We start from the raw sequence: 144179 nt of genomic DNA, 5'->3' as shown, positions 1-144179 counted from the left end.
TAAAAAAACTCCGAGATTAATGTTTCTTCTCACAAAAGATGGAAGACAAGGTTCAACTGTGAGGGATGAATCAAAGTATATTGATAAACCATTGGATATGGAAAATAATGATGATAGAGTATATATTGATCTGCTGAACACTCTAAATTATAAGGTTATTCTTTCTGGTAAAAGCAGGAAGAATGAGAAGGAGAAACACATGATTCAGGCTTTAAGTATCCTTGGTTCAGGTGTTAGTTTTCTTCCAAATGACCCATCGCAATTAGTTAATAGACTGTTATTGTTGTTAGGTAGTAAGAAGGCTGGAAATAACAATTGTTTTAATGAAGCATCAGCTATTTCAGACCAGTTGATGAACATGAAAATAATTAATAAATCTCAATATAAAGACATTTTATCTCATATTAAATAAGATGAGAAGCACAATCCTGAGTTTTAATTTCACAACAAGCAACCACACATCTTCATTCCCATACCCACTACAACTTGACCCAACAAAAGAATATGAGGCATCTTTATTGTCCATGGAAACTTATAATACCTTATTTAATATAAGCGAGAAAAATGACAAGTTTAGTTATAATCCGGGAAGTGGATACAAAACGATAACAGTCCATTATTTTATTTATACAATATCTTGTGTTGATATTTCCCTGAAAATTACATCCATGAATAATATATAACAACAATCCTTTGAACATTTCTTTTATACGTTCAGTTTCTTCCCTTGTAAGGAAAGGTGTGTTATCACCCTCATACTTTACATTCATTTCTCTAATCAATCTTGTAAAGTAATTCATTTTTGGTGTAAATCTAAAATAATTATTTTCCTTTTTATATTTTTTATTATCATTAATGAGAAGATAATCACAGAATATGCATTGTTTATAGGCTTTTGACTCTGTGTTTAATACCCGACTTTCACACGCAGGACAATTCTCAAATTTGTCTTATGGAGAATCAGGAAAGTCTAGCATATTTATAAAGTAAAACTTTACTTAAACTGAAATTCATCTCTACTTTCAGTTGTATATTGACTCATATTTAATAATATTACCATCGATATCGATATACTTTTTTTCATTATCAGATTCAACGACAACGTTTTTTATATTAAAGGTAATTTTAAAATGATCGTTAACCACTATTGAACGAAATGTCATTTCACCTGATATATTAACATCCTTTATTTCATCAGGATTTACATCTTTAGGGTTGTTGAAAAAAATACAAATTTCTCCTTGCATATTACAGATGGTCTTATCTTTTCTTTCTCAAGCTTCATCCATAAGGTTTTTGTTTTTTGATACTTTTTCTTGTTTCATTGCTTTTTCTAGTTTTGAATATATTACCAGAAGGAGAGGAGAAACTTTTGTTAGAGATACTTTAATTGATGTTCTTCCAGGTATACTAAAAGCCCTTCCACTTCAGGAAATTGAAGAACTAATATTATTTACCATAATTGTTTTTATCCAATAGTTGTTATATTTATCTTTGTTCAATTTTACATCCTTGACATATTTCTCAGTATCTTTAACAAATGAAGAGATTGATTGAAACTTGTCTTTTGTGTCTTGAAACATTGTATTTATTAAGTGAAAAAGTTGGAGGATAAAATGGTTTTAAGCACAGATTCACCAATAAATTAAACGAAATTTTCATCAAGAAAATTTTAGTTGAAGCAAAGTTTTATTATATAAATATGGTGAATACAAAGTACTGCAATGTTTGTAATCACGAATATAAACATTATAAAAAACACGTTCGAACCAACAAACACACATTTAATCTATTTCATCAAATATCTCCTCTTGAGTTGGAAAGAAAACATTGTGATATCTGTTCAAAGGATGTTTTGAAGAGTAGTTATAATAAACATCTTCAATCACAACAACACAAGAAAAATGAGTTTAAAGTAAAGGGAGACTATTATATTGAAAACACTGATGGGGCATTTAAAGGGCATATAAAAATAAGGATTTTTCAATTTGGAGAACCCGGTCCATCATCAATAGCTGAATCAATTGAAATAGTGAAACCCGATGTTGAAAAATTTATTAAAAAGACATTAAAAGAAATGAAAACTTTAAAGTTTTATATGGGAGTGAAAATGAATATGAAAAGACAAGATGAAGAACATACTCCTTACATGAGAACAGATCTTCATTTTATAACATCATTTCAAGATTTTTTGAATAGTGGGGTTTATGAAGAACTATCAAGACAAGAGGAGGATGTTGATAATACAGTGGTAGGAAGTGGATTCAATATTAAAAAAATCATCTTTTTAGATATACACATTCTAAAATCAAACCCTCTTAAAGCTTCTTCTTATATTGAATTACCAAAAGAAATAAAACTAAAGAAGGCAGTTGTTAATATTAAGAACAATGATAATAAATGTTTTCTCTGGTCTGTTCTTGCTCACTTTCATCCACCAAAATGTAATTCAGAAAGAGTAAAACAATATATGAAATATGAGAATACCTTAGACATTAAAGATTTTAAATTCCCAATGCCACTAACAGATATTCCTAAATTTGAGAAAAAGAATAATCTTTCTATTAATGTATATGGATTAACGGATACAAACAAAGTTCAAATATTAAAAATTTCAAACAACTATAAAAATGAAGAAACACACATTGATCTTTTATATTTTAGTGTTGGAATGAATTCACATTACACATACATCAATAATTTATCAAGATTAATCTCTTCTCAGGTATTCAGAACAGCAAACAAAACATATCCTTGTAAGCGATGTCTTAATTCATTTCATGCAAAAGAACGATTGGAACAACATTCAAAATATTGTAGTAATCATAAATCAGCTGTAATTACAATGCCTAAACCTGGTGAAAAGATTTCTTTTGAAGATTATAATAAATCTATCATGCACCCATTTGTGATATACACTGATTTTGAGTGTATCCTTAAAAAGATAAATCCTGCTTATCCTACTCCAAAAGAATCATGTACAAATAAATATCAAAAACATATTCCTTGTGGTTTCTGTTATTATATCAAATCATCTGTTGGAGAAAAGTATTACAAACTTGAACATTATCGTGGAAAAAAAGCTTAACAAGAGTTTGTAAAACGATTAGAAAAGGATTGTATTAGACTCACTAAATTAATGAAAGAAACAAATGAACCGATGAAATTAACCAAAGAAGAAAAATTAGAATTTAGAAAGAACAATATCTGTCATATTTGTGAGGGGGAAATTAAGGAGTCTAAAGTTAGGGATCATTGTCATCTTACTGGTAAATATAGAGGTCCCGCTCATTCCTGTTGTAATCTTAATTATAAATTACCTTCTTTTATTCCAGTCTTTCTTCACAACAGCGCCAACTATGATACACATCTATTTATAAATGAACTTTCAAAAACACCAGGGAATATTTCTGCCATAACAAACACAAGTCAAAAGTATATTTCATTTACAAAAATGATATTCACAAAACCTTTAACTCGTATTAGGTTTCTAGATTCGTACAAGTTTATGGGAACACCACTAGCCTACCTCGCATCAAATCTAAGCTCCACGGACTCTTTTCCAAATCTTAATTCATTCTTTCCAAAAAAGGAAATTCTCACTAAAGAGGAAATTCAGATTAAAGAGAGAATTCAAAGTCAAGAGGAAACTCTAATTAATGAGGAAATTAATGAAGAAATTCTAACTGAAGATGGAATTCTAATTATAAAGAAAATTCGAACAATGAATGAAATTCTAAAGAAAGAGGAAATTCTGATTAAAGATGAAATTCTGATTAAAGAAGGAATTCTTACAAGAGAGGAAATTCAAACAAGGAATGAAATTCAAAGTAAAGAGAAAATTCTTACAAGTAAGGGAATTTATCCTTATGATTATATGGATTCATTTATGAGATTTAAAGAAACACAACTTCCTTCAAAAGAAAGTTTCTATAATAACCTTTATGAAGAAGAGATAAGTGATAAGGAATATAAACACGCACAAGAAATATGGAAAATATTTAAGATAAAGAACCTTGGAGAATATCTTGATTTATATCTAAAAACAGATGTTTTATTGTTAGCTGATGTGTTTGAAGCTTTTAGATCACTCTGTCATAATAAAAATTGTTATGGATTAGATCCTGCCCACTATTTCACAGCTCCTGGTTTAGCTTGGAGTGCAATGTTGAAAATGACAAAACAAGATATAGATTTAATCAGTGATGTTGATATGCTTTTGATGATTGAGAAATCCAAGAGAGGTGGAATATCACAAGTATGTTCAAAAAGATATGCTAAAGCAAATAATAAATATCTTCCAAATTATGATAGTAAAAAAGATCGTAATTATTTGATGTATTTTGATGCTAATAATTTGTATGGATGGGCAATGTCTCAATCTCTGTCTTATGGTAAATTAGAGTTGGTGGAAGAAAAGGATTATGAAAAGCCTTTGATGAATATTGTTATTTCTTCTCAAGAGGAATTGAATGACGAAGAAGAAGGTTATTATTTTGAAGTTGATTTGAGGTACCCGAGTGATCTTCATAATAAGCATAAAGATCTTCCTTTTGCATGTGAGAAAGAAACCCCAAAGAAAGAATGGTTAAGTGATTATCATAAAACTTTTAATATTATAGGTAAATCAACAGAAAAGTTATTAACAACATTCTATGATAAAGAGGGATATGCTTTGCATCAGAGAAGCTTAAAACAGTTTTTGAGAGAAGGATTGAGAGTCGCTAAAATTCATAGAGTTTTAAAATTTAAACAAAGTCCTTGGGTGAAAAAGTACATTCAATTCAATACAGATATGAGAGCAAATACAAAAGTAAAATTTGAAGGGGACTTTTATAAATTAATGAATAATGTTGTATTTGGAAAGACTATGGAAAAAGTTAGAAACAAACAAAACATTAGATTTGCAACATCTTGGAAAGAAGATTCGAGATTGATAAATAAACCAAGTTTTGAGAGAGGAGGTTTTTTCAGAGAACTTTTCTGCAATTCATATGAAAAAGGAAAGTATTGTAATGGATAAACCCATTTATATTGGAACAGCAGTTCTTGATTTATCAAAGATATTGATGTATGATTATTTGTATAATGACTTAAAGAAAGAGTATGCTGAAAATGTTTCATTGTTGTATATGGACACTGATAGTTTTATCCTAGATATAAAAACTAATGATGTTTATGAAGATATGAAGAAAAATATTGGAGTATATGATACAAGTAATTTCAGCAAGAAGGGTGAGTTATTTTCCAAAAAGAATGAAAAGGTTATTGGTAAGTTTAAGAATGAGTTGGGTGGAAAAGTAATGAGTGCGTTTATTGGATTGAGAGCAAAGGCATATGCTTATAAGTATGGTGATCAGATTGATCAGAGGTTAAAGGGAATAAAGAAATATGTAATAAAGAAATCAATAATTTTTAGAAGTTATTATAATTGTTTGATGAATAAGAAAGAAGAATATAGGAAAATGAATACAATAAGAAGTTATAAACATAACATATATAGTGAAGAAGTAAATAAAAAGGCATTAGGAGCCTTTGATGATAAGAGATTTATTTTAGATAATGGAATAGATTGTGGTCCATATGGATATTGTATGATAGAATGAATAGAATAGATTGTGTTTTAACGATGGGAAGATGGGTTAGGGTTTTTTTAAGGGCTACGCTGCATTTTTTCACAATATATAGATGGTTAAACCAAGTATTAATCAAACTCAAGAGTGGAGAAAATCTCAGTCTTGGTATATAAATGGAAAACATAATGAATGTGAAAAATATCAAATAAGTCTTATTGAAAAAATAACTAAAACAAAGGTAAATAAAACAAATAAGCGAATCAATTTAAAAAGTAGTAAGTTAGAGGATGTAAAGAAAAAAAATGAATATCCTTGAATGGACTGAAAACTTTGATTGTTATCAATTGAACAATGAAAAAACAATTTACTATAATCTCAAAATGATATGTTGCTCAGGAGGTGGTCAAACAAGAGCATTAAGAGAAGTTTATCATTTTGTAATGGCACAAAAGGGGTATCTTAAAAAATATAAAGATTCAAATGTTTTGTTTGTCAATATTTTAGATGGGGATTATTGTGCAAAGAAAATTAAACTACTGAAGGAATTTGAGAATGAACAAATCTTTATAGGTTCAATGAGTGAGCTGTTCAACCCCCAGGTTAAAGGGGGGGAGACAAATAAATGTACCTTGGGATAGCCTGGTTATATCTATAATATAATAACTTGTGTATATATATATATATATATATATATATATATATATATATATATATATATATATATAATATAAAAAATTGTGTGTATATATATATATATATATATATATATATATATATATATATATATATATATATATATATATATATATATATATATATATATATATATACCTACAAAGCCTGGTGTTGGCTCAGTCTGGTGTTGGCTTAGTGGTTAGGGTGGCGGCTTGGGATCCCAGTGTCCTGAGTTCAAGCCCCGTTGGCTGCTGAATTAACACCAGGGGGTTGACTCAGCCTGTCATCCTTCCGAGGTCGGCGAAATGAGTGCCAGTGTACTGGTCCCGGTGTATGCCCCGGTTAGAATAGGTGTACCATATCCCTGTGTGTCGTAAGAGGCGACCAGGGTTGGCGGCAGGAAGGGCATCCGGCCATAAAACATTGCCTCACAAAAAGCCAAACCCCTGCACAGCAGGGAAAAAACGGATAAAAAGGGGGTTTATTTTTAGGGAAAAAAAAGGGAATCGCTGAAAATCCCCCATTCATTTACATGGGGAAAAGTGAGCCAGAACCAGTAAATCCACCCTACTTATATATACATGTACATATATACATATATATATACATATCTTCTTCTTCTTCTTTTTATAAATTAATGAATAATGCTGTATTTGGAAAGACTATGGAAAAAGTTAGAAACAGACAAAACATTAGATTCGCAACATCTTGGAAAGAAGCTTCGAGATTGATAAATAAACCAAGTTTTGAGAGAGGAGGTTTTTTCAGAGAACTTTTCTGCAATTCTGCATAATGTCACATACCTTTCTGCATTAATTTATTTCTGCATTAATTTCATAAATTTCTGCATTAATTTATAAAAGAAGAAGAAGAAGAAGAAGATATATATGCATATTTATGTATATATATATATATATATATATATATATATATATATATATATATATATATATATATATATATATATATATATATATATATATATATATATATATATATATATATATATATATATATATATATATATATATATATATATATATATATATATATATATGCATATATATGCATATACATGCATATATATATATGCATATACATGCATATATATATATGCATATACAAGTATATATATATATATATATATATATATATATATATATATATATATATATATATATATATATATATATATATATATATATATATCCAAAGGCTTGAAGCCCTTGTTGATCTCTGTAAAGCATTTGATTCAGTGAATCAGAATGCTCCCTGAAGGATTCTTGGTCTTCGTGTGGTGCCACAAAAAGTAATTAATCTGATGTCTGAACCATACTCTGAAACTGAGAGGCTGTGAGATGTGGTGACACCATTTCTGACTTATTTTTAATTGTTACTAGAGTTTTAAAGGGGTGTGTACTGGCTTCCACACTTTTCAGAACTTGTATGAACTGGATTCTTGGTAGGATGCCAGAGAGATCAAGCTGCGTTGAATCGTTTGGGAATGTCAAGATGTCTGACCTTGATTTCACAGATGATGCAGTCATCTTTTCGGAGACGAGATATCCATTTGGGGGCACTTGAGGTGCTGAATGAGTCGTCGGAGCCACTGGGATTATGGGTTTCTTGGGTCAAAACTAAGATCCAGGCTTTCAAAGACATATTGGATGCTGCTTTCTTGTGTGTACCTGTTTGTGGCAAAGAGGTTGAGGTCACGGACAGATTCACTTACCTTAGCAGTGACATTCATGTGTCTGCTGGCTGTAAGAAAAAGGACAACAGATGTCTGGCTCATGCCTGGGTTGTCATGGATTCACTGGATCATGGGGTGTGGTGCTGCCGATACCTGTATGGGAAGATGAAAGTCCAAGTCTTCAAGTCGTTGGTGCTTCCAGTCTTGCTCTACAGATGTGAGACTTGGACTCTGACCAGGACTTTGTGTCCAACGTTTGGTTGTTGAGACAGACTCAAATGAGATTTGTTACCTGCATAGTCCGTGAGCATCAGCTGTTGCTGTACGGTCATGTGGCTCATTTTCCTGACGCTGATCCTGCTCACCAGATTCTCTCAGCATTGGAGCCTTCTGACTGAAGGAGGCCAATGGTCTGACCACGTGCCTCATGATATCATCAGGTTGTTGAGTATCTCAAGGAGATTGTGATGAGCCAGGCATCTTCCTGGGGGATGGCCAGACGTAGGCCCCTGGAGTACAGGTGGAAAGTGGACGCAGCGACACGCGGTTCTGGTGTATGCTCCCATACCTCACCTGAGCTGACCTTCCTGTATGTGACAATTCTGTACACCCTCTTCCTCTGCTTATTTTTGTCTATGAATGAAAGAAATACTTCTGTTTTTGCACTTTCTGTGAAAATATAATGCTCGGGGTCGAAATACTTTCACATTCTTTTGTTTCAATGTAAATCTCATTCAGTTGTTGTTCTACCTTCGAAATGTTTACTTTGAAAACAATATTGGTGAATTGATGAGTTTTGATGAGAATGGAGACCCTCCTGCTATTTATGAAGTTTTAAACTGGCAACCAGACAGCACAGGTGGATTACGGTTCCAGCTCGTGGGAGGGTTCGATTCCACAGCAGCAAAGGACAAACAACTTCACATCAACACAAACATGGTTGTTTGGAATCATGGCGGGAATAAGGTAACACACATGCAGTCACGGAAATCTTGAACGACTTGAGCATGTCATCACTGTATGATTGTTTTTTTCAAATCTTATTTGTCGATTTCATTGTCAGATTCCCCAATCGATTTGCAGTGACCCTTGTAAACATGGCACAAGAAAGATTGTTCGAAAAGGTGAACCATTTTGTTGCTACGATTGCATCAAGTGTACATTTGGCGAGTTTTCCAATGTAACAGGTGTGTAATATTTGTGTTTTTTAAGGATATTCATTGGTTTAAAAACAATATGACAAAGTGCGATCTGATTTGAAGGCAGTTTTGTACGTCATGATCTTTTTTGAAATTGGATCTTGGTTCACCTTCTGATTAAAGAGCATATGAAGTTACCCCTTTACATGTGATGATCTGACATCCGTAAACTTTTTACCTGTTACCCTTTATCCTATTTACCCAGTTGTACCTTACAGAAATTGGGAGCAGTTGTGCATTACAAAAAGGGGGTGCAAAATAACAATTTTATGAAATTGAATTGGGTAAAGGGGTAAATAGCGTAAATGAGGGAATAGAGTAATGGTTTGAATCTGGTAATGGTTTGAATCGGGTAAAGGTTTTAATATGGTAATGGTTTGAATCGGGTAAAGGTTTGATTAGGGTGATGGTTTACTTGAATCTAGTAAAGGTTTGAATCAAGTGAAGGTTTGGCTTGGGTAAAGGTTTGAGTAGGGTAAATGTTTGAATCAGCGAAAGGTTTGATTTGAGCAAAGGTTTTAATCCGGTAACAGGTTGAATTGGGGAATCATTTTTATCGGGTATCGGGTAAAGGTTTGAATCGGGTATCGGATAAAGGTTTGAATATGCTCACGGGTTAAATTGGGTTTGGTTTGAATCAGGTGATGGATTAGTTGAATCGGGTTATGGTTTGAATCCGGTTTTGGTTTGAACTGGGTCATGGTTTGAATAGGGTAATGGTTTAGAGAGGCTTAATTTCGTTTCCAAAAACTTCTGGCAAACCAAAACACAAAATCAATAAAACAATCTGTTCACCTGAAAATATGGCTTTCAAAAATACATATACTTCGTTATGAGTGAGTTTATTTGTTGCACTTTAATTGATGATAAACCACTGATATATACAAAAAACAGGTATTGTTTTTAGTCCTTCACAGTCACCTCTCCCCCCCCCCCCCCCACTGCAAAGCCAGTGAGGGGAGTGTGGTACTGGGAGTTACGTGAATATGAATGAATGCATGATGAACCGGAACTGAAGGGCAGAATTTATTCTATACCTTCCCAGTTGATGGGGACACGTACTCTGCCGCTGTCAGTGCACAAACAGCCTTTTTCATGCCGAAGGTGAACGTTGTTTTTAGAACGATATAAATTTCATCAACGAGCACAGTGGCCGGGTGAATCGACTGCACAATTCATTGTTGCTTTAGGTGAGATTGCGGTTAATTGTGAGTTTAGTAAAACCTCTCTGATGAAATGACACGAGATCAGCTCGTGGTAAAAACCCTTACAGCTCGTATACGTGAACGGTTGCTTTTGGAACCGGAACTGATACTGCAGAAAGCCCTCTTAATGGCAGGACAAATCGAATCAGCCATTGCGGAAGCAAAAGTGATTACATGCGGAACGTCGACATCCTTTCAGGATGTAAATACAATACCAGCACGTTCCATCAAGGGGTAATACAGACGCCACCCCATCCACAGGGACACATCAAATGAATCTGCAAACCCAAATTTTTCACAAGCTCGACAGGTACGCAAAGAGAGTACTTGTTGTTGTTGTGGATCTGCAATGCACTTAGCCATTTACCCCAGATATGTTTGATGTTGGCTTTATGGTGAGCGTGGTGGGCTTGGGATCCCCGGATCCTGAGTTCAAATCCCACTCGGCTATTGAATTAAAACCAGATGAGGTTGACTCTGCCTGTCATCCTTCCGAGGTCAGCAAAATGAGTGCCAGGTTGCCGGTATCCTGTGTCGGAGTTGTGACCTGTCCAGGATTCTGCCCAATAGCCAAAGAGACTGCTTTGGCAGCACAAATGCTCTGCAAGAGTATGGTCCCAAGGGATGGATGGATTTACACAAATGTGGTAATCCCCATGGTGCGACCGAACCATAAGCTCGGATTGAGGTGGGGGGGGTAGAATGTAGCATAAGCCAGGCTTAATAATATAGATGGAGTAAATCCTTAGCAAAACAACAAAATATGGAAATCATTAAGCATTTTATTACTTTAAAAAATTGCATAAACAAGAAAAAAAGAACATTTTTTTGAAAAATGGGAAAACATAGAGGAATGAAATCTCAAGAAAAGAACCAAACAAGGAAGGAATGACACCACGTTCCGATGACACAATACAACACCACAATCCTCTTGTAGATTACGATCATGACATCTTTTGACATTTTAATTTTGTTTTGGGATTGTGTAGAGATTGTACAAACATTTATTTTGCACAAATGCAGAGGGAACAACGGGAACAGCACCATTATGGGGAACGAACAACATATAGCTTTGCGAGAGAGTTGAAGCATAACCAGAGTGCGTGATAGGTAGTAATCTATTGATAGTGTCAGACCGTGATAATTTATGATTTAAACCAAAGGAAATAGAAGAGCAAATAAAAAGTGCAAGAAGAGAGGAGATTGGGGCAAGTGCAGGCACGGATTCGTGCTGGGAGTGCATGACCCAATAGGTATGCACATCTGTGCAGCGGGAGCAGGTGGTGTTTCCCAATCCCGGGGTGGAGCCGGAATTTGCCAGGGACAGGTCGTGGATGGACAGCCCAATGGTACGAATGGGCAGTGCAGGGTTAATGAGGAAACTCCCCACGGGGGTGTGTGCTGCCAGAATTTGAGGAGGCATGTGTGCAGTGTAAAAGTCCTGCGTGCTCGCTGTCTGACCTCATGGCTGTGAGGGCAGTACGCATCAATATGGAGGAAGCGTCGTGGCCAGTTCATGAAGAGAGCACCTCGCTGCGCTGTGAATCACTGGTCTGTGACGTTGAAACCACACGTCTATGCCTTCTGGTCTAGATATGGAGGGAGGTGAGTGCGAAAGAGAAGACGAGCCACCATGTTCGCAGCATGGACGTTCGCGGTGGTGAGCGACATGCGGGTCGGTGAGGCGTGTGCTACGGTGCACTCAGAGCTGCTGATGCAGGATGTCAAAGCCACGTGCTCCATGCCTGCCGACACAAGTGCGCACATATGTGAGTGTAAGAATGAGGGAATGGAAGTGGGACCAGAGTGTGTGGAAGTCATCAGGATTGATCACGAGGAGGTTTATCTTACGCATACACCTTGGGGAGTCATCATTGACAGATGGTGTAGAATTTAAATTAAAATGGCTTCCCCATGGTGTTTCTGGTTTGTGCCTGGTTCAAAGTGAGCTGACCAGAGGGGTGTTGCAAAGTGCGCTGCATGTGGGAGCATGCATGCAAGCCATTCTTTGCATAGGTAGATTACAGAGTTATAAAAATGCTCCTGTTCAGTTCTATACGGTACCGGACGTGGCGGTTAAACAGGAAACCATGCCAGTTAGGCACGTTTCACTACCCCAATAATCACTATATGAATGGATGGGGGAGCATCGCAAATTTGGGGCATAGTTATATCCCAAAAGACCCTTGGAGAAGAGGTGCTGGAAAGTAGGAAAATTCCCGTGGTGTCCCCGCACTTATTGGCGGGTTAGCGGGGGCACTGTAGAGTGCAGGAAGTGGTCACGTAGGGACCTGAGGTTGTGAGCGTGCCAGACCATCAAGCGTGCAGGAGGGGCTCTGCCCCTTCTGGGCCAGATGGTTACCCATGTGGCCCAGAAGACTTGTAAAGGCAGATGACAGGAACGAAGACAACTGGAGTTCGAGGGATTAATGACATGATTCAAATTGATGACATGGGAATTCAATTAGCCTGTCCCCTGCATGCGCAGCAGGAGACGGGATTTTGCAATAACTTCTGTGTGTGTGCTTATCTGTCCGGGTCGTAACTTTATCATTTGAGCTTTTATCATCAAATTTTCAAGAAAGCTTATTATGAGAATATGGAGAAAACAAATTAATAATTTGGTCAAAAGATCAAAGGTAAACATCACATAAAATTGTCAATTTTCATTATTATTGTTATTCATTGACCCTTTTGGGCCTTTTTTTAACTCTTGTTTTTCTAACATTTTTTTTCTCAGCAACCACTTGTCTGATTGACACAAACTTTTGTAGAAGCAACGAATCTCTCCCCCCCCCTCCCCATCCCCACTTCTGATGGAGAATATTTTAATAAGTAGTCACCTGTTGGAAAATCAATGGGAATAATAGCTTGGAATATGGTAACTTGAAATTTGAGAGCTATTATATCGCTCTCTGTAGTGAACGGGGATATTGGCCCATTGGGAGGAGTAGCAGCAGCCGAAAGGCAGCAGGGAAGGAGTTAATTTTGGTCAACTGCACACCCTTGCAAAGTCTACGCCAGACTCCCCACGTTGGTTTTTAGTATTATTATTGTATAGCTTGAAGAATCTCAGAATGAAAACCTTCATAGAACAAGCAAAAAAGACAGACAATGTCAAAGCCCCGTTGTTTTAGTCATTTTCCTGTATGGAGCAAAAGGGCTGGCCCTTATTTCTGTACAACTAAAATGGTCACCAATCTACCAGTCGGCCATCTTTGATCAGATCACAAAATAAATTGAGGGGTACGTGTATTCCATTATGGATTGTGCTTTTTCCAAGACTGATAAACAAAATCAGACAATGCATGTCTGAGAAATGGTTGGGGACACATTTAATTTACAAAATGCCACCAGTCAGCCATCTTGGATCTGATCTCGAAAAAAAATGAAGTGCATATGTAAGCCATCATTCATTATCTGGGTGCCACGTTTCAACAACATCAGTAAATGCATGTCCGAGAAATGGTTGAGGACGTGTTCAATAACGGGTTTTTTACAACTAAAATGGCCACCAGTCGGCCATTTTGGATCTGGTCTCGAAAACCCAGGTCTAAAAACCAGTAAAGACCAGTAGCTTACTGGTCAACTGGTACCAGTTGAAAACCAGTAGCCAACTGGTACCAGTAAAGCCAGTTGGTTTCTTACTGGTTTTAATATGGAAATTGGAATAGAGTGATATATTACCAGTTGAAATACAATTGTATTTAACTAACTGGTATCAACTGGGACCAGTACATTGTAACTGGTATCAACTGGGAGACCAGTACATTGCAACTGGTATCAACTGGGACCAGTACATTGCAACTGGTATCAACTGGAACCAGTAAGACTTTAACTGGTACAAATATGAGCTACTGGTTTTTTCAACTGGGAAATTGGAATTCTGACTGAATTTAACTGGTACCAGTTGAAACCAATAGAGACCAGTTAAAGACCAATTAGAACCAATAGAGACCAGTTGAAAATGTGTACTGGTTTTAACTGGTTTTTCGACCTGGGAAACAATTAAGTGCATATGTAAGTCATCATTCTTTATCTGTGGGCCAAGTTTGAACAAGATTGACAAAAGCATGTCCAAGAAATGGTTGAGGACGTATTCAACATCAGTTTTTTTACACCTAAAATGGCCGCCAGTCCACTATCTTGGATATGCTCTTGAACTTATTGACATACTTATGCTATCCATTATTTGTTATTTGTGGGCCAAGTTTGAACAAGATTGGCAAATGAATGTTCAAAAAAAGGTTGAGGACGTGTTCGACACTTGGTTTTTTCACACCTTACATGGCTGCCAGTCTGCCATCTTGGATCTGATATCGATAAAACATGACTTCATATGTAAGCTGTCATTCATTCAATTCATTCATTCATCATTCAATTAAAGTAGCAGTAACAAAAGTTTCTCCTCTCCTTCTGGCAATATATTCAAAACTATAAAAAGCAATGCAACAAGAAAAAGTATCAAAAAAGAAAAACCTCATCGATGAACCTTTAGAAAGAAAAGATAAGACCAACTGTAATATGCAAGGATAAATTTCTAATTTTTTCAACAACCCAAAAGATGTAAATCCTGATGAAATAAAGAATGTTAATATATCAGGAGAAATGACATTTTGTTCAATCGTAGTTATGGACCATTTTAAAATTACCTTCAATATAAAAAATGTGGGAGTTGAATCTGTTAATTAAAATAGTGTATAAATATAATTGGTAATGTTTTTTCTTCCAATTAAATATGACTCCTTATTCAACTGAAGATGAATTTTATTTGAAGTAAAGTCTTACTTTATAAATATGAATAGTTTACTAGATTTTGAGCCTCTTGAATTTCCTGATTCTTCACATGACAAATTTGAGAATCGTCCTGCATGTGATAGAGTGGGATTAAACACAGAGTCAAAAGCCTATAAACAATGTATTTTCTGTGATTATCTTCTAATTAATGACAATAAAAAAATATAAAAAGGAATATAATTCTTTGAGATTTACACCAAAAATGAATTACTTTACAAGATTGATTCGAGAAATGAATGGAAAGTATGAGGGTGATAATACACCTTTTCTTACAAGAGAAGAGACTGAACAAATGGATGCCATGTTTCGTGGATTGATGATATATATTATTAACGATTGTCATTTTCAGGGAAATATCAACACAATAAATTGTTTAAATATAATAATGGATTATCTTGAAATTAAACCTTAACTTCGGATCAAACATAGAGTTTCCAAAAAAGCCAATAAAAAATTAAATAACCTGTTTTCCAAATATATAAATCATTGGTCCCCAACCTGCGGCCTGAAGAGCCCTATACTGCACCGGCAACGGCCCGAGAGGAATTTCCAATCAAAACACATTTCCAAGTAGCAATTTTAAAGGGATTTTCACAATGCCACTGCCGGCCACTGCCGGCCGCGCCGTGACCTGAAAAGCCTTACACAATGCCGCTGCCGGCCACTGCCGCTTACCACCGAGAGGAATCAAATCAATTTGATGTTACCTGCCAGCATCTTGCAGCAGTATATAAAATTAATTACACCCCGAACGGAAATTTGTTCAGAATTACAGTGTGTGAACAATCGATCGATCAAATACATATAAAATTTATTAATTAAAAAAACAATACTCCAATAAACCCCAAACGTATCGATTTCTCAATTTTTTCTTCGACTTTTTCTGGCTCCCAACATCCTTGAGAGTAGTGAATGCAGCCCGTGGGATCAAAATGTTGGGGACCACTGATATAAATGAATGATTTTTTACCCATTTGGGAAAATAAGATAAACTTTAACAACCATAAAAATCTTCCAAATTCATTAAGATGTCTCATAGTTGGTTCAAGCGCATGTGGAAAAACCTGCTTAATTTTAAAGATACTCCTTACTCCCAACTTTTTAGATTATGATAATTTAATAATTTTCAGAAAGTCGAGTTTGCAACCTGAGTATCAACTACTCTCACAAGGTTTTAATGCGGGTCTTCAAAAAGAAGATATAATTGCTTTATTTAAACTTCAAAACAAACTGAATGATTACAACTTCGAAGATATAATAAAACTATTTTGTGATACACAGAGATATAAAAAGAAATCAAAACCGACAACTTGTATTCTTAGTGATAATATGGATGATATACCTTCTCCCCAAGATTTGGATAAATCAAAAAAAACCTCGTTATCTTTGATGATTGTGTTAATGAGAGAAACCACCAGTAATGGATAGCTACTACACAACAGGGAGACATTCTTCTTGTCATTGTATTTATCTTCGTCAATCATACTTTCAACTCCCTCATCGCTCAATAAGAAACAATGCCAATACATTTATTTTATTCAAGTTTAATTCAAGAGATAAAAACAATTTTTGGAGAGACAATTGTTCTACATTATGTAGTAAAAAGGAATTTGGGAATTATATGAAGCACATGACTGAAAATTATAAATATATTGTTGTGAAACAAGATGAGATATTAAGGGATATATTTTTTATTTTATAAACAATTACATATATAAACGACAAGTATTATTAAAAATCTAATCGTTAAATCTGCTTCTGGAAAAAAAAAAAACTTTCATAAATCAAGGTTATTTTATAGTACAAATGAAAACATTGTAAATTTGCTTAAAAATTTAGGCACCATGTAGTTCGTATTGTATCAAAAACATCGAGAGCAATAAGACCTGGAGAAGTAGTCGGTGAAGATTATTACAATATTTCAGAAGAGGTACATATGCGATTGAGGAATGAAGGTCAAATATTTGAGGAGGTTTCTCCTGGTACAACAAAATATTCACATTGTAAGTGTGAGTTAAAAAAACTAAAATCTGGTCGTCTTGGGATATTAGAAACTAATCCAGAAGGAACGAGACAAATTATTAAACAAAAATGAGAGTGGTAAATTGGTTAAGATTTTATTATTCGGTTTTGATGTTGATGAAAAGCAGAGATACAAGTATTCGTGAAGAAGAATTACAACTCCTATTAATGTTAATAAAGAATGTGATGAAATATTTAAAGAAAAGGATTTATGTGAACACCTCTCCTTTAATTATGAATAAAAGGAAAATTTACCTGTTGACCTTTATAATTCAGTGAATGATATTTTCCAATAAATAAATGGATGCGAAAGAAAGAGCAAGAAGATTTAAGGAGAATCAAGAGTTAGTTTCAAAAGTTGTAAAACAAAAGGAAGACATAAAGAAGAAACACAGACAGAAAATAATGGGTGAAGAAGCATTTGAAAGAAAACAAGATTAAAATTTTAAAACACTATAAACTTCCCCCCAAAAAATAGAGATGCTGCCAGAGTTCCCACAATAGAATCTTCTTCTTCCTCTTCCAGCTGCTCCCGCTAGGGGTCGCCACTTCAAAAGGTACTTCAAAACAATGAATATTCAGCGGATTCGAAAACCAAAGCAGGACTCATTCCAACAGAACAACTATCAATATTTCATCTTGTTCAAGAAAAGGGATTGATATTTAACGATGAATTAAGGTTCTTGAGTTCTGCTCAACCACCAGTCAAACTAACTCCGAGATTAATGTTTCTTCTTACAAAAGATAGAAAACAAGGTTCAACTGTGAGGGATGAATCAAAGTATTTTGAGAAACCAATGGATATGAAAAATATGGATGATAGATTATATATTGATCTGCTGGACTCTCTTAATTGCGGGGTTAGTATTTTTGGTAAAAGTAGGAAGAATGAGAAGGAGAAACACATTATTCAGGCTTTAAGTATCCTTGGTTCAGGGGTTAGTTTTCTTCCAAATGACGCATCACAATTATTTAATAGACTGGTATTGCTGTGAGGTCGTGAGAAGGCTGAAAATAACAATTGTTTTAATGAAGCATCACCCATTTTAGATCAGTTGATGAACATGAAAATAATTAATAAATGTCAATACAAAGACATTTTATCCCATATTAAATAAGATGAGAAGCACAATCCTTAGTTGTAATTTCACAACAAGTGACGACATATCTTCATTCCCATTCACACTAAAACTCGATGCAACAAAAGAATATGAGGCATCTTTATTGTGTTTATTATAATATATATATATATATATATATATATATATATATATATATATATATATATATATATATATATATATATATATATATATATATATATATATATATATATATATATATATATATATATATATATATATATACACCTGGTGTTGGCGCAGTGGTTAGGACAGCGGCTTGGGATCCAAAAGGTCCTGAGTTCAAGCCCCGTTGGGCCACTGAATTAATACACCAGGGGGTTGACTCAGCCTGTCATCCTTCCGAGGTCGGCGAAGTGAGTACCAGTGTACTGGGCCGGTGTATACCCCGGTTAAAATAGGTGTACCCGATCCCTGTGTCGTAAGAGGCGACCAGGGTTACGTCAGGAAGGGCATCCGGTGTAAAACATGTGCCAAATCACTATGCCGATCATATGGATGATCCGCTGTGGCGACCCCTTACAGGAGCAGCCGAAAGAAGAAGAAGAAGAAGATTTATGTATATATATATATATATATATATATATATATATATATATATATATATATATATATATATATATATATATATATATATATATATATATATATATATATATATATATATATATATATATATATATATATATATATATATATATATATATATATATATATATATATATATATATATATATATATATATATATATATATATATATATATATATATATATATATATATATATATATATATATACATATATATATATATATATATATATATATACATATATATATATATATATATATATATATATATATATATATATATATATATATATATATATATATATATATGTATATATGTATATATATATATATATATATATACATATATAGCCTGGTGTTGGTGCAGTGGATAGGGCAGCGGCTTGGGATCCAAAAGGTCCTGAGTTCAAGCCCCGTTGAGCCACTGAATTAATACACCAGGGGGTTGACTCAGCCTGTCATCCTTCCGAGGTCGGCGAAATGTGTACCAGTATACTGGGCCGGTGTATACCCCGGTTAAAATAGGTGTACCATATCCCTGTGTCATAAGAGGCGACCAGGGTTGTGTCAGGAAGGGCATTCGGCGTAAAACATGTGCCAAATCTCTATGCGGATCATACGGATGATCCGCTGTGGCGACCCCATACGGGAGCAGCCGAAAGAAGAAGATATATATATATATATATATATATATATATATATATATATATATATATATATATATATATATATATATATATATATATATACGAGAAATGTCACACTTACCTTGCTTGCCTATGCAGGATTGTTTTTCCTTACTTTAATTAAATTAAACACATGCATTCCATTGTTTTTGCAGACTCACAGAATTGTAACAAGTGTCCTGAAAATTTTTGGTCAAACGATCAGCGAGATGCTTGCGTTGTTATGCCTGAGGATTTCCTCAAATTGCCCGACCCAGTTTCAGTAATTTTACTCGTGTTTTCTTCATTGGGATGCATAATTACGGCGATAATAGTGCTTCTGGTATTTCAAAGCTGCAGGCTTCAAGTGGTTGATTCTGGAAATAATGCCTTGGATTTTATTCTGTTGCTGTCACTGATGGGGACCTTGATGAGCTCAGTGATATTTATCGGAACCCCAACAGCAATGGCTTGTGCTGTACGAGAATCACAGGCTTGTTTGTGGCTCATGATAGATGTGACATGCTTACTTGTTAAAACCTTTGAATCTTTTTTTCAAAATCAAGGTAAGCTTTGCTCGCCATAGTTATTTTTCAAAAAAGTAAACTTTTGTGTGCTTTCCTTTTTTAATGGAAATTGTGATGAGTCGACTTGAATGACATTCATACCAATGCGTAGGACAACACTTTCCAATGATGTTATCGTTTCTAACTTAGTGGCAGAAAAACTAAATTATAAACTGTGACATTAATCACAGTTTTTAATTTCGTTTATTCATTTTAAATTATCCTTTCCAAAAGCAAAGCAAGAAACATATTGTCACATTAGCATGAAGGTTCAATTTTACTTCTCACTCCTTGCTCTGGTCCATGGCAGGAAGACAGTTTAAATCAGAATAAAAACAAACCAGGTGCCAAATCAGGAGATAAGGGCTGAGGAAGTCGATAAGTTATGCAGAAAATATAAAACGTGATTTGGTTTGCTCTGTCATTCTGTTGTAGCACAATTCAGAGTTGGCTGTTTTTCCTTTGTTATATTCATGTTTCCTTCCACTGCGACCCATCGTGGCCCTCGGAAGAGCACCTACAAACAATCTGGCAAAGTGTCTTTTCCGTCGACTCACACACTTAACAACCCATTCTGCACACAAAGTAAAGAACGACCAAAGACTTTATCGACATGATTTAACTGAATCATGAGATTATGGAATCATTCGACGACATTATTTCATTATTCACATCCATACCCATCAAATTGGCAATGCAGACCTTGGAACAGTCCATCACCAACTACCAACAATGAGTGAGCAACAGCTGCATCAGCTCTGGTCATCTCATGTCACCAATTCAACTTTGTCTCAAGTCAACATACTTCGTATTCAACACCACGATATACCATCAACATGAAGGAACCCCGATGGGATCACCCATTTTAGGACTCATCGCCGAATTTGTGATGCAACGCTTTGAAGAACTAACACCACATGGTGAGCCTTCTCCCAGCTTGTGGCTGTGGAACGTTGATGATACTTTTGTGATCTTAAAGCAGGCAAATGTTGACAGTGTCCACAAAATGATCACCTCAACATGGTCAACAGTGCAGTTCATGGAGGAAGTAGAATAAGCTGGGTCTCTACCATTCCTGGACATACATCTTTCGACAGACAGAAGCTGCAAATTTCACTCGCAACTGTCTCATAAACCCACCCATGCAAACACAGTATTGGCCTACTCAAGTGGCCACCCCACCTGTCACAAATAAGTTGTTTGCAGCTGAGTTGACCATGCAAAATCACACTGCAGTGACCATGAACAACGCTAGCACATCACTGGAGAAATGGAGAAAGGGCACATCACTCAAGTACTGCGAGAAATCCACAACCCAAATGCATTCGTCAAATATTGGCACGAGAAACCCAACCATAGCAGCATCAGTCCAGCTGCACCAACACATGCAGTGGCACTACCATGTATACAACACGCTTCTGAAACTAAAAGCTGCATACTATATAAGTACAATGTTAACACCACTCACAAACCACAAGCATCCTTACGAGCACAGTGGTCAAAGCTGAAGGACCACGTGAACAAATTTGACAGAAAGCGTGTCATCAATAACATACCATGTGAGAGCAAAGTCATCTGCAAATGAGAGTTCACTCAGTAGCTATTCTCAGACCTTTGTCGGAGCCTTGAGCCATTGTAGATCGAAGATATTGCCATCTGTCATCTGTCCTGAACGAGATATGTACTCCAATGAAGCTGCTCATCAACTGCTTTTCCCAGGTCTCAGATTTATTTGGACTTGGATGGGTCTGAAAGAGACAGCGTTGCTGTGTCTGCCTTGTGAACCGCACAGAGGAATCCACATACCAAGGGTAGTATTCTGCAGCCAGATGTGCATGACAACTCGGAAGATCGGACGTCCCAAACTTATTTCCAAAGAGAATCTGAAATCCTGCAAATTGCACTCCACCACATGCGAGAAAAACAACCCTGGACAAATTTAAATGGAGAAATCTGTCATCCAACTGTATCAAGGTTTGAGGAGAATAGTTTCAGTTCCCTGCAGGCCAATCGAGCATGGCACAAACCTGATGTCTCCATCCTTCCCTCCACCAGCGACTTAATCTATACATCATATTCTATTAAACACTAGCATATGCAACCATCATATTGTATTACAATATCATATTATATCACTTTGCTGACAGGAATACTAAAGGGGGGAGGAAGAAGAAGAGGGAGAGAGAGGTGGGGGAGAAAAGTGGGGAGACTGAAGGAGTGGAGGGTAAAGAAGAGAGGAGGAGCAAGGAGGGGTGGGGGAAGGGAAGACAGTGTGACGAGAGAGAAAGGAAAGGCAGACATGCAGTGGAGCATTAATTACGATTCATACTGTTTCAACAAAATGATTCTGGATAGAACAAGAGTGAAGGTGGAAACAAAATAATGTCTGAAATCCATTTCCTACTGGTCATAATATAAACACGGCCCAGAGACAAACATCACCCAGACAGGTCTGGAGACAAAAGCCACCTGATGCATCCAGAGCCAAGCTGTCCAGACAAAAACACAGCTCGGACACATACAAAGGCAATCCACCATGCGGACGCGTCTGGAAACAAACTCCTTCCTGGATGCGTCTGGAGACAAATGCTGCCCGGATGGATCCAGACACAAGCATTGCCCGTAGGTGTCCAGAGAAAAGGACCGCCCTTTCACATCTGGAGAAAAACGCCGACTGGACGCTTCTGGAGACAAACACTGCCTTGATGCATCTGGTGACAAACACCACCAGGAAGAGTTCATAGACAAACACCGCTCCGACTCGTCCGGAGACAAGCACCACCCAGACAGATCCAGAGACAAACACCGCCCAGCCTTCACCCAGCCAGGTGACGAAGCATGAACCACTCGCTCAGGGTGACGGAGCACAAACCACTCGCTCATGGTGATGGAGCATGAACCACTCGCTCAGGGAGATGGAGCACGAATCAATCACTCTGAATTGCGTGGCACGGCAATAACCGTTTGCAGTGAGTGAACGATTTGCTCACAATGATGGCGTGCATTACCGCTGTCAAAAATGGGCACTTACAAAGTGGCTTAAGCTCTTGCCTGCTCGTCAGTGCACGTGCCACATGGTACATTGGTTCGAGGTCCGCGTAAACGTTGGAACTTTGCTTTAAAACATTCGTTTTTCACAAGATTTACTTTGGTTCCCTGTAGATCACCTTGCGAAACCTCCGAAAATGTCGACAGTTCTGGCAGATGCTTTGGAGAAGCAGTCCCTCTGGGGGACAGGGTGTGAGGTCAATCAGTGAATATATTAAATATCATACAGCTCAATGAAGCTGGTTAATTTTGTTTGGTTCGGAAATTTTTTGTTCACTAAATTTTATTCTCCAAACATGAGAAAAAGATAAGGTTAATGCTTTGGGAATATCACATTTTCTTGTGCATGTAAGGAGGAGGGAAAATCACATTGCTTGCTTAAAGTAAACAGGTACATCGGCTCTCGTTTTTAGACTCATATCTTCTTTAAACTATCAGATTTCACAATGGATTTTGACACTTCTTTCGTCTGGACGATATCCGATCCTCTAAACCGAAATGATATTTCCAAGATATGCTTTAAATAGTCCGTGAGAGTAGATAATGGAAAATCAAATCATGTAATGCATGAAATCGTTCAAACTTCTAATTTGAAAACTGCAGTCATTGCAGAAGCGATGTATCCAGTGATTCATAGTTATGATGAAGAGGCATTCAGTAATGAGTGAGGAAGTGACACCTGGGCCGGCCACCCCTGCAACATTTGCAATCGAGGTGGGATTTTAGAATCCATCAGAATCAGCGACATTAGCAGTCAGGAATCTGAGATTCGAACTCTGATCAACATTTCAGAGGGAACATGAAAGTGTTGATCATGCTCATCGGTGTCGGGAGAAAAGAACGCTTGGAAATTGAATATATATTTTTTTTTCTGGGGAGATTAAACGTGTGCTCAAAATGGTAGTTCAGAGGGAAGGTAGTAATAAGTATGAAGGAAGCGAGTTGAGTGTAGAGCTGATTGATAAAGGCCCAGTTACACCTTGACGTTTTAGCTGGCAATGGCAACGTATCAAAATGCATGTAAAACGCTGGCTTACGCTGAACTTTTGATGTTTTTTTTTTTTAAAGATTCGGGCGTATTCATAAAGAGTTGGTCATATGCATAACATATTAGTAACGGACACAGAACGTTTCGTTGTCTTATAGATAACTTATACCAACGAATGCTTAGCCTGTTGTCGGCATTCACAACCTATGCCCAACGATAGTCTAACTTATGCGTAGCACACTGCACGTATCACCGACGATCACGTGGCGTAGCCTATTAAAAGGCTGCCGCACAATAATTAAAATCATAAAGGCGCTGTCACACCATGACGTTTTAGCCAGGGAATGGCAACGTATAAAAATGTATGTAAATTGTTGGTGTAAGCTGAAGTTTTGAGTTTTTTTTAAGTTTTGGTCGTATTCATAACGTGTTGGTCGTATACATAACATATTAGTAACAGGCACAGAACGTTTCGTTGTCTTATAGATAACTTATCCCAACGAACACTTAGCCTGTTGGCGGCGTTCACAACCTATGCCCAACGACAGTTTAACTTATGCATAGCGCGCTGCACGTATCGCCGACGAACTCGTGGCGTAGCCTTTTAAAAGGCTGCCACACACCGATTTAAATTGAAACCGCCTGAAAATTGAAAGTGTCAACATTGCAGTCACACCTTGACAATTTAGCCAGCGTATGCTGACCTATGAAAAATGTGTGTAAAACGCTGGCACACGTCGAATACGGTATGGGTAAGTTGTGTATACGTTAGGAGCACGCTGAAAAACGAGAAAGTACGCTGTCATATTCTGTGGTACGTCTAGTACGTCGTGAAATTTCAAGCATGCTGAAAATTTTACGATGTACTCGATGTATGGCTCACAAGTTCCGCATACGCTGGCATAAGTTCTCTGCAAGCTCCGCGATCATTGACACACGTTACTTGTAAGTTACTCATAAGTCGAAACATATCGAGGTAATGTTTAGCATACCTGAAACTTAATTTTTAACCAATGAGTGACGTGATTTCAACCTATGAGTAGCATGCTTTGAACTTATGAGTAGCCTACTTTGAACCTATGTGTAACGTATCTCAAACGCACATTGTCGTATGTGGACGAATTTGATTGACGTCTTCCGGACGACCACAGAACTTACTGAACGTGTTTCTAACTTACATCTACCGTATAATGGCGTATTGGCAGCGTTTAGGGGAATTGGTATATACAAATGGGCTTCACAAGAGGAACCCGTCAGTGTTCAAGACTCCATGTTGAGTCGATGTCAATGTCAGTAGTATCAGTAGTACTAGTAGTAGTAGTAGGTGAGCGTGTCAGTAGTAGTAGTAGTAGTATTGGTAGTAGTAGTATGTCCATGTCAGTAGTAGTAGGTGAGCGTGATGAGGAGTTTGTGGGTGATGATGGATCCTCGTTAAGTCCACGAATAAGAGACTACTTTGCACCATTGTTCGATATTCTTTTCGGCTAATTTTTTTTTCTCATTCCCACGATGAACTATTTTTTTGTTTGCTTTAAAAGTATTCAAAACGACCTGGACAAATGCATAATGTACTAGTAATGAACACAAAATGCTTCGATAACTTATACATAAGTTATACCAACGATTGATTAGCGCGTTTTAGGCATCCACAACATATGCCCAACGACAGTCTAATGTATGCATAGCGTGGCAGCGTATCGTCGATGATTACGTGAGGTTTTCTATTCATCGGCTGCAACTTAACTTTTAATAAATGGCTGTCACTCGCCTATTGTTTTTGGATGCTGGTGCTTGGCAATTGAAAACGTTTCCATTGAACGAGTTAAATCGCTTCCACTGGACTATTCAAATGATTTAATAATAATGCTTGGTTATCCTTGGACCCACTCTGGCTAGCAGCTCGTCAAACATCGCTGGGGGTATTCGCAGGAAGTTGATGAAGGATGCATGGTCCTCGTTCCGGAGTTCCACCATGAGCTGGCCATATATGCCGTAATGGCATCGCCTCACCCAGTTCCTTCTCCTCCGTTCACGTCTTCTTCTCACGGCTCTATTGGCACGCAACTGGTGCAGTGTCAACTCGATGAGGTCATATTGATGTTCGAGGACAGGTAGGTATTGTCGTCTCAGCGTTGCCGTATCCTCCATCTCTCGGAATGACATGGACATGTACTCACCACGAAGTCTAAAAAAAAGACGGGTTCCTCCTGCGAAGCCCATTTTTATATACCAATTCCCCTAATCTCTGCCAATACGCCATCATATGGCATCTGTAAGTTAGAAACGCGTTCATTAAGTTCTATTGTCGTCCTGAAGATGTCAAATATGTCTACATCTTTTTAAAGTAACATGTTGCGAAGTGTGAACAACGTTCGTGTAGCGTGCTTACAAAACGTTACTTTTAGGTTAGAAATAAGTTTCGGGTACGCTAAACATTACCTGTACGTGTTTCGACTTTTGAGTAACTTTCAGGTAACGTGTGTCGAAGTGTGTCAACGATCGCATAACGTGCCTACAACTTAAGGCGGCGTACTGGAACATGTGAATCATATGCCGGCATACGTCGTAAAATTTCAAGCATGCAAAAATTTGTGGGCAACCCAAAAGTACAACGTTTAAAGCCAGCGTACTACGACTTATGGCAGTGTTTTTTAGCGTGGTCTTAACGTATACAACACGTACCCATAACTTATTCGACGTGTGCCAGCGTTTTAGACAAATTTTTCATAAATCGGCATACCCTGGCTAAATCGTCAAGGTGTGACAGTGGCTTAACCGCTGGAGAGATGGAAGTGTCAACAACGCAGTCACACCTTGGCGATCTTGCCAGCATAGGCTGACAACTGAAAAATGCGTCGAAAACGCTAGCGCACGTCGAATACGGTATTGGTAACCTTGGTATACGTGAATGGAACGCTAAAGTACACTACCATACATCGTAGTAAGTGGAGTACGTCTTGAAATTTGAAACGTGTTAATCATTTTCCGAAGTACTTGCCTATGCCTCACACGTTCTGCATGCGATGTGAACAAGTTGTATGCACGATATGCGATCATTGGCATACGTCGACAAAAGTTACCTGTTACTCATAAGTCGAAACACGTCGAGGTCATGGTTAGCGTCAGTGTTCCAGACTCCCTGGGTTTTTTTTTTTGGGGGGGGGGGTTTCTTAGGTATGACGGTGATGTTGACACTTGGATTTATAGTGTGGTTATAATATAACATAATTAATGGGCTGCCGCTCAATGATTTAAATCATAACCACACTAGAAATCGAAGTGTCAACATCACCGTCATACCGAAGAAAAAAAAACAGGGAGTCTGGAAAACTGACGCTAACCATTACATTGAAGTGTTTCGACTTATGAGTAACGTAAAAGTAACGTGTGTGGACGTGTGTCAATGATCGCGTAACATGCCTACAACACGTTACTCATCGGTTAGAAATAAGTTTCGGGTAAGCTAAACATTACCTCGACGCATTTCGACTTATGATTAACTTACAAGTAACGTTTGTCGACTTGTGTCAACGATCGCATAACGTGCCGACAACTTATGGCCAGCGTTGCGGAACTTGTGAGTCATACGCTTGCATAAGTCGTAAAATTTCAAGCATGCTAAAATTTGAGGACAACCGCAAAGTATAACAATGAAAGCCAGTGTACTAGGATGTATGGCAGTGTTTGTCAGCGTGCTCTTAATGCTTCCAAAACTTACCCATAATGTAATTCGACGTGTGTCAGCGTTTTAGACAAATTTTTCAAAAATCGGCAGAAGCTGGCTAAAACGCCAAGGTGTGACTGGGCCTTAGGCATCAGGTAAAAGTTTCTCCCATCCTGAGTGGGGCCCTCCATCGAACCACCAAATTCCTCTCATGGAGGAAGTAATGATTCCCCAGGAATCCACATCCAATGGTTGCGGACCGGCCAGGCTAAAGCCAATGACTCTGCAGAAGTTTTTGGAAGGAATAAAAGAACTGAGGGATGAAATAAGAAGGGATATGCAGAAAATGAATATACGTTGAGGAAGAAAAAATGATAAACAGAGTAAAATGCGGAAAACGAAAAAGAAATGGCATTAGAAGAACAGATTGGTGGAATGGAGATCGACATGAAGGGAATGAGTGAACAAGTGAATGAAATTTGGAAGAAAATATCACAGGAAATGGGGACATGAATTGATGGAGTAGGCTGGTCCTGCTTTTTGAAGAGGCTTGGAGTTGGCTTGCACACCCTTGGAAAGAGGAAGGCTGGCACATTTTGAGTGGCATTAGACTCAGTAGGCTTGTGCATTTTAAGCCATGATTAGAGTGGAGGCACAAGGTGCAGTGGTGATAAATGGACCCCAAGCCTCATGTATGTCATATGTCGTTGCACTGGGACTTTGAGCCTTTATGTGGAGTGCCGCTCACAGATTGCCTGCCGTGCGTCTGCCCTATTATGAGAGAAGTGACAGTGCCATTTGACCGTGACTGCACATGCGAATAAAAGTGCCTCCATTCCCAGTTCCACAAGGATCAGCTCTGGGCCAAGCTAAAGTCCCTGTCACACCTTGACATTTTAACCAGCGTATGGCAAGGTATCAAAATGTATGTAAAACGCTGGCATACACTGAACTATTGATGTTTTTTTTTCCAGTTTTGGACGTATTCATAACGAGTTAGACGTATGCCTAACGTATAAGTAATGTACACAGAACGTTTTGATAACATATAGATAACTTATATCAACGAATGCTGAGCGTGTTGTCAGCATTCACAACCTATGCCCAATGATAGTCTAACTTATGCATAGCGTGCGGCAGCGTATCGCCGACGATCACGTGGCGTATCCTATTAAAAGGCTGCGGCTCGACGATTCAAATCATAACCGCACTCGACATCGAAGTGTCAAGCCGCTGCTACACCTTGACGTTTTAGGCAGTGTATGCCCACATATGAAATATTTGCCGAATACGCTGGCACACGTCGAATACGTTATGGGTAAGTTTTGTGTACGTTAAGAGCATGCTGAAGCATGCTGAAGAACACTGGCATACGTCGTAGTACGCCGAGTACGTCGACAAATTTTCAGCATGTTGAAAATTCTATGACGTATGCCAGCGTATGACGCACACTTTCCGCATGCGCTGGCCATAAGTTGTAGGCACGTTCTTCATCGTTAACACACGTCGACACACGTTACTTGTAAGTTACTCATAAGTCGAAACACGTCGAGGTAATGTTTAGCGTACCTGAAACTTATTTCTAACCTATGAGTAACATGCTTTGATCATATGAGTTACATGCTTTGAACCTATGTGTAACGTATCTCCAACGCATATTGGCATATGTAGATGTATTTGACGTCTTCTGGACGACCACAGAACTTACTGAACGCGTTACTAACTTGCAGCTACCATATAATGGCGTATTGGCAGCGTTGAGGGGAATTGGTTAAATAAAAATGGGCTTCACACAGGAGGAACCCGTCAGTGTTCCAGACTCCATGGGGTTTTTTTTGGCATGACGGTGATGTTGACACTTCGATTTCAAGTGCGGTTATGATTTAAATTGTTGAGCGGCAGCCTATTAATTAAATTATATTATAACCGCACTACAAATCAAAGAGTCAACATCACCGTCATGCCGAAGAAAAAAAAAAGCCATGGAGTCTGGAACACTGACGCTAAACATTACCTCGACATGTTTCGACTTATGAGTAACTTACAAGTAACGTGTGTCGACGTGTGTCAACGATTGGGTAACGTGTCTAAAACACGTTACTCATAGGTTAGAAATAAGTTTCAGGTATGCTAAACATTACCTCGACGTGTTTCGACTTATGAGTAACTTACAAGTAACGTGTGTCGACGTGTGTCAACGATCGCTTAACGTACCTACAACTTATGGCAAGCGTATGCGGAACGTGTGAGTCATACGCTGGCATACGTCAAAAAATTTCAAGCATGTTAAAATTTGTTGACGAGCTCGGCATAGTATGACGTATGCCAGTGTACCACGACATACGCCAGGGTACTACGACGTATGCCAGCGTGCTCTTAACATATACAAAACTTACCCATAACGTATTCGACGTGTGCCAGCGTTTTAGAAATAAAATTTTCATACGTCGGCATACGCTGGCTAAATCGTCAGGGTGTGACAGGGCCTTAAGTAAAGCAATAGTTTGAAAGGAGGGGTTTTCTTTTTGATATGTGTTCCCATTGTCCATATTTGAGTCTGGGTGAGAGGCCTCGACTGTAGGATTTATTTAATAAACATTATTATCATTTCCTCTTTGAATTATTGCTCTTTATAAATATTTGTTATATTCTCAACAAATGTGTTCATTTTGAAGAAACTGTATATCGCATAATTGTAGTGGGTTTGAGGATAAACCCCTTGTGCATCCGTTTCATTCCCCAAATTCTTCCATCCGTCTGCCATTGCCCTCTGCCATGCCCTTCGAGCACGTGTTAAAATCTTTGAGGATCAACGTGCCCACCTCCTATGAATAAAGAACCACTCGTCCGTTCCGGGAGGATGGCGGTGTTAACGGCCCGTCACAACAATTTGGGTTGAGACGGTTAACCTGGGTCGGCTGGATCCCCACGACAGTATATATATATATATATATATATATATATATATATATATATATATATATATATATATATATATATATATATATATATATATATATATATATATATATATATATTTTTATATATATATATATATATATATATATATATATATATATATATATATATATATATATATATATATATATATGATCACACACACACTCACACAAACACTTGCTGACATACCCGGCATTGTCCAATGCAAGGTGTATTGCAATATTTCCTGGATGACAATTTGGGGAATGTTGGCCTTATAGTTTTGCATGAATTACCAATATTTGGCATTGCAAAATGCACTTGAACTCGTATTGAAATGCTTTCCATTCTAAGGATGCCTTAGATGATGCCGTGGAGGCTGCTTGTCTTGCTCGTTGATCCTCAATCCGATATTATGTCTGCTGTGTAGTCTCACCTTTCCTTCAGGCTGCGTGTCTTGCAAGTTGATCCTCAACCCGAGCCTGTGTCTGCTTTGTATTCTTAGCTGACCTGGAGGTCACTCGGTCTTGTGCATTTTTTTGTTCGTCAAAATGAGGGATTCGGAGAGGGGGCCTGTGGTCCCTTTTCCGGGGGAGATATGGCCATGAGGAGCACAACTTCAGGTTAGGGCATGGTCCCGATGCCTCATGGCGAGTTTGTTCTACATCTCTCCGGTGGTTTCTGAGAAGAATTTTGAATAAATACCAATATTTGGGGCAAAACTCCCCTTTCATCCCTTTTATATGGGATGCATCTGGATGGGGAGCACAACCCCACGAGACCTTGCTGTCCTGATGCATCATACCAATCTGGTCCATATAGGTCACGTAGTTTGTAAGGAGAAGATGTTTTAGTCAAATGTTAGTTAACGGATGTACTTGCATACAGCCAAACACTGGGACCCACTCTCTGATCTTATTTTGGAGAAATAACTGAAAGACCAACAGACGGATCGTACAGAGACAGGAATGATGAGAAGTAGGAGAGAAAAAGTACCAAGGGAATACACAGTTTAAAGGGAATTATACAAGGGAATACAAGGGAATTATTAGCTTGCTCTGGCAGTGTACCTGCCCTACAGGTGATCTTGTTCCAAGCATGCAATGCGTTCTTCTGACAAATACCTTTCTTTGGGCAGTGTATAAGCAACTGAAAGTTCTGTATGGGCAAAAAAAAAAACATAACCCAGATTACATGCATGAAGCAAAAACATATATTCTACTTATAATTCAAAATACCTCATTGCACTGGAAAACGTGGGGACAGGAATCCATACATTCCAGCCATTGGGATCGTATTCTGTACAGAGCGTCGGTGCTTCCAAAGCAGTCTTCTGGGATATTGGGCAAAATCCTGGACGGGTCGCCACTCCAACACAGGATACTCGAATGGCTCAATCATCCCAGCAAGCTGGCACTCAGTGTGTGTGTGTGTGTGTGTGTGTGTGTGTGTGTGTGTGTGTGTGTGTGTGTGTGTGTGTGTGTGTGTGTGTGTGTGTGTGTGTGTGTTGTTATGTCTGGCTTACTTCTTGTGACTATAATGCAGTAATTGTTCTTTATTTTGAACTTGCCAACCTCGGAAGGATGACAGGCTGTCAACCCCACGTGTTATTAATTCAATGGTTGAACATCATTTGAACAGGATCCCTCGCCCACCAACCTAACCATGAACCCAACATCAGGCATGGGGAACACAAACAAACAAACAAGCAAACAAACTCACAAACAAACAAACCCACAAACAAGCAAATCCACAAACACCGGTCCATGAATTATGGTGAGTATACATAATATGACCTCAACATATGATCTTCACAATGCATATGACTCGATGGCTCCCAAGAAAAAGAAAATACAGCAAGTGTATTTGCATGAGACCCCATTGAGGCTCGAAGGCCAATTATCTGGTTTAAATTTTTTTTTACTTTTATTTTTTAATTCAAACTTAGCCCTAAACCTTCCTCTCGAATCTAGATGAATGAAGAGACCATGCAAAGTTTGGTTGCACTGGTTCCTGCAGTGTGTGAATGCGTGAATGAACAAACAAACACACAAACAAACAAACATTACTCTTTGTGCATTACAAATATACAGTGATGCCTCGCTCTATGCTGTTTCTAAACATACTTGTTTCCTTTTTATGAAACGTAAAAATAAGACTCAACCTCCCGAATCTTCTCATTGGCTTTAGCCAAAAGCCAATGTGTTCCACCACGGTGTTGCAAAACAACTGGTCTTGGCTTTCTCCAGTCCATGATGCTTCCTTGACAGTCCAAGAGCTTTAATTGTATTTCGCTTTTAAAGGTGAAAAAAAAAATCGGTCGGTTTATATTAAGTGAACGTAATGTGAGCGAATCCATATTTCACAAGATCCAAATCACGACCCAGCACTGCAGTTCACCGAAATTTAAATTCCACTTCAGCTGCTCCACTCCAGGTATTCCATTTAACCTGATGTGTTGGTGCACAGCCGATATTTGGGCAGACTGGACAGTCCAGTACATCCTACATAAACCCTGAAAAAGAAAGTGCCTTCAGATCGTTTTATTATTTTAACAAATAAATATTTAGGTGAATGTAACCGAAATGAGGAATGTGATAAAGCAAGTAATGAAAGTGATGGAAAGGTTTTCTGAACACGTCCAGCCCATGTGCTTTCAGTTTGCTCAACGAGTTGACACAATATTTCATTGCTATTTCATTTGTGGCTAAAAGTTTGAAATGTCGCAGCCCAAGAAAATTAAATGAAGCATTTCCCTCCAAATGAAATTGGAATTTTTGAAAATTCAAAGAGCTCTGGAATGGCACAACATATTTAATGCAATTAAGAACATGGATGAGTCTTGGAAGGAAGTTAAGTCTGCAATCCTCAGCGGTGTGTGGAGGAATCTCTGGCATGATTGTGTTCCTCCCTCCCAAGAAAGGATTGACGAGGAGACGATTCAAGATGTTATTGAAAACATTGTTGAAATGCTCAGGCAGCTGAGATTCGAGGAACTTGAGAAGGAGGATGTTGATTTTTACTGTCCAGTACTGCACTGTATATACATTTATTCATCATTACAACTGCTTTTTATTCATTAATAAGTACAACTGTATCTTTCGAACTCATATTTTGGGAAAAATGCTGGTTTTTGACATGCTTTAGGAACATATCTCCTATTTATATCATTATTCTTATGGAAAAACTTGTTTCCAACAAGTTGATGCACGATACACTCGTTTTTTCATGAACGCTTCCCATGCGTATGGTGATGTGTTACTGTATAGACTACATATATATTTGTATTTACTAGTGGGGCATGCGTACACATTGTATACACATACGAACAGTACGTCCCCATTGTCTCTGGTTGCTCATCTGCATTTGATTTTTCATTTATTTATATTTTCGTTTACAGATGCTTTCCAATGGTTCTGTTATTTTTTTTTGTCCTGGTGTGTTGGCCTTGACGTCCGTCGGCACATAAAATTACTTTCCTTTCCATTGTCTCGGGTCGCTCACTTGCATTTTTTTTTCATTGATTTATATTTTCATTTACAGATGTTGTCCGATGATTCTGTAATTTTTTTTCCCAGTGTACCAGCTTCGATGTCCATTGGCACGCAAAATTTCAGCTCTCAACATCACCCGGAAGGAACCGATCTTTAACGTCAGTCATTGAGTCAGTGATTAGAAATATATATATATATATATATACATATACATATGTAGTTGTCTTTTCTGTCTGTCCGTCTATTGATAGAATTGGCCACACCAGTAGTAACCCCATCATATTGCATAACGTTGGTATCCTCTTGGCAAAAGGAGATGCAAGAAAACATTTTCAAACCTTCAGGGTAGGGTGTTCAGGCTGGGGTGAAGACCCCAATTATCTTCTCATAAATGTGTCATACAGTACCACCTGGTGATAGGTAGTATTACAAATCATCTCATCTATATCGCCAAGTTCACAATTCTGCCACCCAACAACCAGACTTGAAATGTCCGTCCAGAGGCACTTCCTGTGTCATTATTGTGTCGTATTGCCTTATTGCTTCTTTTTTTTTGCCTGTTACTTTATAGAAATTATACATCGTACCTGACTCTCTTTTTATAAATTCATTCCACACAAGGTGTGGGTACTTCTGCTATGATGTGTATATGCAAGCGTATCTGCAAATTGAGACTTGGTATAACGTCACATATGAGACGACATCAACCTAGCCTAGATGGTGAACCAACCGGTTTCTTTGTTGATCTCTGTGCTGAACACTCGTTCGTCGAAGCGACGGGAGAATTTATTAATTTAATTAATTCATATAAAATATGTACACAAAAATTTATCGGGCAAACCACAGTTTGAGCAGGGTGCAAGGGAATTATTAAACAGGAAGAGAGTAGATCGAGGAGGGGAGGAAACACAGTAAGTTGAAAGTAAGAGGGTTTGAATAAAGATACTTAATGTGATTACAAAAGATCAATGGAATGGAGGGGAAATAACATGATATTATGGTGCACATACTGCTTGAAGCCCAAGAAGAAAGAGTGCAATTGTTCCGTTTCAGGAAGGTAGTTCTACAAACATGAGAAAATATAAACAAAAGTGGGGGATTATCATAAGCTGAAACAATAGTTTTGTTTTAAGTTTATGACATAAGGATTTCCTTGGCACAGGATGATACTTGTAAAAGCTGATAAATTGTTTGCATTCCGTTGTTTCAATCTTTTCTTACTTTTTGATCAAAAAATTGTGTTTACATGTATTTGTGCATTTGCACACACTCGGAGATTTAATAAGCCAGATTATCACAAAAAACTTTCAGGATATTCATTTTCAGTTATTTTGTTCAATTATTGTGCATTGAAACCAGAGCTGCGATTCAGACCGAGAATGATGTTTGGAATTATTATAACATTATACTGTGTATTTTTCATTTGCTGGTGTGTACTGGGAAAAACCAGAGTTTACAGAAATACCAGCGATCGTCCTGGTACAATCATCATGGAATGTGCTCGTTTATCACCCCAGTGGATTATCTGTGCTTTGATTTACCTGGGCCTTTTATCGTTGGTTTGTTTAATCCTCTCCTTGAGAGCTCAAAAACTGACAACAAAAACAAATGAATGTAAATTCATCAACTTCAGCCTAAGTGGATTCCTCCTTGTGTGGCTTACTTTTATTCCTGCTTACAATAGTACTGATGGAAGATTTGCTATTGCAACAGAAATGTTCGCAATCATAGCTTCAGCATACATCTTCTTGGGCTGCATGTACATTCCCAAATGCTATATGTTGTTAAGAAAGAAAAGTAACATGATGATATGAATAAAATTATCAATGTAATTCCTTGTTGTGGAAATTTTCAGGTAATTTCAGAGTAATGTTCTCAGATAATCTTCGATGTTGAAATGAAAATGTTGGCATATATGCTGCACCCTGAGACCATTTATCGTTCAGTTTCGGTTCGAGGTCGAAAGTTCGAAAATATAAATATTAGTATTCAAAGAACAAGGCAAGATGCAGCATAAAGTAAAAGTTTAACTCATGATTCCTGCCAGTTTAGATGTTTTATAAGCTTTAAAGGTTGGAGTGTTTCTCAAGCCTGGTGTTGGATTGACGGTTAGGGTGAGTGGCTTGGGATGTTTGGGTCCTAAGTTCGAGCCCATTTTTCTCCCTTTAACTAACACGAGGTGTGGTTGATTCAGCCTATCATCCTTCCAAGGATGGCGAAATGAGTACCAGTGTACTGGTAATAGGGGCATCACAATTCAGCATCACAATTGTACCTTCAGCAATGGATGCTACTCACAGCTTGTTCTGCATACGGAGGAGGAGAAGGACTATTTCTCCATGTTAAAGCATGAATTGCACACTGCTTTTTCAATATTGACCAATCACAGCCATTGCTTGTGTTACATGATTGTGGAGACACGTCGATCATCTCGTGTTGACGTCATGTCGAGCACAACATCATCTTTGACGTGCCTTCTGCACTGTAAAAAAAAATTAAATGACCTTAATTACCAATTTAGCCCACTTTGATGGGGGTAATATCGTTAGTGTTTGATGAAGATGGTAGGAATGGTGGGTGCTTGGCAATATCTAATTACGAAAGATCATGATACTCTCCGCGAAGTGGAGTACAGTGAGATTCCTGCTGAAGCCGGTTTTCATACCACCTGTTATCGCCATTTTATTAAGTAGTGCATGCCCGTACATGCGTGCCCATACATGTGTGGCCATACGTGCGTGCCCATACATGTGTGGCCATACGTGCGTGGCCGTACATGCAGAAAATATATATATATATATATATATATATATATATATATATATATATATATATATATATATATATATATATTTCAAACTGCGTGCCACAAGCAACAACCACACAGGCCGTTCCTTCACTCTCGCATGCCCGTACGTGCATGGCCATACTTGCAAAAAAAAATTAAAAATTCAAACAACCACACAGGCCGTTCATTCGCTCTCATAAAGGACGACTGCTTTGGGGCATTGTGTTTATCTATAAATGCGCATAAGAAATCGAGAAATTATTAGAATACAGTAATTCATCACTATCCGGAAGTAGTGCGTGCCCGTACGGAATGTTCACATGCATTCCACAAATTATCGCTTGCATTGAAGTAACAACTGCTGTGATACTTACTCACACAGAGTTAATTAAAATCCAAATAAAAAGCAAGTTTACCCCCCTGTCTTTGCTAGCCATGACATTCACTGCCATTGACCATTGCCACTCCTACGCCACGGTGAGGAAACAGGGTAGGATTTGTAGGAGACCTGAAAGTACAGTGTCATTAGGTATTCCATGTTCGAATTGTTTTAGTTTTAATATAGTTTAAAAAAAAATAGTTTGCAAAGCATACAACCAAAATGAGATGTATTTCGTTGGCAAGCATGTTGCGTAGAGCTGAATTCCTTAAGACTTCCAAAGGCCACACCGTTTTGACACTTGGAAACAAACAAAACTTGTGCACTTTTTTTGATAAATTATTTTCGGAACAATTTTTCTTCAATAAATAAATAATAATAAAAATTGTCTACATGTACACACCTTTATCTCGTCAGCACCTCTTCATAAACAACATTGCTGAGGAAATGGCGATTCTTCTTTGTTTCCTCGTCCAGGGCAAGAATGCGGAAGCTTCTGGATCTGTCAACTCTACTGGCCGTCATGAAGAACTGACCATGGCTGAAGAAGTCTCTTGTGCGGAAGACCCCAACACGGTGTAGCGACTGCCCTTGGGATTTATTCACAGTCATGGCAAAGCATGGTCATACTGGAAACTGCTGACGCCACAGAGTGAATGGGAACATGTTGTCAGATGGACTCAAGGTTATGCGTGGAATGAGCAATGTGCGTCCAGAATTGACACCCATCACAGATTTTGCAACCAACAGATTTGGAAGGATCTGAGGATGATGTACCTTGAGCCATTGCAGTGCCATCTCTGCTGGTCGAAGTTTTGTAGCAGCATGATAACCATACCCACCTTGAGAGTGATCCGATGCAGAGGCATACCAGATGGACAGAGGGTGTTCAGGAACTCAGACGGATACAAATGATAACCCTCAGATTCTGCTGTATCGATGCTACAGCAAACATGTTCCTCCCCTGGAAATATGGTTGTCATATAGTCATTTACCTGATCGACTTCGGAATTAGTCGGACATAGTATAACACGCTCGCCTAGCCACTTGGGGGTGGTAATGTTGTTGTGCAAGTCCTCGTACACCCAAGTGACAATATCCTGAAGTTTTTCACCTGGAAGAATGAGCGGTTCCCTGAGCTCAATAGCAAATTCACCCTCTTCTGGATTGACAGGAATCTTTCCTTCGCACAGATCCAACAGGAATTTTGCAAAATCAGAATCGTCCTGTTGTTCTCCAGCACCCTGCATGATCCTCATGTTCACTGTGAGACGAAGTATCTGCACTTTTCTCCACAGTTATGAGCTCTTGAAGCACCTTCCAACGATGTCAATATGGCTACCGTGTGGCACAATGGTCAGGATCTGCCTCCAGTCACCACTGAAAACCATTGTGATGCCGCCAAATGGTTCCTCTGAGCCCCAAAGCCACTGAAATGTTCGATCTGCTGCCTCCAATGTGTGGCGATCCATCATTGAAACCTTATCCACCACCATTATATTTGTCATTCGTATGAGTGCTGCAGTGGTGTCATTTTCACTGATGTTGCAAGTGGACCCATCAGTGAGAATGAGAGGACACTTGGTCCTACAATGGATGGTGACCCCTTTAGGCAGCAGAGTAGCTGCAATACCACTTACAGCAGTCACAAGAGCCACTTTGCCCTTTGCTCGCACTTTGTTGAGTATATGAGACAATGTGAATGTTTTCCCAGTCCCACCACTTGCATCAACTGCGATCATCCAGCCAAGTCTGTGTTCCACACTCGTCATCACTTTATCGACAACAATGCAGTGGCTCGTCATTAAGAAGGCACTCTGTTTGAGCGATTTTAGCCTCAAGTTCTCCTATATTGTGCCCTGTTTCGTGCTCGATGACGCGGGGAATGCGAGACTGGATATGAACTGGTTCAGGCTCAGGAAGGCCAAAGCTCTTAGTGAGCGAAAAGCCGTGCCTCTCAATTTTGTCTCTCAGCTCCAGTAACACTTCACTCACAATGCGTTCATTTGGCTCATTCACACCTGCTGCACGCATGAAGTCCTCGCACAGCACATACTTGTGCCTTTCCCAGAACTGCACATGGTTGCCTCTGAGGATGAATATGAGCATGTTGGCAAATACTTCGCGGACTGCAATGCCAAATGCAATATTTGCAGCCTCTTCCTTAACAGAATGTACCTCCTGGTCATTGTCAACGATGCCATACGCAATGCAGGCTGGCAGATAGGTCTCCGTGACTCTACCACCAACACGACGGAGATCCTGAAAGCTTTTGGGGCCAGGCACGCGGTACAGTAGCATGCGGAGATAGTACAACTCGGCATTATGTGAATTGACGGAAATAATGGGGAGCCGCCCAACCGTATCAGCCTTAAGGTTATCCTGGAAACTCAGCCTTCTCTTCCGCAATTGAAACCTTTTCCTAAAGTAGGTGAAGTGTTGGAACACATCTGGATATAGAACATGACGCATGTGTGGATGAAGATTTATGGCTTCGAAAAAGGCGGTGAGCGTTGTTGCAGGGGGTCCTGACTCCGCCACGATCTGTACGGCATCTTCGTCATTGAACGTGATCAAGTGCCTATCCTGTAGATGGAGTGCCAGCATCTCGACTGGTGGGTACTTGCTTTGAATAGGGAAATCGTATATGCACCAGTATCCCTCAGATGCTGCGATGTAATGCCCCAGTTCATATCGTGTCACTTCATCATGTCGTAATGCCTCTCTCATCCTCTCATGTGGCTCTAGTCTGACCAGGCACTGGTCCTGGCCATTTTCAAGGTATTTGTACAGGTACTTCACACTGGTGACGATCTCAAGGTTGATGTGAGCATCGTACCTGAGAACAATATATGGATTGTAAGGCACAACCCAAGCATTGTTAACTAATATGTTAGCACCACCTCATATTGTCTTCATGATGAGGTTCTGCTCCTGCCCGTCTTATTCATTGTTTGACGGCCATAAATTGATGGCGGTAGAATGGTGAGGCATCCAGGTAGCACCTCAGTGTCACTGTTCAAGGCATCAATGATGATCTTATACTTTTCTGCCTTAATTGACTTCTGGTTGCAGCGTATCCAATTGAGATGGTGTGACTCAATTTTTACCATCATCTCGCATACGTATTGAGAGGAATGATGATATGTTAGGTGATCACATTTGAGCCATAGTTGAATATCTAATCAATAGTCAATAGTTGTATATTAATCAGCTGTCAGGATTCGAACCTTACCTTAAAAATGTTGCTTTAAATGTTTCATGTTGTCTTAACTATGTGTTTGGAAAGCCTTTATCACTCTTCCTGTTTTATCTGCAGCTCAACAGCATGTCCTTGCACTGTTCCTTCATTGCTTGTTGTCATCCCACACATTCCTGTTCTGAGTCATATCACAAGGGTTTCGCCTTTTCTATCAACATGTGTCGGTGCAGGAGGTTGAGAAAGTTATTACTTTGCAAGATGAACTGTTGGGTTGCGAATCTGAGGATTGACCGATTCAACTTCCCTGAGGGCCCCTAGGGAGGGGGGAAAGAAGCCTACTGCCACATTTATTTCTTTATTTCTTCATCCCTTAGCACACACTTTTAGTCCACACCCAGTTTGGCTTCTGTGTGATTATATATACAATTGTTTTGAAGTAAGACTCTCAATGTGGTCCGGGGGCACCTGACTGAAGGGCCTTTGGGCCACATTCCGCATTCGTAGTCCCATCTTCTGAAATAAATCATTCGAGAACCCTCATTCAACTCTGTCATCACTCGGTTGAGTGAAGAATCATAACATTGGGCAATGAGAATGGGATTCGACTGATGCTGGTGGTGTGGACGGCGGGACTCCACTTGGTGAACAGCGATCGCAAGGGTATGTGGAAATTGCACGTATAGGGCACCAAAGACAGGGAGCCCTAGTTTGGTGAAAACTGTACACATGGTGGGCATTGCCCCGCCGGACACAGCTCCAGGATCTGCTCGGATCAAGAACTGTAACGGTAAAACATATGAGGTGATTCGAATGCGGTTTGTCTGAAGAGCACAAAGGGACGGCTGTCAGGCGGTGTTATTGGGACCTGGATGGGTAGAGGATAAAGGTTATCCAAGTGAAATATGGAGAAGCAGGTTTGAGTCCTGTATTCTGTGGTATTGTGTGGGGCCACGTTTAAGAACAGGTTAGAGTCCTGTAGAAACGAGGGAACAGGTTGGAATCCTGTACCATAAAGGGGAGGGTTAAAGGCCCGTCCATAAGAGAGAAGGCTAAAGGCGATTGAGTAGAGCGGGACTTTGATCCTGCACATTAAAGAGAGGAAAGAAAGCTATCAGGTGGTATGCAAGAAAGTGGGATGTGGATCCCGTGATAAAAGGAGACAAGACTAAAGCTTTAGGCTAGTGACAAGTTAAGAACATACAACGGGGAATAACTCTCCAAAGAACATAGAGTTACCCAAAGGAACAAAGATAAAGAGAGTACAGGGCTCGATAACATGGACAGCGGGAAGACAGGATCCCTTCTCGCTGACCGGGTCCTTAGATCCAAAGATATTACACACCATCAGCTCTGTGTTGACGGAGGGCAGAGTGGGATGCTCGAGACAGAATGAAACACCCTGGAGGGCGTTAGCAGCTTGGCTAACGGAGTCACAAGCTGAGACAGGACGTACACAAGGTGAACGAGCGAGGAGGCGAATACAATGTGAGTGGGAAGGTTGAGTTTGTGTTTGATGCAAGTTGAGTGTTCCAACCTGGAACTTATATGTGTGGAACAACTTGTATGCTTGTATGGAGATAATGATTGGTCGTCATCGTAAACGTGAACACTTTGGAGGAGGTGAATTGCGCACACCAAATCCGGAGGAAGGACGATGATGACCGATTCTGCACGTGTTGTTAATTCATAGTGATGGGCGAATGTCATTGAGAGTGTTTTTACCGAAGTGTGTGTCTGTGTTTGTGCCTGAGTGTGTGTGTGTGTGTGTGTGTGTGTGTGTGTGTGTGTGTGTGTGTGTGTGTGTGTGTGTGTGTGTGTCTGTGTGTGTGTCTGTGTGTGAACTCGATAGGGAATTGAATAATTAAAACCACTTCGGTAGACAGTTTGGAGATTATGTGTGAGAATTCCCTTCAGTATTCGTGCTGTGGTTAAGCTGTGGGAGTCAAATGGACCAAGGCTCGGGTTTTCTCATTCTCCGATAAACTCTATACTGTTTTGGCTTTGAACACTGTACGTTGCGTACGTGATAAATGGATGGTTTCTTCGGAGCATCATTTTGATTTTAAATTCAAATTCAGTTCTGTTTACACTTTGCATGTTTCATAAGGCTGATCGACGTTACCGGTTCGATGTAAAGTTAATTTTAAATTCTGGTTTCATTTTTGGTGTCATTTCGCGTGTTAATACTTCATTGTCGAAAATCTGAAGAAAAACTGATATTTTATGGGGTTTTGCGAGTGAAGTGACGTGCCGTAGGATTTAACAGGCGCGACGAAAGCACGAAATTGTCCCGTCAAAGGACAGCTTATCGTGAGGGTTTACGAGATGAATTAGCACATTTTACAAGGTTTGCGGACGCCCTTTACAGGATTCAGTAAAAAATTTACAGTAAAAAATTTCCGATAAAAAACGAACGTTTTAACATTTTGTAAAATATTTGTTACGTGATTTCAATCGTAAAAACCGACGCGCTGACTAGACGCAATGCTCATGTGTGTGCTTAATGATGTAATCACGCATGGGCCCAGCGCGCTTTCTCAAGCTTGAAAGCGCAATTAACACCCAGCTGTGAATGTGCCTGCTTGTCGGAGCAATGTACGAGAATTTCTCGAGGCGGCTGATCTTGAAAATGGTGGACAAACTAGATTTTAAAGAGATAGCTTTGTGGTAAAATTAATTAATAAGGACATTAACGTTGACGTTTCAAAGGATCGCTCGATTTTTGTGTTTCGGAGCGAGTGCACACGCTATCAGTACATAGAAAAGACAATACTTCGAAACAAGGCTGTAATATATGCTGGTTCCGGTTGTTGTTGTTGTTCTTGTTGTTGATTGGGCTTCGTGACCGGAAAAGAGAAAAAAAAGACGCGGGAGAGACGCGGGACCGAGGCGTGAAGGATTGAGGGATTTAGGATGGATGGAAAGGGGGATTTAAATGCTTTATTTGTTTTGAACAATGAACGGATTTTATTTAAAGTGGGTTTATCTTTTTAGCCACGTCTTGCGTTGCAAATGCTGGCTCTAAGAGAGCTCCGCGTTGTTGTTGTTGTTGTTGTTGTTGTTCTTCTTCTTCTTCTTCTTCTGGTGAAGACAAAACCTTTAGGACGTGGCTCTTGGACACATTTGTCATTGTTTACATGTCAGACATCCAAGAACAAGGACGTTTGGTAGGCTACGCACTTATCAGGATAGAGGTGTTTTTGGGAAAATTACAACCGGAGCTCATGCTGTTTGAACACGCAACCATCGCGGGCCTTGACGAGGGAGCCTTTCGATTCTCTGCCTGTAGGGGTCGAGCTTTTTGTATGGAAGCGGACAGAAAAGCATGTCTGTTGTCTTTGTATGAGCCTCGATCTGTTAGGATAAATTCATTGGATTTGGAAAGCATAAGCGGAATTAAAGGTAAGAGGAATGGTTGCTTTCGCAACGACATCAATTTGAAAGGAGAGGAATTGCCTTTGCACTGTACTGTCTATTATAATGACAACTAACCTATGGATCGGCAAGGAGGGAGCGGTGGTAGAGGTGGAACTAATCGCCGAAGAACGTGAGCTAATGAAGCACAGAGAAGGACTAACACCGCACGCCTTAATGGCAGTTAGTAAAGGACATAGTGCAGGGGAGTTAGGAAGAATGGTGACCAGATTGAGATGCGCCCCAGAACAACAAGATGGGGGCAACGAAAGCCAGAACACGTTAGAGGCCATCAGACAAGGTGATGGATGGAAGGTATGCTTGCCTGATCAAAATCTACAGTAGTGTACAGTATAGTAAGGTCTTCGGCCTTCACATCCACTCACTACGCACCTAGAGCAACTTCCAGTCCTGCAAGCTCAAGTCAGGGTGGGAGCCTCGTCCGGAGGTACCATTTAAAAATAATAAAAATAATCTTTTACACAAATACTTGTCATTATGTTTCAGTTGACTGCAGTGTTCAGTGCAGTGGCATGCTGTACAGGTTTGTGGCATTGGAGCGGTTGGCTGTGGCACGTAGCCGGGGTTTGTGGTTGGCTGTACCATCCGGCTTTGTGTGGGTATACTCCGTGATGTTTGTGCAATGACGACGTTGCTTGACGACGCATTCCTCAGGCCTGGTGACGAGGGAGGAAGCACATATGTGTGAACGACTGCTGGTGTAAGAACCGAAGGCCAGACGGCTCTTGCAGGAAGAAATTCCGTGGCTTGGGTATTACAACACGCAATGCCACAAGGGGGCTCTCGCCAAACGAAATAATAACAGGACACCCTGTGCAGTTACCGGCCTCTGCTCCACCAGATATGGGAGATTGGGATTTGTCATCTATGACCGACGGAATGATGAATTATTGCAAAACGCTCACTGCTACCATCAGGACCTTTCACTTACAGGTACAAGAAGCATTGCCGATACCTGCTGGAGACTCGTTGTATGATTTTCAACCCACTGAACCGGTTTGGGTGAAAGAATTCCTGCAGAAGAACGCCCTGCAACCCAAGTGGACCGGACCTTACACTGTACTGTTGACCACGCCCTCCGCCGTTAAAGTGGGAGGTAAGAGTGCATGGATACACCACTCACACTGTAAGCGGGCACCCGAGGAGGCAGACGGAACTATGGAACCAGAGGAGATAACCCCAACAGAGGTTCCGGCAGTGCCCGATTCAGTATTATACCGGGACAGCGAAGAAGACGAAGAGGTGGAAGACGTGATACCTCTTCAGGGACACCCTCCACCGCCACCGGACCAGGGGGGAGCCGGCCCAGCAAGACAGGGTGAGATAGTACCAGGAGGCCCACCGCCGGGGGAGCCGGATGCCGGACCGGAACCAGAGGCGGACACCATGCCGAACATGGAACAAGGAGGTATAGACAATAGAAGCCTTGTAGTACCGGAGACAGTGACAGAACCTTTGACGACACAACATGCAACTCCTGGTACTGACACTACTCCTTTGTGGGGGGGACCTATCACTCGGCAACACACTAACACACTCAAGCCGAAGAAACCGTATACACCTCCGTGGCAAAGGGGGACACGGAAATGAACCAGTACCAACCCCACAGCGACATAGGAGGGAAGCAGCTGGAGAAAGAATGGAAGGGGTGAATACTCAAGTTTGGGGAAAACATACAACCAAGAACTAGATAAGGTAAAGATGTTTTCAAAGGAACCTGGCAAGACTGCACCACTCATTTCCAGAGGGATGACAACCATCCAGCCACAGCAGCTCATAGAACTGTCCTGCGTTCAAGCCGAGGGAACTTACGATTTGGTAGAACGAAACGAGGAAATAAAATCGATTAAATGGTCTTATGCTTTGACAAAACCTGTTGGGGGCGTCAGAAAATGCAGAAAAGACAAAAGTGGCTTGGCAGAACAAAACGCAAGACAAAACCCAGCGGGGGCACTTTGCACAAATAGGATTCATATGGGGTCAACACGCATCTCTAATTACCCGAGTTCCATGGGCCCCTAAAGGAACCCTTTTGGAGTATAGTTGTGAAATCCTGCGAAAATACAGTAACCTCCCGGAGAAGAACACATTTCACTTTGAGGTGTTTTCACATACAAGGCTTGAAGCTCTCAATAGCGATCGAGTGGAACGCAAAGAGGGTTACGCAGGGTGGAGATCTATATTTCATGACTGGGGAGACTGGTTACTGCACCTGTTAGGGGCAGCACTCCTAATCGTCGTGGGAATCATTTGTGGAGTATTTCTGATCAAACGTCTCATTACCATTTGTCGAAAGAAATGCTGCGCCGCTTCACCCCTTACCCAGGCCATTATTATAATTAACAGCGAACTCTCGAAGGAAGAAGGTCCGGCCAATAATGGGGAGGAAGACGCCCAGGGCCTCAAAATGGGAATCCAGAGCCTTGGTCTCCAACCGTTCCTCTTTGTTAAAACAGAAGACTAACACAGGAGAGAGTGCATGTTGCTTTTATCTTCCAGCGCAAGACGCGACTCCTGCGTTGAACGTGCTTACACCCGTGCCTTAAGTGCTCCCACTCCTACTTGCTTCTCAATAATTGCCTAAATAATAATGTTGCTGTTAATATTGTGTCGACTTGCATTGCCTTTAATCTTGTGTAGACTTGTAGTGCCTTTTATATTGTGTGGACTTAACATAAAATTTGTATACGACAACTTAATGGGAGACGTGTGGCAGTGGGCAAGACAAAAGGCAACAGAAGCTAACCTGAACCACCGGCAGTTGGGGACTTCTCATTTGGGGAATGCTGCTGGCTATCCACGGCATTTGCAAATCCCGTTTGGCAGGCGTGGGGGCCGAGGGGTAGCTGCTACAGGAACCAAATAGGGGTCCACTCGGCTGGTGGGTATCAGGTATGGCTGGCTATGGTCAAATATGACCAAGGAGGGACTGAGAGGAATGATGATATGTTAGGTGGTCACATTTGAGCCATAGTTGAATATCTAATCAATAGTCAATAGTTGTATATTCATCAGCTGTCAGGATTCGAACCTTGCCTTAAAAATGTTGCTTGAAATATTTCATGTTGTCTTAACTTCTTCTTCTTCTTCTTCTTCTTCTTCTTCTTCTTCTTTTTCATGTTGTCTTAACTATGTGTTTGGAAAGCCTTTATCACTCTTCCTGTTTTATCTGCAGCTCAACAGCATGTCCTTGCACTGTTCCTTCATTGCATGCTGACATCCCACACATTCCTGTTCTGAGTCATATCACAAGGGTTTCGCCTTTGCTATCAACATGTGTTGGTGTAGGAGGTTTAGAAAGTTATGAGTTTGCAAGATGAACTGTTGGGTTGCGAATCTGAGGATTGACTGATTCAACTTCCCCTAGGGCCCCTAGGGAGGGGGGAAAGAAGCCTACTGCCACATTTATTTCTTTACTTCTTTATCCCTTAGCACACACTTTTAGTCCACACCCAGTTCTGCTTTTGTGTGATTATATATATACAACTGTTTTGAAGTAAGAATCTCAATGTGGTCCGGGGGCACCTGACTGAAGGGCCTTTGGGCCGCATTCCGCATGCTAGTGCCATCTTCTGAAATAAATCGTATCATTCGAGAACCCTCATTCGACTCTGTCATCACTCGGCCGGGTGAAGAGTCATAACACGTATTGCTGTGTCAACTTTCCACCATGAATCAATACATTGAAGTGATGAGTAGGATCACGTACTTGGAGATGGTAGCGGTAGAAAGATGCTGGCATTATCCCTGCCAACTCAGTGTAGTACCCCTGGGAGCCGCAGGGTAGCAGAAGTATGTATGATAGAGGGACATACATTAGATGCTTGGCGTCTATTGTCTGTAAACCTCCTCCTCTGGGGTGAACACCGACTGCCAGCCTTCCAAACTGCACTGTTGTCATTGCCCCTGGAGCAATGACAGCCACATCACTGTCTGGTGAGGGAAGGTTGACGGTACCATGATGAAGGTCTCGGCACCGCATACGACCTGTTAACACAATTTTCAGTTCATTGGCGCTATCATTATGAACCACATACTCAATGGCTGATTTGAATTGCTGGATGTATGGGTTGCACTCATGAATGACCTGTTGTGTTCCAAGCAAAAAATGCTCATTCAGGCTACTGTTCGAGGTGTGGGCACGACGATACTCCAGCTCATGTGCTGGATCGTGAAAGTCGATCTGAGCAAAGCATGATGTACAACCCAGATCGGCAAGAGGAGCACCAATGTAATGGTAAACCTTACCTTGTATTCTTGAGGTCGGACATACGTCACAATCACGTGACTTCACTTGGTAACGCGACCACCATATTGGCAAAGGGGAAAACAAACTCAGCACCGATTGCAGACGCACGTACATCGTGGTTTACTTGAACGCAAAGCCAAGTGATTTGTTTTTTTTCTGTCGATGTATTTCAGATAAATTGTTGATACATTGTGTTCACCCAAGTGTTTGCAATGTCATATCAATATATAGAACATTTGTCAGGTGATGCATTGGCCAGATATCGAGCCAAATTACAGTTAATTGGGCTTGATTCTTTCCCATTCCAGTAGCCCGTTGATTCGGGATCGACAACCAAAGGAATGGCCGAACGTGCAATACCCGGATGTATACACGTATCAAGTCAAGACACCAGGTATGCAATTCAATTTTAAACCAAGTTTTAACTGTGTATTATCAAATACTAGCAGGGATACCCGTGCTCCGCACAGGAATCCCGTGGATGACGGCAGGTCTGAAGGAGTATTTGTCACAGTGAATTGTAAAATTGTAGAGGCTGCCACCATTATTATTTTTTTTCATCACCACTATAATATTATATTTTTCCCGCCATGTTTTATATGCAGAAGACTCGAGTTCAGAAATGTTAAGTTTTATTGCCGCATCAGATAAAAAACCATAATGCCTCAACAATGTGAGGCTGGTTTCATGTCATCATTTGCGAGTTAATTTATACGTCGGGCATAACCCAGCCTGGCCCAGCGTATTTGATTTATTTACGTCTGTTATCCTGATAAAAAAATTATGTTATATTATGTATACGAAGTTACAACATACCTACGCCCATAACCATTCGATAAAATATCTACATAGCTCATAACCATTTAATTATAAAATATTATAAACATACGCCATACACCATCACCATTCTATTTTTATCTGGAATATGTATATATACAAACCACCACCACCATTTTTATTTTTCACCAGCAACATGTATTTCCTTCATCGCACATCCTAGTCCCGTTTATGAAATAACTGAAGTAGCTCAATAATTTTAGTGGAGTGCTCGAGGATTAACAATATTTGATGTCTTCCCCTCTGGGGCCAATATGTATAACGCCTCCGATGATCCCACTCTGGAGCATCCCACATATAACTGACCATGGGAAAAGCAAAGAGTGGATAATTCCAGCCCTGCTACTTTCAATGACTGTCCTTGTGCCTTATTGATAGACATCGCAAAGCACAGGCATACAGGAAATTGTAGGCTCTTAAATTCAATCGTTGAATTTGATGGAATGAGTGGAATTCGCGGAATCAATACATCTTCTCCTTTCGCACATCCTGTCATGATAGTGGCCTCAATTACATGTGGTAGTAGTCTTTTCACAATCAGTTTAGTTCCGTTGCAATGTTTTGGTGCATCTAGATTACGCAATAACATAATAGGGCATCCAACTTTTAACGACAGATTGTACGGAGGCAATCCTGGTAATTCCAATGAGTTTAGAAATTCTGTGGGATAATGTATGGCTTACGCAGTATCCAGTGTGGTGTCAACAGACTTGTGACTATGTTGTTCACCTGGAACTACTTGTAATAACTGATGGTTTATTCCACGGACTGTTTCATTAAGTGGAGCCAGGATTGTTCTTTCACAGAGCCATGGTATGATTTTGTAATTCGTCTCTAAATTGGGATACACATGAGCCTCTAATTCTTCCATCGATGAAACTATATTGTACCACAGTCATCCGGAATAGATATTACATCATTTGTGTTCAGAATTTCACCATTTCCAAGTTTGAGAAGTAATTGTGCGAAATTGCCAGTATCTAAATCATCATATAATTTGACCCTCATATTTGTTGTTTGATGGATAGTTTGTACGAATGTCCAGAGGTATAAAGATTTTAAACTGGCTTTCATTTCATCAGCTGGAGTGCCACGGGGTACGACAGGTAAAGTTTGTCTGAAATCGCCAGAAATAACCAGCGTAACTCCACCTATAGGCAGGTCTACTCCTCTTAAATCTCGTATAGTTCTATCTAATGCTTTGAATGCATCCTTAGGCGACATCGTACCTTCATCCCAAACTATGAGGTCGCAATTCTTCAGCAATTTTTCTGCTTCAGTTTGTTTGCCAATGCCACAAACCGGATATTCCATTGGAGCTAAGTCGAGAGGCAATTTGAAAGCAGAATGCGCTGTGTGGCCACCTGAAAGTAGTGTTGTGGCTTTACCGGATGAAGCAATGGCTAATGCGATCTTTTTCTGGCTCCTCATCTTAGCAAGCAAAACGTTGAGGGCAAATGTTTTGCCAGTACCATAAGGGGCATCCAAGAAAAATATCACACCACTTCCCTCTTGAACCGCTTCAGAAATCAGTTGAGATGCATTACTCTGATCCTGTACCAGAAGCGGCTCATTGTCAGAAACAAACTTTGCGAGAGTATCTGTGTTGGAGTTTCTTTCACGAAACCATTCTCTACTGATGGTTGCGCTTTCAGACCTATTAGAAGAGGGAAGTCCCAACTAAGTTAAATCTTTCCCACTCATGTATAATACCAAATCTTCAATGTATGTAAGAGCCTCATTGAACATATCTGGTGTGTACTGGATGTCCTCTTGGGGATGTTCTCTTTGGACTCTGTTTTTTACATCCTCAGACAGGGCCTCTTTGTGAATGTCCCATAGACTCTTGGGATCTGACATCTCACACGCAGTTATCATAATTGCAAATAGATACCAAATGGTCGATGGGAATTGAGAAACAGTTGCCTCTTCAAGCGTGGCGTTCCAATGGGCATCGTCTTCTAGGAGTCCGAGGAGATTGCAAGCCTCACGGAATGTGCTGCAAATTTGCCCGTCCACTGTTTTCAGGTCTATGAAACTCACTGAACCTCGTTTCACATGCAGGAGGAGGCGGACGTGGAAACACTCAATTATTGGGATGGACTCTGTACACTCGACCCAATGCGTCAGATTTGGAAATACCGGGATATCCTGGAAATTCTAAACCTTGCTTCTGTCCTGTTCCAACGTTTCTGACTCGAGTTCCAAGTGAAATACGTTAGCACCTGAGCATACAGTAGAGTTCGAGCAAAGCCATCAATTTCGCATCGTTTGAAAAATGCCAGTAAAATAGAAATTGGAGGTTCTTCCGCTCGTTGTTGGACATTTCATTTTGATCTGTAACATATACTCTCTGTCCGTTCTCAAGGTGATTTGTCAGGTGAATAACTGGAGGAAACCTGCCAGTAATGGGGAAGTTCAATATCCTCCATATGGCTTCATTTCTGCATATATATCGACCATTTTCATAATTTTGAACCTCGTTGATGTCGTTTCTCTCAATGGTTACTACGGCTTGTTCACTGCCCTTGTGAATGTATTTGCATATGTATTTGATAGCTTTTACACTATTGCAGTACTCAACGTTGATATGGGCATTGAAAATAGTGGAGAGTAATGGGATATATGGAACTATCCATTTATTATCAACAACGACGGGTTCAGGAATACCGTGAACTTTAACCATTGTTTCAAATCCACTATCATCAGGTGCCCGCCTACGATACCACGGATATCCATCTTTATCCGACTGCGTTTCGTGGAGTTCTCTCGGAAACTTCTTTCCACATTTTCCATTTGTCATGCAGGGTGCCTTGCTATTTATTACCCCACATGGACCATGGATCATATGACGTTTCACAATAGCGTACAGAAACGGATACTCTTTTGGTTAGGCAATTCAGCGTGAATGACTGAGTCAATCTGGGTGGGTCTAAGTTTTTCTCTGAGCCAAAAAAGGCTATGTACGTGTGGAAGACCACGTTTTTGCCATTCTATGGTTTACATGTAGGCAGCAACATACCCACACACGTTAAAATTCGTCATAAGATCTATCAACAGAATCACTTTCCTCTGAAAGACTCTCGCTATTAGATCATGTCGGTCATGTGCGACTTGTCCTGGTAATAGTTCTTTGAAAATTTCTGGTCACTGAGGATTACAGGTTGAAGTTATGAAAAGGTCAGGTCTTCCAAAAGTTCGAACATATGCCATTGCATCTTGAGTTCGTTCTGCCATATACCATGGTCCACCAGTGAATGATGATGGTAATATAACTCATTGACCAACATTTGCATGGCCGTCATTGGTTAGAGAATCACCGAGATGTATATAATCAGCCACGCGTAACTGTTGCTGATGAGTTCTGATGAATCGTAGTTGTTCAGTCTCAATCTTTGCATACATATCAACTATATACTGGTGAAACAGTTGGCGACAACGCAAAATGATATTGAAACTATTTTGCCTGTGCATGACTCTGTATGCATAGTAATCATTTACAGATACTTTTTTTCCAACATTCATTCGTCCGTTCGTGGGATTGAACTGCCATATTTGGAAGCAATAGCCACCTTTTCCTTCCCAGTTAATCAACGGGTATAGCAGGGCATCATAGGAGTGGTGTGTCTCACTGATTCTCTGCAGTTGGTCATTTCTGCAGTGTATGACGATGGCACGCCGATTGAATTCTTGCCCATTGATGACGATGGCCACTTCATCCACTTGTGGGGCATTGTATCTTCTCTCATGCTCTCCAGCAGGAGTTCTATCAGCATGAATTACAACCCTCATGTCTTCACTGGGAGCCTGTTCTCAGGCTGTTTTGAAACTTCTTACGATGTTGTTCGTTTCATGCAACATCTTTTGCAAGTCCAAAACCAACTCGAGAAGGATATCTTCAACAACGCTACACCTACGTTGAGCTTCCTGATTGTGATCGCCCATGAAATAGATCTGAAGAAACTTCGGTTCTTCTCCGGGTTGTGGCAAAATGGCCCCGGCTCGATGATATACTTTCCCACAAATCTTAAATTTAAGGAAGCAGCCCAGTAACCTAACTTCTTCAGCCCCAAATGATGTCATTTGGAAGCATGAGTTATACCTCCTGATATTGCCAAAGAAATGTTGCGAGTGGGCAGATGTTCCATCCAACAGAGACTTCAACGGTTCTGGTGGTTCGTATATATCAGTGATTTTCACTTTCCCTCCACTGCAACACATACCAGGAGGTTCTTTCTTGAATTTTCTTGCGCCACAATGATGTCAGATCTCATCCATCCCACCTATTTGAAGTATAGGGATTAATTGATACTGATTATGCGGTCTATAGTAAAAGGCTTCTCTTTCCATTTTCGATGATTTGAAAGGGCCGGTTCTATTGGCAGCTGAATGCAACCGTTTGCTTCGGCGTCGATCGTCCGAGACTTCAGGCAGCTCTGCTTCTCTCGCTGCTGCAGTTGCTTGGCGATCGCTTCTGCGTCGAGCGTCCTTAGATTCTGGCAGCTCTGCTTCTCTCGCTGCTGTGGTTGCTTGGCGATCGCTTCTGCGTCGAGCGTCCGTAGCTTCAGGCAGCTCTGCTTCTCTCGCTGCTGCGGTTGCTTGGCGATTGCTTCTGCATCGAGCGTCCGTAGCTTCAAACAGCTCTGCTGCTCTCGCTGATGCGGTTGCTTGGCGATTGCTTCTGCATCGAGCATCTGTAGCTTCAGGCAGCTCTGCTGCTCTCGCTGCTGTGGATGTTTGACGAACGATTCGGCGCCGAGCGTCCGTATCTTCAGGATTCTCTGCAAGCTGAGCAGCTGCCGAATGCGACCGGTCTCTTTGATGCCTTGATGTCGTTTTCTCTTCGGTCTCTACATCTCGTGACGCTCTCACAGTCTTCGCGTGTGGCGTTTTTCTCCCAATGCTGCTTCCTCGCTTTTTAGGAGGCATCAATAATTTTTTTTAATTATCAAAATATTACTATTATGTATTAATGTGTGGATTAATTTTATGTGAGGTGGTTGTGCTCGGGGCAACTCGTCAGGGAACTATCCCCTACAACTCACATCGCGGGAGTCCTCGCAAGGGGATCCACTGCCAACTGGGGAGGCCAATTAGTTCCGAGAGCCCTGCGATGATTCGCATGGGTCCGGCTCAAAAAGTGCGGGAGTTCCAGCGATTTTCACTGGGGTCCGCGGGAATGAGCACAACCAACCTTTTGCCACTATACAAAAGTAAATAGTCACTCTATTTAGCACGATCTCCTGATAGAGGTACTGGTCCTATTGCTGAGGTAAATGCTTGATGATGAGGAATGGATGCGAAATGGATGAGGAATTGGTGAGGATTTGATGAGGAAACCTGCTTGATGATGAGGAATTGCTCGGGAAAAAATATCTCCGCTTCAACGAAAGTGGATATTAGAAGAAAGTGTATTATGTGAGGCAGCATGTACTGATACTGATGAACTATTGTTGTCAAGGAAATGTGTATAATAGACGACCTCTTTTGGTTTTTGTTGATGTAAATAAGGCCTATGATAGTGTATCAAATACCATGGACGCCGTATCATCTATATTTGGCGAGGAAATATTAGACAGTCTCTGCATCGCATGTGTACGTACAATATGAACATATTGGGGTGAGGCAGCGTGGATTGATCCACTACTGTTCTCAACAAAAGTGTATAATAGCGAACGCAGTGAGCTTCATACTCAACGTGTGCACATGAGAGAAAAGGAAACAACAACAACACAATACCTTGGCAATTTCAAATCCGTGTCTCGGCTATGACCACGGACTTCTAATCATAACCTGGACCAGCAATGCCATCAACTCGCAGCAGTGAGAACTGAAGTCACCGGAAATGGCTCAGCAGCCATGTCGCATTGCCACTCGCGAGTCGCACGCAATTCAAAAAACCTGTGGATGCATTAAGAGTTTTAATTATTTTGCCAGTATTTTCAACTGGTAAACGTAAAAAATGCCAGAGTGCGTGGCGTTCGAATGCAATAATAAGTCTGGGAAGAGCTCCACATGCACCTTTCATCGGAAAGAATGCGATTATTGATGCTTTTTTTCTCTTTCAATCGTCAATCTATTTTTAGAGTAATATTTTAAGAAGTTACAATTTAAACGCTAAACGCCAGTATAACAATTCAAATGATCGCAAAGTACAGTCGATAGTTTGAAAGAAAATGTAAAAAAACGATATTATCCAGGAAAACTCCGGAAATGAGTTTTCCAGGCGTCAAGAATTCAATATTTTCTCTCATTCAGCACATCTGTGAGTGCTATACAAAGATTCGTCTCCACCATGTTGTTCGAACCATGAACACTAGATTGAAAGATAAACCCATCAGGAAAAAATTCAGCAAACTGATCCTATTTGCACATCAATAGTTTACTAACCATTTGCATTGAAGTGTTTCTCCTAGGTTTTGACATATCTTATGTTTCAACCGACTGCGATTATAATAGTTGATCGTCATCTTCTATAGGTCAATGCATATTAAACCAGTCTCCTTCGTGTGTAGATTATAGGTCATGTTCATTAAGGTTGTCCAATGTCTGTTCAATGTTTTCATGATTGATCAATATATTATAGGCCATACAGGGTAGCTTTAAGCTACCCACTATGGCCTATAATATATTGATCAATGATGAAAACATTAATGAGACTGGTACTGGTTCAATATGCTTCGACCTACTACAGAAAGCTACACTCTTTAATATACACATATTAATAGGAGGCCATAGGTTAGTCTGTAGATTATAGATCATATGTATTAAGGTTGTCCGATGTATGTTCAATGTTTTGATGATTCGTCAATATATTATTAATTTTAGGCTATTATTATAGGGGGTAGCTGAAAGCTACTGCCTTATGGCTTCTAATAATACAAATATTATAGGTCATAGGGGGAAAGCTATACACATTACATTGATTATCATCAACACATTACACTGATTATCATCAGATCATATGACATATGATATGATAATCATTCATGAGAATTGTGACACCTCGTACTCACTCACCTTATTGATTTGTGCTGCAGAGCTTATATTAGCTTGGTAGTGATAATTGTGTTTATATAACCGATCGTGTTTATACACCGCACAGCGTTTAATATTCGCAACATAGAAATCAAACCCGATCGTGTTTATACACCGCACAGCATTTAATAGCGAACGTAGTGAGCTTCATACTCAACGCGTGCATATGAGAGAATAGTAAACAACAACAACAACAACAACAACAACAACAACAAGAACACAATACTCTGGCAATTTGGAATCCGTGTCGTCAGCGATGACCCTTTTGCTTCCGGTTTTTGTCATGGGGAATGATGCGTCCCTGGAGATAAAGGCATCGTCGGAGACATGAAAGACCCAAATATCAGACATGGTGTATATTTCCTCTACTGGTTTTAATTAAGATAATTCCCACATCATCAAAAAATAATTTTTAATGGTGATTTACATTATTTGATTGCTGATCCCGAATCCAGGCCGAAGTGACGCAAAAACGTTATACAGTGACAATAAAACTGGTTTTTATAACCATGGTTATGACAATAATGAACAAAGAAAATGTTAATAAAATATGACTTACAGATGATTAGTATATCATTATATGGTATAATATACATACGGTCATTTTTGCAAGTGTGTCAAATGCAGAAGTCATAATTCGGAAACCGAGAAGTCGGAGGTCATTGTCTTCAATTGACTGTTGTATTAATTTCTCATTCTCTATCAAATTCCGTTGGTCCCATGTCAATCGGCTGAACTTGAAAAATTAACGTTACGAAATTAGGTGATGACGTCATAATTCGGAAACTGGAAGTCAGAAGTACAATTCTTTTACATCGGGACACTCTCGGGTACATGTTCTGTCAGCATGTGAAGTTTGGTGAGGATCAGTTCAGTACTATTCGCGTGCATAGGTCACAGATAAACACACACAGACACACAGACAGACACACTTTCAACTACATATATATGCAAGTTCTAATCCTATTAATGGCAATCAAAGGCCAAGGCATTAATGTTTTTGCGTGATGTGCCATTGTTTAATTTTCCTGGTACTATTTTAATAACTAACCACAGAATATATTTTTCTTTTTAATCTCAGGAGAGTTTACAATGAGACAATGAAAAACTACCGATCACTGAAAGCCCACAAATTTTTGGTCTCTGGCTGGGTGCAGACTGTGCTACACAAAAATGTTGCAGGTATCCATGTTAGAGCCTCTAACATTTGTTTGATCAACCATCAAACTCTAACATTTGATAGAAATTGATGCCACGATTGATGGCTCTAGGCCACAGAAGTCTCCTCTCTGGTTCAGTAGCCCGACTTGGTATGAGATAAAAGGAGAGTTCTGAATTTTTTGCCTTGTTATTAGTACAACTGAAAATACAGCAACTTTTCGGCATTGTTGCAAATAATAATGTGTAACAAAGGCTATGAAAGAAACAAACTTGTAACAGGTACGAGTCGAGTGTGGTGCGATAGCGCTAGCACGACCTACACTGCTGCAACGCATAGCAGGGCGATCCGAGCGAACGAGGTACTTTGTTTTCCCCTTCGCCAGCGTTGCTATGCAGACATTGCATTATGGGTCGGCGAAGTTTCCGGATGTCCGACCCCGAGAATGCGCACTCCAGGATTGAAGCTAGACATACCTATCTCTCGGACACAGATACTTGCCATTGCAAGTGCGTTGTTGTACTGTTTCGCGTGATTCACAAAGTCCTGGTTAAGGAAAAGGTTTTTAATAGCATCTGGAGGTTGTGATGGAATTGAACCGGGTTTTGGATTCGTAGGATCATGCTTCAGGTCGACCTTGCCATGGTAGCAGCAAAATCCTCTTCTCTCCTCGCTTCACACAAAAGCATCACAATGTGAGCATCTAGTGCATTGAAATAATGAGGTCCTGCTCAACGCCTGGCTGTACTCAACATGAAGTTCCTCTCGGAAGAAATCGGTATCATCGTATCGAGCAATGTTGCGATTCTCACGGTGAGCCTGCTCTCGTCTCGCACGGTGTACGTCCTGATGGTGCAGGGCATCCCTTACTTGCCGGTCTTCTCGCTGGTGAGGGATTTCTTCTGCATGACGCCTTGCCTCTCGTTCAGTGTTGTCTGCCAAGCGAGCAGTTCATTCTTCATCCATTTCTTCTGCACGACGCCTTGCCTCGCATTCAGTGTTGTCTGCCAAGCGTGCAGTTTGTTCTTCATCCGTTTCAGCTGCACGACGCCTTGCCTCGCGTTCAGTGTTTGTCTGCCAAGCGAGCAGTTCGTTTTTCATCCGTTTCAGTTGCACGAAACTTTGTCACGTGTGTTGCGTCGCGTGTCAAGCGAGCAGCTCGTGCTTCGTTAGATTCCATTTTGCTTGCAAGACGTGCTGCTTCGTTCCTTTGCTGGCGTACACGACGACTGGATTGGGGCATTGTGTTTAAGAAAATCGAGAAAGAAATCGAGAAATTACAGAAATCGAGAAAGAACGAATACAGTAAGTCGATAAATCGAGAAAAAAATCGAGAAAGATTACAGTAATCATCACTGAATGAATTGGGGCATTATGTTTAAGAAAATCGAGAAAAATCGAGAAAGAATACAGTAACCGTCTATTCGAAAGTCCGTAAGTTAAGTCCTCACTGTCCGGAAGTTCGCATATCACAGTTATGATTATTCGCAATTTAGTTTTAATGGCCAATTATTCAATTAGCGCCAACGTATTTTGCCTTTTCGCAATGTCATCGCAAGGAAAAACACAAAGAGAAGAGAAGAGAGAGAAAAAAAAACGTACATGCAAAAATAATAACAATAATAATAATAATAATAATAATAATAATAACTAGAACTGCCACTTTATAACTGCTGGCAGTGATGACCGGGTACCCAGACCTTCAATCCAACATGGCTGCCAAACCCTGGGCCTGATCCAGTTGAAATTTCAAAGCTTCATTCCACATGGCTGTTCCATCATAACTCTGATGTCTCACATTTATTGATACAGTAGTTCCAGAGTAAACATTAATTAATATTTTTCCTTCAATCCACCATGGTTGCCAAAAGATGTGTCGTTCATCAAAAGGGGGGGGGGGGGAGAGCCGGTCATACATGTCTAGTTTCGCATTCAAATAACACTCTGCATTCAATCTATTTATTACTTAAGCAGTTCTCCCTTTTTCCTGAATACATAGTCGGTAGCAATTGAATTTGTGTTTAGATAAGTTAAACACAAAGTAATAAATGTGGACAGCATCGTTGCAGAGGGTAAACGGGATTGCTTGGTGGTGGGGGAAACAGTTGGGTGGTGGAGAATAGAGTTGAAGGTTGGGGGAGAGAGAGTTGGAGGTTCGGAAGAGGTTGTTGATGGTTGGGGAGGGTAAAATAATTGCAGGGTGGGGGTAGTTTGGGTTAGGGTCACCATCCATCAGACATACAGAGAGATAGACAGTCACACTCCATCAGACAGACAGAAAGCCACACTCCATCAGAGAGACAGCCACACTCCATCAGACAAACAGCCACACTCCATCAGACAAACAGACAGCCACACTCCATCAACTGGACAGCCACACTCCATCAGACAATCACATTCTGTCAGACCGTCACATTCCATCTGACAGACAATCACAACCCATCAGAGAAACGGTCACAGTCTTGTCACACACTGTCATATTCACAGTCATACAGACAGTCACAGTTTATCAGACAAACAATCCACTCAGAGTCGGCAGTCCATTCACACAATGCACACCATACACACCCTCAAACACAACATACCACCTCCTTCACAAACACCATAAACCCCCACCCTCGACCTCCTTGACCACCCCGTGTGGTGTGGTGTGGTGCAAGGTGTGTTGTGGTAGGATCTGGTCCAGTACAGTGGGTTGAATCCAATGGCCATTTTTCTGACATAAGTGGACACGTTGTGTCTTCAATCAGATCGCTTTCCTTCACCAACACTTTTGATTGCTTGCGCTGTTTGCCAAGAAGCGGCTTGCAAAGCGATTGATACGGAACGATTATCTTAGCAAGCGATAGCAAATCGTTTGCTCATGGAGCACACCTGTTTTTTAATAGTTAAAGGTAAAGAGGTGAAAGGTGAGGTCGCTACCCACTATTTACCTCCAGGAGGCACAGATTCGTACAGGGACAGAGTGGGGGAAGCGATGTTTTAGCATCTCGGAGAACGCACTCATTGTTTCACCTGCATGGCAGATGTTTATTTATTTTGCCGTGGGGATAAAGTTATTTCAAAAGAAGTGTAATCTTTTATAATTATTGTTTAAAAAAATGTAGTTATCACATTTTGTAGTACGGGTGAAGAAGGCTTTGTGCTCCTTCTGTTTGAGGTGTATGATTGTGTAAGTGAGGCGTGGTGTGGGGTTTTTTATGAATATTTTTTATTTTTTTTATAAATTATTATTTTACAATATTTTTAAAAAGGCTTTAACCACGAGAGTTTATCATGTATTATATTTAAATTATCGCAACAATTAACACCGGTCCTCGTCGATTGAAATTTTAAAAATGTGCTGACGACAGATGGAAGCTTCGAGACGATGCGTGTGACGTAAGCGATGTGATCACGTGGTTCCTTCATGTTCCGCCTTCGCCAATCGCCATATTGGATTATATTTCCTTGGTGGAAGACTTGTATTTGAGCTCCTGTTATCTTTGGAATTATAGTTCGATTATCCTTGGCACAAACAGGTGTTACCTTGTCCAGAGCGGATTGTTTGAGTATCAGGTAAATGTGAAGTTTGTCGTGCAAATGGATGTCGAGTTTTTACATTTAATTTAATGTGTCTGTGGTGACATGGCTATTTTGGTGCTAGGCCGCAACTGTTTTACCTCAATAAATCTGTCGATTAATTTTCTCAAACAAATTGTGAATTTCATTGCTTACCTCACATGTAAAGTCAAAAGATTCAGTTTCGATTTTTAATAGATGGCATTTTATATGGAGTTATTTTTTTTAAAATTTGCCACGTAGCATTATTTAATTATTATTTATTTGTCTCATGCTCCGTGTGCTCTTTCGAACTGGATGAAAAGATGTGGAGTATATATATATATATATATATATATATATATATATATATATATATATATATATATATATATATATATATATAATACCCCACCCCCCCCACTTTGACATTTTGTATGATCGGAAGTGACTTGCTCCTGCTCCCATCACTGTACAGATTGAGTGACTTGCTCCTCATCCATGTGAGCTTAACATTCGGCGAAAACAAATTCGATTACAATAGGAAGATTATTTAACAAAACTACCTGAATGAGAGCTTTCTTGACGGTGTGTGCACCACGTGTGTGGTCACATCTATCTACAATTCCAGCTGTGTGTGTGTGTGTGTGTGTGTGTGTGTGTGTGTGTGTGTGTGTGTGTGTGTGTGTGTGTGTGTGTGTGTGTGTGTGTGTGTGTGTGTGTGTGTGTGTGTGTGTGTGTGTGTGTGTGTGTGTGTGTGTGTGTGTGTGTGTGTGTGTGTAAGACCGCTGTTTCTCGACAACCTCTGGTCCGATGTAATTGAAACTTGCCAGGTATATTGCTGGGGCCCTGAGTATGTGCCTTTTCAAGGTTTGATATTAATCGGAAAAGTGCTTCCCAAGTTATGGCCATTTATTTACCAAACCACTGGCAAGACACGTTGTTGCGTGGGCGTGGCCAATGGGGAAGGGAAGCACAGCCACGTTCCCCATTACGGGTTACAACGTACTGGCTTCGTACGGGAGAGTGATTACTTCGTGTATTCTAATAATTTCTCGATTTCTTATGCGCATTTATAGATAAACACAATGGCCCAAGTTATGATCGTTTTCATATTAGACGGTGTATAAATTTCGGGAACATCAGAGTGCTGGTATGCTCCGAACCAGGAAGTAAATTTTTTTCTCTCTCTTCTCTTCTCTTTTTGTTTTTCCTTGCCAAGACATTGCGAAAAGGTAAAATACTGTTGCGAATTCGCGCCCACCGGCGTGCGAGCGGCCACGTAACTCGAATCGCAGCACGTCGCCCACCGGACGAAACGATTCCGTCGTGACCCTCTCGGACTAACGCCGGGAACTAGTCACGGGTGGGCCTTTCGGCCTCACCACGATCGTTCCAATCGGCCCCCCGCGTGGGATAGGGTTGTTCGCCAAATTCGACCTACCTAAGTACCCACACGGAGGGTAGACCGGGCGATCGCACCTCGCCGCAGGTCGACTTCGGACACGGGCCACTTTAAGCGACCCGTTCCGTACTATCGGGATAACTGAGCGGTGTTATTGTCAACCTCGACGGTTCCGATTAATTATCGGGCGTATTTAGCCCACTACCAACCCTTTACGTGAAGTAAGATGGAGATTCAATGAAAGAAAAGACAAAGCGAAACGGGAAAAACAGTTCAACATGAGGCACATTTATTCCATGGCACACGGATAGCACACATATACAATTACAACAACTATGCAACAAAAGAAACACAAGAATGCAGATCTACTACCGACTACGCGAGCACACGGCAACACTTGCACAGTTTTACTTTACAGACGGCGCAGACAACACATATACTCAAAAGCAAAAGAAAAGAGCCACCCTCAACGACAAGGGGGCAGACGGGGCTGTGGGCGCGAGACCGGGCGGAGCCTACCCGTCTTGTGATGAGCCGCAAATGCCGCGGCAGTGCCCCGACTCCGCGCTCCTCCGCGGGTTTTGTTGGCACTGCTTGGAATGGGGTGGGAACGGGGCCCCCTTTCCACACTATCTCAGCGCGGGGGGGGGAAAGAGGGGGGAATTGTTGATGCTCTGTGGAAAGAGGATAGCTGGCTTGCTTGGGTCCCGCGACGAGCGACTCCACTGCGACCTCGATCGTGTTCCCGGCTTCCCCTCTCTGCAGCTCCCCGACAGGCTCCGAACTCCGACAGACTGACTCTCCTCCAGACCCGTCTTGACTGCTGCTGCCACACTCCGCCGCCGCCACACCTCTCCAACTCGCCCGAGCCCAAAAAACTCTGCCGCTGCTACACTTCGCCGCCGCCACACCTCTCCAACTCGCCCGAGCCCAAAACAAAACTGACTGAATTCGGCCCGCGCTCGGCGCTTTACAGTACGGCAGGAGAATCCATATGCAAATTTCCGGATCAGGATGACCTCGGGGGCGGAGCCACGCTCGCCCATTGGACGGAGGAAAATTGGGCGTGAACCTCCCCTGATCCTCGAATTTGCATATATCGATTCTACTCCGACGCGCCTGGAGGCGGGGCCAAATTGCCCCGCTCTTAATGATTGGACGGATCGGAAGTGGGCGTGTATCATTCCTGATCCGACTTCCCCTCGGAAAGGCCGCTCTTTGTACCCGCGGCTCACCGCGTGCCCTGTACGAGGCCAGGACAGCCCGACGCTCGGCGCCCACAAGTGGTGCGGGAATGGCCGCAGAACGAGAGGCGAAGGTGGTGGAGGGTCTAAAGTGGCGGTCCCTGGCCAAGGTGACGCTTGGAATGGCGGTGATGCGAGGTTTGTGAGAGCGAGTTGTGAAGGTAAAGGTCGTGGCTGTTGGCGTTGTTGTTGTGAAGCGGCGTTGCGGTTGGTGGTTGTTGCGTGATTGAGGTTGAGACGTGGTTGGTTCAAAATAAAGATAGAACAGAAAAACGGCTTTCTTAAAGGGTCGCAGCCCGAATGAATTGCATTTATTCCCTCTTAACAACGGGTTTGTGGCTAACTACACATGTACTTACAGAGATATCTCACCTACGGGACCTGAATGGTGGTTTGTGAATTTCCTCGTACAGGGCGCGCGCTGAGCCGCGGGTACAAAGAGCGGCCTTTCCGAGGGGAAGTCGGATCAGGAATGATACACGCCCACTTCCGATCCGTCCAATCATTAAGCGCAGGGCGATTTGGCCCTGCCTCCAGGCGCATCGGAGTAGAATCGATGTATGCAAAATCGAGGATCATGGGAGGTTCACGCCCACTTTTCCTCCGTCCAATGGGCGAGCGTGGCTCTGCCCCCGAGCTCATCCTGATCAGGAAATTTGCATATGGGTTCTCCTGCCGTACTATAAAGCGCCGAGCGCGGGGCGAATTCAGTCAGTTTTGGGTCGGAAGCAGTTTGAGGCAGTCGGAGTTTTGGGCTCGGGCGAGTTGGAGAGGTGTGGCAGCAGCAGTCAAGACGGGTCTGGAGGAGAGTCAGTCTGTCGGAGTTCGGAGCCTGTCGGGGAGCTGCAGAGAGGGGAAGCCGGGAACGCGATCGAGGTCGCAGTGGAGTCGCTCGTCGCGGGACCCAAGCAAGCCAGCTATCCTCTTTCCCCAGAGCATCAACAATTCCCCCCTTCCCCCCCTGAGATAGTGCGGAAAGGGGGGGCCCCGTTCCCACCTCATTCCAAGCAGTGCCAACGAAACCCGCGGAGGAGCGCGGAGTCGGGGCACCGCCGCCGCATTTGCGTCTTATCACAAGACGGGTAGGCTCCACCCGGTCTCGCGCCCACAGGTCTGCCCCCTTGTCGTTGAGGGTGGCCCTTTTCTTTTGCTTTTGAGTGTATGTGTTGTCGGCGCCGTCCGTAAAGTAAAACTGTGTAAGTTTTGCCGTGTGCTTGCGTAGTCGGTAGTAGATCTGCATTGTTGTGTTTCTTTTGTTGCAATTGCTTTTGATGCATAATTGTTGTAATTGTATATGTGTGCTTTCCGTGTGCCGCGGAATAAATGTGCCTCATGTTGAACTGTTTTTCCCGTTTCGCTTCATCTTTTCTTTTATTGAATCTCCATCTTGCTTCACGTAAAGGGTTGGTAGTGGGCTAAATATGCCTGATAATTAATCGGAACCGTCGAGGTTGATGATAACACCGCTCGGTTATCCCTTTTGTACGGAACGGGTCGCTTAAAGTGGCCCGTGTCCGGAGTCGACCTGCGGCGAGGTGCGATCGCCCGGTCTACCCTCCGTGTGGGTACTTAGGTAGGTCGAATTTGGCGAAGAACCCTATCCCACGCGGGGGGCCGATTGGCACGATCGTGGTGAGGCCGAAAGGCCCACCCGTGACTAGTTCCCGGTGTTAGTCCGAGAGGGTCGCGACAGAATTGTCCGTCCGGTGGGCGACGTGCCGCGATTCGAGTTACGTGGCCGCTCGCACGCCAGCGGGCGCGATTTCGCAACAGTATTATCCAGAATGTGTTGTATCGTAAAATCCGATCTTCTATTTTTAGGTCGGTTCATGAGGTACCCCTTCAAGCAAACCGTAGTTTTCAATGGTTTAATTATGCCAGACTCGGTGTTGGCGTGGTTTAAATCAATTGTGAAAGGCGTCCATTTTGTTTCACACAGAACCAGCACCACTTCATTGGAGAGAGTGCTTTGTGTTCGTACTTCATTTACCCTGAAGGTAAGACTTTGTTATTTACATTATAATTATGGTTATATAAAGTGTCTTGCAATCTCTTGGGCACAAGCCCCACCTGTTATAAGCTGACATTAAATTTTGTCAGGTGAGCTGATGCGATGGAGCAGTGTCTGTCGGTGATTGAGTCAGTGAGTCAGTCTGTAAACACTTCAGTCATTATGAAATGGACTAAACCAACTTCAGGGTTGGTGGGGGGGGGGGGTTGGTTGGTGGGGGAGGTTGGTTGTTTGGGGGGTGGTTGTTTGTGGGGGTGTTGGTGGTTGGTGGTGGGGGTTGTTTGGGGGGAGGGGGGTTGGTTGGGGAGGGGGGGTTGGTGTGTGGGGGGTTCGACCCCTCCAAAATAGGTATTTCCGCGCTCCTCGGAAACTGCACACACGATTTTGATAAAACTTGACAACATTCTTCACCCGTGATGTGACAGCTTATTGTCTGCATCAAAATCTGTGCTCGTTAAGGGAGTGTAGGGGGGAGGGAGGGGGGAGTTCACCCCACCGAAAATAGGTATTTGCTGTGTTCTCCGAAACTACATTGAGAATTTCAATCAAACTTCGCCACAAACTTCGCCATCACCCTTGATGTACTTAATATTGTTCATGGCATTTAAAAAAATCAAGGATTGGAGGGGGGTTTTGAGTGACTGTTGCTCCTTGTCCATGTGAGCTTCAGGACAGATGTTGGTATTTATTTATTTCATTTTATTTTTAAAGTTTTAATTCTAAGAATGAGAAAACTGAAGTCACATTCCATTGATATACCGATGCTATTTGTTATGAATGCATGAACAGGACCACGCAAAAATAATTTTGGGGGATATTGTATATTTGTGAAATGTTATACGAAATAAGTAAGGCACGTGAAGCATATTTTGTGTTATTCTTTGACCACTTATCAATGTAATGAATGATTTTTACCTCCGCCACAGAAGGTTTTTTATTCTTTTCCCCCAGCATTGAGAAATCAGGGCAAAAAAGATGTATAGCACACTATCTCAAAATGTTGTGGACGGATTTTGATGAAACTTCGTGGGCATACTGGATGTGTGACAAGGAAGAATCGATTATTTTTTTTTTTGTGAAAATCTGAGGCTATTTATTTATTTATTTTAAAAAAGTGATTCCAAACCATTGAGAGAAGGGGTCAAAAATGATATAGTACTGGATAACATATTTTAAAAAAATACAATGGCCCTGATATGTTCTCGTGGATCAAGCATTGCATGGCAGAGGCATGTGCCTTCTACTTGTTCATTTATATGGTACGTTATCTCAACCACTTCTTTGTGCAACCACTTATTTGAGGAAATGCCAAATGATGGAAAAACACTGCATCCTGTTATAAAGATACAACACACTGGTTGTGATATATCTGCTTGCTCCACTCTTCTCCTCAATACCACCTGCTCATCCCCACCAGCAGTGAATTTAACTTGGTAAACTGATTGATTGTAATAATGGGGTACCAATATAGCACAGCATTGATGGGCCAAATGGCTTCCACCTGTATCCAAGTTGTGTGTGAACGTATTGAATAGGTATGACTAAACCCTGGAGCAGAAACACTTTGGGACATGGAAACTGCCTAATATTTTTGTCCATCTACATATGAGGTACACATGCTTGATGTGGGCATTTATTGACATCGATGCGGATAATCAAAAAAATGTAATCCCAATATTTTATTTTTTTCATTCCATGCTGCCCAGATCGTTTTGCGTCAATAAATATGGTACCGTTTTTTGGGGGTTTTGTGCAACCAGTTGCTTGCTGGTACAGGCTAAAGTAACGCTTTGGCACAACGTTATTGCATGCAGAAAAGAAATGGCTCTCGATTTCAAAATTTTCACAACTATCCATTGCCTTTGTGCTCTTAAATTTTCATTCTACACATTGAATATGTACTATTTACTGATTTTTTCCCTTCTCTTATTTCAGTTAACATATCAGTGTGGCGCTGTGGTTGCAAATTATGTCTGCATGTGGTTGTCAACGCTCATCGTAATTTAATTTTACGAGCAAAATTTTATTTTTTTTATTTTGATATAGATGCCCAGGACAAAGTACTGGAAAAAGGGACAGCATAAAAAGGTCATCACTGCTGCATACACTGGGGCAAATGTCCTCATCAACACTGGGACAGATGTCCCACCCATTTGTGCTGCAATGATTGAAAACGCTGCCCAAAGGTCTGTACAAAACGTTGCACAAAGATGCAATGAAACACCTCGACAAACGACTCATCAAATGGCTGCAAATATAGAAGGTCGACAAGTCCCAATTGAAGAGCCTCCCAAAATATTGCTTTTGCCAAACTCGGCTGCCTGCATCCGAGGTAGTTTTCATCAAGGTGATGCCAAATTTTTAGAAAATAAAGGTAAACAATGTGTTGCCAATGGCTGTGCTTCGATATTGTTTGAAAAAAAAAACAAAAAAATGCTTCCCCTTGAATAACTACTGATGCAGACTTTGTTCTTGAGACTGGTAATGAATTGTTTCGATTGGTGCAAAGGTCTTCAACACATAATAATCCTCTGCTTTTGTTATCTGAATTGCCGCATGCTGTACGTTTATTACACACAAACTTTTTCATCACTCTTGGAGACTCTCTTGTTGGATTTTTTTTTTATCCAGTTGCACAGATATTACCGATGGTTTTTTCTAATGTCTTTGAACGATGCTTTGACAGCAACTCTGACACTGTAACAATCACTGCTTCATAACATTTGGAGCTTCGACTTTTGCAGTTATGAAAGAAAATCTGTTTTGTTTTTGATTCTCATTCAAGAGGTAGGGATGGAACTCAAGTTCCCAATGGAAGATCTGCACTAATCAAGTACAGAAATGTCTGGGAGGTATACGAACACTGTCTGAAGCTAGCAGCATCCATGAATCTGAGATGTGAGGTAACTCAGTTTGAAGTCACAGGCGTGAATGTCGATGTTATGAATGACCAGAGTGTAGCTCGTCAAACAACAGTTGCATACACTCACATAAGTGATGCAGAGATTGTTCTGTATACCAATCACGCACAGTACCCCTCACATACACTCAGTCCAGAGACTTGCACAAATGCTGTATTCGGCACGAAAGATTGTTCTGTGCTTTATGAGAGTGCAGATAATCCTCCCCATTTACAGATTTCTTCACCAACAGAGCTGTATCTGTTATGGCAGGTGTTTCAAATCAAGGAAAGAGTACCTCTTCACATAGATCAGTATCGAGGACAAGAGACAAAGGGAGAGGTCAGCAAAAGCAGCACACTCAACATGAGCCGAAGCAAACGAGGGCAAAGACGAAAGCTATGACAACAAATGGTGCAGATGAATTCATGTCCAAACAAAGGAAAAATCTGATGTGCAGAAAAAGATATAACAAAGATGAAGATTACAAGCAAAGCAAAAAATTATATGCAGTAAAAAAAATACAAGTGCAATGAAACCCATAGAGAAATAGTAAAAAGTCAATGTATTGAAAGGTATCAACAGGATGAAAAACACAGAGCAGCTATGCTAGAACAGAGTAAAAATAAGTATGCACAGAATCCTGAACACAAAGCAGCTATGATAGAACGGAGTAAATATCACTATGCCTGGGATTTTAAACATAGAGCAGCTATGATAGAACGGAATAAAAATAAGTATGCACGGAATCCGAAACATAGAGCAGCTATGATGGAACAGAGTAAAAATAAGTATGCACGGAATCCGAAACGTAGAGCAGCTATGACGGAATGGAGTAAAAATAAGTATGCACAGCATCCTAAATATAGAGCAGCTGTGAAAGCTCGAAGTTTACTTGCATTCAAAAAAAGTGAGGTGCTTCGAGAGAATTAAAAAAAGACAAATTGTTGCTGTAAGGTTAGAGAAAAAGAAAGAGAGAGGTGAGATGTATCGGGTAATACCTGCTTTCAAGGAAATGATAACTCGTGGATTAGACTACATCTGTTCAGCCTGCAATCGACTATTTTTTGAGGATCAAGTTGTTTGTTGTAGGAAATAATCGTACACACAGAAAGGGTTAGCTGTTAAGGCATTTGCTGATAAGTGTATTGCAGAGAAACATGTCCACAAATGCTCAGAGAATGTGGTTTTCCATGTATGTTTCTAAATAGTCCAGCATCAAAACACTGGATTTGTTTCACATGTCACCGAAGCATCATGTCTGCTAAAATGCCAGCTGAAGCTGCTGCAAACAATGTATATTTCTCAGTGGACACATTGGGTGCGTGACAGGAAAGAATTGATTCAATTTTGGTGAAGATCCGGATCCAGATCCTCATCTGATAATTTTTTTTTAGTGATTCTTCACCATTGAGAGATAGGGCATAACCGATATATAGCACGATATCTCAATTTTTTGGATGTATTCGGATGAATCTTCTTTGACAGGTTGAGTGATTGACAAGGAATAATTGCTTTGATTTTGGTGAGGATCCGAATCCAGATCTGGACACGAGAATTATTTAAATTTCAAAGTGATTCTTCACCATGTGATAGGGCCAAAAACGATATAGTACTGTGTTGCATGATATTTCAAAAATGTATTGGACCAGATATATTCTCGTGGATCAGGCATTACGTGGTGGAGGTATGCTCTACACGGATTGCCCTTCTCATTTTAAAATGTATTTGCCTCTTGAAGGAAAACATGCAATACACCAAGAGATGAAAGGCCATACATTTCAAACAAATAGGACAGTTAAGCTGATTCAACACATCTTCACTTTCACCTTGTAAAACATCCCAAAGGTTCAACGATAGATACAGGACAGAAAGCAAAGAATCACCAATCGATAATGAGGTTTATTAACAATGTTGGAATCCATGCAGTCACTGGTTCAATCATTCAACGACGTGAGAGTCATCTTGCATGGAGTTTTAGAATATAACAAAACTTAAAATGGCTCAATTTGAGAAAAAATAACTTCCAATTAAACATGATTTGCTGTAAATTGCACTCTATTTCTTAAATTATCAGAATCAATTTAAAATTGAATATTTGTTGTTATACTTTTAATCAAGTGCACTTTCAGGTAATTTTGAAAAGTAAATCTCTTGTGAGGCTGCGATGTTTAAGACCATATAAATCAAGTGGAAAACTGCTGTGTGCTATATTTATAGCAGTGTGCACAATGTTTAAAAACGAAATATATGTCACACCACATGAAAACAGAAACCACACTGTTTCACCTTTCAAACCACAGACAATATTCATTGCAGTTCTTTGCTGTTCCTGCTTATCTGCAGTTTTCGGAAGTGCTTGTCAGATCACAGAAAATCATGGCTTGCGCAGCATTACAGCAAGTGGAGACATAATGATTACTGGAATGATCGATGTCCATTATGGCATGGACCGAATTCAGCAATCTTTTAGAAAGATTCCAAACTTTTCTGGCTGCCAAATGTAAGTACAGTATGGAGGACATGTTTTATAAGAAATCTGAGAAGCAAAGGCTTGTGGGTTTATAAGTCTGCAATTCAACAACTTCGGGTGCATAAAAAATTTCTTCATTTTGTTTGCAGAACTTTTAAAAATCCCCGATGTGCGGAAATGTTTAATTTATTGAGTTTTGAATGTGTGACATTAAGGTTGTTTTTTGAGATGGACTTGATTTTTGGTATTCAAAGTTTTTATTTATTTATTTATTTTTTTCTGCTTTTTAGTTTTAATTTTCACACAGTCTTCATTTGCACCAGCAAAATTTCAAAGGAACACTCAAAATTGTCATGATTGCACAAGTCAAATTAGTATATTGATATTTATTGAACAACAATTTAACAAGTATTATTTATTGATTTATTTTGTCAAAATTCATTTTCTCTGCATAATTTGAAGCAGAATAAAATGAAAGAATGTCAGATGGTGTTTTCCAGATGGAATGGAAATTTTTTGCGGGAATTGATGGCAATTGTATTCACTATTTCTGAGATAAACAAAAACTCATTATTGCTGCCCAATATCACTCTTGGTTATGTTATTTATGACACGTGCTATGCTATCCCGAAGGTTATGGAAGCAGCATTATCAATCTTGGGTTTGAGAACACAATTTGATCAAAGCAACAGTTGCCCTCCTACTGCTGTCATTGGTCCATTCTCTTCTTCACTTTCCCTGAATTTGAACAAAGTGTTGGGACTCTACAACATCCCACAGGTGCCTTTGCAAAGTTATTTTAACTTCGTTCGATAATTTGCTGGTGTATACTTATTAAAAGAATGCAAATAATTTGCAGACATGATTAGCATGTGAGGATTATTTGCCCACATTGGACTTGGTTCGAAATTAGGGCTTATGGATTTGGTCTCAATTTTCGTGTCTGTGCGTGCATGCATGTCCGTCCGCTACCATATCTCAGACATGTCTGGACCGATTTTATTTGTACTTGGCACAAAGACATCACATGATGGGATACATTAGCAAGTCATTTTTTTTCGACATCAGATCCAAGATGGCTGACTGGTGGCCATTTTAGTTTTACATCAATGTGGGCTGCCCTTTAACTCCTTGCAGCAAAATTACTAAAACAATATGGGCTATAATATTTGTCTTTTTTTTTTTTTACTAGTATTATTCAATTTTATGATATTTTCTCCCAAATATGAAGACATTTATTCAATTTAAAATTCATCCACAAGGTAAAACTGCTGTCTTGATTATTTGTCCAAAATTATGTTAATTCCTCACATTTCATAAGAATGATCATTTCCGGTATTATTTAAAAGAGTGTGTCATACTTGTTATGAGCCTAAGATTAATATGCAATTTAAAAGAAATTATGGTGAAACAAGTATTATACTTGAAGGTCGGAATTACATCAACTTGCAAGTGCCTGAGTGACAAGAAACAGTTTCCTTCATTCGTGCGCACAGTCCCGAGTGATGCGTTTCAAGCCACTGCTATTGCTAACCTGGTGCAGTACTTTGCTTGGCACTACATTGGAACAATATCAGTTGATGATGAATATGGACGGAATGGAATAACACAGTTTTTATCTGAAGCAGAAGCAGATGGTGTTTGTATTGCTTTCCATAAAACACTCCCAAAAGTGCTGGATGAAACCGCCTATAAGAAACTGAGTGAGTTTCATTTTGTTCCTTTTTGTTCCACCATGTAGATTCTCTTGCATATGTTGCGTTTGGAGCATTAATTAAATCCAGTTTGAGGTTAGTTTTCCATTCTAATGTTTTTGGGAAGAGGAAGTTTATCTCAACAATATCATCCTCAAATTAGTATATATGATTGATTGATGCGATGTGGTCCATGATTTGATCAGGTTAGATGTGCTGTGGAACACATAATATGCCACTTGTGCATCCAGTGACTTCAGTGACCATGTCCTGTTCGGATTCAATTCAAGACCTTCCATGTTTTGTAAGGCAAGTCAAAACCAGGCCTCTAACTGTTGGGTCAGAGATTTGATGTTTGATTTGGACGAATATTTCATTCCACACTTTTCTCCAAGCTACTAAAACTATCCGTCCTGTCTTGCAAGGGCTTGGATACATGTTCAAAAAGGTTTTAAGGAGACAAGATTGTGAACTGGAAGATTCCTTCTGTGTCGGTTGTTGGGGGGGAGGGATATTGGCCAGCACAGGTAACCATATTGTCCAGCACTAACAAACAATATTGGTCAGCACTGGTAATCAACTCGACATCCCCATGTTTAGAATGAATGCTTGCAGCCCAGACAAGTGTGCAATACTCGGCCAATGAGTACACCCATACCGTTGCTGAGGTGCGAAGTATTCCCGCATTGGCACCCAGCCCATTTGGAGAGACTTGTCACGTTGTGTTCACACATCTCTTGATCTCCACAGCTGTTGGTGGTCGCAGAATGTCAAGGTGCGGTTGAGTGCCACACTGAGTTGGTTGGGGTTTTTCACCACAAATGGTGACTTTGAGTTGTGCCTGTGCTTTGTGTTTGCCATTGTGGAACAGTGAAATGACAGACTTTGTTGGTTTAGACCGCAGCCTTCACTTGGAGTCTATTGTACCATTCTCAAGAAGTCAGATGTCAGCGTGTCTTCCATCTCTCTGAAAATCTTTGCCTGTGTGGTTACTGCCAGATCATCGTCATTTAAAAAAATTCCACTAAGAGGTAGCAGGAATATCACTCGTATCTGGCTACATTAAAGAGGGTTGGTGCAAGGAGACTTTCATCTTAGAGGCAGACAATTGGTCTGCTCGCTTTTCTCCTGAAGTAGAAACACATCCGTTGCTCTCCCAGAAATGCCCACAAGAATTGGAAAAATATGGTGAATGGGAGTAAGAGGGACAGTATTCACATTATACAGTGTTTCCAAGCTGTATCATATTGTTGCTGTTGAGGAAATTCGCAAACCACCATTCAGGTCCCTAGGTGAGATATCGCTAAGTACATGTGTAGTTAGCCCCAAACCCGTTGCTTAGAGGGAATAAATGTGATTCATTCAGACTGCGACGCTTTGAGATAGCCGTTTTTCTGTTCTATCTTAATTTTGAACCAACCATCACATAACGCCAACAGCTACGATCTTTACCTTCACAACTCGCTCCCGCAAACATCGCATCACCGCCATTCCAAACGGCACCATGGCCATAAACCACCACCATAAACCCTCCACCACCTTCACCTCTCTCCTTCTGCGGCCATTCCCGCACCACCTGTGAGCACCGAGCGTTCGGCTGTCCTGGGCTCGTACAAGATACGCTCCGTTCCGCGAGTGCAAAATGCGGCCTTTCCGAGGAGAATTCGGTTCAGGAATGCTGCACGCACACTTCTGATCCGTCCAATCAGCAAGCACGGGGCGGTTTGGCCCCGCCTCCAGGCGCGTCTATGTGGAATCGAGATATGCAAATTCTAGGATCGGGGGAGATTCATGCCCCTTTTTCTCCATCCAATGGGCGAGCATGGCTCCGCCCCCGAGCTTGTTCTGATCCGGAAATTTGCATATGGGTTCTCCTACCGGCCTATAAAGCGCCGAGCGCAAGGCGAATCTGCGCAGTCAGTTTTGGAAGAGCGGAGAGTGGCAGAAAAGGGAGAGTTTGGAAGAGCGGAGTGGAGTCGGGAGGCGAGGGCGTCCCGGTGGTTTTCGGCAGTCGGCTGAGGAGAATTGGGGGACGAGTCCGAGGAGCTCGGGTCCGAGGCAAGGAAGTCGGCGACGAGGTCGCGGTGGAATCGCTCGTCATGGGACCCAAGCAAGCCAGCTATACTCTTTCCCCAGAGCATCACCCCTTTTTTTCCCCCGTGCTGAGATAGTGCGAAAAGGGGGCCCCGTTCCCACCCCACTCCAAGCAGTGCCAACAAAACCCGCGAAGGAGCATGAAGTCGGGGCACCGCCGCGCTGCCACATTTGCGGCTCATCACAAAGACGCTGGTAGGACCCACCCGGTCTCGCGGACCTGACCGCTCTTTCAGGTCCCGCGCAAATATTGGCCCACAGGCCCCGTCTGCCCCCTTGTCTTTGAGGGTGGCCTTTTCTTTTGCTTTTGAGTAAATGTGTTGTTGGCGCCGTCTGTGAAGTAAAACTGTTTAAGTGTTGCCGTGTGTCGGTCTTAGTCGGTAGTATCTCTGCGTCATTGTTTCTTTTGTAGCATTTGATATGTGTGCATTCTGTTTGGCTGTATATGTGTGCTCTCCGTGTGCCGCGGAATAAATGTGCATCATGTTGAACTGTTTTCCCGTTTCGCTTCGTCTTTTCTTTAATTGAATCTCCATCTTGCTTCACGTAAAGGGTTGGTAGTGGGCTTACTACGCCCGATAATTAATCAGAACCGTCGAGGCCGACGATAACACCGCTCGGTTATCCCGATAGTACGGAACAGATCGCTTAAGCGGCCCGTGTCCGGAGTCGTCCTGCGGCGAGGTGCGATCGGCCGATCTACCCTCCGCGTGGGTACTTAGGTTGGTCGAGTTTGGCGAACAACCCTATCCCATGCGGGTGGCCGATTGGCACGATCGTGGTGAGGCCGAAAGGCCCACCCGTGACTAGCTCCCGGCGTTAGTCCGAGAGGGTCATGACAATTGTCCGTCCGGTGGGCGACATGCCGCGATTCGAGTCACGTGGCCGTTCGCACGCCGGCAGGCGCGAATTCGCAACAATATGTTGCAAAGTCGTAAAAAGGTTTGGCTATGGTCTTCAGGTTGTGGTGGAAGCAAGTTTTGATGTTTGTGGTGAGGGTGTTTACCAAGTCTCGGCATCTTCAGTTTGGCCTCAATCTTGCTTGTGCTTGAGGATTGCTTGCCTCAGTTATCATGCTATTCCTTTGAAGGATGAGCCACTTCATTTAATTTAGGTTCTACATGGCAGTGATATCAGTCTGTTGTTCCCTGGATTCTCGGCTTTTCCCCGTTTCTGCAAGGCAATGACCATTATTTCATGCTAGATTTGGGGAATTTGGCAACTACCCATGATGTTGAATATATAAGTTCAGGACTCTTGTCACCATGGAACAATATATAGGCTTGAATGAGCCAACAGTCCAAGATGATGGAGGAAGTTTGGAAGGATGCCAGATTTCCTTGCAGCCTTCCATCTTTTTTTGACCAAGCCAGCCTTGAGCTCATCAGGGGAGAAGCTGCCTGTGAGGTCAGAATATTCCAGGCAACTGGCCATTGACACCATAAGTTGCTGCCTCACATCCTGCTTGTGATGCTTGTTGAGTGGACACTTTCAGTTTGTGCTAAGTTGGCAGCAACAGTGTTTGGCTTGATTTGCAGATTCACAGCCTCCACAGCATTAGCCACACCGAGTTTCCTCTGAAGACAAAAGGCTTAACGGCTTGAGTTTGTGAAATCCAGGGATTCTACACTCTCCATCCATCTCCAGCATCTGTTGTTGTTCAGGGAGTCCAGCACGGTTACTGCCAGCCAGGGTCCTCTGACTGTTAGTTTTGTCAGCGGAGATTCTCTCACTCAGAAATGCCTATATAAAGTCAACACCCCCTTTCAAATTTTTCACCTTTTGCTGCCTTATAGCCTGGAATTAAATTGCATTAAATCAGACTTTTCCCACCTTTATTTACACATCGTAACCAACAACTTCAAAGTGAAAAACAAATTTCAGAATTTTTTAAAAATTACAAAACTAGAATATCTTGGTTGGATAAGTGTCCACCCCCTCATAATAGCATTGTAAGTTTGCTCAAGTGTAACCAATCACCTTCAAAATCACACAAGTTAATTTGCCTCCAACTTTGTTAGAATGTAATGATTGTGATATTTCAGAATAAAATTGGCGATTCCTGTAGGTGTCTTCGTTCATTTCACAGCAAAGACTCAACCATGAATGCAAAGGAGCTTTGAAAAGATGGGATTAAGTTGTGGAAAGGCACAGCTCAGAGGATGGGTATCAAAATATATCAAAGGCCTTGAATATCCCTTGGAGCACAGTCTGGACAATCATTAAGAAGAGGAAGCCGTATGGTACCACCAAGACCTTGCCGAGATTGGGTTGTCCTTCCAAACTGGATGACCAAGCAAGGAGGAGACTGATCAGAGAGGCCAACAAGAGGCTAATGGCAACTGTGAAAGAGCTCCCTGCCTTTATGGCAAAGACTGATATCACTGTGTGCAGGTGACAACAATATCCCAAGCACTCCACAAGTCTGAATGCACGGGAGGGTGGCAAGATGGAAGCCGTTACTCAAAAAAGCGCACCTTGAGTCCCATTTGTGGTATGCAAAAAAAAAACATCTCTGGAGATGCTACAGGCCTTGATGAAGTCATGTGACAAAATGTTTTGTGGTCTTACAAAACCCAGATGGTACTTTTTGGCCTAAATGCAAAATGTTACGTTTGACGCAAGCCGAACACAGCACATGACCCAAACAACACCATCCCGAATCTGAAGCATGAAGGTGTCAACATCATGTTATGGAGACGGTTCTCATCAGCAGGGACTGGGGCACTTGTCAGGATAGAAGGGAAAATGGATGGAGTAAAATACAGAAAAATCCCAGAGAAAAACCTGCTGCCCTCTGCAAGAAAGCTGAAATTGGGACAGAAGTTCACCTTTCAGCATTACAACAACCGGAAGCACACAGCCAAAGCTACACTGGAGTGGCTAAGGACCATAAATATAAATGTCCTTGAGTGGACCAGTCAGAGCGCCGATCTAAGTCCAATTGAAAATCAGTGGCATGACTTGAGCATTGCTGTCCATCAATGCTCCCCATGCCACTTGACTGATCTTGAACAGTTTTGTGCAGAAGAATGGGCAAATATTGCCCAATAATGGTGTGCAAAGTTGGTAGAGACCAATTCCAACAGACTGACAGCTGTAATTGCTGTCAAAGGTGCTTCCATCAAGTATTAACTCAGATGGGTGGACACTTATCCAAGGAAGAAATTGCAGTTTTGTATTCTCAATTAATTTTTTGTAATTTGTATAATTTGTTTTTCACTTGGAAGTTGTAGGTTACGATATGTAAATAAAGTTGGAAAAAGTCTGACTTAATGCAATTTAATTCCAGGCTATAAGGAAGCAAAAGGTTAAAATTTTGAAAGGGGGTGTCGACTTTATTTCTTCTCCCTGTATCCATGTGGCATGTTATTTTTCACAGCAGCGATAAGACTGGTCATGAAGTGACCACATTCCTTCAACGTTGGTGGGATTCGTTGGATTGTTTCCTCACCTCTGCTGTAAATATGGACTAGTCTGTCCTCGTAAGGTAACAAACTCATTATATCGTTTGAGTGCATAGATAGAATTTCGATTCCAACAAGGCTGAAGACTGGGTTTTGTTGCCTGTGTGGGAAAGCAGAAAGGATGTTTCTAGACAACTGGAGAGGGCACACTCTTTGTCGGTCAACACAAGGGTGAGGTCCGGTTATAGCCCCATTCTCACCTCACAAACCGAAAAATACCACTATGTTTTGCATCATTCATGAGGTGTACATAATGATCTGACATCCACAGTTACATGAGAGGGAATGAATCAAGACCATCAATTTCATAATAAAAATGACGAACTTTGGTGAGCATGTTATATCTCTGATGGAGACCATCAAATTTCAGGCATTGTATTTCAGGACCTAGGGGGATACTTGCTCAGTCATCTGTATCTTGCTTACGCAACATTGCCTCATTTTGATGTGTTCCTCCATTTCCCGCTTCACGATGTTCTTGCCTCTTTTCATTGGCTTCCATTCACTCCTCCAAAGTAATGTCTAAATTACATTTTCATCTTCAACCATTGATTTGTGACTTCTCCATTCTCACTCCAGTCATCCCATTCCCTCTTCACTCACTTCTGCAAGTGCTCTTCAAAGTCACAGTCTCTCATATTATGCATCACTAGAATAAACTAAGCAACGAGAGTAAATTAAACCACTAGAGCATTGGCTCTTAACCTGGGGGCCGTGAGTAATTTCCAGAGGGGGCGTGAGCCCGGATGAAAAAGTAGGAATTTCTCCAATTATTTTTGGAATTCTCTTAACTTGTGTTTGCATATATATATATATCGTGATGAACATAAAAAACAAAAGTATCACCTTTCATAATTTTCGTTTTCTATTCGCCATGAGGCCGACCAGTTTCTGTATAAAGTTATTTTTAAAATTTAACATTTATTTAAATTTAATATGTATTATATTTTGATTTTAAAATTAAAGTTTTTTTTTTTTTTTTTTTTTTTTTTTTTTTTTTTTTTCCCACAGATTTGCAATGCCCATTTCAAACCAAATAATTCGCAATGAGTGCAAAAAAGAGGAAGTATCTTGACGAATATATTAGATTTGGATTTGTGTCCCTCCAAAAGGGTGACACAGAGGTACCCCAGTGCGTAATATTCTACAAGACTCTGAGCAATGATGGCATGTAACCCACATGCTTGGAACACCACTTGAAGACAGTGCAACCTGATGTAGCTGCCAAACCCAAGGCATTCATTGAAACAAAAAGTCTGTCCTTGAAGCAAGCTAAGATGGACAGCAGTGGAACAATTCAGCAAAAAGGATGTTGAGGCTTCCTATGAGATCGCCATGTTGATTGCAAAGATCAATAAGAGCCATACCATCGGAGAGACTCATGAAACCAAGTACAGTCCTCGCTAACCGGAAGTTCGCATATCGTAGTTTCGATTATTCGTAATTTAGTTTTAATGACCAATTTTTCAATTATCGCAAACATTTTATGCCTATCGTAATGTCATTGCAAGGAAAAACGCAAAAAAAAGTTTCAAACTGCCTGCAAAAAACAACAATCACACAGGATGCGCATAAACATACTTTCACTTTACTGCGCATGTACTGTATGCTGTACTGTACGTATTCTCTTCACGCTCGCCTGCATACCTTCCAGTATGAATCCCAAGCGACCCGCAAGTCTTTTGACAAGCACACCTCGTTTCAAGATACAACGAAAGGCTGTCACATTGAAGGTAAAATTGGATATAATTAAAAGACATGAACGAGGTGAAGGGAGAACGGAAATCGGCCACGCGCATGCAGTCGCTGCATCGACTGTACATTCGATCGTTCAAAGTTCGGCAAAGATAAAGAAAATATCACAGATTGCGACCAGTTCGAGTGCAACGACACTAACGAGAATGTGAGATGGTGCTATGCACAACATGGAGCGTTTATTATGTGTGTGGATAGAAGATCAAACTAAACGTCGCATGCTTTATATCTTGCTGTGATACAAGAAAAAGCGCGTAGTTTGTTTGGGCATTGACCCACGATTACGTGATCAATTACTTCTCCAATCATGTTGAGAAGTACTCCAAGGTGAACAACATTGACAACAAATCTTTGCTGCTTGTAGACAATTCTCCTGCCCATCCTCAGCAAATGGAAGACTGGTGTGAAAACGTGCAGGTAGTATTTTTACCACCAAATACTACCTCACTTTTACAGCCTATGGATCAGGGAGTTATTGCTGCTTTTAAAGCCTATTATGTTAAGCATACCATGCTGCAGCTTATCAAAAAAAACTGATAAGGTCAAGCTATCAATCAAGGAGTTTTGGCGAACATACAACATAAAAATGGCTTTGGAAAACATGAAGGATTCATGGGCGGAGGTGAGTGCCTCCACAATGAACGCTGTGTGAAAGAAAGTGTGGCCTGAGTGTGTCCACAATTTCACGGGGTTTGCTGATGTTCCGTTGATTACAAGTCAAATTGTAGACCTGGCGCAGGAGGCTGGTTTTGAAGAGGTTGACGAAGAGGACGTGGATGACTTACTGGAGTCTCATGTAGAACCCTTCAGCAATGAAGATCTTATGGAGTTGGAACAGCAGTGGGCTCTTGAGGAAGAAGAAGATGCTGTGACACCTTCATCCGAGCATCTCACCATGAAAAACCTCAGCCAAATCCTCAGCTCGTTTGAAAGTGCCATAGAATTTATCGAGCAAGATCCAAATCTTGAAAGTAGCACTGATTTTAGCTGTGTTGTTAATGATGCCCTTTGTTGATACAAGGAACTTTATGCAGCAAAGAAAAAGAAAGCCATCGAGCCCACTCTCCATGCATTTTTCAAGCCAAAAGATGCAGCACCAACTCCATCCACCATCCAGGATGCTCCTTCAACCAGCTGCCAAGAGACCGTTCCCACTGGTGAAGAAAGTGACAGCACAGTGTCAAGTGAAGAGGGGGATGATTCTGCCACTCCGCAAGTGTGACTTGTCCACCGCAATCAACTCCATTCCTCCAGCCTCGGGGTAAGTCGCCACGACTCGAGGAGTGTGTTTTGTTTATTTGTGTTTATGTCCAAAAAATTCCGAGCCAAAAACACATCCCCCCTTTAACACATTGGTTTCTATGGGAAAATATGTTTTGTTTAACACAGTTTCGCTTATCATAAGGTTTTCCAGGAACGCAACCCTTGCAAAAAGCGAGGACTTACTGTATACTGCATGCAGCAGAGCTCGTTCTGGGGAAGGATAGTGCAAACAAGCTTTCCCAAATCTCTCTATCAAACGATACCATCAAGGGACATCAAAAACCTCAAAGATCAAGTACTCGACCAAGTAAGAGCTTCTCCTGTATTTGCCATCCAGATGGACGAAACGACTGATATTGCTGAGTGTTCTCAGCTACTGATGTATACTCGTTTCGTGTCAGGCAATAGTGTAAAAGAGGAAATGCTCTTCAGCCATCACATGGAAAGTTATACAACAGCAACATATATTTTTCAAGTGGTATCAAACTTCTTCCAGGAAAATAAACGTTTGTGGGATTCACTGATAGGGGTGTGTACTGATGGAGCTCTGGCCATGCTTGGTTTGCAATCTGGTTTCATAACAACAGTGAAAGAAAAAAGTCCATCTCCTATAGGTATGCACTGCATCCTTCATTGTGAAGCCTTAGCATCCAGAACTCTACCTGCTGAAATGAGGGATGTCATGAACCTGGCTATCAAGGTAGTCAACTTCATCAAAGCTGAAGCCTGAAACAGTCATCTCTTCAAACAGATGTCTGTGGATATGAATTCTGAACATCAAGCCTTGCTTTTTCACACAAACGTACAATGGCTTTCAAAGGGAAACATGCTTGGATGGCTTTATGAACTACGACAAGAGGTGGCAACATTTCTTGATTCACAGCAAAAAGCAGATCTCCATGACAAGTTCCAGTCTGATGGATTTTTACTATCTCCAGTTTACCTGGTGGACATCTTTGAATCGCTGAAAGCCATCAACCTCAAACTCCAAGGGGAAAACGTCAATATAATCATGCACCATGATGTCATTCGAGCCTTCATGGCCAAACTTGACCTCTGGAAATGTCGAATTCAGGATGGAAATACAGCCAGTTTTGTGAACTTGCATTCTGCTCTCATTCACAGTTACCTTGATTCTGAGTTAAATAAACAAATCATTACTCATCTGACTGAATTGAAAGCAGAATTCATCAGATACTTTCCGGATATAGATGAGAAGCGCGAAGCCTGGAAATTCATTCGGAACCCATTTGAATGTGAAGTATCTGATATTTCAGAAGAAGTGCAAGAGGAGTTTCTTGAGTTAAAGTTCAACTTTTCGGCTGAAGAAGACTTCAAAAAACTGATTCTAGAGACATTTTGGGTCACGTACCTTCCTGTTTACCCTTTGATGTCACATCAAGGTCTTCGGATTCTGACAATGTTTGGATCAAGGTATCTTTGTGAAGCTGCATTTTCCACGCTCATTGCTGTCAAGACCAAGTACAGAAACAAGCTGAACGTTAAAGGGGACTTGCATTGTGCTCTCTCTGGCATTTGACCATGCATTCAATATCTGGTAGCTGAGAAGCAATGCCAAGTATCTTATTAAATGTCATCTCATTAAGTATGCTGTGCATATGAGTGTTGCTCATACAGAATTCTTTGTTCAATAAAAAAACTAAAAACATGCATTTTTTTTCAGTTTTTCCTTTTAATTCAGGAGAGATTTTTAATCCTTTGGTTAAAGATGTGAGAGGTGGGGTGGTAAAAAGGTTAATAACCACTGCACTCCAGTAAACTAAACCTGTCTGAAGGTCATTTTCTGATCAAATAGTTAAAATGTCACTCGTGTGCAATGGCTCTGAGTTGCAGAGATGATAAAAATGCACCATTCTGAGAGTCCTTCATCCTGCTGTGGACTGATAGAGGCTAGTAAAGGCAAATCAATATCATAAAATGCAGTTTGAAACGGTGAGAATCATGCATAGCATTACTTTATCATGTTCTCATTCTCTCCCGTTCCCCCCTTGCCCAATCCACAAATCATTTTTATGTAGTTGATGTAATTGTTCAAGCAAAAGCAAAAGTTGTTTTACTGTTTAGTACAGAACCAGACATGCTTCCATTTGCAGAAGAAATTTTACAAAGAAATATAACAGGAATGACCTGGATTGCTACAGAGGCATGGATTGATTCTTTTTACCTGAAAGATCCACCTTTTAGAAACATTTTCCAAGGTACAATGGGATTTGCTTTACGGCAAGGAAAAATACCTGGGTTTCATGAATTCCTTACAAACTTGAAACCTGAAATCAAAAGTACTGTTTTTTGTGAAAAACATAAGGGAGTTTCCTTCTTTCAAGAAATGACAGCAAAGGATGGGTTATCCATCAGATATCCAAATACAATTGCATATTCTCAAATTTTAGGAGCAAATAAAAGTGCATTTAATGGACAACCACAAACTACAATCAAACTCTCCTGTAGTATGAACAATATGAGCAAAGGTGATGCAAAAGATGAAGAACATTCCATGAAAGATGGCTCACTGGATGAATTTCTGCTGGAACTTTGGGAGGTAACTTTCAATTGCACGTGGAAAATTGCACCTGTACTTATTCAGCCATGTACAGGTCAGGAGAGTTTATTGGATGCAAACACTGTATTCACGGATGCATCTGAGCTCCGAGTGACTTACAACATTTACATGGCCGTGTATTCAATCACATATGCCTTACATGACTTGGGCAAATGTGTTCCAGGTTTTGGTCCATTTGAAAATGGCCGATGTGCCAACGTGTCTGAATTTTCTCACCGACAGGTATTTTTGCTGAAATTATGAGGCTCAAGCAGTTAGTGAAAACAATTAAAAACGTTTGTGCAATGTATGATCAGAAATTAATTCCTGTAAATTCAGAAAAACTAACAAAATCAAGATTTTTCTTTTTAGACCAAAAATAGCATATTTGGCCTTGTACATATCATGGAGGATTCCAATCATAGCAAAGAGGTAAGCCTTCCTTGACTGACCCTCGGCAATCCAAACAAAATATACCATCATTGGATCATGGGCTAATGGTAATTCACGTTCCTTTTCATTGCCCATGATCCAATGATGGCATATTTTGTTTGGATTACCATATGACATTGGCCTTCAACATTTATGGATAGAGTGTAAAATAGGAAATATATATCTACATCTAAATCCATCCATAAAAATGGACAAAACAAAAATTGAAAGAAGATTATTCAAGTTATGATCAATTAGGTGTTCTTTTTTGTGAATTATGTCACAATCTGAAAAAAAGTAGGTCAGGATACTCATCAAATATCAGGAACACAGTCTTTGAGATTCGCCATTGGCATAATTGAGGGATGACAAAAAACTTTTTTTTGTTGTTTTTTTGAAACCGCCATTTCACCTGGACCTTTAACTCGGAGGGAGGGTATGATGTCTATGTTATGGCAATGTGCCAGGCTATAGGCGATCGAGAAAGCACAATTTTGTTCTAATCAGGCTAACCGGAGTCCAGTTAGCATGAAAAATGTGAAAATATCGATAATTGGGTGATGATCATAAAAATTAGGTCAAAGACAAAATGTGTCAACCCCGCATCCTTTTTATTCCCATTATTGATGCAAAAATTTGGTCCGAAAGTCCTCGTACATTGGCAGAAAAAACTAAATGGTGGTTTGGTACTCCGAGAAGTGTAAGACGTTCACCTTTAACCCGGAAGGCTATGATATAAATGATATGTAAATGTGCCTTGCAATCTGCTATCGAGGGAAGACAGGTTCTTTCTGATCAGGCAAACCTTAGTCATGTTATGGTGAGAATTTTTAAAATGACTATAATTAGGTCATGACCTTTAACAGGTCAAGGTCAAAAGTCATCCTTGCATAATTTTTTTTTTCAACATTATTGATTCAAAATTTTATTCCTAAATTCGGCTGTGAGATACAACTCGGAAAATGAAAGTGAGTGCAGGGAGAATATATATCTTCTTCTTCTTCTTTCGGCTGCTCCCGTTAGGGGTCGCCACAGCGGATCAGTGATCCGCATAGTGATTTGGCACATGTTTTACGCCGGATGCCCTTCCTGACGCAACCCTGGTCACCTCTTACGACACAGGGATATGGTACACCTATTTTTACCGGGGTATACACCGGCCCAGTATACTGGTACTCATTTCGCCGACCTCGGAAGGATGGCAGGCTGAGTCAACCCCCTGGTGTATTAATTCAATGGCCCAACGGGGCTTGAACTCAGGACCTTTTGGATCCCAAGCCGCTGCCCTAACCACTGCGCCATCACAAGGCTATGAGAATATATATATATATATATATATATATATATATATATATATATATATATATATATATATATATATATATATATATATATATATATATATATATATATATATATATATATATATATATATATATATATATATATATATATATATATATATATATATATATATATATATATATATATATATATATATATATATATATATATATATATATATATATATATATATATATATATATATATATATATATATATATATATATATATATATATATATATGTATATGTATATATATATGTATATATATGTATATATATATATATGTATGTATATATATATATATATATATATATATATATATATATATATATATAAGCCTGGTGTTCGCCCAGTGATAAGGGCAGTGGCTCGGGACAAGAGGTCCAGAGTTCAAGCCCCGCTGGGACACTGAATTAATATATGTATGTATATATATATGTATATATATATATATATATATATATATATATATATATATATAATGTGTATATATATAATGTGTATGTATATATATATATATATATATATATATATATATATATATATATATATATATGTATCTATATATATATGTATGTATATATATAAACCAAGTCGAAAACACCAGGGGGTTGACTCAGCCTGCCATCCTTCCGAGGTCGGCGAAATGAGCACCAGTTGTACTGGGCCCGGTGTATGCCCCGGTTAGAATAGGTGTACCATATCCCTGTGTGTCGTAAGAGGCGACCAGGGGTTGCGTCAGGAAGGGCATCCGGCGTAAAACCTATGCCAAATCATTATGCGGACAACAAAACGAATTTCCATACCGGATCGGTCGAGGCCCGGGTTGCAACGACCGCCACCGGTACCGGTGGTCAGCAGGGTACCAGTGGAAATTGTGCTACTGCTGGGCGAAGGAGGAGAAGGAGACGGGGAAGGCGAGTCCGGAGGCAGTGGGAGAGGGGGAAGGGTAGAAGTGTGGAGGTGAGAGAGTTGGAACTCTGAATGTTGGGACGATGACTGGCAAAGGGCGAGAGTTGGCTGATATGATGGAGAGAAGAAAGGTGGACATACTGTGTGTACAAGAGACCAAGTGGATGGGGAGTAAGGCGAGGAGAATTGGAGGTGGTTTCAAACTGTTCTACCATGGTGTGGATGGGAGGAGAAATGGTGTCGGGATAATCCTGAAGGAAGATCATGTCAAGAGGGTATTGGAGGTGAGGAGGGTGTCTGACCGAGTGATGAGTGTGAAGTTGGAAATTGAAGGGGTGATGATGAATGTCATCAGTGCATATGCCCCACATATGGGGTGTGAGATGGAATATAAAGAAGATTTCTGGAGTGAGTTAGATGAAGTGGTGGAGAGTGTATCCAAGGATGAAAGAGTGGTGATTGGAGCAGATTTCAATGGACATGTTGGGGAAGGGAATAAAGAGGATGAGGAGGTGATGGGGAGGTACGGTCTCAACAAGAGAAATGTGGAAGGGCAAATGGTGGTAGAGTTTGCAAAAAGAATGGAAATGGCAGTGGTAAACACGTATTTCAAGAAGAAGGAGGAACACAGGGTGACATACAAGAGTGGAGGAAAGTGCACACAGGTGGATTACATCTTAAGTAGGAGATGCAACCTGAAAGAGATTAGTGACTGTAAGGTTGTGGCAGGGGAGAGTGTAGCTCGACAGCATCGATTGGTGGTCTGTAGGATGACTTTAGAGGTGAGGTTGAGGAAGAGAGTGAGGGCTGAACCAAGGACCAGATGGTGGAAGCTGAAGGAGGAAGACTGTTGCGTGAAATTTAGGGAGGAGGTGAGACAGGCGTTGGATGGTGGTAAAGATGGGTGGGATGATTGGGCAACGACAGCAGAAGTTGTGAGGGAGATAGCTAGGAAGGTACTTGGTGTGACATCTGGACAGAGGAAGGAAGATAAGGAGACTTGGTGGTGGAATGAGGAAGTACAAGAAAGTATAAGGAAGAAGGGGTTGGCTAAAAAGAAGTGGGATAGTCAGAGAGATGAAGAAAGTCGGCAGGAGTACAAGGAGTGGCGTCGAAAAGCAAAAAGAGAGGTGGCTAAGGCCAAGGAAAAGGCATATGACGAGCTGTATGAGAAGTTGGATACAAAAGAAGGGGAAAAGGATTTGTACCGATTGGCAAGACAGAGGGACCGAGCTGGGAAGGATGTGCTGCAGGTTCGAGTGATAAAGGACGCAAATGGGAATGTGCTGACGAGCGAGGAGAGTGTGTTGAGAAGGTGGATGGAGTACTTTGAGGAACTGATGAATGAAGAAAATGAGAGAGAGAGAAGGTTGGAAGAGGTGGAGATAGTGAATCTGGAAGTGGGGTGGATCAGTAAGGATGAAGTGAGGACTGCTATGAAGAAGATGAAAAGTGGAAAGGCGGTTGGCCCAGATGGAATACCAGTGGAGGCATGGAAGTGCTTAGGAGAGATGGCAGTGGGGTTGTTAACCAGATTGTTTAATAAAGTCTTGGAAAGTGAGAGGATGCCGGAGGAGTGGAGATTAAGTGTACTGATTCCGATTTTCAAGAATAAGGGTGATGTGCAGAGCTGTGGAAATTACAGAGGGATAAAGTTGTTAAGCCACACCATGAAGTTGTGGGAAAGAGTAGTGGAAGCTCGGTTGAGAGGAGAGGTGACGATCTGTGAGCAGCAATATGGGTTTATGCCAGGAAAGAGCACCACTGATGCGATGTTTGCTTTGAGAATGTTGATGGAGAAGTATAGGGAAGGCCAGAAAGAGTTACATTGTGTGTTTGTGGATTTAGAGAAAGCTTATGATAGGGTGCCAAGAGAGGGGAGTTGTGGCATTGTATGAGGAAGTCGGGAGTGGTGGAGAAGTATGTGAGGATCGTGCAGGATATGTATGAGGACAGTGTGACAGCGGTGAGGTGTGCGGTAGGAATGACGGACCGGTTTAAGGTTAAAGTGGGATTGCACCAAGGATCGACTCTGAGCCCTTTCCTGTTTGCAATGGTGATGGACAGGTTGACGGACGAGATCAGACTGGAGTCTCCATGGACCATGATGTTCGCGGATGACATCATGATCTGTAGGGAGAGTAGGGAGCAGGCTGAATCGAGCCTTGAGAGGTGGAGGTACGCACTGGAGAGAAGGGGAATGTTAGTCAGTAGGAGAAAGACAGAGTACATGTGCGTAAATGAGAGGGAGGGTGGTGGTATGGTGCGGTTGCAAGGAGTTGAGGTGGGGAAGGTGGATTGGTTTAAATACTTGGGATCAACTGTCCAAAGTAACGGAGAGTGTGGGAGAGAAGTGAAAAAGAGAGTGCAGGCAGGATGGAGTGGGTGGAGAAGAGTTGCAGGAGTGATTTGTGACAGAAGGGTAGCTGCAAGAGTGAAGGGGAAAGTATACAAGACGGTAGTGAGACCAGCTATGTTGTATGGTTTGGAGGCGGTGGCGCTAACAAAAAGACAGGAAGCAGAGCTGGAGGTGGCAGAGTTAAAGATGCTGCGATTCTCGTTGGGAGTGACGAGGATGGATAGGATAAGAAATGAGTGTATTAGAGGGACAGCGCAGGTAGGACGGTTTGGAGACAAAGTGAGACAGGCTGGATTGCGATGGTTTGGACATGAGCAGAGGAGGGAAACGGAGTATATCGGGAGAAAGATGTTGAAGATGGAGCCACCAGGCAGGAGAGGAGAAGAGGAAGGCCAAAGAAGAGGTTCATGGATGCGGTGAGGGCGGACATGCGGGTGGTTGGAGTGTCAATGGAAGATGTGGAGGATAGAGCAAAATGGAGACAGTTGGTCCGCTGTGGCGACACTTAGCGGGAGCAAGCCGAAAGAGGAAGAAGAAGAAGATATATATATATATATATATATATATATATATATATATATATATATATATATATATATATATATATATATATATATATATATATATATATATATATATATATATATATATATATATATATATATATATATATATATATATATATATATATATATATATCCATGTCTGTTCATGAGAGTGTGCACGGTGGGGCTGGGTGTTGGCGATGGACACACACGCATTTCAGGACGTTTTCGCTTCACAGATGACTCTGGTGAGTGAGATGATTCTTCTCCCCCTCCCCCTGAATGATCTATTGGGTACCCTTGTCTGTATTTAGCTGTAAGTCAGTCAACCCCTGATAAGCATCTGCTCTTTGTCACTTTTCTTGCATTTTGATTGATTTTGCTTTGAAATTCATTCTTTATTTACCTCAGTAAATAAAAAGTTATTTTTATTTACTTATTTTACTATTAATAAATAATTTGTCGATTTCCAACCTGTCCGTATTTGTCCTTTCCTTCTATTGGTCTATCATTGTCCGAATCTAGATAGACTGGGAGGTAATTACCACAAATTTGACCAAAAATAGTCGGCACTCACCAGCGGTTAAAACGCTCGGCCGCCCTAATTAAAATCTTATCGAGATAACATTGGTGCTTTGCCGAGGGCACGCTCCCCTCTCAGGTAACCACGTGACCTCGAGTTAAACGGAATAATTAGACGGTGGACACTGGAACTCGTGGTTGACTGGGTGGCGCTTGTGGTTCTAAAACAACCCACCGTGCCACAACGTTAATTGTGGGTGGTGGCCCCAAGTCCGGCTCTACCGAGGACAACCGGGGATTAATCCCCATGAGTGACAAGCTGGTGTCTTTCTACCCATAGCCGCAATAAAAAAAAAAAATATATATATATATATATATATATATATATATATATATATATATATATATATATATATATATATATTTTTGAAGTTTTTGTTTGTTTGTTTTTCTGTGCACGCTTTTCTCCTGAACGGTGAAAGATAGGAGGAAACCTATGCAACAAAAAATGTCGGGACGGGCCCCGGGAAGGTTACAGGTTCGGTGGCAAGGCCCCTCAGCTGGGAGGGGGGAGGGGTTGTTTCCCCCCCACCATCCTCCTTAAGCTGTGCATCCACTAATCTGAACGGTGAAAAATAGAAGGAAACCTGTGAAACAAAAAATGTCGGGACGGGCCCCGGGAAGGTTTTTGGCGAAGTGGCGAGGCCCCTCAGCCGGGGGGGGGGGGCTGTTTCCCCCTCACAAACCCCATTAGGCTATGACTGCCGTGGCCTAATAGGGAACTGATACGGGGCTCACGACAGACCAATCTACAGAAGATTTAATTCATTCAAAAATAACCCGGGCAATGCAGGGTGCATTCGCTATGAGGGTGACATTATCACTCCCTTCTTATTTTAACATATCTTATCTAATCTTATCTAAAATGTAATTTGACGTTTTTGTTTGTTTGTCTGCACGCACTAATCTCCTGAACGGTGGAAGAGAGGAGGAAACCTCTGACACAAAAGATGTCGGGACGGGCCCCTCAAAGGTTATCGGCAAGGTGGCGATGCCCCTCGGCCGGGGAATGGGGGGGTGGTGGATTTTAGACGGTAGTTTATATTAAATGGGATTTTACAGCCACGGCCATCGTGGAGGAAACCTCTGACACAAAAAATGTTGTGATGGGCCCCGGGAAGGTTATAAACTCTGTACCGAGACCCCTCGGCATCGGGGGGGGGGGGTGGTGTTACCCCCTCACCAACCCCCTTAGGCTATGACTGCCCTGGTCCAATAGGGAACTGATACTGGGCTTGCATCAGACCTATGTACAGAAGATTAAATTCATTCAAAAAGAACCTGGGCAATGCCAGGTGCATTCAGGTAGTGTAACATATATATATATATATACATATATATATATATATATATATATATATATATATATATATATATATATATATATATATATATATATATATATACATATATATATATATATATATATACATATATATATATATATATATATATATATATATATATACATATATATATATATATATATATACATATATATATATATATACATATATATATATATATATACATATATATATATATACATATATACATATATATATATATATATATATACATATATATATATATATATATATATATATATATATATATATATATATATTATATATATATATATATAATATATATATATAATATACATATATATAATATATATATATATATATATATATATATATATATATATATATATATATATATATATATATATATATATATATATATATATATAATATGTTGCAGTTTGGCAGTAAGTTTCATTCCCCCAACACCCACCCTCCCCCCCCAACCCAAATGTGGTGGATGGGCGGTTAGCACCAACCATGCCAGATTGCGAAGCGGCTTTCCTTCGAGGTGTGTGCGGGAGTGGAATGTTGTCACGGATGGAGCAGATGGATGCACAGCACAAGGAGTTAATACTCGAACCCACCACAGATACATGGACACCTGCATCTTAAAATAAACATGGGGATTTAATGAAAATAGACAAATATTTACCAGGTTAATACACTCATCAATCAAAATATAATAATATAACATCAGATAAATTTTAGTCTAAAGTCGAGTTGCATCTACACATGGACTTTAATACAGACAAGGGTAAATCAAAACAAAAGCAAATCCTCCCTTTATTCAGGCACTTAGCTTTGTCCAGAAATGGTCTCAACTGAACTTTGCGATCGTGGCGCTTCATCCTGTGCTGGAGGATGTGTCCCAAAATGACCCCAAGCCATTCTCTGGGCGGGAAACGTACGTCAGGTAATTTGTGAGGTGGGATTCAACAACAGCCGCACCAACCGCCGTGCGGCTTCCTCGTCAATTTCACTTCCTGACGACGCTGCTCTCTGCAGAATGTCGCTGCTCCCTTCGGTGTTATACAAGAGGCTTTGAGGTTCATCTCACGTGAACCAACCCAGAATCAATAGCCAGCGTCTGGCTCCACCATGTTAGTCAATTTTCCTCGGTACAAGTACGAGAATCGTGCTGTCTTTTTAATGCGTCAAAGGAAAGCCAGCTGCAATGCCCTGTTCTTTCACGCCATCTACAAGCTCCATCTCTCAACCACGTCCCTCACACCACACTCAACCCACTAAAACCAAATTATCTTCTTCCTCAGAAATGTATACACTTCACGGTTTAGCCGAACAGTCAATGACTAGCATCTTTTTTTTTATTTTATTTTTTTTGTATACTTTGGTCGAGGCTCGTATGAGAGCTAACACACAACCCCCAGCAAGGAGGCATGAGACAAGAGGGGCGGGAGTGGAAGGGACAAAACAGTGGGGAACAGACATTAGGTGAACAGTGGAAGGGAGAGGGATGGGGATGGGACGGGGAACATGGCGAAGAGAAGATGGACATTACAGGGACTTTCAGGAAGGAAAGCAGGGGAATTGAAGGAAGTGGGCTTGGGTGGATTCTCGGGGGTAGAAAAGATCGAGGATTTGGATGGGGGAAGATAAGAGGTGGTGGTGAACAGCTGTTTTGAAAGCCTGGAGGGAAGAATGGGAAAGAATAGAGTGAGGAAGTTTATTCCAAAGGCGGGAAAAAAGAGGAATGAAAGAGTGAAGATGAGCAGTGATTCGTGATTTTGGTAGTTTTACCAGAAGGGGGTTGTTGGCGGACCTTGAGCGCCCTGTGGAAATGTGGTGGGGACAAATCGCAGAGAGAGCAAGGGGGGCAAGGCTGGAGAGGAGTCGGTAGAAGACAGAAAGACCACCGACCAACCTGCGGTGATTGAGTGAGAGGCCCAAAGACTCAGCTTCATTGCGGGAGATGCCGATGATCTTAAATGCCCTGGTTTCGACAGCGTGAAGCCGAGAAAGGTGGGAGGCAGGAGCACCAGCCCAGAGGGGAGAGCAGTACTCCATCAGGCTACGGACAAAAGCTTTGTAAGTGGTCAGGAGCTCAAGAGGGCTGAGGAAGGACTTTGCACGACGGAGGATTCCCAGTCGGCGACTGGCTTTTGAGGCGAGGTTGGAAATGTGACTTTCCCAGGAAAGGTCATGGCAGATAGTGAGACCCAGAAGCTTGAAAGAAAAGACTTCTTCCAGAGGATTGTTGAGAAAGTGGATGGGGGGGTTTTCTAAACGGTCCTTTCGAAGAGACATCGTGAGAGTGTGAGATTTGTCTGGATTGAAAGACATGTTCCACGTGTTGGACCAGTTTGTGATTTTATCCAGTTCTGCAGTGAGCGAAGAAGCTGCTGCTTGCCGGTCTGAGGGATGACAGATGGTACGGCAGAGGGTGGAGTCGTCGGCGAAGAGAAATAGAGGATTTTCCAGAGAGTCAGAGATCATTGATGAAAACCAGAAAAAGAACAGGGCCCAGAACGCTACCTTGAGGAACTCCAGCCTGCACAGGAAGAGGGGATGAAAGAACTCCATTTAGGGCCACACGTCGACTGCGACAGGAGAGGAAGTCTGCGAGCCATGAGTGGAGATGGCCTTGAATACCATGGGAAGAGAGTTTGGTGAGTAGTGCAGGGTGCCAGACTGTGTCAAAAGCACGTGATATGTCCAGGGATACGGCTCTGATTTCCTGTCTGGCATTGAGGACCTCCATCCATTGATGGGAGAGCAGAAGCAGCATATCCAGGGTCGAGTGACCTGGTCTGAAACCAAATTGATGATTGGAAATCAAGCCATTGGAGAAGAGGAAGGATTTCATGTCTGAAGCGATGATGGATTCCACCTTGCTGATGATTGGGAGAAGGCTGATTGGTCTGTAGTTACAGGGATCTGTTTTTGCACCTTTTTTATGCAGGGCAGTGATGTTAGCAGATTTCCAAGCAGATGGCTGATGACCTTGGGCAAATGAGAGGGTGAATAGAACAGAGAGGGGGTGAGCAAGAGCAGAAGAGCAGGCTTTGAGGACACGTGGGCTGATGCCTTCTGGACCGGTTGCATAATCTGACTCGAGGTTTGAAAGCAAGCTCTCCACCATGTCAGGAGAAAAGGATACAGTGTCCAGGGTCAGTTGGGTCCGACTGGGTAAAGTGGGTAGAGATAGTGATGGGTTTAGGACACAAGATTTAGCTGCAAACACCGAGTTTAGACATTCAGCTTTATCACGTGTGGAATCCGCAGTGCGGCCATTTGAGGTAAGGCAGGGGATGGAGGGGGAACATACACCAGAAACAGATTTGATTAAACGCCACCAGGATTTTGAGGAGAGAGAGAGGTTTGAGAGTTCAGACTTGAGATGAGAAAGATGTTTTCTGGCTCTCCTGAGGGTAGATACACACTTGTTCCGAGCTTTGTGGAAAGAACTGAGATTGCCCTCAGTTGGGTTTGCTTTCCATGAGGCAAAGGCAAGTTGTTTCAGGACAACTGCCTTGCCACAAGCTTCAGTAAACCAAGGGCGGGAGGAAGGGTAAGACAACTGAACACGAGAGGGGATAAATCTGTGCATGAGGGAGAGCAAGTTTCTTTGAAAGAATTCCCAGGATGAGTTGATGTTTGAGAAATAGGATAGGGGACCAGTCTGTAAGTTTGATGGCTGCTCGGAGACCCTGCCAGTCGGCTTGAGTGAAATGCCAGACTTGACGGCGGTGAGGTGGTTCTCTGATAACAGCCAGAGAGATGTCCACTTTAACAAGGACGTGGTCAGAATCTTGGCCAGCATGCAGACAAATTTATAGCACAACACGAGAATGTCGCAGTCATTTTGTCATGCCGAGAGGAGAGCAAAGTGAGATCCTCTGTCACAGCCACATCTCCCACCAACTGTGGCCTCTCACTACTCATGTCGCCTTGAACCTCACTATTCTTCCATCTGCTCTCTGACTTCACCTCCATCAATCATCGACCTCCGGGCATGGCTTGTTGGAACGAATACGGGAAGGCAGGGCAAATCCACTGATGAAGAAAACAGACATAGCTGAGAAGTTGGACATCAAACGGCAGACATTGATTGATATCTTGAAGAATAAGGGCAAGATATTTGGACAAGTGGAGAAGATCGTGAGGCCAGTGGGAAGTGTGAAATGTGTGTCCTTTGAAGATGTCTGACGCGCTCATCATCTGGTTTCGGCAAATGTCGGCTCAGCCAAATATTCGGTTTCGGCCGATTCGGCCAAATATTCGGCCAATACTGTCTTTTGGTGGAGGATTGCCCAGCCAACATCATGGAATACAATGACCGGTTTGAATCCTTTCTCATGCACCAGATGCCCAAGAGTTTGAGGCAGTCAAACATAACGGATTACTTCGCGAAGAAGTAAAGGATCGATCGAGCTTAGTGTTGAAGTCCGATCATGGTTTTATATTGACTTGTTTTGTACATTACCGCACTCACTTACACATGGGCATTGAGTGGTAATCATCACCACGATGACTGTGTGTCATGTAATTTGTCACCATACCATCACCGATGGTATACGAGTTGTCTTACAGAGTTGTTCATTATCTTTACTTTTGATAAACTGATTCATGAATTCCATCTTTGCTTGATCACTTTCCAACTCACCAACTCACCCCCACCTATGCCCCGAGGATTGTGTTTTCCTTTTGGTACAATAGCCGGCTCTCACACATATGTGTCCAGGCCACACGCGACTTCATCCTTCACCCCACAGTCATCATGAATGTTCGCATACGCGCAAGTCGTCACATTTCTAAGTCGTCACTTTTTTCTCGGTCCCGATGGTGACGAATATATGTATGTATGTATGTATGTATGTATGTATATATATGTATGTTGGGTGGTCGCTGGAGTACCCTTATTCTCAGTTTTCCATCTGTGTGTATGTTTGTATGCTGGGTGGTCGCTAGAGTACCCTTATTTTCACTTTTTCTGTCTGTATGTTTGTTTGTATGAAATGGACAGCTCTGGAGGCCTTGTTTTTTTGTGCCCAAGGAGAATGTCTTACAGCATCATGTAAAAAATATAAAATCTTTAGCGAATAGATAAATGGAATTACTAGGGCTGCCATTTGTTAGTCTCTTTGGAAACATGCCTGAAATTTCACAAGGCGGGTTTCTGGACGCAAACTAAGAGGGCTGTGATTTATCATATTTATTGTGCTAAATTGATTGATAGCATGTACAGGAATATCGGCGAGTCGCGTCGGCCAGCTTTCCATCTAGAGCGAGCAGCCATGTCGCCTACCGGCTTGTATGTAAGTTTGTTTGTTTGTATGTTTGTTTGTATGTAATGGACAGCTCTGGAGGCCAGATAAGTCAACCGATTTTGATAAAACTTGGCAGGTAGGTTCAATCCAGGATCTAGTTCTATGCTTTTGAGCACCGTAGCCATGGACACCACCGTTGCCTAGCAATGGGACTTTGAAATTTTTGAAAAATCCTAAAAAAAAAAAATTTTTCGAAAATCAAAAGTCGGCTTTCAGGCTTTTATGTGCACTATAATCCACCTCTTTGTCAAAAATTTTCAGCCTGATCCGTCAAAAACTGTATGACTAGTATGCAATTATGTAGCGACCAACCATGTCGCCTACCAGCTTGTTGGGTGGTCGCTAGAGTACCATTATTTTCACGTTTTCTGTCTGTCTGTATGTTTGTATGTAATGGACAGCTCTGGAGGCCAGAGGAGTCAACCGATTTTGATGAAACGTGACAGGTAGGTTCATACCTGGATCTACTTGTATGCTTTTGAGCACCATAGCTATGGACACCACCGTTGCCTCGCAACGGGACTTTAAAATATTTGAAAAATCCTAAAAAATATATTTTTTCGAAAATCAAAAGTCGGCTTTCAGGCTTTTATGTGCACTATAATCCACCTCTTTGTCAAAAATTTTCAGCCTGATCCGTCAAAAACTGTATGACTGGGATGCAATTATGTTGCGACCACCCATGTCGCCTACCGGCTTGTATGTTTGTTTGTATGTAATGGACAGCTCCGGAGGCCAGAGTATTCAATCAATTTTGATGAAACTTGACAGGTAGGTTCAGACCAGGATCTAGTTGTAGGCTTTTGAGCACTGTTCCTATGGACGCCACCGTTGCCTAGCAACGGTGCTTTGAAATTTTCGAAAAAATGCTAAAAATTATCTTTTTTCGAAAATCAAAAATCGGCTTCCGCAATTTTATGCGCACTATAATCAACCTCTTTGTCAAAAAAATTCAGCCCGATCCGTCAAAAACTGTATGACTAGTATGCAATTATATAGCGATCGCCTACCGGCTTGTTGGGTGGTCGCTAGAGTACCCTTATTTTCACTTTTTCCGTCTGTCTGTATGTTTGTATGTTGTTTGTATGTAATGGACAGCTCTGGAGGTCAGAGGAGTCAACCGATTTTGATGAAACTTGACAGGTAGGTTCATACCTGGATCTACTTGTATGCTTTTGAGCACCGTTGCTATGGACACCACTGTTGCCAAGCAACAGGACTTTGAAATTTTTGGAAAATCCCTAAAAAAAAAAATATTCGAAAATAAACAATCGGCTTCAAGGATTTTATGCGCACTATAATCAACCTTTTTGTCAAAAATTTTCAGCCCGATCCGTCAAAAACTGAATGACTCGTATGCACTTATGTCGCGACCACCCATGTCGCCTAACAGCTTGTTGGGTGGTCGCTAGATTACTCTTATTTTCAGTTTTTCCGTCTGTCTGTATATTTGTATGTATGTATGTATGTTTGTTTGTATGTAATGGACAGCTCTGGAGACCAGAGGAGTCAACCGATTTTGATGAAACTTGACAGGTAGGTTGATACCAGGATCTAGTTCTATGCTTTTGAGCACCGTTGCTATGGACCCCACCGTTGCCTAGCAACGGGACTTTGAAATATTTGAAAAATCCTAAAAAAAAAAAAAATTTCGAAAATAAAAAATCTGCTTCCAGGCCTTTATGCGCACTACAATCAACCTCTTTGCCAAAATTTTCAGCACGATCCGTCAAAAACTGTATGACAAGTATGCAATTATGTCGCGACCACCCATGTCTCCTACCGGCTTGTTGGGTGGTCGCTAGAGTACCCTTATTTTCACTTTTTCCGTCTGGCTGTATGTCTGTCTGTATGTAATGGACAGCTCTGGAGGCCACAGGAGTCAACCGATTTCGATGAAACTTGACAGGTGGGTTCGTACCAGGATCTAATGCTTGGCTTTTCAGCACCGTCGCTATGGACACCACTGTTGCTTAGGAAAGGGACTTAGAAATTTTTGAAAAATCAAAAAATAATAATTTTTTTCGAAAATCAAAAATCGGCTTGCAGGCTTTTATGTGTACTATAATCAACCTCTTTGTCAAAATATTTTAGGCCGATCCGTCAAAAACTGCATGACTAGTACGCAATTAGGTAGCGACCACCCATGTCACCTACCGGCTTGTATGTTTGTTTGTATGTAATAGACAGCTGTGGAGGCCAGAGGATTCAACCAGTTTTGATGAAACTTGACAGGTACGTTCATACCAGGATCTAGTTGTATGCTTTTGAGCACCGTTGCTATGGACACCAAAGTTGCCTTGCAACGGGACTTTAAATTTTTTGAAAAATTCCAAAAAATATTTTTTTTTCGAAAATCAAAAATCTGCTTCCGGGCTTTTATGCGCACTATAATCACCCTCTTTGTCAAAACGTTTCAGCCCGATCCGTCAAAAACTGCATGAAGAGTATGCAATTATGTAGCGACCACCCATGTCACCTATCAGTTTGTACGTGTGTGTGTGTGTATATATGTATATGTGTATATATGTATATGTATATATATATATGTATATATATATATATATATATATATATATATATATATATATATATATATATATATATATATATACGCACACACATGAGGTGAATGCAACCAGCATTGCCTAGGTTATTTTTTTAATGAATTTAATCTTCTGTACATTGGTCTGACATGAGCCCAGTATCATTTCCCAATTGGGCCACAGCAGTCATAGCCCAAGTGGGTTGTGTGAGGGGGAAACACCCCCCCCACCCCGGACGAGGGGCCTCACCACCTTGCCTATAACCTTCCCAGGGCCTGTCCAGACATTTTTTGTGTCAGAGGTTTCCTCCTATCTTTCAACGTTCAGGAGATTTGCGTGTGCATAGCATAAGCGGGTTGGTGAGGGGGAAACGCTCTCTCCCCGGCCGAGGCATCCTCGCCACCTAGACTATAACCTTTCCGGGGCCTGTCACAATATTTTTTTGTTTCAGCCGTTTCCTCCTATCTTTCACCGTTCAGGAGATTAGCGTGTGCAGACAAACGAACAAAGAAACAAACAAACAAACAAAAACTTCAAATTATATAATCGAAGATATATAAATGTAAATGAACCCTCCCATGCTCCTCGAGCCAAAGTAGCTGCAAAAGCAACCAAAGAAGACTTGCGCAAGGTAAGTGCCAAACACTGTTTTAAACCCTTCCCAGAGTTCCTCAACAACAACAAAGACGTTCAGACATAGTACACACATGACAATCCAAATTCTATAAACTCCCCTCAGCTAGCGGACCGGTTTCATCACTTATTTGTGAATCATCAGCAACAGTGTAAACAGCAATGCACACCAATGAGGCTCTCAATTATGTACCACATGCAAACGTCAAAATCGGTTAATATATAAACAAGCAGTCATAGACTGGTACTTACGAAATCGTCAACTTGACCTCTGACCTTGTCTAATAAAAGCTGTCTCTAGAGAAGGTAGCGACGCAAACCAGAAGTTTCTACGATGATTCTGTACCAAACCATCAAAAATCGTAACGTCGACCAGAGCAAAAATCTCCATTTCTCCACGCAATTATTTAATATTATTTTACCAGTCACAAAACTGTAATATTGGGCCATCCACCAACATTCTTTACATAATCCGATGGCTTAGCGAGTCAGGCATGCGACGATAACCTTTATTGGGATAAAAAATGACTTTTAAACACCATCTTTATCGAAAACACCGTCAGCGCGCACACGCAAAACCTTTACGTGACTCAACGACGCCTCTGCTCGAGCGCGCTGCACCACGTGACGAGCCGTGACGCGGCGAGTGAAATATTTTTTTCTACAATCTTAAAACGTCTCCAAAACATCCGATTTTTACCAGAATTTCGACAACCGAGTTATAAGCGTCCTCAGCGATCGCAAAAACCCAAGACAAAATTAAAATCGAAATTAAAACGAACTCGTAACGTTGACCGAAGCAAAAAATACTCCATTTCTCCACATGAATTTACAGAATTATGTTTGACCTCATTGTGACCTTGACCTTTGACCGATTTTGACCAAAGTCTAATCAGCGCTAGCCATCACCCTCCTGAATCATGTGGTGTAACTTGACATTGGTCGCTTCTTCCCTTCTCGACTTATCGTGCCTAAACACCACACCACACCACACCACACACCTAAACACCACACCACACCACACGCACACGCACACACACGCACACACACGCACACGCACACACGCACACACACACGCACACGCACACACACACACACACACACACACACGCACACACACACACACACACACACACACACACACACACACACACACACACACACACACACACACGACGGAAGTCATCAATATACTTCCGAAATATTTAGATTTCGTAAGTAACAAGCAGTCATAGACTGGTACTTACGAAATCGTCAACTTGACCTCTGACCTTGTCTAACAAAAGCTGTCTCTCGAGAAGGTAGCGACGCAAACCAGAAGTTTCTACGATTATTCTGTACCAAACCATCAAAAATCGAATGTTTGACCTCACTGTGACCTTGACCTTGACCTTTGACCAATTTTGACCAAAATCTAACCAGCACCAGCCATCACCCTCCTGAATCACGTGGTGTAATTTGACATTGCTTCTTCTGTTCTCGAGTTATCGTGCCTACAAACAAACACACAAACAGATGACGGACGTCATCAATATACTTACGAAATCTTTAGATTTCTTAACTAATAAAGAAAGACCCACCCACATCTTTCACACGTAAATGGAGGGAATAGCCAATCAGCTCTCACCTAATCAATTACACCAGGTGGCTGGTATTATATAAATGTAATTGAACCCTCCCATGCTCCTCCACCCAAAGTAGCTGCAGAAAGCAACCCAAGAAGACTTGTGCAAGGGAAGTGCCAAACGCTGTTCCGTTCCTTTCCCAGAGTTCCTCAACAACTATAAAGATGTTCTGCGTTCTGCGATAACTCACCGACTCACAAAACTCGCCTCATGATTTCAACACATTCCATTATTAACCTTCAAGCTGCCGTACATATTAATGAATCACCCTGCTTGTGAAATACTAGGACAACAATGCATTCACCTCCGTCCATCCGAGGTATGGCACACTCTCAATGTAGATGTATTAAAGGTACTTTATAATGAGCACTCAATGCGGTTGCTTGCAGACCATTAATCTATTATGGACCAACAGTAATTATGGCATATTTTAGCCACAAGAACGAGTATTTAAACGCCTCCCACTTCCAACACCCTACTGTTGCACCATATTAAGCCCTGATTAGTTACACAATACTGATCAGTGGACAAATGGGAAGGGCCCTTGTTGACCTTATTGGATGCAGACTAAGTGAATCTTCTTCCAAATTACCAGAGAATCGTTCCTGATATATTTTATTGACGATTTTCAGTCACTGAACGTCACATATGTATAACGAGTTTATCATTGGGCATCGACACGACGCAGTACACCACAATGCAGTAAAGTATACTGTATACAACGTCATATTTACTAAACTTTTTAATTATAATTTTTTTAACCATTTTAGGGCACTTTTCATACTTTTTTCACAGAACGCCTGGCATACCATCTCATAATATTGTACACACTTGTGTTGGCTACGTTTACCTTCCCAAAATCATGACAACATGAACAACTATACAATCCACCACATTATATTTCCTGACCCTCATCCATTTAAACGAAGGTTATGCCCTCACTTGCCCCAACTGTAAACCAACCTGGCACTCAAATAAAAAGATACCAAATTTTGTAAATTACCAGTTACATATCTATTATCGAGACATTTAAATGTTTTTTTTTTTTTTTATTGGGTTTTTAACCGGTGAAGCAGCATCATCAATCTCTGCATTACCATGATGACCACATAACTGCTAACTCGTAGCTCACTCGCAATTTAATAAATAGAAGGGTTTTAAAATGACAAACTAAATGACATTTTCCGCAGTGAAAAAAAACAATCCGAATAGACTTAAAAATCGATCACGACCACCCGTATACAGTCCGAATCCTGAATGGGGGGGTCACTTCTTCCTTCAAGCTGTTTCTGAGATGTGATGTATTACATCTCATTACATATTACATGCTTCTTTCCACGAGTGATGTATTATTACAAGGATTTGCATTAAGAGAGTTTTCCCACAATTCCCTGTTGGCACACAGAATCAAAGCACTCTATACAATCCCTGCACTGGGGAAATCCAACATGCAAAAATCCACCACCACACTCATCTGTCATGCTCACCAAATAACATGGTCAATTATTTCATTTAATTTTATTTCTTTGCTAAAATATGAGACGGACAATTCAATTTAATTCTGGCCAATACTCATGGCATATATCAATTGTAGATGAAAATATCTTTGAAATTGTCTCACATGGAGGATTCTTGTATAAATCCGAATGCCGTAACTTTTCTTTTTACAGTATTGATAATACCATTGTATTGCCAGTCATTCAAAAACTTCTCGTAATCTTCCTAATAACCTAGAATTTTATCTATTTTCCTGCCTGCAATTCTCATTACCCCATAGCTCGCTCCACCAAACACACACAGGTAAAGCCCAAGCTCGTGATGAATACTCACACTGCCTGCTCAATTTTGCCTTCGAGAGATTTTCCACTTTCTGCACGAGTTGTGACAGTCAATTTTATTCTCACAGATTCACATTTACCAGAACGGAGAAAATATAACCAGATAACACACCATAATCACATAATTATTGTTTTTTTTTATTTTTTTTTTTTACCTTTTGACGGCTGAAAAATTATCTTCCCATGTCAGCCTCGCCTGCACTCAAGGCCAAACAAGGTCAAATAATATCCCCAGCTTCAACACTTTATATCTTTGAACCTTATTTTATTTATTCATTTTATGTTTTATATATGTTATTTTATTTCCTGACCATATTCAAACATCTTAAATTCACATTTATTCCACTACCCTCGGGCATTTCCCTGTCTCACTTTTCACACTGAGGCAAAGTTGACACATAACCCTGCCAATTTGGATTTTTTCCTCCCGATTCCTGTTTTTTGAGTTCCACATCATAAATGTTTTCCAATTAACCTCGTTAGCCAGTCTCCCTTTTTTTTCTCTTTTTGTTCCAATTCTGTTTTAAAGTTTTCAATCCTGCTTTTCTCAAAGGCACCTTCTTCTGGAAACTTTTCCATTTCCCTACATCCACTTGGACCACTAACCAACATCACATATTGATTCTGCCCCATAATTTTCAAACATGCACCGAATTGGTGTACCTTTCTCAGATAACATTTTATTGGTTAACTTTCCAAGGTGGTTCCCCATCTTCATAAACTTAGTGAGCGGAAAAAATCATTCAAAACTCAAACAAAATCCCACTGAGTACACTTTGCAATGCAAATACAACTTGTATAGATCCAGACAGGAAAGAAATAATCATACAAGAGCTCTTATGCAAAACAATACACAGTTTTCTCTCATTTCCAACCTCAATCCCAAGCTGGAAACAATTCCAACTCAAAAACAACACTATTTCTCAACTTCCAAACTCTGTTGAACAATGCCCTATCCTCACCTCTGTTAGACAACACCATATTCTCACCTCTGTTAGACAACACCATATTCTCACCTCTGTTAAACAACACCCTATTCTCACCTCTGTTAAACAACACCCTATTCTCACCTCTCTTAAACAACACCCTATTCTCACCTCTGTTAAGCAACACCCTATTCTCACCTCTGTTAAGCAACACCCTATTCTCACCTCTGTTAAACAACACCCTATTCTCACCTCTTGAACAACACCCTATTCTCATCTCTGTTAAACAACATCCTATTCTCACCTCTGTTAAACAACACCCTATTCTCACCTCTGTTAAACAACACCCTATTCTCACCTCTGATAAACAACACCTTATCCAGGCATACACTGAAAGTGCCAATATCGCCACCAGAGGACTCAAAAACTGTTAAACAATATTGTATTCAGGTATACACTGAAACAGTGCCAGTGTAGTCAATAAACAATATTATAATGGACCATTTAGCATGATCAAGACTCTTGGGGACTCCAACCCTTTTAAACAATACTTCTATTCTCCACAATAAACAGAAACCACTGAACAGAAAGAACTCAAATCTATAAATGCTCAGATTCTTGTTTGAAGCATGTTAACCTTTCCAAAGAAAGAACGAGGTGCACGACGAGCTGACAACACGCATTCACCCACAAAGATCAATGTCTCTCACCGTATCTGGTCTGTGAGCTCGTGCTTAACATCAGCCCACTCTGCAACCACGTTCCTCTGAGTTTTATGCTCCTGTCTGGCTCGCCAATTGTTGAAGAAATTCTTAAGTCCTTCTGTACATTTGAAACATTTATTCAACAAACAAATACATATATGCATATGGAGTGATCTGAAAATAAGAACACACTCTTGCTCCAGATCTCTGAAATACATGGAGAATTTTAGTTCTTTATGTAGTGTTCGGTGAGACACAGCTCTATGTCATTTTCAAATGCTGATGCCACAGTTTCTCAGGTCGATGTATTTCCAGGTGGAAATCATTTTCAGCTTTTGTGCAGCAATCAGCATAATTTTGAAGGATTGTAGCATACATATTTCAAGAGCAAATGTGTAAAATCTCTCCCAGCACAGAAGGACATCAAAACTGAAATCCTTTGGGTACTTTGTTGGATCACGTACAATTTATGGTATGGAAGGAGAAAAGTTCAGTCCACTTCTTAACAGACTTCTTAACAGAAAAGCCTCCTCTGATGAGGGGCTGCAGCATGAATGAATAAGATTTGGAGTGAGCCGACTGGAGGGGTGAAAGGTTTATGCAAGTGTGAGTATGTGTGCATACAGGCAGGCAGACATTTGCTAGGTAGATGGCATGGGTTATAAATTCTCTCGCCCAGTTTTATAGGGAACCTGGTGGTTAAAAACAAAACGTTGCTCTTTGGGCACATTTTATCACCCTTCCCTTTCCCACCCTTAACACTGCCTTCCACCTCCCCTTGTGCTGCCTCCATTCCCATCATGCACACCTCCATCTCTCCACCTCCCTTCATACATATCTTGTCCCAAGCACTCTCCCCTCTCCACCCCAAGGACATCATGCACACCTCCTTTCCTCTACCTCCCTTCATGCTTACCTCCTCCCAAGCCCCTCCTCTCTCCACCCCATGGACATTTTCCAACAGTCCTCACATGCTGTATTAAGGTGCTGTTTTAACATACCCCATTTCATTCAATCCTATACTTCCCCCTGCTCTCCCTTCTCCACAAGTCCCACTGCCAAACACAAGTTGAGAACCCCTCCCCTCATGCATACCTTCTCCCAACCCTCCCCTTCCCCACTTCCTCCCCTCCTCTATCACCCATCCTCCTCACTCCCCCCCCTCCAGGAGTGTAGATGGATGTTCAGTGAGGCATTACACTGCCTCACCCTCCCCCCTTTCCTCACTCTTCGCCCCTTTCTCGCTCACTCCTTCCTCACTCCTCCTCGCTCCCTACCCCTATTCTCTCCCTCCTCCTTCACCTCTCTTCCTTCCCTCCCTCCCTCCTCTGTCCTTCCCTTCCCTTCTTCCTCCCTCCTCTCCCTTATCCCCCCTTAATATTCCCATCAGTGAAGTAACTGGTTGTATTTGCTAGTACAGGGTGGGGCAGAAAGATGGCAGATTAAAAAAACCGATGTTTGCCTTGCCAACACGATCACAACTTTTTTTAACTGATTAACTAGCTACTTGATTTCCTCTCGTGAATGAGGCCAGTTGGTTTCAACAATATGGTGTGACGTCTCATGCCGCCAGATTGTCGATAGCCGCCGCACGACTACTTTTTTCATAACCCCATCATTTCCAGGAATAGTAATGTTACTTGGCCTCCAAGGTCCCCAAACCTGTTAGTATGTGACTTTTTTATGGGGGCACTTAAAAAGCAAAGTGTATGCTCATCGCCCATACAATATTGAAGAGATGAAAGAAAGACTTCGTCCAAAAATTGCCAGAATTTCTTTGGAGATGCTATGCCATGTCATGGGAAACATGCGTGGAAGACGAGAGGAATGCTTGTGCAGAGACTGAGGTCACCTCGAGGATGTGATATTCAATAAATAAATGGTTGGTACTTTAAAACGGAATATTTGTAATTTGGCAAATGCAAAATGTTTATTTAATTCCTGAGATTTTAAAATCGCCCGTTTCTCTGCCCCACCCTGTATATTTATAAATTCTAAATGGTGGTGTAGTACTCCTCGGGGTCGAAGAAACTCTTTGGTACATTAAAAAATTGGGGCACAAATGGTATAACCAAAGGCTACAACAGGAATAAGCCTTTCACCATCATCTGGGGTTATAGGAGAAGGATTAAAAATGTGTTGCAACAATGTTGTTGCAGTGAACAAACTTATCTCTGTTGGTCATTTGACCAACGTGGGAGGATGAGAAAGGCGGACCTTCCAATGATCTGCAGCTGGATCGTCAAGGTGTATGAGGAGATACTGTCGGATATCATCAACAAGCATTTCTGAAATGCTGCATCTCCAACAACATGGACGGCACAGAGGATGACATAATTTGTGTGGAGGAGGCTGTAAATGATGGTGACAGCTGCGTGGACAGTGCCATGGACTTGCTCTTCCCTGATTCGGACAAGGAGTTATGTGTCCTCTTCGAAAAGGAAAGCACCATCCAGTTTTTACCAACGTTTTCCAAAGTAGCTATTTCATCACCAAATGTAACACAATACATTTTTAGTTATTTGTGCCTGTTGCTTGTGCCCTTTATGACGTACTTAAAAACAGTAAGTTTCCTGTTTAGAATGATTTTCAATTTTGTTTGACTGCCAGGCAGCCAGAGTAAAACTAGATGGTATTCACAGAACACTTACAACACACAGTCTTGAGAAGGACATGGTATGAGCCAACTCTTCTGGCAGCAAATTTGTAATGAAAAAATCAAATGGAAGACTAAATAAAACAGGTACTGCATTGGAGTCAACAGAAGGAACCCAAACAACCAAAAAGCAAAGATGAAGTCATCAGGAAGATGAAGTCTTGATTGGACTTGGATTTAAACTGCTACCCCTCAAACAACAAACCCATCCAGGCTCATCCAATTGAGCCTTATTCAAAAAATAAAAAATAACGCAGATTCAAAAAAAATCAACAATTCTGTTTGCCAGACCATGCATCTGATCAGGTTACATTTGAAAACATTTATTCTGCATCACTACTACATCATAAATTTGAAGTTTCACATCGATAGATTCAGCGGTTCAATGGAGGGAATTAAAAAAAATAATTTTCCTTCAATCAAATACGGCTGCCAAACCACGTGACATATGACATCATAATTAAAATAAACAAATTCTGCATGAGTAGTCGCTCATATATATATGGTGAAAATTTTGTGTCAATCGGACAAGCGGTTGCGGAGAAAAACACTAAATTTCTGTGTGGACAAGCAAACTACAAAACAGACAAACGGACCCAAATGCAATACCCTCTCCTTCAGCGAGTATAATAATCACAAACTAAAATTTTTTAATGGGCTTTTATACTGATATATGATAATTCTGTACACCATCTTCCTCTGCTTCTTTTTGTCTATAATCCAAAGAAATACTTCTGTTCTTGTACTTTCTGTGAAAATAAAATGTGAGGGGACTAAATACTGCCACATCCTTTTGTTTCAATGTAAATCCCATTCAGTTGTTGTTCTACCTTCGAAATGTTTACTTTGAAAACAATCTTGGTGAATTGATGAGTTTTGATGAGAATGGAGACCCTCCTGCTATTTATGAAGTTTTAAACTGGCAACCGGACAGCACAGGTGGATTACGGTTCCAGCTCGTGGGAGGGTTCGATTCCACAGCAGCAAAGGCCAAACAACTTCATATCAAGACAAACATGGTTGTTTGGAATCATGGCGGGAATAAGGTAACACACATGCAGTCACGGAAATCTTGAACGACTTGAACATGTCATCAATGTATGATTTTTTTTCAAATCTTATTTGTCGATTTCATTGTCAGATTCCCCAATCGATTTGCAGTGACCCTTGTAAACATGGCACAAGAAAGATTGTTCGAAAAGGTGAACCATTTTGTTGCTACGATTGCATCAAGTGTACATTTGGCGAGTATTCCAACGTAACAGGTGCGTACTATTTCTCTTTTTTAAGGATTAGCAAATACCACCCTTCACTTCGCTGGAGGGAATTTTAAGTGTGTGTGTGTGTGTGTGTGTGTGTGTGTGTGTGTGTGTGTGTGTGTGTGTGTGTGTGTGTGTGTGTGTGTGTGTGTGTGTGTGTGTGAGAGTGAGAGTGTGCGTGAGAGTGAGAGTGAGAGTGAGAGTGAGAGTGAGAGTGAGAGTGAGAGTGAGAGTGAGAGTGAGAGTGAGAGTGAGAGTGAGAGTGAGAGTGAAAAAAAAAGAAAAAAAAAAGAAAACGAGAACACACTGAAGTGTATCACATTATTGGTGCATCTCAGCAATTCTCTGGAGGGAGTTGTTTCTGAGTTGTAGCACAATGTCTCGATCGTTATGTTGTTCACCAGCTTGTACGACAACCACTTCTGATGTGGAGGGTGCATTGAAGTGCCGCTCATGCTCCCCAGCTGGAGTTTTGTCTGAATGAACGAAATTTTGTATCCCGTTGTCATCTTCTCCATAGCACACTTGAGGCTGATCATCATTGTTTTCCTTGTGGAGCATCTTTTTGCAACTGCATCACCACCTCCAGCTTGGTTTGAATGACATTGTTCGGCCTGTTTTGTATTTTCTCCAGTGAAGTAGATCTGCAGGAATTTTGTCTTTCTTTGGTGGTGGCTATAAACTACCAATCTGATAATAAACCTGACCCTGCACTTTAAATGTGGCCATGCAGCCACATTTTCTGATCTCTTATTTTTATGTTGCCAAAAGATGTCATGTTGAAGCAGAAGGTGTATCTTCTGATGTTGCTTTGGAATCGTCTTGAATTTTTCGTCTTGACTGTCAACAATGTATGAAAAGGTTCAGGAGGAGCATTCATTTCGGACAGTCGAACCTTGCCACTGTTGCAGCATATCCCTGGGGTTTTTCCTGTCCATTTCATTGCATCACAGTGCCTGCACGTAATGGACATTGAGGTAAAGCAACTAAAGAATCAGAACCAAAATCCAAGGCTGGATTTGAGGAGAAGGCAGACTTTTCTTTTTTCCTTCCAGGGTTGGTCCCTATTGTTGCAGCCATTCCTGCTGTGTTTTCCTCTCATCTTGTTTCTTGCTGTTGAGGAGCTTTTGAGGGTGCTCTCCATGCAGGTTTTGCAAGTCATGTTTTGTCGAGTTTGCATCTTGTACATTTCTTTCTTTTTGTAGGAGCCATATTCCTGCAAAATAAAGAGGAGGAGGAGAAAGGGAGAGGAGGGGGGAGAAGGAGCAAAGGGGAGGGAGCAGAGGGGAGAGTGAGGAGGTAGTGGGGATGGAGGAGGAGAGAGGGTATGGAGGAGAGAGAAGAGTGATGAGGCAGAGGGAGAAGAGAGGAGGAGGGGCGAGCAAGAAGGGGAGGTTGGAACAAGGGGAGAGAGAAGAAGTGGGGGAGAGTGATTCCTCACTACACGTCGTGATATACTGCAGGAGTGAGGGTTGCATGGAGGGGGTTTGGAGCTAAGAAAAGGGAGGGGGGAGACAGAGAGAGCAAGGCATGGGAGGAGAGTGCAGCGTTTTACTGGAAGGGGGAGCTCGGAGAGGACAGAGAGAGACAGTGAGGGGTGGGGTAGGGGGAGGGGTAGAAAAAAAGATAAATGTGAGGGGAGGAGATGGGGTTCGCAAGGAGATTGAAATGTTATGCCTTATGGCCATGCATGTGTGTGCGCTTATGTGTACACACACACCAGGGCCTGCTCCAAGCTACGTTGTGGTAATATACATGTCAGTTCAGGTATGGGAGCATGTGCTGGAGCAGCACGTCAAATATCCATGTACACACAAAGTACATCAAAATGACAAACACAAAGACTTACCTTTAAACAGCGTTCTTTGAAAGAGGAATTCAAGTGGGAAATTAGCGAAATTCAATGAAAAAATATATCAAGCCACGCAATCCAAAATGTCAGTGTATGCTTTTCACAGCTCAAACCAACATCGCGGAACTCCGACCACACAGTCAATGGATGATATTTTTTGTATATATATATATATATATATATATATATATATATATATATATATATATATATATATATATATATATATATATATATATATATATATATATACATCTCTGTCGAAGTGACGGATGGATAATGAAAGACGATCACACAAAAAGGTTAAACAAAGCCATGTCGTGTAAAAAAAAAAAAATTCACTTTCATGGAGTGGCGCACCTCCTGAGGTACCACACCGCACTGCATGGCCAAACACAGGTGGCATGGGGCCTGAAGCATATTTCCAATCAATGTGTCCACATTGAAAGAATGGGTATTTTTGCTGTGTATCAAAATCTTATCTATAATACAAAAGGTGCTCGGTCTTGGTTTTCCTGATTCCATCCCTGCTTCCATCCATCCTTGCCTGTGTGCATCCGTCTGGAAACAATTGTCCTTCAGGGGATATCACAAATCAAGCAATCATGGTACCCTCTACATGAGTTCTGATCGCCATCTTTTTATTAATCTGAAAACAGGATGATATAGTTTCGTAAAGTGAGGACAGTTGGGCCAGGTTCAATTTACATTTAATCAAAAACTCTTCCTCCTTAATCTTCTTCTTCACGTATAATAATGTGAGTCTCATGCAATCCCATTTCTCATATCGATTAGATTCAGTAAACACTGATTATAAACCGCCTTTTAAAAAAATCACAAAGCAGGTCGCTCCACTTGCAACACAGGTGAGAAAGCGATATGAAAAAAGCAGCTGATATTGAATAATTTATTCGCACGATTTTTATAAGTGTGAAAGTTCATTTTTAATCCTTTTTTTTTGCATTTTCACAAACATTGGTATTCCTATCAGCAAAGCGACAGGTCTTACATACTTATCATGGCTTTGAAACAAGCAACAAAGCAGCTTGGAGAGCATTCGCCAAGTGGCTTAAGCACTCAAGCAAGCACTCCAATGAAACTGTTGATTAGGAATGGCTGGCTTGACAAGCGATTAGCAATAACTGATCGGTCATATAAGCACTGTGCACCAGTGGATGCCAAGAATGTGAAGCAATGTATGAATTGCACAAAGGAACACTGTTTTTTTTAAGCAGTTGGAACTACTGCTGTAGTTGAGGTCGTGTCAGCAAGGCGTCCTTCTCTTCAGCAGCTGGGAAATGCCAATTATACATTATAGAGACAAGTGTTAGTTAATTATATCACTGAACAACAAAATTTTTTTACTGGAGATGTGTAAAGTGATTTAGACTAATTTGGGTACGCTGATTACAAAAATCATAACCATTTTGCTGTATCACGTCAGGATTTTCAGTAACAGAAATATTCCCATTGCCTAGAAGTCAGGATTTCAATGAAATTTACAAAAATTCATTTATTCATTTATTTCATCATGAATGCTTCAAAATTATAGAAATTACAGAAAAACTCCACTAGAATGTAATTAAAAATGCTTTAGGCATTTGGCTTTGCGTTTGTGCTGCTCTGTGTCAGTTTCACGATGCAGGAACCAGCAGAAATCGCCCATCATGTTCGGGTTGTGCCGCCCTTGGTAACGCGTCTCCATGAGTGAAATCTCTTGGTGGAATCGCTCGCCGTGCTCGTCCGAGACTGCTCCCAAGTTGTCAGGGAAGAAGTTCAGGTGCTGGTGTAGGAAATGGATTTTCAGGGACATCCTGGAGCCAAGTTTCCTGAAGGACTCCAGCAGCTGCTGCACTATTTCTTCATAGTTGTCCGCGCGCTCGTTCCCCAAGAAGTTGTCCACAGCTTTGAAGCTCCTCCACGCTGCCAGCTCTTTGGGGTTTAGAGTTGTCGGAAAAGTTTCGTCCTTCATAATCTGTCGGATTTGCGGTCCAACAAAGACACCAGCCTTGATCTTGGCCTCCGACAAGGTGTTGCCAAACTTTTCCTTGAGGTATAAAAACCCACGCCCATTCAGATCCATTGCCCGTACAAAACTTTTCATCAAGCCGAGCTTTATGTGGAGTGGTGGAAGGAAAACCTTGGCTGGGTCGACAAGGGCGACATGCTTCACGTTGTGTCGACCAGGTACATGCTCTTTTCGCTCTTCCCAATCTTTCTTCGTCCAGTGATTCTTGTCGTCTCTGCTATCCCAGAGACGAAGGAAGCACATGTATTTCGTGTAGCCTGACTGCAGCCCTAACAACAGCGCCACCACTTTCAAGTCTCCGCAGATGTGCCAGTTGAAGTCATTGTACATGATGGAATCAAGCAGCTGCCGCATAGTCTCATAGGTCTCTGTCATGCCGAACGCGTGAGCCAGTGGGACTGATGGTTTCTCGTTGCCATTGTGGAGCAAAACAGCCTTCAAGCTGTTCTTCCCGGAGTCGATGAAGAGGCGCCAGTCTGCAGGATCGTGATCACACCCAAGTTCTTTCAACAGACCGTTGATGTCACTGCATAATGTCATCGTGTCTTCCATCTCAAAGAACTCAGCCATGTCTCTGTGACGTGCTCTGAACAAGGATATCTTGGTGTTAGGTTCAAGTAGATTCCACTGCTGCAGCCTTGATCCAAGCAGCTCTGCCTTCGCCTTTGACAGCGAGAGATCTCTTACAAGATCATTTAAGTCTCCCTGGTTCAGAAGGTGTGATTCTTGAGTGTCGGGTTCAAAAGGTTCATCATCACCATCCTCTTCACCACTGCTTACAGCTATGTTCTGATCAGCTGGAGGTGTTGGAACGGGGTTCTCGTCATCATGAGGCACAGGTTTACGAGCAGAGACGCAGTCAGCGTACTTGATGTGACCTTTATTCTTCTTGTTGAAGCCGGCGATGCTTGTGCAGCAGAAATAACAATCATCATGATGATTCTGCGGCTCACGCCATATCATGGGCACCGCAAATGGCATGCTCGCGCGCTTGCCCACCAACCACTGAGTCAAGGTTGTGTGACAGCTTGTGCAGCAGATGTGTGGTGCCCAGCTCTGTTCTTGGTCCCCCACCTTACACCCGAAGTAGTGAAAGTAGGCGGCCTTCATTTTCACTGCTGTAGATATACTTCGCTGTTGATCTTTTTTGGTATACCGACCACAGACATAACAGAAGTTGTCAGGATGATTGGTACAGGAACGCCTACTCATCTTTATCTGAAAGAAAGAAATATAACACAAGTTAACAACAATTGTACGAAATAGACATGTTAAAGACATATGTAAATTTCATTGAAAGCCTGACTTCTAGGCAATGGGAATATTTCTGTTCCTGAAAATCCTGACGTGATACAGCAAAACGGTTATGATTTTTGAAATCAGCGTACCCAAATTAGTCTTAATCACTTTACACATCTCCAGTAAAAAAAAAATTTGAAATTTGTTGTTCAGTGTTATTTGCATTTCTTTGAGATAAAAGCACGTAAGATTTAGTAAGATACAATTCTACTTCACTTGTATATTAATTTATATTACCACAGAGGTCTAAAGACTGTCGGGAAGTGGGTACAAAAGTAAGACCTTATTTTGTACTGTGTTGAATTAAGAAAAGTACCAGCAACAAGTGAATCTAATTCAGAATAAATGAATAGAATTATTTTTTCTTCCAAATCCCCCCTTTTTGTCCAATCAGGGCAAATTTGAATAATTACATTACACATGATCAGTATACCCCATTTCTGAAGGAGAAAAGAAATCCCTTACACAATTTCACACACAATAATGGCAGCGAGCACTCATAGGAAAATAATTCAGGACAACGGCCATCTTGATAGCACCCCAGTCAGGCTAATGAGTGTGTTTCCACCGAGTTCAAGGCCTTTTTGTCAGCAGCTGTCATGAGTTGTAAAGGCTTGTTACTCGAGGCCAGAAGATAAGTGGGTCAGGGTGAAGATAGAGCTGCACCCAATGGGAAACAGTCTTGGCGCTCATTGAGCTGCAGAGAAGGTATATCCTGGCAGGTCAGAGCTTGGGCCCGACACTGGGTTTCAGGAGATGAAGAGGACTCGAGATGTGATCCAGAAATCTAGCCCCAGCAGAATGTGCGGCCTCGTCGCAGCAGTTCGTACAATAAGGTTTGATTCACCAAAGCGAGCTATGCACGTTGGAGGCAGCCGTGATGGCGCCACGAGCCCTCCTCCCCACACCCCATTGGGCACACATTGCAGATGACTCACCAGGTGGACCTTCAGGGCCTTCGTTATGCATTGTGCGACCATTGCAAGTTCATAATGTATCTGCAGAGCCAGGGTTTTGCGAGTGTGTTCGGGGTTTCTCTGGCAGGCAGGCACCATGCAACAGCGATGTTAAGTCTTTGCCTTGCAAGAGCTTGACTTGTCCAACCTTCTCTTCAGTTGTTTGTTTTGCTTGAACATGCTCAACTTATCTCCTCAGGAAGGAGGTCGTGTCATGATCACGTGTTGAATGCCCAATCACCCAAATCTGGGATCTCCCCATTGTCAAATCTTTCGGTGGAAGTTCTTCCAATGCTTCATTAGACTAATTCATATACTGCATAGTTCAACTGCTCTCAACACTCCAAAACAAACAAAATCAAGGTTAAACACTGATTACAATTCAATTAATCAATAAAACGTAGTGGGCCCATGCATTTCAAGATGACTAACAAAGGTTCTTATCGAAGCATTTAACCTACATTACATGTTATATCAAAATTTTACTTTTCTTTTTTTTTACATCAAAACGACATGCTGAAATCTAAAGACATCTCAATTGTATGTATACTCAAAAACAATCATCTCATTTGCTAGTTGCATGTATAAATGGTGGCAGTATTTATCAGGGTTCCAATTTGCACAATGCAAGAAAGGCCTCTTCAGTTTGTACCATTAAAGAGGAGGCAATTTTCCTCTCAAAGCGTCATGCAATCAGTGAGGGTGCCTTTAGTGGGGGCAATGTTGTCATGTCACAATTGAAAGGTACTATGATAAAAAAATAACATGTCCAACAAAAATCAAAAATTTTGTCCACCATACTCCAAAGATCCCTTTTCATCAAGAAAAATATTCCATCATCTGTAGAATAATTTAAAAAGTTAGCTCCTTCCTCTTTAATTTTTTCCCTTTTTTCTTCTCAAACTTGTAATGTGCTCTGATTTGTCTGAGATATATGTACAGCATTCAAACTCAATAAGATCACAGGCTCCTCCAGTGGAGCAAGTACTAAATCTAAAGCAATTCAATTTTGCACAGTCACCATTTGCATTTACACTCATTTAGCGTTCATATTTGTGAAACTATCCACAGTTTCATTCACAAGCATTTCAAAAGCAGTTGCTATTTTTATTTTTTTATATTTCCAACTAACTTAGAACTTCCATCCTGAGGAAAGATGGTCATGAAGGCCAAGTCAGTGTCAGAAATACCCTGCTTACTTTGTTGCAAAATCTTGAAATGGGGAATGGGGAAGTAAAGGTACAAGAAGTACCACATGACCCTTAAAAAATCCCGCACCTGTCCAATTATTCAGAAAACAAATAAAATAAGTATTATTTAATGCTGGTTGTGGTGTCATTGCACAATTTTTCAATAATATAATTGTTACAATCTAACCTACTTAACATTAATTTCTCTAATGCCTTCTGCACTAGGCATGATTCTGGTTTATCTTTTGTTTGTCTTTCTACAGATTGTGGAGGCATTTTACTTCAATTATATTTCGGCCAGTTCCAGCTACTAATCAGTGAGAGCAATACAATTTCAATACATGGTGCAATTCCTAATTCCATTAATTGATTTCATAATTGCTGTTTGGTCTCGTCATTCTTTCTACTTCTGCATTATGGTTATGTAAATACCATGCTGATTTCCCTCGTATATTTATTTTCCCCTTACAGTTAGCTTATGATTCCTAATATAAAATATTGACCAATCTGTCGATCAATTTATAAACATAGACCCTCCTTCAATATAATGTAGGTACCTCAGCTTAATATATTATCAATTCAATTCTTTGTAATTTTGTCTACCCTTAATGAATAGATCAACCCATTAATTATATCCAAAAGAATCATCAAGGTTCGAATACCATAATCAATTGTAATGGAGAAAAAAACACAACGAGCACTAAAGAAAAATTGGTGCTCTCAATGAGTTTCCTTTGTTTTTTTCGTTTTCTTTTTTGAATGAGCTGAACCTGAAAGTAATTAACTCGGTTACCATACACAACCTAAACTGGTTACCAACTCTTCCCCATGTTTATGTGTATAACTACTAACCTGGTAAACAGGTGTTTGAAAATCACTTTTCTGATGAAAAACACATGCAAACATCATCACGGGTATCACTTGTCCATCACAACAATATAATACAGGTCAAAGCACACTAGTGTGCTGTTGCTAGGTTTTTATAATTCGCAAAAGAGATCCCCAAAATAATTCAAAGTTAGGCTGCACATTGTTGCATTAATTTAACAAGAGGAATTAAACAAGAAAGGCTTTCATTGCACAAACAGGGCGATCACCCAGGAGTCTTTCTCGGGACAACAAGCTCTGAGAACTCCCCCCATATTTAGAGGAGTGGCTCAAAGCCACTCTGCCTTGACATCTCAGCAATGTGAGTTGGCGATCAAGTGGTCCCTGGATCAAATCCAGGTGCTCTCTCCAGTTCCCCCAGACAACTTTGGCTGCAGGGCGTTCATCTGGGAACAAAAGCTATGACAACATGGTCAAAAGATACAAAATTTCTCCAAATAGTTTAAGCAATAACAAATGCTGATGTTGTTTATCCATCTGATGAGCGTCCATTTCTATTACTAGCAGATACCCGTCTAAAAACGGGTATGGGGGACAGAACCGACCACGATACTCGGTTACGGTAATTTCTTTGGATGTTTTACACTGCATTCAACAGCTCCGTTCATATTGTTGGCATGTCTGGGTGCCCATGGTAGCGTTTGAGACCGGTCAATTTAGATTGTTGGCCTTGACACATAGTGCCAGATGAGTAACACGAATGATTTGACATATTCTTCATTTCTATATTACCTCCATCAACAGATTAACAACATGTCAGGATAAAAGTCGTAAATGCTGAGTTGAACGAACGTTCTGAACTCATGAATTACTTAAGTAAAGCACATCGTCTGGGACCTGGCTGTCGGTTTGTCTCCAAACGCTGCAGATTGGGACGGCATCAATTCCCTCTTTGAAAATTCTACCTATATTCGATTTTTTTGAATCCACTATCACCTGCACAAATACGTGGAACACATAATGTGAAGATTTCGGAAGTATGAACAGAATTTGTTTGGAGAATAGGGTGTTCAAAGTTCCAGGCTTACGCCGATTATATTATGAATGTAGTTAATGGAGCTTAAACATGTCGAAAAATTATCTGGAACCAACTAAACCTTTCTCCTCCCCATTCGGAATTGTTCTATTCCTCAACATTTTAAACCTCTGCACTGTCCATTTCTTATACACTTCCCTTGCAATTTCCACAGCAACATGCTGTATATCCCATCACACTTACACTGACCATCCAAGCACTTACTAATCCATGTAAATACTAATCCATTCCTTCATCGAAACAAACAAATACAGTTTAAAACTCTACTTTTAAACAGGTGTACATAATTGTCGAATCATCAGACGAGTCGAGTCACTCGGACAAAGTTGAGTCACACCAGGTGAATCCATCCATCCATTGGGACCATACTCTTTGCAGAGCATTGGTGCTGCCTAAGCAGGGTCCTTGGCTATTTGGCAGATACTGAATAGGTTAGCACTCCGACACAGGGTACCAGCAAGCTGGCACTCATTTTGCCAACCTCGGAAGGATGACCAGCAGAGTCAACCCCACCTTGTTGGGGTTGGGATTTGAAGAGCCGATTGGGATTTGCACTCAGGATTCTAGGATCCCAAGCCCACCACCCTTACCGTTTAGCCAACACCAGGCATACCAGGTGAAAGGCACTCCAAATTGCAGCTCGAAACCCTCCGTCCATGCATGTAGCTATCTTGGTGAAATCCCCACCATGCTCCCTACCACATGCCAAGGGAAGCATAACTGCAGACATTCCACAATATAATCACCAAATAGTCAACATGCTGAACCCCCAAAACGCCTCCTTAAGAAAGCGTATAGGTGTGCAGAAATAAAATTCAGTGTTTGGGGATAGCCTGCATGTATTTATTTTCCACATCATGCCTGAGACAACTCGCCTACTCCCTGTGAAGGAAATTTCTCCAGAGACATGACAGAAGTAAATAGACACCATGATTTTTGAAGAATTTATTTATTTAACATTTGAAGACCATTTTATCCATTTTAATACATACACTAGTATTTGGTAGACTTGTCATTTTCAGATTTCAACGCTTTTACTCTTTCTAGCATATAACTAATGAGTTTCAAATTATTCTCTTGTGGGATTTCTGCCCAGGCTTCACGCAAAAGGTTTAACAGTTCTGCCCGTGATGTTGGTTTCCTGGACTTTTTTTCCACACAACTCGATCCAATATGGCCCAGATGTGTCCAGTAGGATTCATGTCAGGAGGCTGACTTGGCCATGGAATTTGCTTGATCCCATTTTGTCCTGCCATTCTTTAGTCTTATTTGCAGTGTGGCATGGAGCTCCATCTTCCATGAACAGTGTTGTTTTTGATCATCTGATCAATGGAGAAGATGGGGAGACATCTATCCTCAAGGATAGAAATGTGTGTCATAGTGTTGATGTTGCCAACACACTCCACAAGCTCTGACCGACTCGCGCTCCAGATTTATCCCCACACAATCATTGAAAAACCACTGTGTTTGACAGTTGACTGCAATCGGATCAAAGAGAACTCTTGACTGGGATATCTCCGGACCCATACACGCCCATTGTCAGAAAATTGAGCAAATTGGGACTCATCTGAAAAATTAACAGTTTGCCATATATCCAAGGGTCTCCTTCATTCTCCCTTGAATCTTGGCTGGTCTAAGAAGAGGTTTTCTCCCAGCTGCTCCCCCATCATAACCCAGTTGATGAAGGTACCATATTTGAAGAAGCCTGGGCATTGCATTTGCAGAGCATTTGAAGAAGCCTGGGAAGAAACTTCTCAGCAGTTCTTGAGCTAACTTGAACCTCCTCTGCAACATCTGCTGCCTTGCAATGGGGGAGTTTTCTCAATAGACCACTTGACAGCTCGAAGACACCTTTCTGAGGGCCCAGGTCAGCCAGAACGGGAAGCTGTGGATTCCTTGCCTTCACTGGTGAATTGCAAAATCACACGATTGACCATAGAAAGTGGAATGCCAAGGTTCTGAGCTATCTGGCGCTGGCTGACTCCACCTTCCGATTCGCCAACAATTTGTCTTCTTTGAAAATTGCAAAGGTCGTATGCTCCCTGGCTTTGAGGCATAGTTAATTGTCATACATGAACCAGGAACTCGTTTATGTAAATAAATACTTGGATATTGGTACAAATCACTGAGTAAAACTTGCTTTATACAGATGAGATGAATAAATTTAAGGTATCTATTTACTTCTATCATGTCTCTGTACATGGCAAAAAGTTTGGTAAAAGCTTATTTGCATATTTATGCAATTTCTCTTCAACAGCTTTATGGTCTATCAGTGTAAACTTGTTTCAAGAATTAACCTGACAGATAAAGGTTTTATTCGCCGATATAACAAAATATACAGCAGCAGAGATATTTTGGTTTCAGCCACTCACCCAGGTAAGTTGACCTTGCCAGGCTTACCCTTTGGAATGCTCGTGATAAACATGCCTGCTGTGCCCAAGGTACACTAGCTTTGCCTGTCAAATGTATTCTTATTTTGTTGAGTGCATAGCTTGCAACATAATCTTTGTCCTCGTTCTTGGGTGTCTGATATTTATGGAGGATGGACAAGTTTCAATAACATATTTATCCAATCATATTCAAAATTCACAATTTTAAACCCAAAATTTCGTCACCACTTGATATACTTGCTTCACAGATCAATGATTATAAGAGGTATTTGCACTGGTAATGTCTCTTCGTTATTAATTCATGGCAATCTTGCAGCCATTCCATAATTCTCATTTTAGTTAATATTATTCTATTCATTATATGCAAGGAATTTTGCCTGCCTGAGTCGATAAAGTTTTGTTTGAGTTTTGCCTGCTTGAATTGATATCCTCCTCTGATGAAGCCCATAATTGTTACTGAGCATCAGTCCCACCAAAGGGTTACACTGGGTTGTTTGGCATTGCCTTCCCAGCAGTAGTTTAGGCAGGAATATGTCTTTAACATCCATCAACTGTCATCCAACATCTTTAACATCCATCAAATAATGAAGGCAGAACACCTCGTTTAATATCCATCCGAGGGATCGCACATTCATTAATGAATAGTCCTACCTGCTAAACACCAATAGGGAGTTTTGGGAAATGGTTGTGACCTTCAACTTAACATTTATCCGAGTATCATCATTAAACAATCTGTGTGGTCATTACACTTGATAATTACAATTTGAAAGAGCAAAAGGATTGCCTCTAACAACTTAACAATTATCTGATCACTCTTTACCGAGTGTCGGTGGATGATATATATGCTCGTTGATCACAAGGTACCAAAATCATACACAACTACTTTTACAAATCACTTTAAAATCATTACAAATCACATTTCTACATTTCGATCATATTTTTAGTTCAATGGTTACGAATCAAATCAAAATTTTGAAACGTGGTGTTTCTCAAGTCACCGAGCATGGCAAGCACACATTCCAACACGATGACCCCCCACTCCCACAACTGTGCCACACTCCACCATCCACAGTGGGAAGTAGAGAGGCAGGACTACATACGGTGCACACAGCTGAATTGTAACACTCGGTGTGGTTGTCAAAAACAAGTTCACACACAGCAACCCACGAGGCCAATTGCCCGAATGCCGGAGAGGACATGCAAGGATGCACTCTATCATTTACAGCTGACTTAACAAGTTACCCCAAGATTATAATATATGAATTATCATTATTCAATAACAGGCATTCAAATGATGCTCCGAGGAGACCATTTATTTATTATGCATGCAAATCAGTGTTAAAAGCCAAAATAGTATGCAAAGTTATCTCAGTGAGAGAGCCTGAGCTTTAATCCATTCTGACCACATGGCCTAACCACAACATGAGTGAGGGATTCTCTCATTCCATTCATGCACCATCTCGCCATTCTGAAGCATATCGTGGTTCATGACTCAAGACACTAAAATGTCTTTATAGTTCAATCCTGTGTTTGTGATTTTTACCCCTCTGTGCTTTCTTTGGAGGCTTTGTTTGTTCAGTTAATTTCCTTTGATGCATTAACCACACCTTGGTAAGATCACATATATAATCAATGTAATCCATGTAAAATTAGGACTGCTTGAGATTTCGCTCCAGGCTATCTTCCATGTGCACATGCTTCTGTCTTTTATTTAATTACTGAATAAACAGCTTAAATTGAACTATAAAGTTTTTTCTGTCTCGAGGTGGTCAAAAATTTCCACCACAACCTGAACTGCATGAAAATATAAATGGCAGATGTTGGAGTCAGCCTTCCTTTGCCGTAATGACGTCCCAGACGTAATGACGTCACGTGACAGAGAGAAAAACAAAACTGTCACAACTTTAATATAGAGAGTAAACACATATGTTCCGTTGTTATTGCAGACTCACAGAATTGTAACAAGTGTCCTGAATATTTTGGGTCAAACGATCAGCGAGATGCTTGCGTTGTTATGCCTGAGGATTTTCTCAAATTGTCTGACCCAGTTTCAGTAATTTTACTCGTCTTTTCTTCATTGGGATGCATCATTACGGTGACAATATCACTTCTGGTATTTCAAAGCTGCAGGCTTCAAGTGGTTGATTCTGAAGATCAGGCGTTGGATATAATTCTGTTGCTGTCACTGATGGGGACCTTGTTTAGCTCAATGACATTTGTTGGAACCCCAACAGCAATGGCTTGTGCTGTAAGAGAATCACAGGCTTGTTTGTGGCTCATGATAGATGTGACATGTTTACTTGTTAAAACTTTTAAATCTTTCATTCAAAATCAAGGTAAGCTTTGATCACCATAGTTTCTATGTTTTTTTTAAAGCTAACTAAAAGTCTGCTAAATTTCCTTTTTTAATATCTTTTTTTAAGTATCTTTTTTGAAAGGTAAATTTTAAACCTTTCAAAAATAGATAAATTAGAGTGTGCTTTCCTATTAAAATGGAAATTGATATTTCACAGCATCCAACTTAGATTATTCATTTGAAATTATCCATTCCAAAAGTAAAGCAAGAAATATATTGTCACATACATATTTCTTACTTTGTGTGGCGTGTGTCTGAGTTGTTGGTCTACGATGTGAAGTTAGCTGTTTTCAGCCAACTTTGGGCCCTTGTGGTCAGGTGCTGAATTTCTTGCCCTCCTCCCCCTTGGCAATGTGTGGTGCAGTCATACACAAGATGATCTGCAGTCTGGAGAAGGCCACACTCACAGTTGGATGAGTCAGTAAGGTCCCAGGAGAACATGTGGTAATTAAATCTGACAACACCCACTCAGAGCCAATTAAGATGACACCATTTCTTCTCAGGCAGATAAAAACCATGGGGACTTGTAAGAGGAAAGGTGTTGTAGATAGCTGCTGGGTTGGCAGGTTGCTTCATCTGCCACCTGTGTTTTATCAGGCCATTGTCCGCTTTGATACAGATTGGCGCTACACTCGTAAAGGGCTTGTAGCTCTTCAATATTTTGGGGCGTGGGGGGGGGGAGCTACATCTTGTCTTAGCTTGTTGTGCAGGGGTTGGCCGGGGTTCTGAAATGCATTGAGGGCTGCTTTCTTGTGATGGTTGCTCATCTAATGTGATGGAGATGGATGCCTACAAGTACTTTGAGGTTGATGAGTTATAGTGGAGGGTGAAGGCATCCATTGATGACTTCAGGAAGAGTTGAGGTGCACATCTACCTTCTTAGAATGGTGGATCCTTCCCCGTATGGACATGCAGGAAACTGCAGGGGTGTGCACAAGGTAAGTGTTGAGGTGCATCAGGTAGTGAAATCAGCTTCCCAGTCGTGGCCAGCTAGGCTGCGGATAAGGTTAATTTTATCAGCTGTTTTCACTGCTACCTTCTCTGCATGCTGATTGAAGGTCATGGACTGGTTCATTTTCATGCCAAGATAGGTAGAAGCATGCATGAAGGGAAGCCACACGTCAGTTCGCTTCACTTATCATAAGCTAATACAATAGTTTTGTTTCCTTCGATTGACAAACGATTCCTTTTGCAAAAGCTGATAATTGTTTTCATTCTGTTGTTGCTTCAATACTTTCTTATCTTTTGATTAAAAAAATTGTGCTTACATGTATATGTGCAATTGCACACACTTAGCGATTTAATAAGCACGGTTATCACAAAAACTTTCAGGATATTAATTTTCAGATATTTTGTTCAATTCTTGTGCGTTGAAACCAGAGCTGCGATTCAGACCAAGAATGATATTTGGAATGATCATAACATCATACTGCGTGTTTTTCATTTGCTGGTGTGTGCTGGGAAAAACCAGAGTTTACAGAAATATTAGCGATCGTCCTGGTACCATCATCATGGAATGTGCTCGTTTATCACCCCAGTGGATTATCTGTGCTTTGATTTACCTGGGACTTTTATCGGTGGTTTGTTTAGTCCTCTCCTTGAGAGCTCAAAAACTTATGACAAAAACAAATGAATGTAAATTTATCAACTTCAGCCTAAGTGGATTCCTCCTTGTGTGGCTTACTTTTATTCCTGCTTACAATAGTACTGATGGAAGATTTGCGATTGCAACAGAAATGTTCGCAATAATAGCTTCAGCATACATCTTCTTGGGCTGCATGTACATTCCCAAATGCTATATGTTGTTCAGAAAGAAAAGTAACATGAGGATATGAATAAAATAATCAGTAAAATTACTTGTGTAAATTTGAATGTATCTTCAGAGTAATATTCTAAGATAATCTTTGATACTCAAATTTAAATTTGGGGGAGGGAGGGAGTTTGTAATAAAATGTCTATCACATTTCAGTAAAATCTCGACTTGGATAAATGCTCAGTCTCATTTCTATAATATCCAGTTCGATAAATCCACAGTATCCTTTATAAAATCACTCGTGGGAAAAATGCACACTCAGGAATGTCCAAAATGTCAAGCAATGTCCGAATTGGACAAATGAACACTTTTGTCACAGTCAGAACTGGTGCTAAAGTCATTCATGAAGTTTAAATTTTGACATTCGGTTTAGATTAATTGATTCTAAAGGTTATGTCATCTGCAGAAATTAAATAAAGCCACAAACGTTGGCATCTCCAGGTGTTTATAAGTATTGAAATGTACCCAGAGAGTGATATAATAGGTATGATGATGAGGCATTTGATGATATGAGTAAGGAAAGCGAAAAAAATACTTCATCGTTAGGAAACCATTGTGGCCTGTTCCAACTCAAGGAATTGTTGAGGTGACCAAGGATGAGTCTTGATGAAGGATAATTAAATGAGGCTATTAATTATCTTCAACTGGGGTGTTTAAATTAACCCAAACACCAAATTTTCACTCATGCACCACCGTGGAGCTTCTTCTCTTTGCATGCAAATTTGGGGGCGTGAGATTTCATGGTTTTGGAGTTATGGAGTTGAAGGACTGACAAACTGAAGGACTGACTGACTGACACACACTAATATTTATTAGTATAAATTATTTAAAATCCTTTTTATTGGTCTAAAAGCATTTAATTTTGTCCAATTTTCTTATGATTCATTTATTAGTCAAGTGTTAAACAATGGTGGTGACAGAAAAAATTGTTGCACAAAAAATGTTATCATAAGAACATATTGTGGGATAGCTTTTTGAGGCATCAAGCATGGAAAATTTTTAAACATAAATAAAATCAAAACCTTAGACCTCACAAACCTCGTCTGTCCAAATATCCAAAACTCTTGTCACCATATTTCCAAACGTACACCGACTCAAATGACGACAACATCTGCGCATGCAACTTTCAGCGGTTCAAGTACACGAGAGGCATGAGAACCAACACGGAGCAAAATAATTGGTGCCAATTTTATTTTGAAGCCCCTCCCTGAATGGGAGCCCCACCCAGTATGGACAGACATCAGGACATACAGATTGGTGGAAAATATATAAGTACCTGAAGATAGATTATCGTACGTCTGATAACAATGGTTGTCAGACTGTATATAATATTCAAACATTAACCACACGTCTTTTCAGTTGTTTTCTGTTGTCACTACTGTTAGACTGTACGAAATATTCTGCCATTTTCCACACCATTTTAGGTGTGTTTGGCATGTGTCACCATGGCCCCAACCCCACAAGGTTGATTGGCAGGCCGGGTCCTGCCCACTCTCATTTCCCTTCCTATTACGAGGTATTGTGATACAGTTTTGCTGACTTTTCGTGGAATCCGTTCAAGTTGTGAAATTTTCGAATAGCCAAGGACCGCCCCACAATAAAATGCAGTAGATTCATGTTTAAACCAAATCCTGAGTTTAAACCAATTTTGAGTTCGGTTGTCAGAAAATAAAAATAATAAGAAGAAGAATTATAAAATCGGCTATTTGAGTTGGTCAGTTTTGCAGCTCAGCGATGCTGTCCAAACCATTCATTAGTGTATTTGATGTGAAATCCTCCACCAATGATTAAACGATTAACTCGACATCTCTCATCCATTTCAGCCTGTCAGGGTTATTTCAGAACGTGCTGATTCGTCACTCGGTCACAGATGTTTAACCCCAATATGGGGCCGTTCAAAAAGTACGCAATGCTATTTTTAGGGAGGTGTGTACGAGCTTAATTAAAGCTTCCTAATAATTTTTATTTAACATATGATTCGATTTTTCAGGGTCCCTCATCGTAATTAACACTTGATCCAAACAAAGCCAAGGAAAATGTGACACACCAAACCCAGAGAGTGTATATTCAGCAGAAGCCTACAGGTCTTATGTGTGAGTCTTGCCAGAAAACCAAGATGGTGGCCATATCACATTTTGTCTGGGTGCCATGGTGGGTGGAGTCAGGTGACCAATCTGGGTGTGGTCCAGAAACTGTCTGACGAATAGTAGTACATTTCAAAAATAGACCCCCAACAAAAACCGCAACAACAAAGAACACAAAAGCAACACGGAGCTCTTGAAGACCTGCGACATGTCACAGGTAAAAAGAAAATTAATAAAGATATTAAAAGAAGGAAAAGCAGTCCAAGCACACTTTGCAACCCCCTAGATTGGTAATTCATACGAAACCGTGAGGCCAACAATCCCCAATTTGTCACGCAAGAAATGTTAAAATAAAAATTTTATTGAATTTCTCTTGACAACACCACTTACTTTACGTTGTATATTTATATATTCTTGTGGTTTTGACTTGCATGCCAGATGGTTAATCAATCATCATTAATGCTGACAGCGTGCCAAAAACCTGTTATCCCAGTAAGATAAACGGGATCCAATAGTAAGATACCGTGAGAGATCGAGGTGCGGATACACCAATCGGGTGAGACCCTCAACCCTCTGAAAGTCCTCCCATGTAATGCTGTGGCAACCTGAACTAGAAACAAGATCAGATGCTTTACATGGGAGTGAAAATGAGCAGTCTAGAGAGAAGAGATTGTCTTGGAAAGACTTCACTTGACTTTACCATCTTACTTTCGTTACAACCTTGCTCTCGTCTTTGGTATTGGTGCTATAAACAAATGGTACAGGGTCAACCCTGCGTTCAGCTTCTGGTATGGATTTGTCGCTGTGCTCTTCCCTTGTCCCGTGTCGTGATGTAGCGGTTCAGAGGCACAAAGAGCTGAGCCAGAGCCTGGTCAAGATAACCAAGGATAAAGATACATTGTGCCAGAACCATCAGGGACATCAGGTCAGCCGAGCTGATTCAAGGTGTGCCGAGGTACAACTGGTCCTCGTCTTCTCTCTCTATCATATTTGTGTCTCTCATTCCATTGTTTGGATGTATGATTGGTGCCATGTATGTAAAAGTGTGAAGTGACTGCATAAGGAACCTGAGGGTGGGAATATTCGAATAGGGGTTAAAGGGAATGTTAGTTGACTTGTAAATACATATATTGTGAGTACTCTTGCAAAAATACGTGCTTGTTTTAATGCATGCTTAAAACCATTTTGTGTCCTGACTCCCACGCTCTGTTCTGATGGCATCCATGGTAATCAAGAAATAAGAAGCAGTCCAAAACTTGTTCCCATTCTAGCTATTCAATTAAGATCTGTTTCGTGGCTGGCAGCACGATTCCTCATTCATAACGCTAACCTCATTAGAAATGGCCAGCTCGCTTTGACCTCCTGACATGAAGCCAGCTGGAGGTTGACAGTATGAAAGGCAATTGTGGTCTTTAAAAAATTGCCATCCATCTGGAGTCATTCAGATGACGGACGACCGTGACAATTGTATATTTGCACGAGATACTCACAAGCATTTAAGACCAATCAAAGGATTGCAACAAGGAAGAAGCAAGAAATTTGCATACATCTTGATAATTTATTGAAAACAATATTGTTCACTGTGCAATATAAAAACGTCAGTGTGTCTTGGACATTTATGAGCATTCATTTTGCATGCCCTTCACACTTACAGGAATGTATGCATTACTTAACAGGAGCTGTTTGATTCTCTTTACAGACCGTCGGTGCTTTCGCAGCAGTTTCCTGGCGAGAGTTATACTCAGTGGTTTGTCATTGCCTTCACAGCTTTGTTTGTAGATGATCTATCCTTTTTAAATGTTGATTGCCAAGCAAGTAAGCAGCACGTACCAATTTTTTCAAGTCTTTGGTATGACTCAGCCAGGGATTGAACCATACATACACATAAATACAGACATACTGTGAACACATGCATTTGTCTTCCAGATTTAAATATTCACCACTTTCATTGTGGGGCAGCTGTGGATCATTCAACACACCCATTAATGAACTACAACTACAACAGTACTTTATTAAATCAATAGCTTTTCATTTATCTTTAGTTTTCATATTCTTCACATTCAGAAAGACAAGTAATATAACTGAAACATAATCTTTATTACCTTTTATCCAATTATCCTGTTTGCAATCAGAACATTTATCCACTGATACCCGATTCAGCACAATCACAAATGATAATTTTCCTCTGAATTTGCATTGACATAATTTCAGCTCAAAGTTGTTATTTTCAATTCTATCTGAAACATTATGTAAAGGATGCAGAACATCTCCATATGAAAGTAAACATGATAATATGTCTTATTATTTTAAAATGTGCATTGTATGCAACAAAATGAGATTACCTTGCTATTCAAGCTTCGAGAAGCAGTTTGCAGTCATTGCAGTGCTTTGCTGTGCATGCTGTGTATCTGCAATGTTTGAAACTCCTTGTGAGGTGACACATAATCATGGTTTGCGTAGTTTAATTGCGAGTGGAGACATCGTGCTAACATTCCACTATCCTTTACTTGGAAAACATTCCGCCATCCTTTACAAAGACCCTAAACTTTCTTGGATACAAAGTATAAGTCTTTAGTATAAGTGTATATTTCAAGTGTATATCATAAACGCACCAATTAAAATGGGTTGCAATGTCTTTTCATCTCAGATACTTAGATTTGCAAGAATTTGTTCAGTAAAGGATGATTTTGTGGAACGTGCTGAGAAGGTTTTTCCCATCATGTTAAATAGAGGATATTTGTCTATTTTTTTGACTTGGTCTTGTGAGAATGTCTTTAGACTCCATCGTCACGTTTTATTTAAATTTGGTTGGTTTTCATGCAAACAAGTTCCGATTACATTGCATTTGATATAATAATAATAATAATAATAATAATAATAATAATAAATTAATTATTTTAGTGAGGTAACTACTTCAATTAATATTGTTTATTAAACACACACACAATGTATATCTCTATTATAATACCAAGCTTGCACACTAAAAACTCGGCTCGCCGTTACACGATCCCTATAAAATTGCTGTGGCACTTCGCGGACATGCCGACAATGTTTGGGAAGTCATGGCGTTCCATAGTACCACTTGCATTTTGCACAATGCGTATTTTTGTCATTCCCCGTGTACGGTCTGTCGTCTGCTACCAGCTATGTTGTAGTGCTATCCCGTGCATGTGCACGGGTATCGCTATTATATATATATATATATATATATATATATATATATATATATATATATATATATATATATATATATATATATATATATATATATATACTTAGATTCCTTGTAATCATATTTCAACACACACATTAAAATAATTATTTTAATGCTTACTTTCATTAACTGTCATTAATATTCAAACTGTCATTAATAAGCGATTTTAACACTGTGTCTCTTCGCAACCATCTTAGCAACCATCAATAAATTATAATTTAACCATCAATATAATGTATTGATGTTTGCTAAGATGGTTGCGAAGATACACAGTGTTAAAATCGCTTATTAATGACAGTTTGAATATTGAAAGACAGTTTGAGTCTATGGTTCGATGGAGGTGCTGTGTAATGGACATGTCTACAAGGTGAAGTGTTTATCGCTTAAGATATTATCATAAAGTGATGTCTGATTGACGTTAGTCAAATGTAGTGATACTTTAAATAAAAGTAATAATTAATTGAGTTTGAATGAGGATATTGCATTGCTGTGTTGATTGACTGTCTGGACACAACTTTGAGGTTGTAGGTCTATTGATGTTGAGTAATCTACTGATGTGGACCTGTGACTGGGGTTGTGGATCCACTGTTTTGGAGAGGTTCTGGGCTGAACGGATTGAAACCTCGATGAAAAACGGTGTCTAGCTGATTAATTATCTGGACAGTTGGGCAATCAGTCAATTGCTATAAGTTAAGGTTATAACTTCAAATATAATATCTTTTGTAAGTACTTACCAGTACATAATGTGTGTGTGGGTGTGTGTGTGTGTGTTTGTGTGTTGTTCAGTGTGGCTTCCTTCTTGGGACTACGGTGCAGTAATTGGTGTTTATTTTGATTATCCATGTTATATTGTTGTCTACATTAATTTGTTTATGAGATTCGGTACTTTTGTTGATTTGAAAAGTGTAAAAGTTTATTTTTATTTATCAATCTACAAATGTGTCAGAATATGAATTTTCTCTTTTCATGTTTCTCAGTCTCCCTGCAAATACTCTACGTGGAATGATGAGAATGGTCTTCAAAATTTCTGAGATTAATAAAAACCCATCATTACTGCCCTATGCTACTCTGGGTTATGTTATTTATGACACTTGCGATGCTGTCCCGAAGGTCATGGAAGCGGCGTGAACAATTGTTCTTTCAAGAGTAAAATCAGTAATGGAGGAGATTCTCCAACTGGTGTTGTTGGCTCTTTCTCATCCAGCCTCTCACTCAACTTAAAGAACGTGTTTGGCCTCGATGACATTCCACAGGTAACTTTTACATCCATCTTCTTACTTGACGGCCCAAGTTTATTTGTGAGACTGTTTGTGGACTAGGTACCTCATTGAAGATTTTTTTAATCTTCAGATTATTTTTTGAAGTTACCGAATGCATATTATTTAATTAGAATTATTTTAATGTTAAGGTACAATCATTCAATTTGATAGCAAATTCTCGGTCAGTTGTAATGATGTTAGTCAAAAAAATTGGAAGCTATAATTATATTATGACACCAACCTGGTGTTCACTTAGCAGTTAAGGTGATGGCTTGGGATCCTAGGGTCCTGAGTTCAAGCCCTTTTTTTACCCACTGAATTAACACCAGGGGGTTGACTCACTGTCATCCTTCTGAGGTCGGCGAAATGAGTACCAGTGGAGCAGCCAAAAGGCTGCACATGAAGGGAAGGGGTTATTGATGGATTTATTAAATATGGTATTGTTTTGGTGCAGGCATGATGGGCCAAATGGTCGCCTCCTGCACATAATTTCCTTGTAATCATATTTCAACGAAATTTTTTTATTTATTTTAAACCGAGTTCTCAACCGCTTTGAGATCGAGTCAAGAACGAGAGAGTTGTGAGGTGAGTACTTTTATCATCCATCTTCATTTCTATTCTGTGTTATTTTATTGTTTGGTTGGAGTAACAGTACAAGCTAAGTCAGAATAATCTGTGATATTGTTTCAGGACTCGGAAGGCCATGTTTGTTCAGATGAATTAACACAGTACCCCAACTTTTTACGTTTGTCATGTCGATGAGTGTGAATATGTAGCATTATTAATAGAATGTGGAATTGTGTTGTTCAGGTAGCTTACATTCACAGTGACTCAGTCAATCTGTTACCTTCCGAGCATGTAAGGGTGTTTTGGCAACCTTGGCACCAGATCACAAATCTTTTGGATGAATATCATTGTTATTATATATTCTTGGTTTTGTTTAACCTGCACTCTTATTTATAAAAGGTGTAGAAAACATAAATGAATAGGTTTTATAAGAACTAGTCATTTTAGAGTTGGTAAACAGTACCCATAATCACGAGTTTTGATTTGACCTTCGAAAGGCCAATTGGGTATATATACTGTATACCCCAAATTATGTTGAAACTTCAATATTTTCGATCTGAACGGATTCTCGAAGGTTGACGCCTCTCCTGTAAACCAAAATATCAGCAAATGAAACAACAAAGAGGGCAGAGTAGAAAGTAATTGTGAATTTTCTGGTCAACAAAGGTGTCAAGTCTGTTAAAATACACATATGAAAGCGTACACGATGAGTTGATGATTGGCTTTCGAGGACATCAAATTTACATGGCACCTTTGGGGAAATAGGTTTTTAAATAAATGTATGAGGCCTTCAAGAATTATTTATTTCATTGGGTACATTCACATCCTAATTCATTATGAAATGAAGGTAAAAAATCTTTCCACTCCAATGGGACAAGGAAGTTCAAAGCCAAACAATACCTTGGGAAGTGTTGTGTCATCTTCGGAATACAGATGCAAGCTTAATCGTATAAATATAAGTCCACATGAAAATTGAAACACCTTCATAGTTGATTCATTTTGTTCTGTGAAAGAAGATATCTCTGGTGTTGGCTTAACGATTAGGGTAGTGGTCTTGTCATCCTAATGCCCTGAATTCAAATCCCACTTGGCTGATGAATTAATACCCGGTGGGGTTTACACAGCATGTCGTCCTTCTGAGATCAGCAAAATGAGTACCAGCTTGCTGGGATGAGTCTGCCATTCGAGTGTCCTGTGTCAGAGTGGCGACCGTCTAGGATTGTGCGCAATCGCCAAGGAGACTGCTTTGGCAGCACCGATACTCTGTACAATGCATGGACGCATGGACAGACAGATGACTTGCTTAAGGCCTGGTCACACCTTGACGTTTTAGCCAACGTATGCCGATTTTTGAATTTTTTTCTAAAACGCTGGCACACGTTAAATACGTTATGGGTAAGTTTTGATAACATTTAGAGCACGCTGAAAAACACTGCCATACGTCGTTGTACGTTGGCTTTAAACGTTGTACTTTTTGGTTGTCCTCAAATTTTTTATTGCTTGAAATTTCACGACGTATGCCGGCGTATGACTCACACATTCCGCTACGCTGGCCACAAGTTGTATGCACGGTCTGCGATCGTTGACAGACGTCAACACATGCTACTTGTAAGTTAATCATAAGTTGAGACACGCCGAGGTAATGTTTAGCGTACCCGAAACTTATTTCTAACCTATGATTAACGTGTTGTTGGCACGTTACGCGATCGTTGCCACACATCGACAGACGTTACTTTTAAGTTACTCATAGGCTGAAAGACGTCGGTATAACAGATCGTCCTTGCTTCAGCGTCCACGGCCACGGCCAGGACACTTATTTGCAGCATTCTTCAAACTTTTCTTCGGCATGACGAGGATGTTCACACTTCGATGTCTAGCTTGGCTATGATTCCAATTGTCCATCGGCAGCGTCTATTTAAAATAGTCGAGTTTGAGCGTTTTAACACGTTCAGAAGAAACGCTTCAAATTTCCAAACCCCAGTGTCAAAAACCAAAGGCGAGTGACAGCAATTTAAATCGTTCATTGTAAACAATGAAAATAGCTGAGTGGTACCGTTTAAAAGTCGTTGAGTGTAAAAAAAATCCAATTGTTGAGCGCAAGCGTATACTTTCAACAGTGGAGTTTGAGCGATTTATCACGTTCAATAGAAACGATTAAAATTTCCGAGCGCCAGCGTCAAAAAACAGGCGAGTGACAGCAATTTAAATCATTCATTGTAATCAATGAAAATAGCTGAGTGGTACCGTTTAAAAGTCGTTGAGTGTAAAAAAAATCCAATTGTTGAGCGCAAGCGTCTACTTTCGATAGTGGAGATGCAGCCATTTAAATCGTTGAGTGGCAGCCTATGAACCTACCCGTGGACACGCGGACGCAAGGACGATCCATCATAACCCACACCCTCCCCCTCACACTCACCTACTACTGCCAACATGAACAAACTACTACTAATACTAATACTAATACTGATACTGATACTGATACTGATACTGTTACTGCTGACATGGACATCGACTCAAAAAGGACTCGAAAACACTGTTGGGTTCCCCTTTTATGAACACCATTTTTATATAGCAATTCCCAAAACCGCTGGGAACACGTCTTTATATGGCAGTTGTAAGCTAGAAACACGTTAATTTTTTTTTTTTTGTCGACCGGAAGACGTCATTGGAATGCGTCTACATACGTCGATGTGTGTTGGGACTACGTAAAGAATTGGTTCAAAGCACGTCAAACATAAGTTAGAAATAAGTTTCGCGTAAAAAAGACATTACCGCGACGTGTTTTGACTTATGAGTAGCTTATAAGTAGCCTTTGTGGACATGTGTAAGCGTCCACATATCGTGTGTAAAACTTATCCACATCGCATGCGGAACGTGTGTCATATGCCGAGTACGTCGTAAAATTTTGAACATGTTTAAAATTTCTTGACGTACTCTACTTACTACGACGTATGATAGCGTACTTTAGCGTTGTACTCACGTATACCAAACTTACTCATACCGTATTTGACGTGCCCCAACGTTTCAGACACATTTTTCTTAGGTCGGCATACGCTGGCAAGATCGCCAAGGTGTGACCGCGATGTTGTCACTTCCATTTCTACGGCAGTTATGATTCGAATCGTTGTGCGTCAGCCTTTTAATAGGCTACGTCATGACATCGTCGGCGATGCGTGCAACGCGCTATGCCTAAGTTAGACTATCGTTGGGCATCAGTTGTGTAGGCCGACAACAGGTTCAGCATTCGTTGGTATAAGTTATCTATAACACAACGAAACGTTCTGTGTCCGTTACCAATGCGTTATACATAAGACCAAGTCGCTATGAATACGTCCGAATCTTTAAAAAAAAAACATCAAAAGTTCAACGTAAGCCAGCGTTTTACATACATTTTAATACGTTGCCATCGCTGGCTAAAACGTCAAGGTGTGACCGGGCCTTTAGCTATTTAGTAAGGCATTTGTGGACCAACAGCCAATTATGGACTGTGGCACTATCTCTAATTCAGATAAAGTGAGGGAGTACAATAATCCCTCCATAATGCTTTGTTTTCTATATTTTGGCTGAATTTTATTGACAATCGGAGAATAACATGTTAAATCATCCGCAACCTCGTCACAGTCGATAAATAAGTCCTTAGCAGTGCTGTCTTTGGACGGACCACTGTGACACCAATTCAATGTCCACCAAATGACATGCATCAACAAACCTATGTCATCTCGTACTTATCATGTTGTTTTAATTTAGTTCATGGAGAGAGTTCCAGTGTCCCAACAGACATGTGACATGAAGGTCCAAATTACAGTTCAACAATTGGCATATCGTTAGGTAGGCTTTATATCAAAATGCAACTTCCTGAATGACAGGATATACTTCCCTACTTCCTCTCCCTGTTGTGGAACATACCTTTGGCTCAAACATTGTTTGCTTTTTTCCAAACCAATGTGAAAACACAGTTTAAGTTTGAAAATACCATGAAAAATGGACATTACTAGAAGGTAAATATATTGGTGAAGCAATTATTTTATTTCAAGGTTGGGATTACATTGACTTGCAAGTGCCTGAGTGACAACAAACAGTTTCCTTCATTCGTGCACACAGTCCCGAGTGATGCGTTTCAAGCCACTTCTATTGCTAACCTGGTTCAGCACTTTGCTTGGCACAACATCGGAACAATATCAGTTGATGATGAATACGAACGGAATGCAATAACACAGTTTTTATCTGAAGCAGAAGCAGATGGTGTTTGTATTGCTTTTCATAAAACACTCCCAGACAGGAAGGATAAATCCGCCTACACAAACCTGGGTGAGTATTTCCCTGGCATGCTTTTCACGTCAGTGGTGTGTATTGGCCCCCACACTTTTCAGCAATTGTATGGACTGGATTATAGGGAGGATGTCGGAGAGATCAAGCTGTGGTGCATCGTATGTGAATGTCAAGATGTCTGACCTTGATTTCACAGATGATGCAGTCATGTTTGGAAACTGGATATCATTTTGGGGGCCCTCGAGGTGCTGAATGAGGAATCAGAGCCATTGGAATTTTGGGTTTCTTGGGTCAAAACTAAAATCCTTGCAACATCCTTCAGACCCTTGCTACATCCAGTTTTGCTCTATGGATTTGAGACTTGGAGTCTGACCAGGGATCTGAGATGGAGACCTAATTCCTTTGGTATGAGGTCTCTTCGGAGAATGCTTGCCAACACTGGTCGGACTTTGTGTCCAACAAGCGGTTGCTGAGAGAGACTCAAATGAGATTTGTTACCTGCATAGTCCTTGATCATCAGCTGTTGCTGTATGGACATGTGGCTCGTTTTCCTGATGCTGATCCTGCTCAGTAGATTCTCTTAGCGAGGGAGCCTCATGAGTGGAGGATGCCAATGGGATGACCACGTGCCTCGTGGTTGCACCATGTTGATCAACATCTCATGGAGATGGGGATGGGTCAGTCCTCTGCGTGGGGGATGGTCAGACGGAGGCCCCTGGAGTACCGGCGGAAAGTGGACGCAGCGAGGCGCTGTTCCGGCGCATGCTCTAATACCTGACCTGACCTGATGCGTTTCACAAAAGAGTAAAAGGAATCGACACCTCCAACACTCCCAGATTTATTCGAGAACAAGGAGTATGCTTGAAAGTCCATCCCATGTCAGTAGGGTGAATATACTGGTTCTGGCTCACTTTTCCCCATGTAAATGAATGGGGGATTTTCAGCGATTCATATTTTTTTTCCCTAAAAATAAACCCCCTTTTTATCCGAAGGTATATTTATTTGTCTCCCCTTTTAACCTGGGGACACTTTTTTTTTCAAATAACCCATGCAATAAGATAAAGATTTGTTAAAGGTGATTCGAAAAAAAAAATCTAAAACGTCTAAGCCTTGGGACACTCTTTATCAAATAACCGATGCATATTGTTTAGCTCACTCATTGAACCTATAAAGATTTGTTCATTCTCAAATTCCTTCAATAGTTTAATTTTCTTTGCACAATAATCCCCATCTAAAATATTGAAAAACAAAACATTTGAATCTTTATATTTTTTAAGATACCCCTTTTGTGCGATTACAAAATGATAAACTTCTCTTAATGCTCTTGTTTGACCACCTCCTGAGCCACATATCATTTTGAGATTATAGTAAATTGTTTTTTCATTGTTCAATTGATAACCATCAAAGTTTTCAGTCCATTCAAGGATATTTATTTTTTTCTTTACATCCTCTAACTTACAACTTTTTAAATTGATTCGCTTATTTGTTTTATTTACCTTTGTTTTAGTTATTTTTTCAATAAGACTTATTTGATATTTTTCACATTCATTATGTTTTCCATTTATATACCAAGACTGAGATTTTCTCCACTCTTTAGTTTGATTAATACTTGGTTTGACCATTTATATATTGCAAAAAAACGCGGCGGTAGCCCTTAAAAAACCCTAACCCATCTTCCCATCGTTAAAACACAATCTATTCTATTCACTCTATCATACAATATCCATATGGAACACAATCTATTCCATTATCTAAAATAAATCTCTTATCATCAAAGGCTCCTAATGCCTTTTTATTTACTTCTTCACTATATATGTTATGTTTATAACTTCTTATTGTATTCATTTTCCTATATTCTTCTTTCTTATTCATTAAACAATTATAATAATTTATAAAAGTTATTAATTTCTTTATTCCCTTTAACCTCTTATCAATCTGATCACCATACTTATAAGCATATGCCTTTGCTCTCAATCCAATAAACTCACTCATTACTTTTCCACCCAACTCATCCTTAAACTTACCAATAACCTTTTCATTCTTTTTGAAAAATAACTCACTCTTCTTGCTGAAATTACTTGTATCATATACTCCAATATTTTTCTTCATATCTTTATAAACATCATCAGTTTTTATATCTAGGATAAAACTATCAGTGTCCATATACAACAATGAAACATTTTCACCATACTCTTTCTTTAAGTCATTATACAAATAATCATACATCAATATCTTTGATAAATCAAGAACTGCTGTTCCAATATAAATTGGTTTATCCATTACAATACTTTCCTTTTTCATATGAATTGCAGAAAAGTTCTCTGAAAAAACCTCTTCTCTCTCAAAACTTGGTTTATTTATCAATCTCGAAGCTTCTTTCCAAGATGTTGCGAATCTAATGTTTTGCCTGTTTCTAACATTTTCCATAGTCTTTCCAAATACAGCATTATTCATTAATTTATAAAAGTCTTCTTCAAATTTTACTTTTGTATTGGCTCTCATATCTGTATTGAATTGAATATACTTTTTCACCCAAGGACTTTGTTTAAATTTTAAAACTCGATGAATTTTAGCTACTCTCAATCCTTCTCTCAAAAACTGTTTTAAGCTTCTCTGATGCAAAACATATCCCTCTTTATCATAGAATGTTGTTAATAACTTTTCTGTTGATTTACCTTTAATATTAAAACTTTTATGATAATCACTGAACCATTCTTTCTTTGGGGTTTCTTTCTCACATGCAAAAGGAAGGTCTTTATGCTTATTATGAAGATCACTCGGGTACCTCAAATCAACTTCAAAATAATAACCTTCTTCTTCCTCATTCAATTCCTCTTGAGAAGAAATAACAATATTCATCAAAGCCTTTTCATAATCCTTTTCTTCCACCCACTCTAATTTACCATAAGGCAGAGATTGAGACATTGCCCATCCATACAAATTATTAGCATCAAAATACATCAAACAATTACTATCTTTTTCACTATCATAATTTGGAAGATATTTATTATTTGCTTTAGCATATCTTTTTGAACATACTTGTGATATTCCACCTCTCTTGGACTTCTCAATCATCAAAAGCATATCAACATCACTGATTAAATCTATATCTTGTTTTGTCATTTTCAACATTGCACTCCAAGCTAAACCAGGAGCTGTGAAATAGTGGGCAGGATGTAATCCATAACAATTTTTATTATGACAGAGTGATCTAAAAGCTTCAAACACATCAGCTAACAATAAAACATCTGTTTTTAGATATAAATCATGATATTCTCCAAGGTTCTTTATCTTAAATATTTTCCATATTTCTTGTGTGTGTTTATATCCCTTATCACTTATCTCTTCTTCATAAAGGTTATTATAGAAACTTTCTTTTGAAGGAAGTTGTGTTTCTTTAAATCTCATAAATGAATCCATATAATCATAAGGATAAATTCCCTTACTTGTAAGAATTTTCTCTTTATTTGAATTTCATTCCTTGTTTGAATTTCCTCTCTCATGAGAATTCCTTCTTTAATCAGAATTTCATCTTTAATCTGAATTTCCTCTTTAGTTAGAATTTCATTCATTGTTCGAATTTTCTTTATAATTAAAATTTCATCTTCAGTTAGAATTTCTTCATTAATTTCCTCATTAATTAGAATTTCCTCTTTACTTTGAATTCTCTCTTTAATCTGAATTTCCTCTTTAGTGAGAATTTCCTCTTTTGGAAAGAATGAATTAAGATTTGGAAAAGAGTCCGTGGAGCTTAGATTTGATGCGAGGTAGGCAAGTGGTGTTCCCATATACTTGTAAGAATCTAGAAACCTAATACGAGTTAAAGGTTTTGTGAATATCATTTTTGTAAATGTAATATACTTTTGACTTGTGTTTGTTATGGCAGAAATATTCCCTGGTGTTTTTGAAAGTTCATTTATAAATAGATGTGTATCATAGTTAGCGCTGTTGTGAAGAAAGACTGGAATAAAAGAAGGTAATTTATAATTAAGATTACAACAGGAATGAGCGGGACCTCTATATTTACCAGTAAGATGACAATGATCCCTAACTTCAGACTCCTCAATTTCCTCCTCACAAATATGACAGATATTGTTCTTTCTAAATTCTAATTTTTCTTCTTTGGTTAATTTCATCGGTTCATTTGTTTCTTTCATTAATTTAGTGAGTCTTATACAATCCTTTTCTAATCGTTTTACAAACTCTTGTGAAGCATTTTTTCCACGATAATGTTCAAGTTTGTTATACTTTTCTCCAACAGATGATTTGATATAATAACAGAAACCACAAGGAATATGTTTTTGATATTTATTTGTATATGATTCTTTTGGATCAGGAGAAGCAGTATTTATCTTTTTAAGGATACACTCAAAATCAGCGTATATCACAAATGGGTGCATGATAGATTTATAATAATCTTCAAAAGAAATCTTTTCACCAGGTTTAGGCATTGTAATTACAGCTGATTTATGATTACTACAATATTTTGAATGTTGTTCTAATCGTTCTTTTGTATGAAATGAATTAAGACATCGCTTACAAGGATATATTTTGTTTGCTGTTCTGAATACCTGAGAAGAGATTAATCTTGATAAATTATTGATGTATGTGTAATGTGAATTCTTTCCAACACTAAAATATAAAAGATCAATGTGTGTTTCTTCATTTTTATAGTTGTTTGAAATTTTTAATATTTGAACTTTGTTTGTATCCGTTAATCCATATCCATTAATCGAAAGATTATTCTTTTTCTCAAATTTAGGAATATCTGTTAGTGGCATTGGGAATTTAAAATCTTTAATGTCCAAGGTATTCTCATATTTCATATATTGTTTTACTCTTTCTGAATTACATTTTGGTGGATGAAAGTGAGCAAGAACAGACCAGAGAAAACATTTATTATCATTGTTCTTAATATTAACAACTGCCTTCTTTACTTTTATTTCTTTTGGTAATTCAATATAAGAAGAAGCTTTAAGAGGGTTTGATTTTAGAATGTGTATATCTAAAAAGATGATTTTTTTAATATTGAATCCACTTCCTACCACTGTATTATCAACATCCTCCTCTTGTTTTGATAGTTCTTCATAAACCCCACTATTCAAAAAATCTTGAAATGATGTTATAAAATGAAGATCTGTTCTCATATAAGGAGTTTGTTCTTCATCTTGTCTTTTCATATCCATTTTCACTCCCATATAAAACTTTAAAGTTTTCATTTCTTTTAATGTCTTTTTAATAACTTTTTCAACATCGGGTTTCACTATTTCAATTGATTCAGCTATTGATGATGGACCGGGTTCTCCAAATTGAAAAATCCTTATTTTTATATGCCCTTTAAATGCCCCATCAGTGTTTTCAATATAATAGTCTCCCTTTACTTTAAACTCATTTTTCTTGTGTTTTTGTGATTGAAAATGTCTATTATAACTACTCTTCAAAACATCCTTTGAGCAGATATCACAATGTTTTCTTTCCAACTGAAGAGGAGATATTTTATGAAATAGATTAAATTTTTGTTTGTTGGTTCGTTTTGATGTGTTTTCCATAATGTTTATATTTGTGATAACAAACATCGCAGTATGTTGTATTCACCATATTTATATGATAAATCTTTGCTTAAACTAAAATTTTCTTGATGAAAATTTTGTTTATTTTACAGGTGAATCTGTGCTTAAAACCATTTTATCCTCCAACTTTTTCACTTAATAAATACAATGTTTCAAGACACCAAAGACAAGTTTCAATCAATCTCTTCATTTGTTAAAGATACTGAGAAATATGTCAAGGATGTAAAATTGAACAAAGATAAATATAACAATGATTGGATAAAAACTATTATGGTAAATAATATGAGTTCTTCAATTTCCTTCAGTGGAAGGGCTTTTAGTATACCTGGTAGAACATCAATTAAAGTGTCTCTAACAAAAGTTTCTCCTCTCCTTCTGGTAATATAATCAAAACTAGAAAAAGCAATGAAACAAGAAAAAGTATCAAGAAACAAAAACCTTATGGATGAAGCTTTAGAAAGAAAAGATAAGACCATCTGTAATATGCAAGGAGAAATTTGTATTTTTTTCAACAACCCTAAAGATGTAAATCCTGATGAAATAAAGGATGTTAATATATCAGGTGAAATGACATTTCGTTCAAGAGTAGTTAACGATCATTTTAAAATTACCTTTAATATAAAAAATGTTGTCGTTGTATCTGGTAATGAAAAAAAGTACATCGATATCGATGGTAATATTATTAAATATGAGTCAATATACAACTGAAAGTATAGATGAATTTCAGTTTAAGTAAAGTTTTACTTTATAAATATGCTAGACTTTCCTGATTCTCCATATGACAAATTTGAGAATTGTCCTGCGTGTGAAAGACGGGGATTAAACACAGAGTCAAAAGCCTATAAAAAATGTATATTCTGTGATTATCTTCTAATTAATGATAATAAAAAATATAAAAAGGAAAATAATTCTTTTAGATTTACACCAAAAATGAATTACTTTACAAGATTGATTGGAGAAATCAATGTAACGTATGAGGGTGATAACACACCTTTCCTTACAAGGGAAGAAACTGAACGTATAAGAGAAATGTTCAAAGGATTGTTGCTATATATTATTCATGGATGTAATTTTCAGGGAAATATCAACACAAGATATTGTATAAATAAAATAATGGATTATCTTGAAATTAAACCTGAACTTAGGATAAAATATAGAGTTTCTAAAAAAGCCAATAATAAATTAAATAACCTGTTTTCCAAATATATAAATGAATGATTTTTTACCCATTTGGGAAAATAAGATAAAATTTAACAACCATAAAAATCTCCCAAATTCATTAAGATGTCTCATAGTTGGTTCAAGTGGATGTGGAAAAACCTGCTGACTTTTAAAGATGCTCCTCACTCCCAACTTTTTAGATTATGATAATTCAATAATTTTCACAAAGTCAAGTTTTCAACCAGAGTATCAACGACTCTCACAAGGTTTGAATGCTGGTCTTCAAAAAGAAGATATATTCGGTTTATTTAAACGTCAAAAAAACCTAAATGATTATAACATTGAAGATATAATTCAACTATTTTGTGATACACAGAGATGTAAAAAGAAATCAAATCTGATAACTTGTATTCTTAGTGATAATAAAAGTATGATATACCGTCTCCCCAAAATTTGGATAAATCAAAAAAGAACCTCGTTATCTTTGATGATTGTGTTAATGAGAGAAACCAAATGGTAATGGACAGCGACTACACAAGAGGGAGATATTCTTCTTGTAATTGTGTTTATCTTAGTCAATCATACTTTCAACTTCCTTGTCGTTCCATCAGAAACAATGCTAATACTTTTATTTTATTCAAGTTAAATTCAATAGATATCAATAATTTTTGGAGAGATAATTGTTCTACATTATGTAGTAAAAAGAAATTTGAGGATTACATGAAGCACACGATTGAAAAATATAAATATATTGTTGTGAAAGAAGATGAGATCTTAAGGGATATATTTTTTGTTTTATAAACAATTACATATATAAATGACAACTATTATTGTAAATCTTGTGGGTAAATCTGCTTCTGGAAAAAACTTTCATAAATCAAGGTTCTTGTGTATTACAAATGATAATATTGTAAATTTACTTAAAAAACACCCCGTGATACGCATTGTATCAACAACAACTAGAGCAATAAGACCTGGAGAAGTAAAAGGTGAAGATTATCACTATATTTCAGTGGAGGAACATATGCGATTGAGGAATGAAGGTCAAATATTTGAGGAGGTTTCTCTTGGTACAACAAAATATTCACATTGTAAGAGTGAGTTAAAGAAACTAAAATCTGGTGGTCTTGGGATATTAGAAACTAATCCAGAAGGAACGAGACAAATTATTAAACATCTGAGCGGAGTGAAGATTTTATCATTCGGTTTTGATGTTGATGAAGAAACTCAACGCAAACGTATGAAAAGCAGAGATGCAAGTATTAGTGAAGAAGAAATTACAACTCACATTAATGTTAATAAAGAATTTGATGAAATATTTAAAGAAAAGGATTTATTTGAACACATCCACTTGAATGATGAAGAAAAGGAAAATTTCCCTGTTGATCTTTACAATTCATAAAATGATATTTTACAATAAATAAATGGATGCAAAAGAAAGAGCAAGAAGATTTAAAGAACATCAAG

At 40.2% G+C, this 144179-nt stretch overlaps 2 protein-coding genes, 1 long non-coding RNA gene and 1 pseudogene across 12 annotated transcripts in view; 3 read left to right on the top strand and 1 right to left on the bottom strand.

Moving 5' to 3' along the window:
- LOC147035870 (extracellular calcium-sensing receptor-like) overlaps nt 1–36078 on the top strand; it is a 54954-nt gene extending 18876 nt beyond the window's left edge. Inside the window, exons 5-10 of the mRNA XM_085869796.1 lie at nt 7955–8079; nt 8683–8910; nt 9008–9131; nt 19741–20130; nt 21000–21050; nt 35624–36078. Coding sequence (XP_085725922.1) covers nt 7955–8079; nt 8683–8910; nt 9008–9131; nt 19741–20130; nt 21000–21050; nt 35624–36078 — 1373 coding nt within the window. The remainder of the gene's footprint in view (nt 1–7954; nt 8080–8682; nt 8911–9007; nt 9132–19740; nt 20131–20999; nt 21051–35623) is intronic.
- A 15403-nt stretch (nt 36079–51481) lies between these two features.
- Nucleotides 51482–52946, bottom strand: LOC147035869 (uncharacterized; annotated as a pseudogene).
- A 7771-nt stretch (nt 52947–60717) lies between these two features.
- LOC147035868 (vomeronasal type-2 receptor 1-like) lies at nt 60718–108859 on the top strand. 10 transcript variants are annotated; one of them, XM_085847847.1, is made up of 6 exons: nt 60720–60909; nt 65480–65537; nt 67598–67925; nt 70798–71704; nt 72354–72627; nt 73219–75213. In XM_085847847.1, the coding sequence occupies exons 4-6, from the start codon at nt 71396–71398 to the stop codon at nt 73221–73223; spliced, it is 588 nt and encodes a 195-aa protein (XP_085703973.1). In that variant the 5' UTR covers nt 60720–60909; nt 65480–65537; nt 67598–67925; nt 70798–71395; the 3' UTR covers nt 73224–75213. The 10 variants fall into 10 exon arrangements, with proteins under 10 accessions (XP_085703976.1, XP_085703958.1, XP_085703991.1 ...); XM_085847842.1 differs by having other exon boundaries at nt 72825–75213; XM_085847850.1 differs by lacking the exons at nt 72354–72627; nt 73219–75213 and adding an exon at nt 107024–108859 and having other exon boundaries at nt 60718–60909; nt 67598–67883; nt 70798–70954.
- Nucleotides 108860–130258: 21399 nt separating this feature from the next.
- LOC147035867 (uncharacterized) overlaps nt 130259–144179 on the top strand; it is a 61360-nt gene continuing 47439 nt past the window's right edge. The window contains exon 1 of the long non-coding RNA XR_015049651.1: nt 130259–131139. This is a non-coding gene — a long non-coding RNA (uncharacterized LOC147035867). The remainder of the gene's footprint in view (nt 131140–144179) is intronic.

The sequence above is a fragment of the Eptatretus burgeri genome, chromosome 1, assembly GCF_056783735.1.
Source record: "Eptatretus burgeri isolate ZD-2024b chromosome 1, Ebu_testis_v1, whole genome shotgun sequence".
Classification (NCBI taxonomy): Eukaryota; Metazoa; Chordata; class Myxini; order Myxiniformes; family Myxinidae; genus Eptatretus; species Eptatretus burgeri.
This window is presented reverse-complemented; position numbering and strand designations above follow the sequence as displayed.

What these genes read in the sequence shown, in the direction of transcription:
- LOC147035868 (XM_085847824.1), top strand. Translation starts at nt 71,396, where the DNA reads ATGAAAGAATGTCAGATGGTGTTTTCCAGATGGAATGGAAATTTTTTG. An exon ending in GACTCTACAACATCCCACAG is followed by an intron (nt 71,705 to 72,353) that starts GTGCCTTTGCAA and finishes TTATACTTGAAG; the next exon opens with GTCGGAATTACATCAACTTG.